The sequence below is a fragment of the Theropithecus gelada genome, chromosome 13, assembly GCF_003255815.1.
Source record: "Theropithecus gelada isolate Dixy chromosome 13, Tgel_1.0, whole genome shotgun sequence".
NCBI classification, from domain to species: Eukaryota; Metazoa; Chordata; class Mammalia; order Primates; family Cercopithecidae; genus Theropithecus; species Theropithecus gelada.
Genome location: NC_037681.1, coordinates 51,549,806 through 51,693,476, shown reverse-complemented (window position 1 = coordinate 51,693,476; position 143,671 = coordinate 51,549,806). Strand labels below are relative to the sequence as shown.

Genomic DNA, 143,671 nt, shown 5'->3' with positions numbered 1-143,671 from the left:
CTGAGCTGTGCAAAGAAGAGAGGACGTGGCGGCAGAGCCTCTCAAGCACTGGCTTCTAACCTGGGGGGGTCACCCCACTCCTGCAAGTATGCCCAAAATGTCTCTTGTGGCACATCTATGCCTTCTTCAACCTGGGAAACTGCTAAGCCCGGGGCTACAGAAGGAGGGAACTGAGAGACAGAGGTGCCACCACAGCCCCTGCCATGTGGGATCACCCAGCAAATACCCGTCAAGTAAACAATAACTCCTGGCTGATGTGGATGGCCTGCGGCTGCCTCTGTGTGTGTGTGTGTTTCTTTTCCTTCCAGCCCCAGCTACAGCCCAGTGGCCCCCAGAGGAATGTCAGGGAGCAGCTGTGTGGGCCTTAGAAGCTGGGCTGCACGTGACTGACCTCCTCCCGCCCCAGGCCTGCGGGGTGCTTTTGCAGGGTGCTTACCAGTCTGGGCACAGCCGAGAGCTGTGCCAGTAATCCTGCTGCTGGCAGACAGGTGTGAAAAGAACAGAAAGCAGACATCACTGTCTGCTGATTTAATTTTTGCTCTTAGAGCAGCCAGGATTGGATCTGGAAAGCTCCTAATGGCAGGCCTGTCCCTGGAACAAGAGCAGACGCTGTGAGCTTTACAAAGGAGGCTGACAGGCTGAGGCTGACAGGAACCAACCAGTCGGGGCAGAATCCACTGGATTTGGCTTCCTTTTCTTTCCTTCCGCAGGAGTTGCGGGTAGAACTCGGAAGAGCTCCACTGCTGGCCCCGAGGAGCCTGAAGCGATAATCAGAGTAGGACACAACTGGGCATCCCTTCAAGGGAAGCTGAGCTGTGCATCGCAATGGCCAAAAAGTGTGTGTCCTTTTTATTTATTCATGCAACAAACATTTATTATTCATTCACTCCACAAACATTTAGTAAGCACTTATTGTTTGCCTATTGTTCCTCCCCTGGGGACACAGGAAGAATTGGTCAAACGCCCACAGAACTTCACAGAACTTTTGTCCTGTTACCCTTCAGCAGGGGCTTGTGCCTGCCCCTGAGTTTATGGAGCAGAAGAAGACTTTATAGCCACTGTGTCTCCTTGAGCATTGTGTAGAATTTGAACCCAGGCCCAAGGTGGCTCCAGAGATGGCCCTGGAAGACCCCAGTGAAGAGGTGCGGTCCTGGGAGCATCTTCTCAGGCAATCTTGGCTGTCCCAGGTGGGATTTTCTGATGTCCTGTATTTAGCTGGGGAAAGGCAGACCATGCACCTGTAAGGACTGTCCATGACTTCAGACCCTCTCAGGGGCATGGGAGGAAAAGCATGGGATCATTTCCCAGAGAGTTTGGTGGTGAGGATGAGCTAACAAGATTAGCAACCTTTCTATGTGGATGTGAGCTGTTGAGTCTGCAGCCCAAGTCCAAGTTCTTTGCAGAGGCTCACCTGGCCCACCATGCTCCAGCTACACAGCTCTCCCACCTCCACCTTCCACTCAGCCAATGCATGCAGTCCCACCCAACATCCTTCACAGCCATGGTGCTGCTTCTCTTTCCTCACAGAGGAGCTCCTAAAGCCGTTCGTGTAGTTTGGCTGAGGCTAGGCTAGACCAGACTGAAAAGACGGTGCTTTTTACAGCAAAAGGATTCAGACCGGGCACTTGAATGCTGAAGGATCAGACCTTCCATTCCTTTCCTCGTTGGTTATCTCAGTTTACTATCCTGTTTTCCTTCATGACGTGCCTTTATTGAAAGCTAATATTGAAGGCTCACTCCATCAGGCACTGTGTTTATGTGAATTGTCTTATTTAATCTTCAAATAGTCTTGTGAAGAAGCATCAGGCAATCACATTTTACAGAAGAGGGGAATGAAGCCTGGCAAGGAAGGAAGTTTGCCCAGCATCCCTAGCTGATTTGACCCCTCATGGTCAGTGCTACTGCTCTTAGCCAAAGGCTTGGCTTCCCCACATCCAAGGGTGGGATCTACCTAGTCCTATAGCTCAGAGGTCCCATCAGAGTCATTGGGGAATCACTAGCCTCTCTGGTCCACCATGTTATATGCCCCCAGAGGGGACCATGGAGATGAAAGAGGAGGTGAGGCTATAGAAGCCCATAGAATCTTGCTCTAGTGCTCGCCTTCTGTGTGATCTTGAGCAACTTATTAACCTTCTTAAGCCTCAGTTCCTTATCTGTGAAATACAGGTAAAATGAGAGCCTTCGTTAGAGAGCTGTTAGTGAATTACATGAGGTAACTCACAGTAGGCATTTATGAGAATGTCTGACACAAAATAAACACTCAGTAACTATTGTCTATTACAGGCCCACAGTCCATTACCTATAATGCTGAAGTCACAAAAAGCTCTGAAAATTGTGCAGTTGGAAGTAAAACCTGTCCTGAAGTGTCGTACAACTATATCTAGGTTTTATTTATCCCACTTAGTATAAATATGCATATGCTTCACTGAGGAAATACTAATAAGGTGCCACTCTGGAACCTCCTAAGGTTATTACACGACATACTGTATGTGTACCCTGTGACCTTTCTGAAATCTGAAGAACTCTGAATGCCAAAACACACCTGATTCCAAGAGTGAATGCCCAATAAGAGACTGTGAACCTGTATCACTTTTGAGAGTAGAGCCAGTAAGTCCCCTGATGGAGTTACAGTAGCAGTGACTGTCAACTCTGGAATTGCGAGAGCCAAAACCCTGGAAGGAATAGAATTAACTCCCTTCTCTCCTATAAGAAACTGCAGGCTGCTGCTTAAGGGCAGAAAGAATGAGAGGTAATGGAGTCAGCTGGAAAAATATATCTCCTTGTTCACTTGCTTATGTGATCACTGAGGGATTTCTGTAGGGGGTCTGGACCTGGGTGAAAAAATCTTTAAGGACCATCTCAATTTCAAGATCTCAGGAAAGGTGGTGATCCTCTTACTTCCCACTTGATTGGCATGTTGCTAGGCTGGGCCAGGGAAAAGGGAGCAGAGCAGTTGTCCTCCCTCAAGGAATATGGACTTTCATTAAAGATACAAGATATGCATGCTTGAAACAAGTAGTGATATGTTAGAAGATTAGATCAGATTGATTAGAATATATTAGAAGATTATGAAATTAATGTTCGAGTGAGTAACCGAGCTGGTATGCACCATAGGAGTTCAGAAAAGGGAAACCAAATGTCAGGGAGCTAGTCTAAGGCCAGCTAATTCTTAGAGAGAAGAACCCAAGGAATGGATAAGGAAGGAGAAGAGAGAGGAAATTGAAGATGGAGTGGAGGGAGAAATAGGGACTTTGTGGTCTAAACTCCACATATACTATGAGGTATGGGCAATTTGGATAACCCTTCTGAGCCTCAGTTTTCCCATTTCAAACATGGAGACAGTTATAGCTCTCTCTAGCTATGATCATTGTAAATATTTTTTAAAATGTAAAGTGTTACCACAACATTCATTCTTTTTTGGTAGCCGTAGACCCTGCAATTTGACTCTCAGAAACAGTTTTTGTTGATTCCATGATGCCTGTTGACCTTGAACTGGGCAGTTTACAGCCAAGCTCAAAGGTGTATGTTTGACAAAGGCATAGAAATCAGGAGGAAAAACAATTAATTATTCAACTAGCCAGAACCCCAAACAAATAACCCTCTTCACCCACGGCAACACTTGACAACTCTTTCCATTCAGCCGCTTTCATTATTCTAATTAAGCTGACCCTCCATCCAGCTGCAGAGAGAGGAAGCCAGCCTGCCCGTGGGACCTTTACCCCCAAGTCAGAGATGTTTGTTCTTAGGAGATGTCATTTTATCTTCTTCTTAGGACCTCTTGGCCTGCTATAGCACACAGAACCACCCCATGGATGACTTCCTGATGGATGATGATTGTTCTGATATCTTGGCTCCGATGGCATTGTGCAGCCTCAACAGGTCACGCAGATACTAAAACCATATAAATCCTACATGTCAATGACGGGAGAGGTGAAGGGGAAATTGTAAAACAAAAGGGAGCAGAGGTTATCACTGGTAGAAACACAGAGTGAGAGAAGGCTGCATGCTATTTAATGCAAAGGAAAAGTGGAAGAAATAGTCACTGGAACAGAGTTAACATCAGAGCCCACTCTCTAAGCAGAGTGCTCAGGAAAGTCATCTGAATTCTGATGGGAAACATCCTTACCTCAGTATAAAACACCTAATAGAACTGAGACAAATAAGGTTCTTGACAAATAGAAGTTACTAGTAGTAGCAGCAGGGGTTTGGTAACATTGTTATCATCATCGTCATCCCCCATCACAGAGGACAAGCGTTCATGAACATCACCTCTTCTCTGAAGGCTGGGGTCAGGAAGAGCCTATCTGCTCCAGTGACAGTGAGAGAGGAGCCTGGCCACAGTAGAGGCCAAGCCTGGCAGTTTCCATGTAGAAGTTGAAAGAATTTGAACATCAAACTGAGCCTTCATCTATAGTCATTGGGGTAACATTGGGCATTGTTGAGAGAACAAACATCGTGATTAAAAATGACACAAAGGGAGCCCTGTAGTGATAGGCGATTGTGAGTGTTTAAATGAGGAAGGGAAGGGGTCAAGAAGACTAATCCAGAAAAAAAATGAAGGGCTACATCCTGATGACAACTTTGTTTTGTTTTGTTCAAATTGCTTTTATTACTTATCAATGTCAGTTTCTTATGAAATTTGAGATGACATTCACAATTCAGTAGCCTTTAATACATTCATAATGTTGTTTCACCACCACCTCTATCTAGTTCAAAACATTGTCATCAGTCAGCAAAACCTCTACTCACTCAGCAGTCCCCTCCCCACCATCCAATCTCCCTCCAGCCCCCGAGACACCACCAATTTGTCCTCTGTCTGTATGGACTTATCTATTGTGGATATTGCATACAAAAGGAATCATATGACATGTGACCTTTTGTATCTGGCTTCTTTCACTTAGCATGATGTTTTTGAGGTCCATCCACATTGTAGCAGGCATCTGTACTTCATTACTTTTTATGGCTGAATAATATTCCATTGTGTGGATGTACCACGTTTTGTTTATCTGTTGATGGATATTTGAACTGTTTTCACATTTTGGCTATTGCCCATAGTCAGTAGGAACAAGTCTGTACATCATGGAGGAATTTCTTATGGTTCTCTGAGTGGGATGGTTATTTTTGCTATGGTTACACCCTGCAAAAGCAATTACCCTCCTAAGCAGATAGATGTTTCTTCCAGGGGAAAGAATTCCTGGAGGCTGCCAGGATCCAGCTGAAGGTCCTGATGACCTCTTAAAGATGACTTTAAGTGGCTTTGAATGTCTTCATGCATCCTTTACTTGGATGCCAGGGCCAACCAAACTTTCTGACATAACACTTAAAAAGTTAGAGTCTCAATTTTTCTTCCTGGTGACCCATAGACATCCATAGGCAAGAGGATAAAGATTGGATCACCTTCCTCCTTGAAAGTAGCTCCAATTCAGCTCAAGTGACCTGTGAGAGGCAGTGTGGTCTGGTGGCGAACATCCGTGGCTGGAGTCAGAAGACAGACAGATGTTTAAGAGATGGCTCTGCCACTCCCAGGCTGTGTAGCAGCTGAGTAACTCTGAACCCCAGCTTCCTCATTTTTCAAGAGGTGCTGTGATTGCTGCTTGCCTTTCTCATTGAGTTGTTAAAAGGCTGAAGGAGTTGTCATATGTGGGTGTGAATCTTAAACAGTCAAGGATCACACATTTGTGCTATGACTATTACTCCCCTGTTAGAAGACATGCAGGGTGACACTTGTGACTCACCATCAGTAGACTTTGCATTAGTCACAGTGCATTACTTGCAAGTATTTAAAAAATGGAGACCCATCAGAAGGCTACTGTGTCGCCCATAGAATTGAAGGAGAAATGAATAATCAGGCCCCAAAGGGCAGGAACCAGACAAGGTCTGGGCCTTCGGAGAGCAGGGGCTGACCGTTGGGGTGAATGAGGGGTGGCCATTTTTCTGTCTTTGCTTTGCTGCAATCGATGTTCAAAATCCCAGGAAAGGGTCTGATTGATGAACCGCTTGACTAGGGGAGGGCAAAAGTCCTTGACTGACAATTCCACCAGGCTGCACCATAGGGAAAGAGGTGATTCTCCAATTAAAAATCAGGGAGCTATTAACAGGAGAAAGGGGGAAAAGATTCTGGGGGGCCCCCAAACTGTCCACCAAAAATATACTCTTCGAGCTGCTCATGCGGAAGCAAGCACAGACTGGGACTCCTGAGCCAATGGCTCTGGGGCTACCCTAGAGCTGAGCGCAACTTGGAATAACCAGGGATTTGGGGTACAGTTTGGAGACTGCTACCTGCGTGTCTGTGCAAGGTGCTTCCCTTAAACACCATGCACAATGTGTGCAGTCCAAGAGCTCAGGCTTGAGAAATCTGAACCAAACTGCATCTGGCTGCTAAAAATATCCAGGCTCCAGGGAGGCAGCAGAGAGAGCTTTTCCAAAGCCAGCTGAGGCCTTCAATGTATGTAGGAAATTATTAATCATGCCCTGTGATTCTTCTGGGTATGAGCTGGCTTTATGCTTTAAAAATAAATAAATATGAACTGAGGCCCATCCAACCCCTCCTTTCTTTAACTATCCATCTCGGAAATAGTTGGTAACCCCAGCTGCCCATTCCCCCTGGGTGTAGGCTGCCCTGCTCCCTGGAAAACAGGAATTTCTTATCAGATCAACAGGAAATTCTATTTTTACTTGATGTTAGAATTAAAAATATCACAGGGAGAGAGATTCTCTTGTATCCAAGCCTTGCACTAAATTTATCACCCAACTGAGGAGTTCTCCTTCCAAATGGTTGCTCCCAGGGTTCTCTCCCTCCGAGACTGGCCCCAGATGGCAGGAGAGACAAAGAGCTTTGACATCCCAACTTGGTTTTTTTTTCTAACCCCAGGTCACAGTGTTGCTGTGGAGATCACTTACGGTACTTGTAGAATGCTCCATGGCAAGTCATAGTTGAGCCTAGATGGTGGCTCCAGAGGCATTCACTAAGAAACAGAGACAGCTCAGGTTAGCAGCACTATAACACTCACTAAAGGCCCTGGCTAATAATGGTGCTTAAGTTGAGTGACTTCATTTCAAAAGCAAGCAAGAGGAGTGAAGCAAAGTTTACTGAGGCCCGACTGTGTGCGAAGTACTTACTAGCATGGGCCAGGCCATTCAATCTTTCCAGCAGCCCCCAAATAGAAGTAACAGCAGCAGCTGCTGCATCTTTCCAGTTTACAGAGGAGAAAGCACAGGCTGAGGAAGGTATCTGGGATTAGAATTAGAACTGGGTCAACTTGATTCCAGAGCTAATGCTCTTTTCTCTTTACCATCAGAATTTTTTTTTTCAACATCTTGAGGCAGATCAGGAGCAAAGCTAATGAATTCAGCAGCCATTAATGTAGGCACTACCAGCTGAATGACTGGCAGCCTCCAGGAATCCTTTCTCCTGTAAGACGCATCTATCCAGAAGGGCAGCTGCTTTCAGAGGGCTGTAACCATAGCACGAATAACTACCCTATTTAGAGAGCTATAAGAAATTCCTCAATGCCCGGTTTGCTTAACTTGCAAGTTGTATGACTCTTTCTTGTAACCCTGCTAATATACCCTTAGCTTCTTTCCTGAGATGTGCCTAAACCACTGAAATAGGAGAGTTATCTGACCTCCCTGGCAGGATGTGTGACAGGGGTGTGGCTCATCTGTTACCACCTCTGCTCAAACTCCTTATGGGAAGGGGAGCACACAGATGGACAGGTGCAGGAGCCAGGGTGCTAGGCTCTGGCCCCATGGCAGTGTCCAGGGATGGGAGCCTGTGACTCCCAGAGCCCAAGTGGGCATGTGTTACAGTGTGCTCTTTCAGCCTTCCCATCTGTGGATGGCTTAAGTGTTGACCAGCTCACTGGACCCTCTGTTTTTTCACAAGGGCAGAGGGCCAGTGTGACAGCTTTCCATATCCCAAGCTCTTGTCCAGCATCCCAGAATAATCAGGTTACACATGGACTTGAGGGATAGTGAATGCAGGGGCTTTATTGGGTGGTGGAGGTGGATGTCAGCAGGATGGATGGGGAGCTGAAAAGGGGATGGAGTTGAAAGAAATCAGGCACATTCCTCAGCCTCGGGCTCAACACAAACAGGCCCAGTACAAACACATCCCACCATATATCTCTCAACTTCCTGAGCCCAGTACAAACACATCCCACCTGGAAAGTCCCCGATAAGGACACAGCCGTTTGTGGTTTTACTGAAAGCGCGGGAACCAATAGAAAAACTGCTAAATGTATAACTTAAAATGTAAACCAATTGTAATGCTGTAACCAAAAGAATTCCCTTGTTCCTCTGTAACTTTACATATCCTATTTACATCAGGCTATAAAAAGCAAGCACTCGCATTGTTCGAGGCCCTCTTGTATGCTGTGGAATGGAGGGACCAAGTTCGAACTTGTAGTAAAAGATCCTTGCCGCTTGGCTTTGACTCTGGACTCTGGTGGTCTTCTTCGGGGAACAAACGGTCTGGGTACAACAGAGTGGGAAGATGATCTTCCCCTGGAGTTTGGCCATCCAGCAGCTGATTCTCCGACCATCCTTAGCAGAACTCCTCCTGACGTTCCTTCTCTTCTGTCCTTCTCCACTGCTCTTCTGCTGTTCTGTTCATCTGCTTGTCAGCTCATCTGCTTCTGGAGCCTGGGGTCTGGGGTTTATATGGGTACAGGATAGGGGGCTTGGCAGGCCAAAAGGCAACTTTTTGGGTGCAAAAACAGGAATGCCTGTTTCCATTTAGGGCCATGGATATCCAGGCTTGAGGTTGGGGACTTTGACGCTCTTCTACCCAGTATTTCCCTGTCTCCTGTCCATATCACCAGCACCTTATTTACTTACTGAGTGTTTTGTATTGTTTGTTTTGTTTTAATGGTGCAACTAAAAGAGTATTGCAGGATATCTGGGCTTTAACCCTGGCTCTGAAGCTGAGACTTTATGAAATTAACTTCTCATCTCAGGGCCTCAGTTTTCTCATCTGTACTAATAACAAGCTGAGTTCTCATATGGCAAAAAGTGGGGCTAGAGATCTCTCTGGGTTCCCTTTTATAAGGACATTAATCTCATTCATGAGGACTCTGCCCTCATGACCTAATTACCTCCCAAAGGCCCTACCTCCAAATACTATCATACTGGGGATTAGAATTTCAACATAAGATTTTTTTGGAGACACATTTAGTGCATAACAGCACCTGTTATAAATGTCACAGATCCCTGACTTCTCTGCCACCAATAAAAGGAAGAGGGTGCCCACCTTCTGAGATTCTTCCTGCTGTGGGGTTGATCATCCCTTTAAGGAAGCCAGGTATTTGGCTAATAGCTGAGAGGCAGCTTCAACTTTTGGCGCCATGTCCAGGAGTGAGAGACAGCCTGTCACATTTTAAAACTTTGATGTATGTCTTAACTTCTGAAGAATTGATCTATTCATGCAGAAACAGTATAAAGAAAGGAGATCAAAAGACAAAAAAGGAATTGGAACATGTCATAGACAGAAACCCAGTGACTCAGGTCGAAAGGCTGACAGCTCTCAGAATATTCAAGAATTGGGGCCAGATAAAAACCAAAAAGCAAACATACTCTCAAACAAGCTGACACTTCTCATTGTAGGGGTACTGTATTGCCAAAGGCAAGGTACTTGTGGAGCCAGTTAAGGACTCTGAATACTAATTGCATGGATAACAGCTAAAGACAGGGCCTAAATAGATGAGTCAAGTATGAACTCAGACGCCTAAGGGCAACAGAAGGAGGAACTTTGGAGGTATGAAAGTTGGTTCAAGCGTGGGTCAGTGTACTCAATCTGGCCTTTACCTCCTCTGTAGAAGGCAGTATTAGTTATTCCCATGAGAAAGATGGGATATTGAAACCTCCTTTGCAAGAATTATAACAGAAAATTACGGCAGTAGGGGAGATCTGATCTAGCTAATCCTCTTCTTGCCTTTAGCCTTCCAGCTGCCAAGCTAGCTTTGGGAGACATTTAGGTTGTAGTTTAAATGATAATAGCCCTTCCACAAACCTCAACTGCCTTAGTAAAGCTAATGAGAGACCACTAGGCTAAGAGGAAGAGAGGAGACTGAATTTTGCTAAGGTATAGACATAAACAATTGCCAGCCATTATTTAACAGGTTACAAGATATGCCACTTTACAAATTACTCCTACAGATGACATCTCTGTTGTGGAACCTAAGAGTGGCCTTTCAAGATATGTTTTCAGGTGTTTTGCATGTCTCACATCCATTGCTCCACCTGGACCCACTGATCAATGGCTCCTGAGGCACCATGTAGAAGTGAATCAGCACACAAAAGGACCATTTTCCACACCCCTATGATTGCACCCCAACCGATCAGCAGCAAACACCATTCCCTAACCACCCCCAGCCCTTCCCCCAAACTGTCTTTGAAAAACCCCTAACCTAGGAGCCTTCGATGAGATTGATTTGAATAATAACTCCATCTCCTGCATAACATGGCTGGCCTTGCAACAATTAACCTCTTTCTCTACTGCAATGCCATGGTCTATTTTGTGTAGCAGGAAGGAAGAACCCATCAGGTGGTTACAGTATGCCTATGAGACTGCTAGTTGATCATCAACACACCATAAGTGCCTGGTCAGCGCAAGGCACCAATGAGTACTGGGGGGAAGATCATGTGCAGAAATGGGTACATAGCAAGACAGCCTAGAAGAGATTTTTGTCCCACATTCTCATTTTATAGAAGTGAGGAAACTGAGACCTGAGAGCAGGAGTGACTTACTCAGGATCACATAGCTAAGCAGTGGTGGGCAGGGCCAGGATCCAGGGCTCTTGTGGTTAGGTTCTTGTCTCAACAATCCTACAAAATGGTGAAACCGCCTTTGCAAAATTATAACTAAGGAAATCATGACAGTGAAAGAAATCAGAGCTAACTGACTCTATCTTGCTTCTAATCCTTAAGCTGTCCTTGTTCATTCCTGAATGTAGGCTGAACAAACTTTGGGAAGGAATTCAGTTATTGGTTTGACTCTGAAATAGAATTGATAACAGCCCTTTCCCAAAAAGACCCCCTTCTTGTCTGGGGTCCACTCTGCCTTTGCTGGACTAACAAATTAGCTACAAGATTAGAAATTACAATTTAGGAGTCATGCAGCCTCTGGCTCCAAGAGTCTGAACCTCTCTAAGTTGCTTCTGGGGGTAACATCACTTTACCCCCATTGTAAAACCTAAGATCAGTGCTTGAGATATTCTGCAGACCCTGCACTTGATGGATCAGCTGACACCACCCAGACCAGTAACCTGGCTCAACCAGCTCTGTGATCCCACTCAGAAATCAGCAAGAAGTCACTTCGACTCCTTGTGATTTTATCTTAAGCCCGACCAATCAGCACTCCCTACTTTCCAAGATCATACCAACAAAATTATCCTTAAAAACTCTGATCCCCAAATGCTCGGGGAGACTGATTTGAGTAATAATAAAAATCCAGTCTCCTGCACAGCTGGCTCTCCGTGCATTACTCTTTCATCATTGTAATTCCCCTGTCTTGATAAACCAGCTCTATCTAGGCAACAGGCAAGGTGAACCCATTGGGCAGTTACAATGGTATCATAAAAGAGGTGTGGGCCTGAATGTTAGGAGAACCTGATTCTAGAATTGGGTCAGCTACTTACTTACTTGGGGACTTCATTTCACCTCCTTTAAGACTCAGTTTTCCCATCTGTATAACAGGGGATGGGACTAGATGGTCTCTTTGGTCTCATGTTTCAATAGTCAGGATAAGCTAGATTTTGCTGTGATAACAAAGAACCCCCAAATCTCAGTGGCTTAAGAGGCAAAGCCTTTTTTAAAATTTTTATTTTTGTAAATTATGTATTTTATGATGATTAGAAGGACTGTCTTCAAATCAGTACAAATATTTCACAAATAATATCTGGCCATTTTCTAACCAATTGAGGAATTTGTTGCACAATAAGCTGCCTTACATCTTTCAGCAAGAAAAGCATTAAATTTGAATAGTAAAGACATTATAAGGCTGAATGCGATGGCTCATGTCCGTAATGCCAACACTTTGGGAGGCCAAGGTGGGCAGATCACTTGACCTCAGGAGTTCAAGACCAGCCTGGGCAAGATGGAGTGATCCCATCTCTACAGAAAAATAAAAATTTAGCCAGGCATGATGGTGCACACCTGTAGTCCCAGTAACTAGGGAGGCTGAGTAGGAGGATCACTTGAACCTGGGAGGTCAAGGCTGCAGTGAACCGTGATTGCACCACTGTACTCCAGCCAGGGTGACAGAGCAAGACCCTGCCTCAAAAAAATAAAAAAAAATTATACAATGAATTAGGACACAATTAAAATTTGCTTTAAACATTTCTTTGGGGGAGGGGACACCATACTTCTACTCAATGAAGAGAAACATTTTTACAGTCCAGAGGGGTTTTTTTTTTTTGCCCTATTATGCCATGAATCCATAAAGAAGAGGTTCTAACAGTTCAGGCTCCTTCTTATTGGTTCTCACAAAGAGTGCTTCTCTGTTGGAGCAGGCTGGCGCTTCAGCTGAATCCCAGTAACTTTCTCTTTGGCTTCCTTGTTTTTCTGATCATTTTCCTTCAAGTGTGCTTCAAGAAACTCTCTTGGCTCTCAGAGTGCATAATGTGCTCAATATGCACATTAGTTCTCTTGGCAAGAATCTTGCCCTTAACTTGTTTGTTTACAGCAATGCCAACAACATGCTGGGTGGCATTGTAGGCTCTTCCAGTATTGCCGTGGTAACACTTGTGGGGCCTTCCTTTCTGAATACTGCCCATTTCCTTGATGTCTGCAGTTTGGCCTTTCTTATAGATTTGCATGTACGTGGCCAAAAGAACAACAACTCTTTTTGAAACAGAGTTTTCCTCTTGTTGCCCAGGCTGGAGTGCAATGGCATGATCTCGGCTCACTGCAACCTCCGCCTCCCAGGTTCAAGTGATTTTCCTGCCTTAGCCTCCTGAGTAGCTGGGATCACAGGCATGCACCACCATGCCCAGCTAATTGTGTATTTTTAGTACAGATGGGGTTTCTCCATGTTGGTCAGGCTGGTCTCAAACTCTCCACCTCAGGTGATCCACCTACCTCAGCCTCCCAAAGTGCTGGAATTACAGGCGTGAGCCACCACACCCAGCCAACAACTCTGTTTTCTAAAAGACCTAGAGAACATGTGTCAGGTACCTCTCCTCTTTCCCTTTGTGTTCATCATTTTGACAAATTACTGGAAGAAGGTGGTTCCAGCCAACAGGGCAAAGGCCTCTTTTTCATTCACATCCTATGATCCTGGTGGGTTGGCAGGACCCAGGCTGATGGAAGCTCAGCTTCCATCACATGCTTCATGGGGAAGAAAATATAATAAAGTGTATACTCGCCTTTAAAGCTTTTGGCCAGAAATGACATGTGTCACTTCCACATATAGTTTGTTGACCAAAGGAAGTCACAAGGTCATCTACCATGCACCCAGAAGAAGACCCTGGAAATAATTGACAACAATCCTGCCTCCCATATGGCATAAAGAGCTACGTGGTTCAGTGAGGGTGGGGGTGGGGGTCGGGGGAGACACTTGCTCCAGTGGACTTCATGGAAAGACTTCATAAAGAGGCTCCACTCTGAGAGGTGGAGATTAGAAAGCACTGAATCTAGAAGGGGTGGCAGGAGCAGAAGCAGAGGTGCTGCAAAGGTCAAGAATTCAAACTTAATGGGGAACTGCCTAGTGCCTAGATGCACTGAAGTATAAGGGAGAATAAGAAGCGAGAAATCTGATACCAAGTCATGCAGAGCCTTAAAGACAATCAAGGGCCTTGAAGGGGTGTGTGCCTTATTTGCATTTGCTAGGCCCTGAATTTTTTTTTCTTTTTTTTTGAGACGGAGTCTGCCTCTGTCACCCAGGCTGGAGTGCAATAACTGATCTCGGCTCACTGTAACCTCTGCCTCCCAGGTTCAAGTAATTCTCCTGCCTCAGCCTCCCAAGTAGCTGGAACTACAGATGAGCACCACCATGCTTGGCTAATTTTTGTACTTTTAGTAGAGATGGGGTTTCACCATGTCGCCCAGGCTTGTCTCAAATTTCTGAGCTCAAGTGATCCGCCCGCCTCAGCCCCCCAAAACGCTGGGATTACAAGCGTGAGCCACCGTGCCTGACCAGGCCCTGAAATTTCTGAGCTGGTTTGTGAGCTTATCAAGCAGAGTGTGGGATGGCACCAGCAGCTCTAGAGAAGAGGTGAGAAGAGTACAAAGGAGTAGGCAGACCAGGAGGCCACTGCTATCCTTTGGGGAGAGGTGACAAGGCCCTAAGCCCTGATGCTTTATTTTAGGACAGGTGCAGCAGGGGAAATAGAACAAATGCAAGAGTAATTACATGGGAAAGAACCTAGCACAGGTCTTGGCACCATTGACATGTGGCCTCAATTTGGTGACCAGTTGATGTTATCTAAAGAGGAAGAGGGAAGAATGAAGACAAGCTGGAAGATTTGAGTCCCCATGCCTGGGAAAAAGGAGTGTCATCTGCAGAAAGCAGGGAGTCAGGATGGGGAGCTGGTTTGGGATGAGGGGTGTGGTGAGAAGTGCCGAGTTCTCAAGGTGACCAGTGAGTCTCTTCATTCCCTCCTCTCTTCATGGGAATGTGGAGAAGAGGAGAACGGGTTGCTGGAGTGTGCAGTTGGGTTGAAGCAGTCCTTCCGGATATGAAATTCAAGCCAGTGTCCCCCAGACCACTAGGGAGACTGTGGCAGGCCAGGTCTCACTAAGGCAGGCCTCCATCACAACTGTTTCAGCACTGACTGAGTGGTGAAGTTAGATATTAAAATCTGAAAGAGTCAGTGCCCTATTACACAGGCTAGAATGTAACAAAAGCCCATCAAGAATTTTGCCTAGGCCTTTCCTGGGCCTTGAAGGATGACAAGATAATGAAGGAATTCTTAACGGGACCCTCTTAGGATTAAACAAGTTTTATTGGGGGTCTGAAGAAACTCCCCAGGCCGCCACAAAATTTATGGGGAGTCAGAAGGAACTCCCCAAACATGCGTGATTTAGCAGGAGACAAGTCCTGGACCTATTTAGATTAAGTACATTTACTGAGGCTCCAGAGAAAGGTCTTCAAGACTCAGACCTCAGTTATATATTAAAAGAATTTAATCACTTATGTGTTTAGATGAATGCACACTTACATGTAGACATGTAACTTAGAAGGTATATAAGCTCTGGAAAACTTTTAATTTTGAGTTGGTCTAAGGAGAATTTCCAGCCTTCTTCCTATAACCAGTTACAGAAATAAAATCTTTTTCTCCCAGTTCATCTGTATCTCATTGTTATTAGAATGATAACGAATAAGCAGCTTATTAGAATAAGCAGCCAGACTCTCAGTTTGGTCCAGGAACAAGACTATGAGAGGATCTTTGAGTTGTCCAGCCTATGTTTTCTGAGCACGCACAGATACATGCAGTGGTCTTAGCATCCCAAAGAAGCAGGGGTGATTTTTTTGGGAGTTGCCTAGAACTGCCTTGACATACGTTTTTCTAAGGGGGCTTTCTTGGGAAAGGAAATGGTATCTCTGCCCCTCTAGTAGACGGAGAGCCTGTGGTGCTCCCTCCTGAACTCCAAGGCCATGACAAGAGGACACTGTGGCCTGGGATCATGGTGAAAGGCATGGGTAAAGTCCAGTGCCAAAGGAGACCTGGCTCATCAGCTGTTCATCTCTCTAAAGGGTCATTTTCAGGTCACCTGTTCTCCATGCTGAGGCTGATGGCTTCTGAGAGACGGGGAGAAGAGCCAAAAGGAGGTGATGGACTTATCAGCTCTGACTCCAAGTGCTTGCTGTGGGTGGGTGACTGAAGAAGCCCCTGTCTCCACTGGACAGAGATGGAAATCCCCGATCCTGAGGTTCCGGGTCTATAGAATAACGAGGCTGACATCAACTGTTCCTTCTGGAGAAGACTCAGTTTCCACTAGTCATTTTGTGTATTCTGCCCAGGTCTCAACTAGCTATTTCCAAAGCCACTACTATCATCCTGAGTTTATCTAGAAAAGATGTTGACATGCCTTCCAGCCCCTGTTGCTCACCATCCTCCTTCAAGACTCTGAATGGGATTATTTAAAGTAATAATGAAAAGCAAAACAGGAAATTCTTATCTGTTTTGGCAGGAAATTCTTTAGCTGTGTGGAAGGTTCTGCCCTGGGGGTTTGTGCCCTCCAGGAACTGTTTTGCAATGATTTATGGTCCAAGATGGCGCCAGCCCTTCCTTGGCCCATGGGATGAGAAAGGGAGGTATATGCTGGACCCTGGGAAGCAGGATTTGCATTATCTTGAAATGTACATTTCTATTGATAACATATTCATTGTCTCCACTCATAAGTTATGGTCTGGTTTTTGTCTTGTCCTGGAATAAGGAGTAGCAAATTCAGGCGAAGTTAAGATGCTCCATTTCAGGTTTGAAAAGCTTCATTCTTTAGAATGCATTAATTTATGTGAAATCCTAGGTAACAGAACGTAGAGGAGAAGCTGTTGTGATAGACACTTTATGTAGGTCGTGTTACGTTCTCTCACTACAGATATTATTATTATTTTTTTTTTTTTTTTGAGACGGAGTCTCGCTCTGTCGCCCAAGCTGGAGTGCAGTGGCGCGATCCTGGCTCACTGAAAGCTCCGCCCCCCGGGTTCACGCCATTCTCCTGCCTCAGCCTCCCGAGTAGCTGGAACTACAGGCGCCCGCCACCGCGCCCGGCTCATTTTTTGTATTTTTAGTAGAGACAGGGTTTCACCATGGTCTCGATCACCTGACCTTGTGATCCGCCCGCCTCGGCCTCCCAAAGTGCTGGGATTACAGGCGTGAGCCACCGCGCCCGGCACAGATATTATTTTCTCCATCTCACAAATGTGGAAACAAGTTCACTGAAGTTAAGCAACCAGGTCTAAGTCACATAAGGACTAAAGGGTGGAGCCGAGAGGAAATGTGTTTTTTTGTTTTTTTTAAATTATATTTTATGTTCTAGGGTACATGTGCACAACGTGCAGGTTTGTATTTAGGAAATGTGTTTTCAATAGACTCTGAGTGACCCTGAGGCCCAGGCCAGGCCAGCTTTGCTCCCCACTGTGTCCCCAACACCGGGCAGAGTACGTGGAATATAGCAGGCACTTGAGAAACAGACTCTGGATGAAAGGATGAAGGTGTGGGATCTGTTGGCTGCAGTGTCCTGTGGCTAGGCCTCCTTGTTCCTGTTCCCACGCGGTCTTCTGATTATTTCTAGTGTTCACCACACCGGAGATGACAAATTTCACAAACATGCTGAGAGACTGATTGTTGGTTGTCCCTGAGAGCTAGTCTCTCTCTTTCTCTCTCTCTCTTTCTAATTATCTATTGAGAGTTACATCCTTCTACTGGTTCCACGACTTTGGGCTTTCATCTCCCATTCCTTTTTATAAGATTCCTAGCCGGGCGCAGTGGCTCACGTCTGTAATCTCAGCACTTTGGGAGGCCGAGGCGGGTGGATTACCTGAGGTCAGGAGTTCGAGACCAGCCTGGCCAACATAGTGAAACCCCGTCTCTACTAAAAATACAAAAAAAAAAAAAAAAAAATAGCTGTAATCCCAACTACTAGGGAGGCTGAGGCAGGAGAATCACTTGAACCCTGGAGGCGGAGGTCGCAGTGAGCCGAGCTAGCACCATTGCACTCCAGCCTGGGTAACAAGAGTGAAACTCCATCTCAAAAAAAAAAAAAAAAAAGATTCCTTCTTTCGGAATCTGCATTAGAACAAAGCTGGTTCTGAAAGTGCTCAGAAGCCCACCTGCAGCTGAGGCTCAAGGGCCGATCTGTGTTGGAGCTGGCTCCTCCACAAACCCTCCTTCCTCCCTCATTGTCTTGACAATGTCTTGCTTAGGAGTCGGAAGACCTAGGTTCCAGTAACAGGGCTGTCATTAACTGGCAGGCACTTGTACTTCTGAACCAGTTTCATCATCTTTATTTTGTTTGGCTGGCAAAAGATTTTGTCTGTAGCTGATTTTTGAATGCCTTTATCTACCAGGGCAAGCGATCTCCTGCTCACTACCAGTCCAGCGTGGCTCGTTGGCTTAGAGCCATCTACTTCACATGTTTCCATTTGAGTTTGAATCTTCAGACAAAATGGTTCATGTGTCCTCTTCTGGTGCCAACAACCCCTGTGTATGTGATTCTAGGATGCTTACCATGCCCCTTTACCCTGGCCTTTGCTTCCTATTCAGGAGGTTTGTCACTGGCGTCAGTGTTTTCTCCATTGTCAACCACCCTCTATGGCTGATGCTTCCTACCTGGTGACCTGACACATTGCCTCTCTTCATGTCCACTGACTGAGTCACTTCAAATTTCCACCACCATGGGCTCTTGAACTTGTGACTGCTTGGCCTGGTTTTTATAACCACATTGTTAGCACTGACTGATGTTAAGGTTCTCCACGGGTCTGACTGATCTGAGCAATCCTGTATTCATTCATTCATTTATTCATCTATCCAACAAATATTTATGTTAACTCATTATTAACTTGCAGGGCCTCATGCTGTTGCCCAGGCTGGAGTGCAGTGGCATGACCACAGCATACTGTAACCTCAGTCTTCTGGGCTCAAACCATCCCCTCATCTCACCCTCCTGTGTAGCTGGAAATGCAGGTGTGCACCACCATGCCTAGCTATTTTTTAAAATTTTGTAAAGATAGGATCTTGCTATGTTGTCCAGGCTAGTCTCAAACTCCTGGCCTCAAGCTGTCCTCCCACCTTGGCCTCCCAAAGTGCTAGTTGCGAGCCACTTTACCCCACCTCATTGTTACTTTTGGTGCTGCTAACTTACTTATAGAATGGACATAAGAATTCTTAGAATGGGCCTGAGAATTGACAGTCTGTTTTTATTTATCCCTTCTAATTTGATAAGTAGACTAACAGTTGGAAATACACATTATATATCTGTCATAATGTTACAGGTGGATCTTTGTTCTTAGAGCTCCCAAGATGGCAGCAAACCTTTTGTTCTCTGACCTGGAGTTCTTGGCCTCATGGGTTCCAAGGAATGGAACTTTGGGCCATGCAGTGAGTGTTATAGCTCTATTAGAAGCCGTGGGTCACGGAAGAGAACTGTGGAACCCAGAGACTAGTGTTCAGCTCGATTAGGACAAACCTGGGCACTTACCGCACAGGAACAATGGCGAGCCTCTAGCCTGATCAGGAGCGGCAATGGGTGCCCTGCTGGATCAGAAGCACAGCGGACACCCTGCTGGATCTGGAGGGGTGGAAGTTAGCGGCGGCTCTGTGAGGGTGGCCATCTGCAGTGGTGGACGGCGATTGAAAGCTCAGCTTGAGCCGGAACAAACACGGACCAGAATAGTGTGCAGCTGCAAGATTTAGCAGAGTGAAAACAGAGTTCTCATACAACGGGAGAGGACCCAAAGGGGGTTGCCACCACCGGCTCGAATGCCTGGGTTTATACATCCTGATCATTGTCCCTCCCGCTGTGCTCTCAGGCGATAGATGATTGACTGTTTTTTTACCACCTGCTTTTAGCTTCACTGGTATTTTAGTGAACTCTCTTTGCTACCTGATTGGCCGGGTGTGAGCTGAGTTACAAGCCCTGTATTTAAAGGTGGGTGCGGTCACCTTCCCCAGCTAGGCTTAGGAATTCTTAGTCGGCCTAGGAAAACCAGCTAGTCCTGTCTCTCAGTAGTCCATTTGGCTTGCTATAACAAAATACCATAGACTGGATGGCTTATAAATAACATAAATTTATTTCTCACATTTCTGGAGACTAGGTAGTCCGAGACAGTCCAAGGCACTGGCATATTCAGTGCCTGGTGAAGACTCATGTCCTGGCTCATAGTCCTCACATGGTGGAAGGCGCCAGGCAGCTCTCTGGGCCTCTGTTATAAGAACACCAATCCCATTAGTGAGGGCTCCACCCTCATGGCCTAATCACCTCCCAAAGGCCCAATCACCTCCCAAAGGCCCCACCTCCTAATACCATCACATTGGTGGTTAGGTTTCAACATATAAATTCTGGGGGGACACAAACAATCAGATCGCAACAATGCCTGTTTTATAGATGAGGGAATGGAGATTCAGAGTTCTCCAGTTACCTACTCAGAGTCACGGGGCTAATAGCAGCAGTGCCAGGAGCCATCCACTGATCCTCTGATTTTATCTTTTCAAGATGCCTGTTTGTTTCTACCTCCTTACTGAAAGGGGAGAGGCATTTCAGGTTTGGAGAATTTCCTAAACTCTGAGAAAAGATGTACTAAAAAGAAATTGTGTGCCTCAACACTTCTCCTGAGAAATCACTGTCACAAAAAGTGGCTCCAGGATGGGGAGAGGCTGGGTAGGATGAGGCGTCAAAGGGATTTGAGAATGTGGGCTCTACTGGGAAGTGGCTGGGTGGGAGGGGATGTTATAAATAAAGTTTTGCTGCCACAAAAGAAATAGCACTCAAATACAAAATTCTCTTTTTAATTCTCAGCAAGACAACTTACTTCTATAGAAGGATGCACCCTTACAGATGGAGCAATGGTGAGTGCACACTTGGACAAGGGAGGGGAAGGGGTTCTTATCCCTGACACACGTGGCCCCTGTTGCTGTGTCTTTCCCCTATTGGCTTGGGTTAGACCACACAGGCTAAACTAATTCTGATTGGCTAATTTAAAGACAGTGACGGGGTGAGTGGTTTGGCAGGAAAAATGGTTATGACAGAGCAGGTAATCAGAATAAGTCAGGGTGGAGCAGGTAATCGGAATGAGTCAGGGTGGAGCAGGTAATCGGAATGAGTCAGGGTGCAGCAGGTAATCGAAAAAGGTTGCTTTACAAGGAAGTTAAGTTTAAAAGTAGAAGGCAAAGAATTAAACATACTGACATATTGATTCTTTGAAAATAAATTTAGAACTCATATCTAACAGGGAGAAAGATGGGGCACACAATGGCACATATTGCAGACGTGAGTGCTTCCTCCCAAGCCTGGGGAGCCCTCTTGAGGGCTTGAGGTTTCAGAAAGGGCATTGTCAGGAGCTGGCAGCCAACTGTGAATTGGTGGTAATGAATGTACTAACACTGTTACCTGTTAGGAAGAGTAAGAAACACAGTCAGAAGATGCTTGGGAGGACCTTGGAGGAGAGGCAAGTTCTGGGAATTTCTGTGAGTAGGCTCTAGGGGATTTTGTAGCATCTGGGAAAGTGTTTTGAGCCAAAGCAGAAGACCAGCCTGTGGCTTTGGCTTTACAAACTATTTGTCAGGACTGAGGTCCAACAGAGTGATAGCCTGACCTAAGCTGGAGGACAGAGAGCTGAAGGTCAGTGATCAGAAGGCTCTACACAGCGGAGAGAGACCAAGAGTTTAATCTTGCACCAAGCTAATTGAGCTACTGAGAGTGTGTTTCTGTGATTTATAAATCTATCTGTCCTTTGCGTGCCAAGATATTACTTCTCAGTGTCATAAAAATTGGTGTATAAAAATATCTGTCTTTCTTTCCCAGGTTAACCTTTCTACCTTCTCCAGGATCCTGTAATTATCTCACTCCATCCTCTCCCTGTCCCCTTTATGTTTTGTAGGGATGATTCACTCATTGCAGTTTGCCTGGGACTTCACTGGTTTAAGTGTCGCTGGAAAGGGGTTCCGATCCAGACCCCAAGAGAGGGTTCTTGGATCCCGTGCAAGAAAGAATTCAGGGCAAGTCCTCAGTGCAAAGTGAAAACGAGTTTATTAAGAAATTAAAGGAATAAAAGAATGACTACTCCATAGACAGAGCAGGCCCGAGGGCTGCTGGTTGCTCATTTTCACAGTTATTTTTTGATGATATGCTAAACAATGGGTGGATTATTCATGCTTTCCCTTTTTAGACCACATAGGACAACTTACTGACGTCGCCATGGCATTTGTGAACTGTCATGACACTGGCAGGAGTGTAGCAGTGAGGACGACCAGAGGTCACTCTGATCGCCATCTTGGTTTTGGTGGGTTTTGGCTGGCTCCTTTACTGCAAGCTGTTTTATCAGCAAGGTCTTTATGACCTGTATTTTGTGCTGACCTTCTATCTCATCCTGTGACTTAGAATGCCTTCACTGTCTGGGAATGTAGCCCAGTAGGTTTCAGCCTGATTTTACCCAGCTCCTATTTAACATGGAGTTGCTCTGGTTCACACGCCTCTGACACAAGCACTGAAAGTCCCATGACCCAGGAAACCCCTAATATGAGCAAACTAGGACAGCTGGTCACCTTAAAGGTCTTTTCCTCCACCACTCCTTCTTAACCTGTGAACATTCCCATGTCACCTCTTTGTTAACCAATTCTGCTTCCCTTAAGCTCCTATTCATTCTTTTTCATCTATGGACTCCTAAACTTCTTCCAAATATAGTCCGTGCTCTCACTATGTCCTTCACCTTCTAGAGGACTCCTGAACCTTCTCCTATCAAACTTCTCTTGCCCTCAATCTTGATAATGGTTCCATTGCATTTAGCACCACTGGGTTCTGGGACCACATTTTCTCCTTCCATCTCTAAAGCTGCTATTTCTCTGTCTCAGATCTAGGGAGTAAACCTGCCTGTGCTATCTCTGTCCATTTGGGACACCCCTCAAGGTCCAGGTCTTGGGCCTGTGCTTTCACTGATTTTTTCCCGTAGCAAAAGCCTATAAGAGTCAGGTGGCAATGTATCCTGTTAGGCAGCTGGAATAGAGATGGAGTGAACCAGATAGCATGTGCTCCAACTAAAGAGGTTTTACGTTAACAGGTTTTTAAAAGAGTTGGCCACCCTTGGTTTGAGTGCACAACTTTTGAGGTATAGCTGGAATCGGAAGTAAATTTTCAGGAGGACACATGATCTAACCTGGGAAAGGAGTATTTCCACTGAAGGGCACAGTGGTAAATCTGGCTATACCTTACACAAGAATTCACTATTCAACTTTTGGAAATATCCAATTTTTGACTTGGGAGAAGTCTTCTTGGCCTTACGTTGGGTTGAGAAGGGTCTTCTCCTCACCTGATTTTGTGTGACCTTTATCCCCCAGCAGGTGATCAACAAGTTCCTAACCACACAGGTCATCACAGAGCAGTTATGACCTTGATGGGAACAGATAAGAACCAACTAGTAAAGTCCTGGCAACATCATTAATGTGGGGGAAAAAAAATCTTCTAGTTGATGAAAATCTTTTCACTCATCACAGATTCATTCATCTTTCCACTGCAATTAAGGGGCAGAGTGTGGCATGATAGTGAGCCCATGATGACAAGCAACTAATGAACAGATAGATCACACATAATTTCAGACACAAACAAGGTCAACAGCTTGAATATTTAAGATGTTTTTAGTATTCAGTGTCACATGTCTAGAAAGGACTGTGAAGAATAATTTGTTTATTCTTCTGGTGAAGTTGCATGTAAAAAATCTCATATTTTATATATTCCAAATTTTTATTATTTCCCTAAAGATTTTGTGCCCTTGGCTCCTTTTTTTAAAACAAATTTCTCAGGTGGATCACCTGAGGTCAGGAGTTCGAGACCAGCCTGACCAATATGGAGAAGCCCCATCTCTACTAAAAATAGAAAATTAGCTAGGCCTGGGGGTGCATGCCTGTAATTCTAGCTATTTGGGAGGCCAAGGCAGGAGAATCACTTGAACCCGGGAGGCAGAGGTTGCAGTGAGCCAAGATTGCACCACTGCACTCCAGCCTGGGCAACAAGAGTGAAACTCCATCTCAAAAAAACAAAAGCAAAGACAAAAACAAAACAAAAAAATTTCTTCCTTCCCTTCTTTAGCATTTTTTGAGGCATGTTTTATAGGCTTTAGAGTTGAATATAAAGTCAGTAAAACATACATCCCTATCCTTAAAAAGTCTTCATTAGAGATGAAAGAACAAGATATACACAAGAGCAACGACTCTCGAAAAGACTTCTTATTGCTAATCCTAGATCTGCCATTTACTGGATGGCAACTTTGGGCAAGTAACTTCATCTCTTGCACCTCATCTCAACTTTACCCTTTAAGTTTCTTTTCTGTAAAATGGGAGTTATAATAATAGTGCTGACTTTAGAGGGTTGTTCTGATGTCCAAATGAAGTGCATGTGAAGGACTTCACCTGCTATATATTAAGTACTTAACACATGATAGCAATCATTAGTAACTTTAATACTCATGCAAATTCTGGTGATAATACCTTTATTTTATAGGCTAAAAAATACCTGATATTTAATAAACCAAGGCTACTACATGGTAGATTTGGGCTTCCAAATTAGGCCAACTGACTTTATAAAATAAGCATTTTCTTCTGGATGATTGTACCTCCCGACACAAGAGGTTTCTCACTGGCGATGGTGTTTTCTCCATTGTCAGGCACCCTCTATGGCTGGTGCTTCATACCTGGTGCCCCGACACTTTGCCTGTCTTCGTGCCCACTGACTGAGTCACTTCAAATTTCCACCACCATGGGCTCTTGATCTTGTGACTGCTTGGCCTGGTTTTTATAACCACATTGTTAGCACTGACCGATGTTAAGGTTCTCCACGGGTCTGGCTGATCTGAGCAATCCCGTATTCATTCATTCATTTATTCATCCATCCAACAAATATTTATGTTAACTCATTGTTAACTCGGAGGGCCTCACGCTGTTGCCCAGGCTAGAGTGCAGTGGCATGACCACAGCACACTGTAACCTCAGACTTCTGGGCTCAAATGATCTCTCATCTCACCCTCCCATGTGGCTGGAACTGGGCTCAAACAATCCTCTCACCTCACCCTCCCGGGTAGCTGGAACGTGTTGAAAGAAACCTCTCAAATTGATGGTGTAATGTTGTCCCAGTAATACCAAGAGTTCAGGAAAGCAAAATAGAAGGTTTCAGTATTCAAGGAGGTACATTTCACCATGCTCTGGAGTAAGTGTTGGTAACAGAAGTTGAGGTTTTGTGAGGTCTCTGGGTGTCCATTAAGCATAGGGGAGCCCCATATGAACTGTTGACATCAGGCACACTCTTGCCTTTCAAGGGTTGTCTTTGTTGCTATTTGCATGACTCAGCTTCAGCAAGCAGAGGGGACAGAAACTTGGGAACTTGATGTGTTGGGAAGGTTGGAGGACTCTCCCATGGTTGCAAGGCCAAATCTCAGACTCACCAGCTCTGGCGTGTGACCAGCACAGCCGGGCAAGGCTGGAGGCTTCTTAGGTTACTGCCATTAGGACTCCACTTGCTGGGCCTGTGCTGACACATCCAGTGCCAAACACCAGCAGATCGCCTATGATTAGTCTAGGCAGTTGGGAGGAAACGACAGGAATAGGAAACATAAGGTTGCCCTCTGTTAGCTTACAGCCTTGTTGGCAGACGAAAGAAAGACACTTGAACCCTTAATAAGCGCTCAGTTGCATGTTATTTGGTGTTGCATTGGTGGGTACTATCAAGTTCAGGAAAGGGAGAGGTCACTGTGGACTTGTGACAGGGCTGAAAAGAGGGGAATGTGCTACCAATCAGAGTGGGCTCGTGTCCTACCTACCTTCTGCTGGAGGTTGTTGGCAGGCAGCATCAGGAGGAAAGGGGATAGTGCCATGCCTTCGCCCAAGCACTGCAAAGGGGTGAAAGGGAGGAAGGCAATCGTAATGTATTGAGCAGCTCGTCTATGCTAGGTCCATTACAGACATTGTTTCACTTTATTCTCATGTGAACCCTGTGACAGTGGGTTTAACTGCCTGTATTTTACAGATGTGGTTCAACGAACGGTTCAATAACCTGCCCAGGTGATATGCTGCAGAGGCACTGGTAATGGGCTTGGTGGCCTTGAGAGAGGACTGTTTAGTAATATGCAAACATTGTCCAGAATCTTTGAATTGCTCCAATAGAGGCACTTTTCAATGTGTTCTTTCCAAAGCTGGAATTGCTTACTAGAAACAGGATAGGAAGGTTGTGGTAAGGTGTGATTTGCAAAGTCATTCTCAGATGTTCTTTAAAACTGTTGCACTGCTAAAGAAATGGAACAAAAACAGTTAACACATAAGCAAGCACACACACAAAGGCACATAGCTTCTCTCTCTCTCTCTCTGTCTCTCTCACGCACACACACACACATGCTTGTGGATGCTGAAGCCCTGTAGACACTGCAGTGTTCCCAATACTTTGGCCAAAAAAAAAAAAAAAAGCTGGATTAGGGCCAGAAACTACAATAACTGAAATAACTTTGTATGAAACCATTGCAGGCAGCGGGAAGAGTCAGAGGAAGGACACTGGAGAGATTATTTTGCTTTTTATCCTTGCTTAATTAATGCTCACACTGATGGGAGGGTGCACTGAAACTAATCATCTTTCCCTCATCACAAATATGCTCTTTTTATCTTAAAAAAAAGTGACTGTGGTTTGGGCCACATAGATGATACATTTGGCTTTCAAGGGAAATTTTATTTTTGCATTGGAAGAAAATTAAGGTGTTCATTTAAAAAGCAAAAACAACAGCAACAAAAAACTTATCTAAAGAGTTGCATTTCCTGAACTTCGAAGAAAAAAAAATCTTTCCCTTCTCGTGACTTATCTCCCTTTCTTTCCACAATAAGTCATCCTGGGTTATTTTTTTTCCATATATGGATTGAATGAGACCAACAACAAAGGGAAATGGTACGACATGATGATCTCAAAACTTACCCATGATGGAAGGTAGTTCTCAACAAGAGAACTGACATGGGGTATGAGAAGGGGCTCACAGGACAAGGAAACCAAGTGCTCCCCAGATGAGCAGATAATTAATCAAATAATCACGCCCCAAATCCCAGCTCAAAACACAAAACTCTCACCATAATATCCAGTAGTCATTGAGTTTGTTATTTTTTAATTTTATTTTGATGGGAAAGAAGGAGCCAGAGTACCCAACTCCAGTGACCCAGAGCTCATACCAGCTGTATTTCCTTTACTGCTACATATAGATATTGAAGTCTACCTGTACAGACAGAGAAGACCATGATATCTTTCTTTTTTAAATTAATAAACATAATTTTAAAAAGTTTTTTTTTGAGACTGAGTCTTGCTGTTGTCGGCCTAGGCTGGAGTGCAATGGCATGATTTCAGCTCACTGCAACCTATGCCTCCTGGGTTCCAGCAATTCCCCTTCCCCAGCCTCCCGAGTAGCTGAGATTACAGCATGTCACCATGCCTGGCTAATTTTTTGCATTTTTAGTGGAGATGGGGTTTCACCATGTTGGCCAGGCTGGTCTGGAATTCCTGACCTCAGGTGATCCACCTGCGTCGGCCTCCCAAAGCGCTGGGATTACAGGTGTGAACCACCGTGCCTGGCCAAGAAACATTAATTTTTAAAGCAATTTTAGGTTCACAGCAAAGTTGAACAGAAAGTACAGGGAGTTCCCATATATCCCTTGTACCCCGCCCCACACAACTTTCCTCATTATCAACATCCCGCTCCAGAAAGTACATTTGTTACAATAGAATCTACACTGACACATCATTGTCACCCTAAGCCATAGTTTACACTGGGGTTCACTCTTAGTGTTGTACATTCTATGGGTTTTGACAAATAATGATGACTCTAACTGCTTTTCAGGTGCAATTCTTTGTGCACGTTTCAAAGGCATAGTATTAGAATGACTAGACAGTCACTGCTGGAAGATACTGCATCCAGAAGTAATTGGTCCAAACATGTGAGTGGCCAGGGACAGTCACAAGGAGACAGAACTTCATCAGTGAGTGTCTGAGATTGGGGGGGACATGTTCAGCCCCCAGATCTTGAGGTCTTGTAGCCTAGGCCATACAGAATCAGGAACAGACTTCCAAAGGCATATTCTATGAGGGGTGTTGCTTACAAACTCCAACCACTAGGATCCTCACCACAAAGACCAATTGGAATTCACTATGGCCAGGTTGTTATTCGTTTAAAAGTATCTTCAGATAATTCTTTTTCCCAAGACCTTTCAAAGATGGTAAAGATGATTGAGAATATGGAATAAGATCTTCGTGGTTTACTCAACTATTAACAATTTACAGCATGTATTTATGTATGTAACAAACTAGATATAAGACACAATATAGGCTTGATATTAAATTTGACTCCTCTTCACTGAGGAACTGGTGAAACCGTAATCTTAAGGTGAATGCACCTCAGTTCCCGGGGTCTGTGCCAGGAAAGACACTGACAACTGGTCATGGAAACCGCACTGCTCTCCGACTCCTATCACCAGCAGTGTTCCAGGCCTGCTGCCAATCCGTGGTTGCTTTGATTTTGAAACCAGCTGTGGGTATCCTGACCCCCTCAGGTCTGTTGTTGTCATCGTTCTTTGTCATCCACTGATCTTTTGTGTCCTACAAGTCTCTAATTGAAAATATCTCATCCTTATCATTGGGGCTTTTAGATTGAATGTTAGAAAGTCTCAGTTTTTATATGCAGTTGTTCTGGGCTGCTGCTTAAGGGCAGTATCTTCATCAATTTCATTTCTAAGGAAGTCCCTCCCTTGAATGCTCGCTTTATGTAAAGCTGGGGCTGGAGCTGCACTCCAGGAAAGGATGCTTCTGTCTCTCTGAGCTGTGGCATGTCCTATAACAGGAGAGATTTGCTTTTCTAAGAAAATAAGAAACTACAGATGGAACAGTCTGAGCAATGGTATCATTCTGCACAGAATGAGCCTTGTGGTCCTTCTCATCATTCTGTAAGAATGACCCTCTGGCTGGGGCTGTCCAAGGGGTAACTTTGGGGCCACGTTCACAGGAGAAGTCCTGCACATTCCATGGCTCCATCTTCTCCCAGTGATTCAAAGTGGCCTGCCAAGGATCTGGTGCCATGTGGTACGTATTTTCTAGCAAGGCCACTGCACCTGTTCACATGGCCAGCTAAGTAATCCCCAGCAGGCCATCCTCTGATTGGATTCGTCATTGAGCAATTGATTGTTCATTAATGCCCACAAGTATTTATTGAGCATAGACACTGTTGTAGGTCATGTTCCCTGGGAAGCAGACTCTGAGATGGAGTTCATCATGCAAAACGTTTACTAGAGAGTGCCTTTGGTTTTATACTTGGAAAGGGGAAGGGAGAGAAGCAAGATTGGGCAGAGGGAGCAGCTGGGCTCTAATGCAGTCACAAAAGCTCAGCTGACCCCATAAGGAGTTCTGAAGCTGGGATGTCCCTTCAGAACGGTTCCAGGTTGGGGCAAGGGGACCAGACCTTCATATGCCCTCATTGACCAGTCATTGGGTACAGCTACCCCTGGGAAGGGGGTGTGACATAAGCAGTGGGGAGGCAGATCTTTGCAGGTGAGGGAAATTTCTGGAGACAGCTTGAAGTGGAGCAGCTGGATAAATAAGTTCTTTACTCCTGATAGGGGACCTGGGGAAGTAGTAAGGTATGTACTGCTCTGTGCAAAGCATATTTTGTGCCCATAACAGCTAATTATCTAGATAGGTGAATTAAACAAGTGTGCAAGTGACAGTGCTATAAGGTGGCATCAGGCAGGTGGCATTTCCAAAGCTCTAGGGGTTTGCAGATGGCAGGGATGGTGGGAGTGGGGTGTCACATTTGCTTGAAGGAGATATTTGCACTGGGTTTTGGAGAATCCTAGCTTGAGGATTTTTGTCATTTTCTAGTCATTAGCCTGATTGAAACCCTTGGTGCATAAAGAGAACTTCTTTTACACAGACCACTAAACCAGGATTCCAAACTAGACATTAAGTAAATCCCCGGGCTGAGGAGTAACATCTGGTCAAGAGCTGTATAGCTCAGCGTTAGTTTTCTTGTTTTCTCTTCATCTCAAGAAATTCCAGGAAATGTCGCTGAAGAGTTCAAGGCTATCATTATCTCAGGCCTCAGTTCCTGTGGCTCTTGGACGCACCAGGGTATCGAGAGGATAAGCTGCAGCTGCTTGAGGCTGGAATGGTTACCCCGCGCAGGGCAAGAAGCACCAGCTGAGTTCCTTTCAGTGAGTTATATCTTTTCATTCCATTGCATATTCCTGAAGACTAGGCTTTTCTGGAATGAGGGGAATTGCCTTGTATGGCCAAGAAAGCTGTGGAGACATTTAGGAAGCAGAGATGATCCAGAGGGGAATTCCGCATATAAGCAGGTGCCCACATGGTGTCAGGTCCATACACCTGCCTGACACTCCTCTCTTGCTGCTTTCCTTGCCAGACTAACAGGAACCCCTCTCACTGGGCTTAGGAGGTTCCTGTTAGACTCATATCTGTGACCAGAGTCAGGGCTGCAGCATCTGACCCCATGGTTACACACACAGCCTCTTGATTCCTCAGATTAGCCAGCTGTTCCATAGCAAAACTCAGCCCTGTAGGATGGAGCAGACATGGATGATGGGAATGGAGAGAGTGTGTGTGAGAGAGGGAGAGACAGAGACAGAGACAGAAAGAGAGTGAGAGAGAGACTGTGTGTGTGTGTGCCTGCGCACACGCGCGCACGTGCACGTATGCATGCATTAGTGGCCTAAAGAGGACAGAATGCCCAGTCGGGGGGAGGGGTGATCCTCTGGCATCCTGAGCTGGGCCTGGATGGGCAGGAGAACAGGAGGGGGTGGCCTGTGAGAAAGGAAACCTGGACTGAAGTCAGATTTCACCAATGTTATCACGATGCCACTAAGCTTGAGATTCTTTCAAAGGTGAACCAAATCCTAGTTCTGGCCTGTGATGGGACTGAGATGCAGTGATGGGTCCCCTCCTTTCCATAGTGATCTTGCATTTGCCACTGCCTTAGCTCCTTGTCTTCAAGGAGGTTTAAGAAATGCTATAAAAAAAGCACTGGCTGTCAGAAAAGGAACTACAACATAGTGTGATCCTGACACTTTGCAAATGAAGAGAAACATTTGCATTTAGAGTCATGCGTTCAACACACTGGAGGGTCTGCTATCAGCCTTGGAGTTCTCAGGTGGTCTGCACTGTAACCAGACCGTCATGCCAGGTTATACCTAAACCCACCCCAGTGAGTGCCCCTTGAGTGTCCATGGCCCCTGTCAGCACCAGATCATGATGGCTGGGAAGCCAGGCAGGGACTTTGGGATATGCATTTACCTAGGTGGCAGTGGCCACAGTAGGCTAGGGCTGCAGGTTCCCCACAGGTCATCTCCAGGCCCCTGGGCACCTTTCAAGTATTCAACACTGTAAGCACTGCTGCACCCAGATCCTTGGCAGGATCCCCCAGCTCCACATCTCTTCTAGTCTCTTTTTCCTCTGCGCTTTTACAGGGCTTGATTCTTTCCTTCCTTCCCATGTATAGGATCCTCACCTCTTCCCTGAAGCATGCCTCTTCTAGCACATGGCAGCAAAACTCTCTCATGTACAGTGTTTACATTGTTGGTGAACTTTCCCATCTCCTATTTGCCTCATATCTCCAAACGTCTGAAGTGACCCCACTTGGGGAGAGAATAAACAGAGGCACAGAGAGGCCCCATGGCTTGTTCTGATGGAGGAACTCAGTCACCAGATGCCCGTGCCCCTGCTGCACCGGTCTCTCTGTGTGGAGTTGGTCTGTGCTGACCTGCCCTCAGGTCATGGCTGCCACCACTACACTTCAGTGATGCGCCCTGGGGTGGGGAAAGGTACCCTACACTTCATGAAATTCTAAGGGAAGGACATAGAACTGCTGCTTCTGACATGTCCTTATTTTATAGCCTCAACTGTCTTACATGCACATATTCATCCCAATTAATCCTTAGGAAGGGATTCTTGCTTTGAAAATCCTGGCCGGGCGCGGTGGCTCAAGCCTGTAATCCCAGCACTTTGGGAGGCCGAGACGGGCGGATCACGAGGTCAGGAGATCGAGACCACCCTGGCTAACACGGTGAAACCCCGTCTCTACGAGGTCAGGAGATCGAGACCATCCTGGCTAACATGGTGAAACCCTGTCTCTACTAAAAAATACAAAAAACTGGCCGGGTGAGGTGGCGGGCGCCTGTAGTCCCAGCTACTCGGGAGGCTGAGGCAGGAGAATGGCGTAAACCTGGGAGACGGAGCTTGCAGTGAGCTGAGATCCGGCCACTGTACTCCAGCCCGGGCGACAGAGCGAGACTCTGCCTCAAAAAAAAAAAAAAGAAAGAAAGAAAATTCCCCTGCTGCATTCTTTCTGAGAAACCCTGCCACATCCTCTCCTGTCTTCAATTATCTTGCAAAAACCACCTCTGTGTAGCATCCCAACCTGACCAAACACACATAGAGATGCACACACACACACACACCACCCTCCATGAAGCCTCTCCCGCTGCAGCCGAGGTCCCCTGTCTGCAATCTGTACATAGCAGCAGTGCTCAGGCACCATAGGTAGGTGAGCACAAAGTGGTGGATGGTTGCTTATGGTGCTGTCTACCAGTGTTGCCATTGTTTCTCCGACCTCACAAGACTTCCAGTTTCTTGAGCAAGTATAAGAAGCTGTGGAGCCAAGGAGCTGCTGTTACAGCTGTATCGCTGCTGGGTCCACCTCTGGCATGATCTGCTACAGCACATTCTCCCACAAGTGTATCTGGTTGGCAGTACCTAAAATCACATCCTGAACCTGGCTGCAAGGGAGTCTGGGAATTGTAGTTTTCCTCTTTCCAACCTGGATACCTCCCTGTGTAACCCTAGGCAGACAAATACCCAGTCAATCCCCAGTACCTGCATTCCTGCAGAGAGAAGGCAAGTCCTATTAGCATTTGACAGTGTAAGTGGAAAGTTCTCTAACGTAAAAAGTCACATTGAAGGGTGGGGCTAGGATATGGCAGAATAAAACTCAGACACTGAAGGGCTTTATGTGAATCATCCACCCCTTCAGCTTCCAGTGACCTCAGTTTTTTTTTTTTTGAGATGGAGTTTCGCTCTGTCGCCCAGGCTGGAGTGCAGTGGTGCAATCTTGGCTCACTGCAACCTCCACCTTCCAGGTTCAAGCGATTCTTCTGCCTCAGCCTCCCGAGGAGCTGGGACTACAGGCATGCACCACCATGCCTGGCTAATTTTTGTATTTTTAGTAAAGACGGGGTTTCACCATATTGGCCAGACTGGTCTTGAGTTCCTGACCTCGTGGTCCGCCCACCTCGGCCTCTGAAAGTGCTGGGATTACAGGAGTGAGCCACCGCACCTGGCCAACCTCAGTTCTTAAGAAGGCAGGAACTTGATTTCCAAAGAACTTTCTTTCCTTTTCACTTGCTCCATGGGCTAAACTATTGAAAGACTTACCAGGTCTGCTGGTGTAGGCTATGTTAGGTAACAGCTCCATGACTATCAATGGTTTAGCAGTGAAATGATGGAATTTATGTCTTATTCAAGGCATCTGTCCAGTGTAGGTTGGGAAAGGGTTTTAGCATGACCCAGGACTTAGGCTCCATTTTCACACTCACTCCCACACACATTCCTGGAGAGGCAGGAAAAGTAGAATGTGGCAAATTGCACATTTGTCTCTGCAAGGAAGAGACATGTTGCTCACACACCTACTTCATGAGCTAAAGCAAGTCACACAGCTCACTTACTTCAAAGGGAGAAAAGCACAGTCCTCCCATGAGCCAGAGGACAGGAGAACCGACCTGTGGTAAACAGCACTAATTAGGAGTCTGTGCCCGTGACGTGCCCCCAGTGTCCTCATCACTCGGCCGGGATAACTGACGTTCTTCCATCACCATTTTTCTTTCCCTCCAGGAACTTAACATTTCAACTTTAAAGATACTGATATAATTTTCACTTGAAAATGGCTTATGAAAAAACAGCATAGTCCCCAGAGGCAAAATTCTAATCGTGCTTTTCCACAAATACTTCAGTGGTTCTCAGTCTGTCATGATTTAGTGGGCTGAGAATGTTCTGTGTTGTGTTTTATGTAAAAATTCTGCCTGTCTTCCTTAGATTAGGAAGGAAGAAAACAGGCCCAAGAGGTTGGCCCCAGATGGTTTCTCAGTTCCAGTGTCCACCCTGCCACACGCTTTCTCTGACCGCCTTCTCCCCAGTTTGAAGCCATTTTTGACTTTCTTGAGCACCCCCTTTCATGTTCCCTCACCATATTATCAATGTTTGCATAAATGCCTCATCCCCCCTACTAGGCTCTGAGCTCTTTGATCCATATAGAATAGTCTCTGCTCTCAGGTGGACTTGATCGAGTGTTTTTGAATGACTCAAGCAATGAATCTCTATATTCTCCTTCAGGATGTTTTCTGTAAGAGGTGCTCGGCATCTTTTGAGTGAAAAAAGGATGGACGGATGAATGGATGGACAAATTAAATAAAGGATTGAGGATGTATAGACTCCAGTCAGCATCGCATAGGGAGAATAAACAAGCCTATTCTCTTCAGGTCATTCAGCAGATTCCGATGAGTTAACTCATAAATACAGGTTTTAGAACCAAATGGAAGTGGGGATGACTCAGGGCAGCCTCTCATCGCTCTGCAAGCTAAGGCCCATGCCCTGCTATGGTTCAGTGGTGTTGTCTGGAAATATTAATGTAAATGAGCGCCCCATTTTTCTAAGAGGTGTTTTCTTTTTCCCCCTCTCTTCTTTTCTCCATTTCCTGGATTCCCAACTTCCTATGTAGCCCTTTAGAAATGCAAATATAGGCCTGGTGCAGTGGCTCTCGCCTAGGCCTGTAATCCAAGTGCTTTGGGAGGCTGAAGTGAGCAGATTACTTGAGGTCAGGAGTTCAAGACTAGCCTGGCCAACATGGTGAAACCCTGTTTTTACTAAAAGTAAACAAACAAACAAACAAACAAATTAGCCAGACGTGCTGGTGGATACCTGTAGTCCCAGCTACTTGAGAGGATGAGGCAGAATGGTGTGAACCTGGGGGGCAGAGGTGGCAGTGAGCCGAGATCGTACCACTGCACTCCAGCCTGCGCGACAGAGTGAGACTCTGTCTCAAAAAAAGGGAAATGCAAATATAACCTTTCATCTCCCCTTCATTAGACATTCCCTACAGGGCAAGTTCATCTCTCTGCTCCAAAATAGTCCTCCAGAATTGACTGCCAATTTGTAGACGAAAGCATGCCCTTCTCGAGCTTTCACCTCCAGGGGTTACCTTGGAATTCCCACCTCCAGGGGCTGCCTCAGGACTTTCATTCGCCAGGAGGGTATATCTAAAGTATGCCTACTTGGCCACTTTTACAATTTATTTTTGCCCAGGGAGGCCCGACTCAGCTGTCCAGTCGATAAGGTACCATGCTATCAGGCGGACCCTTGCTCACTTGCTCCCTTACCTTATAAAAGTGTCTGCTTTCTGCCCCAAAGGGGAAGCGGCACATTGAAAGGCAGGACGTTGTGTGCCCCTCCTCCAAGCTAGCTTCAGAATACATTCACTTTATTGGTATCAGACCTCACTCTTGTCCATGGGACTTTGCGTACGTTCAGCAACTAACCCATGTTTCGGTTACGTTCGTGTCACACTTTGGTCATGATTTAGCTCTCTGGCACCAGGGGCAGGCTTTGCTTGGTCAGTAGCATAGGGTGTTGCTGTGTTTATTGGATGGATTCCATGGCCCAGACTGAGTAAGGTGGGGGCAAGGAACAACAGGACAAGTGCTCTAGAAATTCCTGTCTGCGGGGCTGACATGGCATGTCTCTGCTCTCCTATTAAATGTTTCCCAGGCTGAGGCATGAGATCTCCCAGGGCCCTGAAACCTGAAAGGGGTCAGGAAGCCAAGGCAGCAAGGCCAGAGGGCACTGCCAGGGAAAGTGACCCACATCTGTCCCCTGAAACATCAGTTCCTCTTTCCAGGGACATGGGAGTTGTGCAAACATGGAATTCCCACACCTCGCAGATCTCTCCTGGGTGGAGACTTCAAGAAGAAGAGAGGGAAGAGAGGCAGTGTATGGAGAAGGGCAGGAAAGTGACACGTGTGTCCAAGTGGCGGTGAAGAAAGGGGATAACAGACATCTCCCTTTCCTATAAAATAAAAAGACAGGAACTTCACCTACCTCTGCTATTTCCTTCCCATTTCTCCTTCAGCTCAAAGAAAGGTGTGGAGCTGAGAAATGGTCCCTAACCTGCACTTGGCACTCAAGGGTTTTCTCCAGAGCAGGAGAGACCTCTTTGCCTTGCCTTTGTCTGTCCTTCATTTCATGTGAAAGAGAAATGTGTGCTTGCAGAAGGAAGCCCAGGGGCTAGGGGAACATCTTCACTCCAGAGGGTCAGGGAGCTGTGGCTCCACCAGCTTCGCCTGGGTTGGTCACTGGGCCTAGAGAAACTCCAGCCCACTGGGAAGCTGGTTGTAGATGCTGGCCATTGGGTGGCACCAGTGAGCCCTTTCCGGCCAAAGATTCCACCAGGAACCCCAAGTAAGAACCCAGTCCCTCTCCCTCAGCCTCCATTGAATGATGCTTTGTGGCCAAGCAGGTACCAAAGAATAAATGTACTGTATTAACATGAAGACTAATGACAAATGCACTGCAGTAGTAAGCACACCATAGATACATAGAATATTCTCTATATAATCTGAATATGGATACAAAATAAGTTATAGTCATTTAGTTTTCCATCACAGTAGGAACATAGCATACAAAGTGACTGGTTCAGTGGCCATGAAGCAAGCCAGGGGAGAGACCATAGAGGAGGATGTAGGGCATTGAGTACAGTGGGGATTTGCCAAGGACACTACAGAGTCCCTGGGGACCCTCTAGGGAACAAGGCCCCAGACCTCTCAAGTTAGCCTTTTGAGAATTAGCATGAGGTCCCACTTGACAAGAGACAGTGGCTGCATCTGAGCTGGGATGATTCAGGCAACTGGGTGGGAGGCAGAGCAGGGACAGGCACGAACAGCATCCAGCAGGCCAGCCCACTCTCCTGCTGGTGCTGTTGGATGTCTATGATGCTGGGAATATGGGGCGCAGAGCCAGAAGGCACGGTTTGCTTCTGTGACACGACAGATGGCCAGACTGATGGCCCACCAAGTGCTGGCCGGCCCTCCTCCCTTGCCAGCCTGTCCTGGGAGGCTGCCGGGGTCCTGCATGCTTTGTTGTTCTCCATAGTTTGTCACTGGGTATCAGTGCTGGGATCCTGCACACATCATAGCACAGAGAAGCATGTGAGGGTCTGAGGCCCTGGCTTTAAATCCTCTCTCCATCACATGTGACTTCTGTGAGTTTCAGTAGGTTGCCTAAACCCTTCTGAGGCTACTCAGCCTCTTCATCTGCAAACTGGGAAGGCTAATGCATACTTACCTGGGACATCAGTGAGGGCCACATAGAATAATGTATATAAAGTGCCTAACATAGCTCCTGGCACGCAGGAGGGGCTGGGTAAATGTGAGTCAAGTATGAACATCTAAACATCACAGGCCAGGTGGAAAGAACATCTAACAAAATCTATGGACTAAAACCACCTTGACTGGTTTCCAGGAGACTACAGGACAGTTTCCTCACTCTTTCTATCAAATTTTTTCTCTTTTCTCTCCTGCTCTGGGATTCTTTAAAATGAAATACTGGCAGAGTTCAAAGCAAGGTTTGCCAAAGAAGACAGAGGCTTAGATTAGGAAAGAACAGAGCTTCTGGGCCAATGTCTCTAGAAGATGCTTCCTCTTTCACCTCTCCTCCCTGCAGCTGTCCCCATGCCCTCAGATCTCCTGGCTCCTGAATGGATTTCTTATTAGGAAGCCAAAGCAGGTATGGGAAGCACAGAAAAAGAAGTGAATTGTCTACTAAACGAAAAGTCTTTTCCATCTGCTCAGAGCCCACATGTGGAGGCACTGGGGAATCTGGAGGTGGGTGGGCCATCTGCATAGGCAAGTGAATTGCCTCAGGTCTCATCTCTGGGGAGTGGCTGATGAAGGGGGAAGAGGGATGAAGACTCAGGCTTAGACTTTGGGGCCTGGGAGTGCTCTTGTCCTTCTACTAATCTCGAGAACTTGGAGGTGTGCCCAAACAAGTATCAGCTGCAAACGTGGGCATCATGGTCCTCTCTCACCTACAGAGCAATGTCAAGATCTGCGCGTGTGTGTGCATGCGTGTTCGTGTGTGTATGCGTGTGTGTGTGTGTGTGTGTGTAGTCACTGCTCCCATCTCCTCCTCTAACACTTGCCCATCTGAATGTCCCCCCACCCCCATCACTCGGCAAGTTTCCTCTTGGACGGGGGCAGGAGGTGGGCAGGCAGCTCGTTGGGCAGCTCGTGCCCCTCCAGCTTGACTTTGATGAGGTGGTTGGCCAGTGCAAACTCCTCATCATCCAGCATGCCATCCTTGTCAATGTCGGCCAGCTTCCAGATCTTGCCCAGCACACTGTTGGGCAGCTTGGAGCGCACCATCTCCTTCTTGGCATTAGCGCCTGTGATCTTGCCATCCACCGGCGACAGGGTGTAGAAGATCTCGTCATACATGGGCTTGTCCCTGGCCACCACCCACTCAGCATCATCGATACCTTCTCCAGCCCCCTCCCCATAGCCATGCCCAAAGGGGCCGTGCAGGGTGCCCTCGAACGCTCCACCCTTCACCATCTGGATGGGCCGCTGTGACTCCTCCTGGCGCACTAACACCATGAGCTGGGCAATGTCGTGGGCCAGCATGTCATCCACTACCTCCAGCAGCTTGCTCTTCAGCGGCTGGAACTTGCTAAAGTCCTGGGCCTGCAGCTGGTCCTGGGAAGAGGAGGAGAGAAGATGAAGATAGGATACAATGAAAGGAGAGCCCTCTACTTGTCACGTGCCTCCTGTGAACACCAGAATGTTCACAGTCGATCCCTTACTACAATGAAAGACGTGTGACCTAGAGGCTCAGCTGATGGACATCACGTGGTATTGAAGGTATGAGAGAGGAGGGGAATAAAGGCCCACTGGGCTGATGATGGGATTTTTCAGGAGGGAGCAGAAGAGTTGTAGGGGCTGGGGAAGAAAGGGAAATTTAACAAGTATTGGCATGATCTATTTATTTCAATCCCCTTTAATGTCATTCCAGAGAGGAAATCATTACATTTCTCTTTAAGTCAGTTTTGGCTATTGAATCTGTCTCTTGAATGCTGTACCTCTGAGACTGGGTCACGTGGGCCCCTACTTTAATAAGGGTTACACTGTACTTGAAAATCACTACAAACGCCTGCACTACATTACCTTGGTCACTCCCCCAGCGCCCTTCTGAGGTAGGAAAATCACATTCTATCCCCACTTAGTGAAAACAAAAACAAAAACAAAACAGGACACAGGCTACTAAAACCAAATCATAACAGAAGCCAAAGGTCATCCCCAAATTATGGTTCTTAATCAGGATGCTCATCGGAGTCACCTGAAGATAGTTTTCAACATACAGTCATGCGCTGCATTACGATGTTTCAGTCAATGAGGGACCACACATACGACGAAGGTCCCAGAAGATAATAAGGGAGCTGGGAAATTCCTGTTGCCTAGTGACATGGCAGCCACTGTACATAACACAACGCATTATGTGTTTGTGGTGATGCTGGTGTAAACAAACCCACCGTGCTGCCAGTGGTATAAAAATCTAGCACACACATTTACATAGAGTACATAATACCGGATAATGATAATGACTATGTTACCAGTTTATGTAAATATTTACTATACTGTACTTTGTATTGTTATTTTAGAGTGTATTCTTTCTACTTATTTAAAAAAATGGTAACAGTAAAACAATCCCAGGCAGGCCCTTCAGGAGGAATTCCAGAAGAAGGCATTGTTATTATAGAGATGACAGCTCCATGTGTGTTACTGTCTCTGAAGACCTTCCAGTGGGACAAGATGTGGAGGCGAACACAGTGAAACTGATGATGTTGACCCTGTGTAGGCCTAGGCTAGCGTGGGTGTTTGTGTCTTAGTTTTTAGCATACGCAAAAATAAAAAAGTAAAAAATATTTTTTTTTAAATAGAAAAAACTTATAGAAGAAGGATATAAAGAAAATATTTGTGTATATAACATATGTTTTAAGCTAATTGTTACTACCAAAGTCAAAAAGTTTGTAGGCCGGGCACGGTGGCTCATGCCTGTAATCCCAGCACTTTGCAAACATTGTACAAACTTCCCAGAAGTTGCAAACATTGTACAGAGGGTAAGTGCTTTGTGCTCAGCACCCACCTCCCTCTGCCCACCTAATGATTGCTACTGTGTATTAAGGGCATAGTCTGTCTGGCTTTGTGCTAAGGGCTTTGCAAATATTATCTCAGTGATGCTCACGACACCTGTATAAGGTGTGATTTTGTAGCTTCAGTTTACAGATGAGGAGATGGAGGCTCACAGAGGATCCAGTCAATGTGGTGGTGTGGTTTCCTGCTTGGACTTTTGGGCACAGCTCCTGGCTTTTCTTCTTGTGGCCTATGTGAATGCTACACTCAGAAAATACTGAGACCTCAGTTTCTTCTGTAAAAAGGCAGATGCAAAATGCCTCCCTCTGAGGAGCGCTTTGGGGAAAACTGTAAGAAAGCATGTGTGATGGCCACTGACCCAAGACAGGCACCTGCAATGTGACCCAAAGATGACGAGCTCCCGTGTGCACTTCTGCCTCCCTGAAGCTTGTGTCCCAAGTTGCTCATAAGGGGGACCTCGAAAGTAAACTCAAGCACTTTAAGAGCCTGGAGAACCTTGGTCAGGTGACCCATCCCCCTGCACCAGAGATAGTGGGGATGTCAAGCCTGTGGTGGCCGTGACTAGAGAAGGTCATTAATTGGAGGTGTCAGCCCCCCAACATCACCTAACATACCTGCCTCACGAGGGTGGTGGGCTCTGTGTTTCTCCCCAGGCCCAGACATGGCCCCTGTTGGGCCAGTGACAGTCCAGCAGGGAGAGAAGATCCAGGGCCACCGCCTTGCCTACAGATTCTGGGCTGGGTTCTCCTTGGGGGGCTCCAAGAGTGGCCTCCTCCATACTCAGACTGCTCAGCCAGCTCTCAGGACACTGTCCCTTGTCTTAGAGCCCCCAACCCTCGCTACCTGCATCCTCTTCAGGTTGGGGAAGTCCCCAGGTGAGATCTGGTGCTCCCGCTCGATCCGGCCATAGATTTCGGCTAGGTTGTTCACCAGCTCCTTCTTCTTGTTGTCCTTCCCGAACACTGAGGGCATCTCCTTCTTCAGAGAGCTGATGATGTAGGCGTGGACCTGACAAACAGGACCAGAGAGAAGCCTTCACGTCAAGACCCTGGATGGTCCCTTCCTTCTAGGATGGCTCTCACACCATTTGTTCCCCTGCATCCCTCCTGCCTCCTCCTGCTCTTACTTCTGAAATACTTTCTACCTCTACCCTCATGCCTCCACGTGGCTTGTAGGGCTGGGCTGTTTTTCCATGTTACACGGGCAAGGTGAGGCTGTGGGGAGCTACAGTCAAGGCAGGGTGAGGTGGTCATGTTGCTGCTGCTGAAGACAATACCAAGAGCTGACATTTGCTGAGCCTCTCTGAAGGTGCCAGACATTGTGATGAGAGCTTTGAGACTCTTTATTTCACTTTATCCTCTAACAACCCCTTCATTTTACAGATGCAGACAGAGGTACAGAGAGACTAAAGGCCTTGCCAAGGCTGGGAATCCCACAGACAGTAAACAATGGAGTCAGTTCCAATCTGGCCATCTGACCTCAGAGCTTGTAACCATGGCTCCTGCACTGTCCTGCCCCTTGGTGTCACACATATGATGCAGTGGCTGCAGGACACTCTCCAGCCCAGCTGCTGAAGGCAGCAACCCTCAACTCCCGCAGCTGACCCCGAACTCTCAGCCCCTGCCCAAGTTGCCCACCTCCCAGGGGGCTGCCTCACCTTGGCCAGCCTGGCCCTTTTGATGAGGTCATTGAGCTTGCGCAGGGCAGCATTTCGGGGCAGACTCTGGATGTCCCTGAATAGGTCCTGTTCCTCAGCCTCAAAGAGCTTCCGGTTGTCAGGGATGAGGAGGGGGTGGGACCAGAAGGAGCCGATGTAGACCCGGATCACCTCTGGGGTGTTCACGATCTTCCCCAAGGACCACATGAGGGCCCCGTACACCCGCATCAGCTGCTGCGTCTCGATCTGGTCAGCTTTGTTCAGCACCACCCGCATCTTGTCCTCATGGTTCTTGAGGGCTTTGATGACTTCTGAGAACTCATCAGAGATGTCCAGTTTGTGGGCATCAAAGAGCAGAATGATGCGGTCAACCCGCTCGGCAAACCACTCAAGGACAGCTGCAAAGTCATACCCTGCCGGCAGAGGGACAATCAGGGGCTGGGGCCTTTGGGGTATAGGGTAGGGGTTTGGAGAAGCAGTTGGGTGTGTAGAAATAACACAGTCTTGGGAGTCAGATCTGAGTTTAAATCCTGGCTCCTCCACATTTTAACTGTTTGGACTCCAGCAAATTACCCAATGTCTCATAGAATTTTTGCATCTAAAAATACTATTAAATCCTAAAATAATATAAATACCTAATTAATAGAACTATAAAGGTTAAATCCTCTTAGAATCCAGCACTTAGTAGGTGCTCAGTAAATGCTAGTCACTTTTTTTTTTTTTTTTTTTTTTGAGACGGGGTCTCACTCTGTCACCCAGGCTGGAGTGCAGTGGCACCGTCTCTGCTCACTGCAACCTCTGCCTCACGGGTTCAAGCGATTTTTCTGCCTCAGCCTCCTGAGTAGCTGGGATTACAGGAATGCGCCACCACACCCGGCTAATGTTTGTATTTTTAGTAGAGATGGGTTTAACCATGTTAGCCAGGCTGAGTCTTGAATTCCCGACCTCAGGTGATCCGCCTGCCTTGGCCTCCCAAAGTGCTGGGATTACAGGTGTGAGCCGCCGCCCCCAGCCAGCTACTGTGCCTGGCCTAGTAACTCTTATTAACCTCATTATTTCCATAGGACACAGCCACTATCCAACTCCCCTATCCACGCTTCTGTATTTAGCAGCCTGCTGGAAAAGAAAGTCTGGACACCTAATCTGACACAGAGACTCAGAAATTCTTTCTAAGGTCTGGAAACAATGAAACAGTAAAAAGTAGATACTGATGATGGTTCAGACCATGCCTATCACTGGTCTGGAAGAAATCTGCAATTCTTGTCATAAAAACATCTTCTTCTCACTCAGGCTCTTTCCTTTGTAATCAGCTGCAGCACAAAATGCCCAACTCTTGAAACCACAAGGGGTTTCTTCCTTAGGATGTGACTGGAACTCTGGCCACCTGCACCTTGGTTATCTAGCACTAAGCTGCTTTAGGTCAGACTGGTTCCAGGAGCGCCAGAGAAGTTGTTCTGCTCCATCCGAAGTAGCTGTGTATTCAGTAGGGGCCGAAGCAGGAGGGTAGACCAACAGTCTGTCCATTCACTGACACCCAGAGCCCCAGTAGGTCTTACCTCTGTGTCTCAGGCTCCTCTCACATAAAATAGGAAGACAAGAGATAAGGAAGTGGGCTCAGAGAAGTCAAGTGATTTGTCTGAGGGCACACAGCCCATGAGCAGCAGCAGTGGCCTGAGGATGGAGGTGTGAGGCTTTCCCATTCTGAGTCTGAGCAGGGTTCTCAGCCTCTCCTCCTGCTACTCCCCCATGGCACACCTCTGGCACTGAGGTAGGAGCCCTTTCTTGGGCACTAAAGTGATCAACCACCTTGGCTCCCCATAGCACAAGGGTTCCAAGGCGACACACCGGGGACCCAAAGCTCATTGTCACCATCAAATGGGAAACCAAATCATTAGGACAAAGCCTGTCCTGCCTTACAGAGGCTAGAGACCAGGCAAGATCATCAGGCAACTGCCTTGTAAGTGAGTCAGACTTAAGAAGCTCTGATTGTCTTTAACAGGGGTCCTAACTTAGCCTGCATCAGAATCCCCCATGGGGCTTCTTAAAACCCCGATGGTTGGACTCCATCCCCAAAGTTTCTGATTCAGTAGGTCTGACGCAGAGCATTTCTAACAAGCTCCCAGGAGATTCTGATGCTGTTGGTCCAAGGGCCACACTTTGAATACCACTGGTCCATAAAAATAACAATAGCATTCAAAAGGTGTTCAGCACTGACCTAAGTACTTTATAATCATTAATTCCTTTAATCCTCACGATGACTCTATACAGAGTCATTAGATGCTAATATCAGCCCCACTTCTCTGAGGAGTAACCAGAGATACAAACGGATAAAGGAACTTGTCTAAGGTCACCCAGCTGGTAAGCAATGGGCTGGGGACTCAAGTCCAGGAAGACTGCTCTGGAGTCAGGGCTATGAACCACTGACTGAGTTGGTTTTCAAAGGCTGTCATTTCAGACTAAGTAGCAGGCGTCGATGGGGTGGGGGATGAGAATGAATGGAGCCAACAGAGCTAGGTTTAGAAAGCCTTTCCCCCCACCCTGTTGCATCTAGTGAACACCCCAGTGGGGTACATATTTAGGACATGTGGAGGCACTGCCACAGGACGTGGGGGATGGGATCAGCATGGTCGGGAAAACTTGCTGCCCTAAAGCTTACTGGAGGACCCCTGTAATGTTTTTCTGGGGTCTGTAAGAGAATTCTAACAAAGGAAGGTCAAACCCTCCTTTGGTTACCCAGATGCCGGCACTACTCCATGTTCAACTCCTCTGTCTTTGGGAAATGAGGTGCTTCTAAGCATTCCCGTTCCCATGTGATTTTCTCCAAGATCTGTCAGCTGCTCAATTAATACACATCTCAACTAACACACAAGTCTTCTTCCCCTGCTCCTGTGGGGGTAGATGAGGCTACGAGGAGCTTAGCAATCAATGGTCCAACTCCCTGATTTACAGATAGGGAAACTGAGGCTCAGGAAGGGGCAGAGCTGGCCCAGTATCTCCAGGTTCCAACCTGAGGACAGTCCCTGCTTGGTGCATCATTGAGGGCTTGGTGTGAACTAGATGTTGCCTTCTCTTTCGAAGACAAGTGCCCTGTCTCGGCTCCGAGGCAAGGCCCAGGAAAGTGCTTCAGAGGCTGCTCTGCCCAGTAGGCAGGGGGACCATCAACCCTCCCTCGAAGATGTTCACGCAAACTCTCTGAGGTTAAGTCACTCAGCCAACACCACCCGTGAGACACGACCCCTAGCTCTCCAACTCCAAGTTCAGTGCTTGCTGCGGACGGCAAGGTGTTCATGTCATTATCTCATTTCACCCTCATGACATGCTCTGAGGCAGGCAGCGCAAGGAGTATCGCTCTCACTTCCAGGGGAGCACACTGATGTTCCGAGAGGAGAGAGTCAAACAGCCGGCGAGTGGTGAGGCCAGATGACCCAGCTGTCAGCCATCCTGCCATTCTGCACCTGGCCGCTCCCTGCCTCCCTCTCTCCTTCCCTCCCTGGCACACAGGCCCAACCAGCTCCTCACTGGAGCCTGGGAGGCCTTCGCATTCCCACTCCAGGTGAAGCCTGCAGCCTGCACTGCACTACTCCCCTCTTTCCTACATCCCTCTGTCCCTCCTCCCCTCCCCAGGGATGGCTCCAGCCTATTTTTATCTTCCCTTCAGCACAGCCCATGGCAAGGCTGCTGTCACCTCCCAAAGGCTGTCCCTCAGAGCTGTGGGTGGGGAGGGGCAAGAGGGCTAAGAAAATCAGGGCAGCCTGAGCCCCCTGCCCCAACCCCCACCTCTGCAAACAGCTCACCCCAGGAGGGCAGCGGGGCCCCTCCACAACTCCCTGCCAGGCCTCTGGCCTTCTGCAGCTCCTTATTCCCCAATCTGGATTCCAGCTGTGGCAGTGCAGGCCGAAGGAGGGGCTGCTGGGAGGACTAAGACTGAGCTGCAGCTCCATCTCACCTGTCCTGCAAATCTCAGCCCCAACGCATTGGCTCAATGGCTCAGAACAAGCTAAGGCAGCCAGGGCAGCCAGTGTTGAGTCCTATGCTGACAAGGTAATGGAGGTTTATAGAGGGTGAGAGACAGGCCCAAGGCCATGCAATACTGGGGGTCAGAGCCAAGACCTGAACTCCAAATTCAACTCTTGCACTGTAGTCATGCCTGCACCAGGCTGGGGTAAACAAAGGCACCAGAGAAGCTGCAGAGAAGAGAAGAGGCTCTGTCCCTGCAACTTTGCTGTAATCCCTGGTGACACCAGCGATGTAAGAGAAGGCTGTGTCTGCAAAGGTTGAGGGGCAGCAACATGTCCATGCTGCCAGAACAGGATAGACCCCTGCCCACCCCGTCCCTGCCCTTGGTGGTCTTTTGGCATCATGCATGCTCCTATTCTGCTCTTCAGCTCACTGAAATCATCCTCACTGCACCGGGAGCTGGGCAGGGCAAGGGCAGCCCCTCACCCTTCTGGGCTTCCCCTGCACCCAGCACGGTGTGTGCCACACAGCAGGTGCACTATCAGTATTTGCCGAACGGAACTGAAATGGGAGCCCTGTTCCACGTTTTGCATCTGGGAGACAGTAAATGAGTAATCTCTGGGCCTCAGTTTTATGCTAGAGGAATCAGTGACTCAGTCGTAGGGTTATTGTGAGGATCTAAACAAATCAGAGGATGCAGGTGAAACTGCTGAGCTGTGACCTTGGCTGTTCTTACTGCCCTGCTGTTTTTTATAAAGCACTCCTTCTAAGCCCTAGTTTCTATGAGATGGGATGTGCTCTGCAGGGGTCATCAGAGGAGCACTGGCCTGGGTGAGCCCATCTCTCATTTCTGCTTAGCCACTAACTTACTGTGTGTCCTTGGGCAAGCAATCTCCCCTCTCTAGCCTTGTGTCTCTTTGCCTGTCAAATCAGGGGATTGAGCTGGACAACCTCCGAGCTTCCTTTCTCAGTTCCCAATGCTCTGCATCTGAGACCAGAGGTGCGAGGGTGCGGAGTACAGTAGGATGGATGGAGATTAGATACAAGGAACCCTTTGCAAGAGAAAGAAGCTGCAGACTGCTGTCTTATAGTTCTCGGGCATGCCTGTGTGAAGTCTGCCTCTGCCTGAGGACAGGCCAAGGGCTTCTGGGAACTCTTTCTATGATCTTTATAAGCAGAGGCCTCCTACTTGCTCTGGCAAGCTGCTATCCAATTACAGACTCAGTAATGCCAGAAGCTTCCAGCCAGGTGCGGCGGTGAAGACCATGACCATCAAGCAACGAATGACTCCATGGGTTCCTCTGAAGCTCAACCTCCCTGCTCCTGGCTACCCCTGAGACTGTGTCACCTGTAGGGTGGATATTTAGTTGTTCACTTGGCCTGGACTTAGGAGAAGATCTAGGAATGGTGGTATCTCAAAGGTATGGACTGGACCCAGTAAGAAACAGGGTATGGTAGAGGATTAGCTTTCTCATTTATTTGGCAAATCTGAACCTCAGTTTTCTCAGCTGCAAAATGGGGATAACAAATGACTGAATGACAGGTCTGTGGCAGAGCTGAATCAGGGCTCTGTGGTAGAGCCGTGGCAACATGATCTGAGAGCAGAGACTCTGCCTCAGCAGCTGTGGTGAGTGCCATGGCCAGTGACAGGCCCCCTTCCCCTCTCTGGTCCCAGCAATGGCTCTGAGACCTACAACAGTAGCTCTTGAGCACCTGCGGCAGCCCAGGGGTTCATGAAATATGGACTAGTGAGTCGGGGGAGATTCAAGCACTGAGAGAGCAGAGAAGCTGCCTTTCCTGGACTTCATAGCACAAGTCTGCTGGCTCTAAGAGGTCTAGTCAGCCAGCTCTGGGCCTGGAGACTGGGCAGCCTGCAGGGATCTGTGGTCTCCTCCAACCGGAGGCTCCAGAGGACTGGAAAGTAAGCACTTTGAAGTAATTCCAGGCAGGAGGAAATCGATCAGACAAACGCAGTAAAGAAAGCCACCCCTTCATCACCCGCTGGCTTCCTTCGTGGTCTGACATGCAGTGCCGGGGCCCTCACAGGGCAGCACACTTCTTTGGGTTTCCAGCCAAATGACCTCATTTGCTCTTCGTAATTCTCTGTATTCCAGGAGGTAAGTAGGGCATACAAATCTTACAGGACAGGGAATCTGGACACAAAGAGATTAAGGGGCTTGCTCAAGCTCACACAGCCAGGTGGTGGCAAACTCAGGTCTAGAACCCAGCTCCTTGACTTGCAGCCCACGTTCTCTTTCTATAATAGCTCACAGCCATGTGAGCCTGAAGCTCAGAGGCCGAGCCCTCAAACCGGGCACTTACTTGTGGTGGGTACATACAAAAACCCCATCCTTCCCCCCAAAAATCTCTGTCAAGATTTAAAGACATTTGAGCAAAAGAGGAATAACAAGGCATCAATTTCCAAAATGTGGGAAGAGTTTGGCTGACAATGGGGAAGAAATGCCACATTAGATGTTTCCCAGAAGTAACAGTGAAGAGCGGCCCAAGCAGATGGTCGGCAAGGCCGTTTGAAGGGCGTCAGGACTCGGCCGCTCTGCCCAGGCACGGGAGCGCCCACACAGGTGTGCCCGTACCGGCACGTAGTCTGGGAAGACCCAGAGGCCTTTCAGTGCAGGCTCTGCTCCAGTGAGGGTGCCCTGGATGGGCTAGGAATGTGAGGCTGCAAGGATGAGCCAAGATCTGCCAAGGTCTGAGCCCTAAAGACCCCTAGAGGAAACTTGGAGATGAGAGGTTTGCCCTCATTCCTACCCGCTGCGCTCTTCCTGGGCAGGTGATGATAATGTGCTGAGAAGCCGCTGGACCAGGAATAGGGAGACCAGAGTTCCCAATCTAGGTGTGTGATCTGGGCAAATTTTCAAGCTGAGCTCTACTGAGCTCACCTGTGCGGGAAGGGGCCCGTGAGGAGGAGGTTCAAGTTGTGCAGACTGTGATGTGAGCACAAAGCCCCGCCCTGCTTTCCTAAGGTGGCGCCTGTGGGGATTTCTAGCTGGGAAGCAGCCAGGAAATGTGGTTCCTATGCTGAAGACACTCAGCCTTCTGGAGCCCTCCCACTCCTGCTGCATCCTCACTTCTTCCCAGTAATGAGCCAGGCCGGGGCACATCCTGCCACTTCCAGGAACCACTTCCCTGCCTGCCTCCCCTGCCCACCCCAACGCATCTGCATCCAGAGACAAGTGCTGGCCCAGGACCTCCTAGAATCAGCTTCCCGGGCACCCCACCCTTCTTCCTACAAGACACACCGCGCCCCAGGCCCAGTAGAGGGTCCACACCCTGAGCAAGGACGACCCTTGGCCACCCTAGTCCAGCCTGGGGCCCGAATGCTCCTTCCTGTGAAGCCTGAGGTCTTGGAGCCCTTAGAAGCAGCTCACTTTGCAGAACAGGCAGTCTAACGTGGCCAGTTGGGGCCTCTGTGCCGACTTGATAACCATGCCCCTTTTTATCTGCTGAGACACAGCCCTGCGCCAGGTATCAGGCTCAGTGAGCAGAAGGTGGGCTGAAGTTCAGGCTCTAGACGCCCTCGTGCAGGACATAATTGGCCGGACTATCCCAGGGAGCAAGGGTGTCTGGTCCTAGCCTGGGCTGGCTGGAGTAAGACGAGAAGCACCCAGTTTGCTCTGTGGCCAAACCCAGAGCTCTTGGAGCCCCAGGCAAGAAGGCATGAGAAAGCAACTTTGGTTCTGTGCACACATTTGTGTGTGTGTGTGTGCATTGGGGGGTGGTGCTGTGGGGAAGACGGGAGTTGTGTATATGTGCAGGGTATGTGTGAGGAGTGTGTGTGCATGTGTGAGTGTGGGTGTGTGTGTAAATGGAGGTATGGGCAGGGGAGGGTCTATGTGTGTCAGTTTAAACTGGAACCATGTGTTCTAAGGCCAATTGTGAGAAAGGGGTGGGGCTCTGCACCCTGGAAACTTTCCTCGTTTGGGGTACCACAGATAACTGAGGGTGTCTGACGCCCTTCCCCCAACTGTCCTGGTCTCCTCAGGGTGCTGAGGTCAGCACGGCCCCAGGCACCAGCAGCCCAGTTCCTAGTTCTTGTTTTTAACACAGGCTGCTTTTGCCAGCAGCTGCATTTATAGTCTGGACTCAGGAAAGCAGAAAACAAACTGGCCTGCAAAGCCACTCCTGGGCCCATCACTTCTCCCAGAGGTAGGGGGACCTGGCGCTTAGTCAATGTGGGGTGGGAGGCATCAGGAAGTGCAGGCAAGAACACCAAGGACCTAATTTGCTTAAGGCAGTCACTGAGATCCAAAGACAAAGGCAGGAAGAGAGGTAGTGAAACCCCGTCTCTACTAAAAATACAAAAATTAGCTGGGTGTGGTGGCGCACACCTGTAGTCCCAGCTACTCAGGAGGCTGAGGCAGGAGAATCGCTTGAACTCGGGAGGCGGAGGTTGCAGTGAGCCGAGATTGCTCCACTGCACTCCAGCCTGGAGACAGTCAAAAAAAAAAAACAGAAATAGGAAAAGAAGGGAATAGGATAAGAACTGAGGAAGGCAGGAGTCCCTGGGAACCAGCCTGCCACAAATAAGCGCACAGGCTGTGCACCGCACAACTGCAAGGGGAACCATTCACACAGATTACTCTGGGATTGTATGATAGGTAGGGCCAACTGACAAGGAGGGAGGAAGGAAGGTAGCTCATGGTGATCCAGACCCAGGGCTATGGCCCGTGTTTTCATATGGTCTATGGACCTCACAAGAAGGCTGTGGGATGCATATCATTACCCCTTGTTACACATGGGGACCCTGAAAATGTGACCTGTTGAGACACACAGAGGTTCTAAAGCGCAGAACTCTGAGCTCCTAGTACAGTGTCCTTGGAAACCGCAGAGGCTGGAGTCCTCTCTGGACCTGCTGGTCAGGCTGCACCGGCCTTGCAGGTGTACATGTGCACATCCCCCAGGGAGTTCACCCTGGGAAGGGATGGCTTTCCTCAGCCTTCCTGGAGGAGTCCTGAGCTGCCTGAGTGAAACAGCAAATCCCTTTCAGTCCTAAGTGCAGGGTGAACCCCAGATGAACCACTTCCGGATGGGAATAGGTAGATTAGGGGAAGGGGGGTGCTCAGGGAAACAAACCAAAGCAAGACAGAGAAACCACCCGTGCTGCCCTCCACAGGGCCCTGAACAGGGAGCCAGGTGCTTACAGCGTGCGTGGGGGCTGGAAGGAGGGAGGCTCAGACATTCCTATTTTCCCAGGCCAGGGGTTCCAGCTCCCTATCACCTCCACCATACAGCCCAAAGACAGGGAGCCAGGGGATCAAGTCTTCCAAGACCCCCTTCCCAGGGTACACTGTGATGTCCCAGAATTCACAGGCCACCAATTACAGGAACTGCTAATACAGTTTCCCAAGTCCCTCCTGACTCAGCTGCTTCATTTCCCCTCTTCTTCCTAGGTCTCACCTCCTAAGCAAAGCAAGAGGTGGTGAGGAGGCAGGGCAGGGCTCTCCTGCTCAGGATGTTCAGCCTTCCCTCTCCCTCCCACCTGCGACAGGATGAGGACTCCAGGCTGTGTCTTCCCTGGAGGCCTGACTGGGGTTAACCTGGCCCTTGAGCAGGCTGCTGACCTGGAGAGCCTCTCTCACTGTCTTCCCTCTGCACTCCCAACCAGGGCAGGCTTGGTAGCTCACACACAGCCATAGTGTAGCCCCAAAGAGCCGAGCCTGGCCCTGCATCACGTGCCTGCCCTCATCAGAAAAGAGCTGCTCTCTGCAGAGAGGACACCAAGGCAGCTCACAAGGGCACTGGACAGAAGCCCAGGTCTGGCACTAGTGGCCTGCACCTGGGCCAAGGGCCTGCATCACTTGGGTCTCGTCAATACACAGCTGCAGGAGCACTGGCCTGTCACACCATGAGGCTGTGACCTCTCCTCTGAGGAGTCTGGGGTGAGCAGTGCTGGCCTGGGCAGGCCATGCTCTTGCAGAAAGAGCAAAGGTTTCTGGGACCCACTATGGTGGCACCGACATGGGCAGGGTGGATCTGTGTCCCAGCCGGAGCCACAAAGCACAGAGGGTAAAGGCACATGCAGTCAGTCACCTACCTAGGTCCATTCAGGCAAGAGTTCTAGCTGCTTCCCAGAGATCCCCAGCGGTTCAAACCCCTCCCTTACCCAGAGTCTGACTTCCGAGTACTGATGTGGCTCCAGCCCTGACAACTAGCTCCAATACTGGGGTGGACGTGGCATCATCTGATTTTCTTGTCAGAGATACAACACATGGCACAGAAAGGGTAGGGGGCTATGCAGGACACTCAGCAAACTGTGGCAGGACAGGCTGGGGGTGGTGGCCCAGAGCAGTTGTTTTTAGCTTTTGACAGCATCTGTGTAGCATTTTCGAGTTAGAAAAAAGAAAACAGGCCGGGTGCGGTGGTTCCTGACTGTAATCCCAGCACTTTGGGAGGCCAAGGTGGGCGGATCACAAGGTCAGATCGAGACCATTCTGGCCAACATGGTAAAATTCCATCTCTACTAAAAATACAAAAAATTAGCTGGGTGTGGTGGCGCATGCCCGTAATCCCAGCTACTCGGGAGGCTGAGACGGGAGAATCGCTTGAACCCAGGAGGCAGAGGTTACGGTGAGCCGAGATCGCGCCACTGCACTCCAGCCTGACAACAGAGTGAGACTCTGTTTCAAAAAAAAAAGAAAAGAAAACAACGATGATGATGATGATGATCTATAATACCTCATGGTTACTAGGTGCTTGCTATGTGCCAGCCAGAAAAGGCTTTTCATCCAAAGCATTTCTTTAATCTTCAAACAACTCCATAAGATGGATAGTACTATTCCCACCCCACCCGCCCCCGCCACCCCACACCATTTTTCTGATAAAGTAACTGAAATAAAGAAACCTGCCGAGGATCACTGTGCCAGGAAGTGGCAGAGGCAGGCTTAGAACCCTGCCAGCCTGACTCCAGAGTTCTGTCTTCTAACCACCACACCAGGCAACCTCCTTTAATGAGCAATTACCCCGTGTTTTTCTGGAGTGAACAGTTTTCGAAGTGCTTTCACTACCTGATTCCCTCCTCTTCTGACCCAGAGCACTGACACCATTGAGCTGAATTTCTCTGTATGCCTTTGGCTGCCCTGCAGAGCTGCGAGCTCCCCAGGAACTTAAGAAGCAAGCCAGGGTCAGGGCCATAGAAGGTGCCTCTTGTAGCATGAATAAACCCAATGAGGTGAGGCTGATATTGATGTCTTCATTTTACAGATGAGAAGACTGAGGCCAGCTGTCTCCTGAGCTACAGCGGACCTGAATTCCTCTCCCGACCCCTGCCTAGGACTGCCCCAGGTAAAATGATCCCATACAGCACAGGAGAAGTGCCGGCTCGCCAAGGTACAGCATAGCCCTGGGTGCTTCTCTTCTGGTATGTAAGAGAGTGAACATGCCAGAACCATGGAGCCCACAGCCAACACCCCTCAGGCAGGCTGCTTACCCCGGCTGATCCTCTGCTTCTCCCCGGAGAGGATCCCTGGTGTGTCGATGACACTGATGCTCTCCAGCACAGGGTTGGGTAGCTGGGCACACACGAATCTGCATGGGCAGAGGGAACCTGGGTGAGTACTTGCCCGCCTTTTGTGACCCAGCCCCATGACTCCAACCACCTGTCTTGTCTCTCTCAGGTGAGCTGCAGGTGCATCCTGAAACGTTCAGTTCACCACGGGCTTGCCCAGCTCAGGGCGTGGCTGACAGCTGATCCAGGGCTGAACCCCAGTTCTCCTGCCTCTCCCCACATCCAGTGTTAGAGTGCTCTGCACCCAGGTGTGTTTGGTAAAATGCTTTGTGACCAGCAGGGCTATTCCATAGCGACATCCCATCTTCATGTGTGATCAAAGCCTGGGTCTAATTCTTATGGCCCCAAGTCCTTAGTTTGTCCTTGGTCAGCTATCTCCCTGCCTTGAGTAACTCCACTTAGCTTGGCCCTTTCTAGGAACCTCAGCTTTTTTAGATAAACAATGAGAAGACACCCTGCCTGGTCTTCATATGAGCCCCAAGGGACTAGCAGGGCAGGAGGGACTTCACGGATCTGTCCCAAGCCATCACTGCACAGAGTCAGGGTCTGAGGATCCTCCTTCTGATTTGATCCTCGTGGGCAAAGTGGCTGTGCTTCCCTGTATATGTCCTCATTTGTACATAGAGTATCATTCAACAGTAACTGAAGCCCTGCTCTGTACAAGATAGCAGGCCAGAGGATGACAAGCCTGGCTGGCTTAAAATGCAGACTCCCAGGAGGCAGGCCAGAATCCCAGCCCCAAAAGTAGATCTCACTCAGGATCTATGCTTTGAGGAAGCTCCCTGGATGATTGTGAGGCAGCCATGGTTCATGCTTGCCAAGTCCTGCTGTGGGGGACACTAAGATGTCCAAAACTCGATCCCTGTCTCCAACGAGCACAGCCTGGTGCAGGACAGGAGGCCTATACATGGACAACCAGAATACACAGTGCAATGGGACCAGCACCCTGAGAGAAGTCAGATGAAGTGTTTGGAAAATTCAAGGCAGAGAAATGGCTTCCAGGGAGGGCTTCCTGGAGGAGTAGGCACTGGAGCTGGCCTTGAAGAATGGGAACCACCCAGGAACATTTATCTGGACATCTAAAGGCCAAACATCTCTATTAGGATAGCAGTCAAGTGTCATTCAAGAGAAGCGAGGGAAGGGGAGCAAACAAGGGGTGTGAAATAAGACCACTCAGCAGCGCAGAGACAGGAACCTGGAAATCTAAAAGGTGCAGCACCTTGTGCGGACTGCAGTGAAGCCGGTGGCACGTGCAAGAGGGCTCCCATCATCCCTGCTGTCGTTTCAATGGACATGCCTGGCAGACCCCCAGCCAACCTAAACATCCACCACTTTAGCTGCTGCGTGCTCCTGGAGAAAATCTCAGAACCTCACGATTTCACAGGTGCCTGCAGGAAGCCACATTCTTTCATCATTCTTCTCTGGCGATGCATATTTTCTCTCTCTTTCTCTCTTCAGTATTTTCTGCTGGAAATGTCCTCTTTTTTTTTTTACATTTTTGGTGTCACTTCACCCATTAACGTCAGGGTCAAATGGCAACTTTCCCACAAAGGCCTTGTCAGCCCTGCTCTTCCTCTTGCCTGGGTTTCATTGGCTCTCTCCAAGCCTGTGTCCACTGAACTGGATCAGCCTTACATTCCCCCACAAAACAGAGCCCAAGGCCGCTAGGGGCCTGGTGTCTGTTGAAATAAAACATGAATTCTATCCCTTAGCAAGGCACCTGGGAGGGAGGCAGGAGACACAGCCCCTCCTGTGGCCACATTTCTTTCCTTGTCAATGTCTGCTCTGCAGGCCAGACACAAGGTCACTCTGGAAATGCAGGATCTTGCCTGAGTCACCTTCATTTTATTCACTGAAATCACAAATATAGAGAGAGATTCCTGACCCCTTAATAGTATCACCTTTTGTGTGCATGTTATTTGTTTCACAACACCTTCCTACATATTTTCTTTATACTTTTTTTTTGTAAAATACATGCACATGGTAAAAAACAAACAAACAAACAAAACCAACCAAAACATGGTCCAGCAAGGCATAAAATGAAATAGGAAGGTGTTCCTCTTCTCCACCTTTCTGCCCTGCTCAATTCCACTCCCTAAATGGAACCACTGTAAGCCAGTTACAGGCTCACACCTGTAAACCCAGCACTTTGGGAGGCCAAGGTGGGTGGATCACTTGAGGCCAGGAGTTCGTGACCAGCCTGGCCAACATGGTGAAACCCTGTCTCTATTAAAAGTACAAAAATTAGCCGGGCGTGGTGGCACATGCCTGTAACCCCAGCTATTCAGGAGGCTGAGGTGGGCAAATTGCTTGAACCCAGGAGGCGGAGGCTACAGTGAGCTGAGATCACGCCACTGCACTTCAGCCTGGGCGACAGAAAAAAAAAAAAAAAAGTAACCACTGTATAAAAAGAATTATATATTTTTTCCTTTCTCTCTCAAATTTTCTTCACACAACATTTGCAGGATTAGATTATGGCAATTTAAATTTTATCACTTTCTAGATGAAGATAATAATATTGAAAGAGGTGTCTTTACTTAAAGTAAACCACCCCCACCCAACCTCACCCACACCTCCTGGTTTCAATAAATTTAACAATGGAGTTAATGAGACTTGCTGGGTTTGATTAATGACATAAGGGCACTCAGCTTTCAGGAATACACCCAGCATATGATGGCAATCTCTTAAATTCTGTTATCATAATAGGCTACACGCTATTACATATAATACAGTACGCTATATCATTATAAGCACAATTATCCCAAAATGGCATTATTCACTAAACCTGTACTCCTCTCTTGTGATGAGCCCAGTTTCCTCTTGTCTCTCCCCGGCTTTTCCCTCCTCTCCCCTGGGGTCTAGCTCCTCCTCTCTGCCTTCAGATAGGACGATGCTCCTCAGCTGACTCACCAGCATTGCAAACTCAACCTGTCCAAAATCAAATTCATCGCCTACCCTCTTGCTCAGATATCCCTGTTTCTCTTCAGCTCTGGCAATTCATTCTCCTGAATCATGCTCATCCCACCCCCTCCATTTCTGCATTTTAGCATTTTGGGCATCCAGGACCTCCTTACTCAGTTCCAGGTATGAGAGACACCCCTGGATTCCAGGACGCCTGCCCCACTGCACCTTACCACCACGACCTCCTCATTCTTCCTAAACTGACCTCAGCTTCATTCCCAGGTATGAGAGACACCCCTGGATTCCAGGACGCCTGCCCCACTACACCTTACCACCACGACCTCCTCATTCTTCCTAAACGGACCTTAGCTTCATTCCCGACATAAACCAAACCCCATGCCTGGGCCTCTCTGCCAGGCCAAGTTCCCGAGATTTCTCAGCATGGCCCTTCCTCTGTTCCCTACTCTGGGTGCACACCTTGGCCACTCACAATTTCACATTTCATTCATGTGGTTGTTTCCCTGTCCCTGTCTCAGACTGTTATTGACTCCCTGCCACTGTAAGAAAGGTCAGAAACAAGTTCATAGGTTTATAAAAAATATTATTTGGAGCAGGGCACGGGGGCTCACGCCTGTAATCCCAGCACTTTGGGAGGCTAAGGCAGGTGGATCACCTGAGGTTGGGAGTTTGAGACCAGCCTGACCAACATGGAGAAACCCTGTCTCTATTAAAAAAAAAAAAATACAAAATTAGTCAGGCGTGGTGGCACATGCCTGTAATCCCAGCTACTCAGGAGGCTGAGGCAGGAGAATTGCTTGAATCTGGGAGGCAGAGGTTGCGATGAGCCGAGATCACGCCATTGCACTCCAGCTTGGGCAACAAGAGTGAAACTCCGTCTCACCAAAACAAACAAACAAACAAACAAAATATATATATACGTATATATATTTGGAATAAGAGACATCGAGAATCCTTTGGGCAATGAGCCTCACCTTCCACAACTGAAAAATGGCCACAGCAGATGCCTATTCCATTCACTAAACAATTAAGGAATCAAATGAAACAAGACATAACACTATCACTAACTAACCTGTTGGTTACTATGTGCCAGGCACGAAGTGTTTTCTGTTCACTGTCCCACTTATTTCTCCTTTAACTCCTATTATCCTATTTTACAGATGGGAAAAATAAGAAACAAAGAAGGTTTGTAACTTGTTCAAGAGCCACAGTATTAGGCAGGATTTGAACCCAGGTCTATCTGAAGGCAAAGCCCGTATTCATTACCTCTACTCTAAACACCTCCAAGTAGAAAAAGGAGTTTTAAAATTATTTTCAAAGTGTTTACCATGCACATGTGAAACTGGATTTATAAGTGTAATAAGCGTGAGCAGGGGATCAGCCTGCATTCTGGTCAAACAGAACAATTAATGCGAAGGCCCAGATTAGTTTGCCAAGCATTCCTAGAGTTTTCTCCATTCAAATCATCATGATGATCTTGGTATCTGCAAGGCTGAACTTGTCCTGGGGCAAGAGAGGTGACCTGTGCAAGCTCATTTAATTTAGTAGAAGAGTCAGTGCTCAAACCCAAGGCTTCCCTCTGAAGTCCGGGGTTCTTCCCACCAGGTAGAAACAATATCCGTGAACAGAAGAGAACCTTCGTCTGCCTCCTTCCAGTTGGATGCAAATCCCAGCCACTGCACGTTTAGGCAAATGCTGGGAACTACATGGAGCATCCTCCTCCACTTTTACTAGGGGTAGGTGCAGGGTAGGGGAATGTGACCTAAGTCAATGCTGTATCCTTCCTTGCTCCCTGAGAAGGAGGAATCAGCCCAGCATTTGCAGCTGCTGCATCTCACAACTGACTCAGTTACACTCTCAGCAAGCAAGGGACCATCTAGGTATGGAAAGATTGACAGGAGACTCTAGGCACCAAGCCTCCCAAGACCCTGCCTATTGTTCTTTCACCCCCCATACTCCAAGAAGAAGAAAAGAGAGCACCCGAAAGTGTTGTGTTCCCCTCCACACTCACCTGTTCAAGAAGGCGTTGCCAAAGGCGTTGAGTTTCCTGAAGGGTTTCTTGGGATCCACCACCAGGGCGTTCCCAGGGATGATCCCCTCCATGTCTCCCTGCATCACCGCAATGAAGGAGTCTGTGGTGGGCTCGGGCCCAATCCTCATGCCTGGGAAGTCCTGTTCCAGCAGGTACCTAGCAAGAAGGAGCACAGTCCTAATGCAGGCATTTTGCTCAAAGATCAACACGGCATGTCTACTATAAGGCAGACAACATGCGAGTCAGAGGGGAGGGCAGAGCCACAGCAGCAAGATCTCATGGCCGGGAGAAATGCCTGTTAGATAATGAGTCCAAAGAACTTTGTAGAGCAGGTGGAATTTCAGCTGAACTTAAAATATTCTGTTTTTTGGTCCTTATCTTTTTCCCTTTCTCAATCAGTTGGGGGCTCGTGGCGGGCGTGGAAGGAGCAAGGTTTAGGCTCAGAAACAAAGCATGGATTGAAATGATTCTTACACAGAGTATTACAGACTCCATAACTGAAGGTAACCTGCTGAAGTACCCACACAAAGGCATGGTTAGAACTAAACTTTCCATAGACTCTGCTGGCTTTTCATAGGTCTTTATTTAACTGGTTAGTTCTTTAACATAAAAATAGCTCATATGTGATACAAAACACAAACAATATAAAAGGTATACTATGAAAAATGAATCTCTGGCTAGGCACGGTGGCTCACGCCTATAATCTCAGCACTTTGGGAGGCCGAGGCAGGCGGATCATAAGGTCAGGAGTTCAAGACCAGCCTGGCCAATATGGTGAAACCCTGTCTCTACTAAAAATACAAAAATTAGCTGGGCGTGTTGGCAGGAGCTTGTAATCCAGCTACTAGGGAAGCTGAGGCAGGAGAATCATTTGAACCCAGGAAGCAGAGGTTGCAGTGAGCCAAGATCATGCCATTGTACTACAGCCTGGGCAACAAGAGTGAAACTCTATCTCAAAAAAAAAAAAAAAAGAAAGAAAGAAAGAAAGGAAAAGAATAACGAATCTCCATCCTATCCTACACCTCTAGTATCTGTATTTTGTATCCTGTATCCTTCCAGAAATGTCCCATGCTCACAAGTACTGTTATTAAGTGTTCACACAGATCTACACATTTATGATCTTATTTATTTATTTTGTTGAGATGGAGTGTTACTCTGTTGCCCAGGCTGGAGTGCAGTGGTGTGTTCTCAGCTCACTACAACCTCCACCTCCCAGGTTCAAATGAGTCACCTGCCTCAGCCTCCGGAGTAGCTAGAATTACAGGTGCCTGCCACCATGCTTGGCTAATTTTTTTGTATTTTTAGTAGAGATGGGGTTTCCCCATGTTGGCCAGGCTGGTCCTGAACTTCTGACCTCAGGTGATCCACCTGCTTTGGCCTATCCCAAAGTACTGGGATTACAGGCATGAGCCACTGCGCCTAGCCACCTGATCTTATTTTTTAGCATAGAAGCAACCTGCACACCTTTCATTCTATTTTTCTTGTCATTACCCATTTAATTCCAACTTTCAAAGAAGAGACTACATTCAAAATGCCTTGTATAGCACCTGGCAAAAACAGATATGTTCAACAAATGAGTCCTCCCTTGTGCCCTTGGGTATTAGGCAATTTCATTACAAAAGTATAGTATATGGTGGGATTCCCAGACAGAGATTATAATTGTGCTATGTTTTAAAACATGTGTTTGGTTTTTTACCTGCACTACCTAAATAGGTGTCAAAAAGTTACCTTTTATCTGTCAATGCCTTCCTTCCGCACCCAACACCCACACACACACCCCTCCCCACAACGCGTGCATGCTTTGTAACCATGAAGGATGTTGTAATGTGCACAAGCAGGAATGTACAGATCCTGTGATGATGACATGGATATTATCAATGCACGTGTTTCTTTTTATGCTTAATATGTTTAGGACATAGCAGGACAGATCTATTCTATTCCTCCTAATGACAACGTAGAATTCCATTATATGGGTTACTACTGGCTAATTTAACGGCCACATTGCTGACCATTTACAATTTTACAAATAACTTTCAACTGTTTCAATTCTTCCTAGATGGAAGACAAATGGCAGTAGGGGAGTTTACACATTATCCCAACCAGACAGGCGAAGAAGAGGAAGGGGGTTTATTTTTATGGAATGGTTTTTAACATGTTCTCTTTCTGTCCTTTAGTGTGGGCCAGGAGGGGGCCAGAGGTCCAAGATCTGGTCCTGTTCACTCACTGTGCAGCCTCAGGGAGGCCCCCTTCCCTCTCTGGGCCCCATCCTCCGTTCCCTTTAAGAGGCTAAACAAGGTGATAGAACAGGTGCCTCCTGTTCTAAAAGTCTGTCCCTGATCTGCTGCCTGAAGGATGCATTTCTGGGTGGTGCCCATCTGTGTCACTCACACCCACACAGCTCTGCCCCTCGTTGGTGGCCACTCCTGAAAGGACAGGGGGATGGTGAGCGGACTATTCCTCTGAGCTTCTGGCTGTGGCCCGGGAAGGTAGGTGACTCTGCTCTTTTCCGGGCCTGTGCGGTGAGAGCCCAAAGTCCCCTCTCTCTCTCTATCAGGAGTAGGGCCCTGGACACTGCTACTTCTCCAAGCTACCCAGCTGATTCTAGGTCCAGCCGGTGTTGGTAACCTGCTCTGGACCCAGCCTTTCATTTGACTGAAATAACTGCTGACGTTCCATAGCCTTTCCACGTGTCACACATTATGCTAAATGTTTTGACAACAGCATCTCCTTTGGTTCTCACAGGAGCCCTATAGATAGGCAGGCACTGAGGAAACTGAGGATTAGAAGGGTTACATGGCTTCTTAAAGTTAAACAGCTAGTAACAGAGCTGGAATCCACATGCACATCAGTCTGACCAAATCCTTCATTCTTCAACTGTCTTCTACCCTGAGGAAACCACTGCCCAGCGAGCTGATAAGGTCCCACAGGCCAACAGGGCAGAGCTAGTACCAGAGGCCACATCTCCAGGGCCCATGCCCTCGCTCTCTGCCCCTCCTGTGACTCCCTAAGGCGGGCCAGCGCAGGTGGACTGCGGCAGCAGGCCCGGTCTGCACAGAGGGGTGGTGGCCAAGGAGGCTCACCAGGGCTTCCTCCCACTCATCAACATCCCATTTGTGCCTCTGAGCAGCGTTCTGAGCTGTGAATTCACTCTGCGGTTCCATGGTAGTTAAAGTCAGGTTGCTATGGGCTCCATCCCCAAGGGGGAGCCTCGGCAGCCAGCCCTGGAGGAAGCTGCTGATCCGCTGAGAGTTGGAGCCCTCCTGTCCAAAGGCCACCTGCCACACAGGGCACAGATGGCTTTCAGGTTGTCTTGGGAAGCCCCTCATCCCTCCAGATCCCAGCTCAGTGATCGGAGTGTGAGGGCAGGATTTCCTCTGGTCAGAGGATCCCTCTGAAAGCTGGCACCGAGGTTGTGATGAGAGTGAATCCTAACAGCTGTACCCTTGGCTAGCACTTCCTGCCTTCTCAGAATACCTTCTCCTTCAGGGCCTCCTGGGAGAAGCTGGGAATCTCAGTGGCCTGGGGCCAGTCAACCTGCTCCCTCTAACCTTGAGGGCTATGCTCTTCAGGGGGTACTTAACTCAGGGAACCTCAGTACCTCCCTCCATAACATGGCAGGTAATCGTTCAAACTGACTGAGCACCTGCGATGTGCTGGATGTTATTCTAAATTTTCCACGGATTATCTCATTTCACCTTCCCATATACTATGATGTCAGCACTATGCTCTTCCTCATCAAATGGACCTAATAAGAAAACCTATCTCACAGGGTGTTCTGAGGATTAAATTCATTGCAGAAGTTAAGCTTTTAACCAGTACCTTAAATTACCTAGATTATCATTCCATTTGAAGAAGGAGGAGATACAGGTTTAATGATGTGCCCCAGGTGATGCACTCAGTAAATAGTAACAGGGCTAGGATTTGAACCTGGCACTTGGATTTGCGTTCATGCTCCTAACCACTTCACTCACTCTCCTTTCCTGCCTTGACCAGGAAATGCAGCCATCTTTAGGGACAGGCCAAAAGGGTTGAGCTCCCTTTTAGAACAATGAATGAGACAAGAAGGCCACAAAGAAATATGGTTTGGCAGGAGGCAGGCAGGGCCAGGCCTTGGAGGGGAGGTGAGGCTTTGAGGCCTGCAAACGCAGGAGTGTACTCATCTCTATAAATATCAGCTGTGGGGTTCCCTGATTGGCCTCAGTGACTGGGGTGTGGCATCCCAAAGCTGCTGCTATCACGTGATCAGAGCAGGTCCCTGGCCCCAAGGGCTCTAAAAGGACACTTTTGGATTTACAAACAGTCGGGCAAGATTATCCTTCATGAGAAAGATTCCACCCTGATTGGGAAACCCCATTTATCTTTGCTTGCCCGGGCAGCTGACCTAGTGAGTGTGTGGGTGAGAAGCCCTAAGCAGGGCTCTGCAAGGGAGCAGCAACAGTGGATTGCGGGAAGTAGGGATCAACAAAGGCTCCAGGGACAGCTGAAACAGAGAGGGCTGAAAAGAACCATTCTGAGGCAGCCTCAAAAACGCCCAGAATGAACAGGGCCAAACAGCAGTGATGAAGGATCGTCCTCACACAGGCATCTCAAATTCCACCCCTGAGAGGGACGTGGTGTTCTCAGCAGACGAGCGAAGGCTTCCCAGCCTAACAGGGTGGCTTCCGGAGAAGTTACAGGACCGCAGCCTGAGGTGGTCAGGCAAGGGCCTGGGGTTTGTCCTGCTAAACCCGCATGACCCAAAACTTGCTGGCCACATATGGGTCTGGGGAAACACTGAGTCTAATGAGGCCACCAGCAAGTCCAGGCAGCACAGTCGGGTGGGGTAAATTCTCAGGGACATTTGGGTATGGCTTACAGCAGCGGGTGCCCCTGTAACAAAGCCACCACTGTGTCCAGAAAGGAAAAATCTATTGAGGAATCTCATGCACTGATTCTTTATGGGGAGCGATACAGATTGCCTCTGTTGCCAGGAGAAAACGTTCCCACAGCCGTGTAAAAAAAGAAAAGTTAATTCAGGCCAGGGTGGGAACAGCAGAGACAGGGACACACGAGAATGAGGGGAGACAGGACAGACTGAGTCCAGGATGATAATACTCGCCCTGTCGGCCTCATGGGTTTGAGGGAGACTGTAACACACCCCATAGACACAAGCGAGGAAGTGGATGGGAGACTCCACAGCCAAGTTGAGGCATGAGTCAGCTCCGTGTTCCCTGGAGCAGCTATAACTGGCCCTGTCGAAAGCACCCTCAGCCACGTGATGAAGGGATTCCAGCACGAAGGAGAATCTGGTGGCCAGACAGTCCAGCCTCCTTGCGACAGGCCAGCCCGCCCAGGGCACTACTCGGCACCATCCCCAGAGCTCAGCGATGTGCCTCTTCTCCAGCCCTCCCCTTCGTGCTGGAGAAGGGCCTTCCCGCACCTTCCTGAGAGCCTGCGTCTAAGCTCATATCAGAGTCAGCTCGAGAGAGGAGAGGAAATGATAAAGCCCCATGCGCGGGGCCTGGAGCACAGCTGGTGCTAAACTGGTTCTGCCTCCCCCTGAATCCGGTCAGTAATGCTGTGAGGGAGTTATTACTATTCGCATCTTATGGATAAGGAAACTGCGGGTCAGAAAGGGGAGGTGGCCTGACCTCTGTCAGACCTTCCTAACCAGGTCTCCGGGCAGGAAGCAGTGGAGCTGGATTCTGCTGACTTGGACTGTGTTCCATGGCCTTCGTCCCACTGTCAATGGGAATGGGAGGGAGACCTTTCCCCAGAGGTCTTTCTCCTCCCAGTAAATGTTTTTCCTGATGACTTCCAGGCACCTGACTTACAAGGCAGCCCCTAAGCCAGGCTGAGGCACGTAGACACAGTTTCTCTGGCTTAAGGCCTTCTGTTCCCTTGTGTAACACTCAGGCCTTGTAAGAAGCAGGTGGATTTTCACCCAGGCCCCTTTAGAGAGCCAGCAGATCAGAACCCTGACAGACTAAGGACATCCCCTGGCCTTGGTGGGTACACAGGGCTGAAGGCGATGCAGGGGCTGTGCCTGGCAGGATGGACTTTGCAGTGAGTGGGTCCACTGGGGTGGTGGTCCTCTTACTTTATCCCTTTGGCTTTCTGGAGAACCATCTTTCCCGGCGTGGTGGCGCTGTAATGTCTGGGGTGGGGATGTCAGGGTGGTGATGAGAGCTGGTGCAGCCACAGCAAATGCCAGGTCGCCTTTGGGGTGGGAGGTCGCAGTCTCCTGAAGTGGGAGAAGCTGAAAGGGTCAGCTCAGTAGCCCTCAGGGTGGACTCCCAGCAGCCCCACCGTGTGCTCATGCCTCAGAGTCCAAGTCACATGATAGAAGGTCCGTGCAACCCTCGAGACCAGCCCAGCCTCCCTGTGGAGCCCAGGGCAGCCTAGCTCTGCAGCCCCAGGCCCCACAGCCAACCCGCTAGAGCCCCTATCTCAGCTCTGCCAAGGTCCCGGGAGGCCTCCCTCATGGCCCACGGAAGTACTCAGGCCTTTCTCGGCCCCTGGAACAGCCAGCTACTCACCTCCACTACCTGCAGAATAAGGGGCCACAGAAGTAGGCAGCAAGAAAGAGTGACCAGGGGCCAGATGGTCTAAGGAAGGAGGGATTCGAGGCTGCATGCCAGGCAGAGAAATAGCAAACGGAGAAGAATAGCAGAGGCAGGAGGAAAGGCTGCCAGGGCCAGAGGACACAGAGCTACTGTACTCCAAAGAGGCAGCCTGTGTTGGAGAGGGCAGCCGCCAAGCCAATTTACTGTTTATTTTATTACTCTGTGTTGCCGGGCCTTAGGCCAGGGAAGTTATTTCAGGCAAAGATCACAGCACATTAATTAGTTATTAGAAGAATGTCCTTTTCTGTGTGTTCTTCCTGAGACAAGAAATAGACCCCGTGGCGAGCACATATAACAGAAAGTAGATGGACCCTCAGGGGCAAAACGCCAAGAACTGGGGGAATGAAGAGGCAAGTCTTTGTTTCTGAGGAAAAGGCCCCTCACAGGTTCAGGCCTGGGATGGAGACAAGAATCAAGGCGAGAAGCAGGGATGGGAGAAGGGAGGGGAGGAGACCTTCTGAGACCTAGGCATGGACGCACTTATCCACCCCAGAGCAGCCTCACTCGCTCTGGGGAAGGGATGCAGTGTCAACTCACCCTCTTGGAAAACAACTGCCAAATATGACTCTTAATACAAAAATTTTAAAGTTAAAAAATAATTTAAACAAAACTCTGCCCAACCTTTGGCCTAGCAATTCCACTTCTGGGAATCTCAAAAAAACAAAAGCAAAAACAAAAAAACCCAAAAAAACCACACACACAACATAGGAAAAAATATTATACACAGAGATATTCAGAATTATTCTACAATAACAAAAAATTAGAAATAGCCTAAAACATCCAAGAGAAGTAGATTAAGCAAATGAAGACTCGTATATACACACAATGAAATATAGTATGTAGCTGTTAAAAACAATGCTATTCATTAGTTATTATTAGTTAAATGAATAATTGTATATACAAACAGTGAAACAGTATGCAGTTGTTAAAAATAATGCTTACAAATAATGCTTATAACATGGGAAATGTTCACGCTATAAGTAAGAAAAACTGGCCAGATGCAGTAGCTCATGTCTGTAATCCCCAGCACTTTGGGAGGCTGAGGTGGGTGGATACCCTGAGGTCAGGAGTTCGAGACCAGTCTGCCTAACATGGTGAAACCCCATCTCTACTTAAAATACAAAAATTAGCCAGGCGTGGTGGCGGGCGCCTGTAACCCCAGCTAGTTGGGAGGCTGAGGCAGGAGAGTCGCTTGAACACAGGAGGCGGAGGTTGCAGTGAGCCGAGATTGTGCCATTGTACTCCAGCCTGGGTGACACAGTGAGACTCCATCTCAAAAACAAAAACAAAAACAAACAAGCCAGCACACAAAATTACATACACAGCATGATCTCAACTGTGCTATAAAATAGCTACAAATACTGGAAATATATTTTATATATAAATTATATGCTTTATATATAAATGTTTTATATGTAAATTAAAATAGCTTCTCCTAAGTCATGGGATTATGGGTGACTTTCTTTCTTCTTTAAATTTATTCTTTTCTATATTTTCCAATTAAAAACAACTGTTTATTGGATTTTATGAGAAAGAAGAAAAGTACACGATTTGGTTCTGGAGGGTTCCCTGTGGTACGACCCCTCCTACAGTGCTGGCTGACACTCCCCCAAGGGGAGACAGCTTTTGACGCATGAGCTAAATTCAGTTGCTGACATGGGTGGGGAGAGGGAACTATTGCACATGGAGGATAAGAAAGAAGAGAGATCTGTCTCTCCCAGTCTTGCTGTCTCCCTCAGATAAGGAATCATCTGTGGCAATTTGACTCTGCCACTTTCTTAGACCCAGTTAACAGCCAGCGATGACTCAGGCAAAGCCGGGAGAGTGTCTCAGACAAAAGGCACTTAAACCTGTCTGCTGCTTGGGGATCCTCGCCTCTCCCCATCTTCCCTTCCATTCTGCAAAATGTCTGCTGGGAACCTCCTATAGCTGAGACCCTGGAAGAGGCCCTGGAGATGCTAAGGCATGGATGTTGTCTTGTCAGTGATCGTACTCCAGGAAGGAGAAGCTACAAATAATGTAGGAAAGGTTATAAATACCATATGTGCAGAGAGCCAGGGAAGGCTGAGAGGGCAAGGGCCATCTGCAAATGGCCTGCATTTCCCTTGAGGCATGAATGGGCCAAGTGGAGGCCAGGGCTCACAAAGGAAACCCTGCACACAACCCAGGCAGCTCTGAAGTGCCTTTGGCAGCAATGGGTGCTTAATAAAACAAGGGGCATGGCTTAGATCAGGGGTTCCCACCCTAAAGTCCAAAGATGGCCCTTGCACTCCCAACATTATATGCAAATTTGGGATGCATGTACATTTTTCTAAAGATAGAAAGTTAAGAAGCAATGGATTAGATTAATCTCAAAGGCCTCTTGCAGTTCTATCAATACAAAACATACAAGAGCCAACAGGCCCATCACCTCCCAAACTCCTTCAGAAATCACTTGGCCTCTTAAAGCTGCTGAGCCCTAGGCTGTGTACTCCACAAGGACAAACTCAATGTGGTGTTGTGTTTAGACATGACCTATTAGCATGGTGCTACTTCCAGAAGGCTTGCGTTACAAGGTCGATGTTAGAGAAAATTAGTACCTAGAAAATTAGTAACTAGACTGTTAACTTTTCTGCTCTCCTCACCAAACAAAGCACAGCATTTCACATGCTGTGGATGCTCAAGACAGCCAAGGAATAGGAACACGGGTACCCCTGCTTTCCAAACCCTCTGCAGGAGATGAGCACGCTTGACTTTGGGGGGCCACCAAACTCCATTCTCAGTCTGTGGGAGCCTGACTCTTAAGACAGAGGGCCACAGCATTCTCAACAGTTTGGAATGGCTGTAAAAGAGGCCAAGAAAAATGGCCGGCCTTGAAGTTGGGACGATTGACGACTGGAGAGAAGCCTGTTATCTAAAGATAGGAAGGGCCTCTGGTGGACCTCTCTGAATGCAGGGTGAACAAATTGACTTCTTGAGCTTCTCTCCAGCCCAAGGATTCTGTAATTGAAGGGAATGGATGACTCACTCTCAGAGTTACAGGCGTTTAGCCAACCATCTCCTCACATGCATCTAGGACTTAGATCCCAGGTCTGCTGCCCACTCTTTAGATGGCTCTGCACAATTCATTTAACTTCTCTGCGCCTCAGTTATCTCACCTGCAAAGTCAGGAACTGGATGAGACAATGCCAATATCCCTTCCACCTCTAAGAGTCTTTAATATTATTATCGAGCCATTAAGATCAAATAAGAGAAAAGAAAAAAAAAAACATTCTGCTTCTGGACTCTGTCGAGTCTCCAAGATACATATATACACAGGAGCTCTGCTTTAGAGAAGGAAATGATAAAAGGAGGACAAGTAGCATCCCCAGGCCACCTCCGTCCCCAGGCCTGCACCCATCAGAACTCAGCTGCAACTGTGAGGCCCCCACGTGAGTGCCAAGCCCCTTGAAAAGCAAGGGAAGAGGTTTTGCCCGAAATGATGTGTTTCTAAAAAGTGAAGATGCAAGACATCCCCACCAGCATGAGGTGCTCCAGAGACCAGGAGCTCTTCCATTGTGCCTCCTGGGGCTCGATTTCATCATCCATAAGATGGGGAGACCAGGAATGGCTTTACACTTGAATACTTCAGGTTGACCACTAGAGCCAAGGGCCAAGTAGAGTGTACAGGTATTGGGTAGCATGGGAAGGGGGACCAGCAAAAATTATGGGGTAAGATTTTGACGCCTGCACAAACACATGTATCTTCAGAGCCCTCAACTGAAGGCTTCCCATTGGTACCCTGTCAGGAGTGGAGCACCAGGAGTGACCGGAGGGACTAGGCGCTGGGCTCCGGGGTGGGCTGCCGGGACCCTGGGCCGGCTCACCTGATGAAGGTGGTCTTCCCAGTGGAGTACTGGCCCACCAGCAGAACCATGGGCTTGTTGTCGAAGTCGGCATCCTCCAGGGCGGGCGAGTGGAACTCGTGGAAGCGGTAATGCTCTTCCAAGGGCAGCAGCTTGCTCTTGTAGAGTTTCTTGAGCCCCTCACTCACCGTCTGGAAAACCTCGGGGTCCTTCCTCCGGCGGTCGTCCGTACCCAGCCAGCTGAACATCGCGGCCGCCGCTCGCCCCCGGCACGCAGCCCCAGGGGAAGACTCCTCCTCAGGGAAAGATGTCCCGTAGGACCGGTCCACCGGGCTCCGAGCCGCGCCGCCGCCTCACCCAAGCGCGGAGCTCAGCCGCACCATGGCCCGGGCACGCGGCTAGGAGGGCCGGGAGCGCACTCTCCCTGCTCCTGGGACCAAGTCCGGCCGCCGCTGCATCCAGCAGCCCAGGCCGGAGGGAGGATTAATGATCTGGGCTAGAGGAGGAGGGGTGCAATCTTGGAAATTAAAGTCGAACCTGCAAGGAAACTGCCAGATGCCGGGGTCCCCGATCGGCCCCCAGCCCTTGCCTGCTCTGCCCTGCGTGCAGCAAGGGATGCTTCGGCTCCGCTCCTGCCGGACCGAGGCGGCTCAGGGGAGGCGGCGACGCTGCCCAGCCCGCGGACAGCTCCGCATCCGCAGCAGCATCCTGCAGCCCCAGGCGCTGGTTTAAATGCCAGCTGGGCAGGAAGCCGGCGCGCGGAGGAAGTCCCCGAGTACTGGCAAGGCAGGGCCGGCCCCACGGTCCCGGCGACGGGAAGCCGCGCAGGGCGCCGCCATGTTTGTGGGCAGTCGCTCTGTTCCAGACCTGCGGCCGCGCGGGGAGAGGGATGCTGACCCAGTCCCGGGGGAGAGCGCCGGTGTCTCAGTCCCCGCCTCTGGGGCTTCGATTTGGGAACAGCGCCCTCTCAGGGACGGCTGCGAGGACAGAGTTGACCTGTTCATCACCCTCCCTGCATTGAATCGCCTCTCCTTCGGTTGCTGAGGTCAATTCCCTAGGAAAACAGGTACTCTACTATTTGGGAATTTTTTTTTTTTTTTTTTTTTTGGCATAGAAAGAAGGATCCGCTATCAGGTTCCACAAAATGACCAAAACTGTCACTACCCAAACTTTTAGCTAGGCTTAGGGTGAAGTCATAATCGTTCCCTTTTATTTATTCGTTCATTCCAGCAAAACAAAACAAGCCAACAAGCAAAATCCCTGCAAGTATTGGGCATTTATTATGGGGCAGATACAATTTTGGTGACTGTGGATACAGAGATGAGTGCTGAACAGACTCTTCCTTCCAGGAACTCCAGTGAAGGCAGGCTTTAAAGAGGAGGCATGAGCAGAGGGCCATGGGAATATAGGGAGGATTCACTCCTTTTGTGTGGCTAATTTGAGGAAGGCTTCATGGAAAGCATGACTGTAAGCTGGATCCTAAATGATGAATTGACATTCATTATTCTAGCAGCATAAGGAGCATTTGCAAAGGCTTGAGGAACATGGGAGAACTTGGTGTGTCTAAGGCAGAGTAAACTGTTTGGCATAGCTGGAGTGTATGGAGTGGAAGGTGGAAAAGAGTGAGGGAGGCCAAGCATGGAAGGCTTTGCCAGAGATGAGGAACCAATAACAATGCTATTACTAATCATTGTTACATTAACAAAATGCTCAGCATGTACAGGGGCCTGGGCTGAGTTCTCAGTGAACATTGCTTTATTTAACCTTCATGGCAGATCATATTATCTCCAGCGTCACACCAAGGAGAGTGAGTGGGAACACCGTTCAGGTGTAGGCGAAAGCAGTGCATTGTGTGTAGAGAATTTAAACCCAATAATAAACTGGCTGAAAGTTGACATGCTTTGTATCGGCACCATTCTAAACAGTATAGTGAGAAAACACTCTTCCCTGCCCAGGCTGATGGCTCCCACTACCCTCCCTTTCGCAGATGAAGAAGGAGTAGGTTATGGACCAGGCAGGGACTGGAATGCCAAGAGCAGTGTCGGGGGCAGGGACTGGAGGAGCAAGAGGTTGGAGATTGATATGGTTTTGCTCTGTGTCCCCACATAAATCTCATCTCTAATTGTAATCCCCGTAATCCCCACGTGTCTAGGGACAGAGCTGGTGGGAGGAGATTGGATCATGGGAACAGTTTCCTTCATGCTGTTCTCATGATACTGAGTGAGTTCTTGTGAGAGCTGATGGTTTTATAAGGGTCTCTTCCCGCTTTGCCCCTCACACTTCTTTCTCCTGCCACCTTGTGAAGGACGTGTTTGCTTCCCCTTTCGCCATGATTGTAAGTTTCCTGAGGCCTCCCTAGCCGTGCAGAGCTGTGAGTTAATTAAACCTTTTTCCTTTATAAATTACCCAGTCTTGGGTATTTCTTCATAGCTGTGTGAAAACAGACTAATACAAAGGCCAAGAGACCATTTAGGAAACGATTCCAAAACTTGACAGCAGCAATGGGATTGTAGAAGAGGTCAGACTCAAAAGATTTTTTCATGGAATAGAATTGTCAGATCTTGGTACGTGATAAAAAAGAGGACATCAGGGTGAGGCACAGTCTAGGATGATTTTGAATTTTCTACCATAGGGGATAACATCATCGGAGAAGCTCTTCCACTAATTAGGGGAGGCACAGAGAGAGCTGATTTAGCAGACAGAGATAATGTATTTAAACTAAAACATGTTGCATTTGAAGTGCCTGCAGGAGCTTCAAGAAGAGTATGGTGAAGCTGCAGGGATTTCAGAGGAGGAGGGATTGATCAGAGGCCAGTGCTGAATAGAATCTCCTTAGTTACATCTCAGATCTCCCGACTCTGTCCTTGAAACCCAAAACTGATCACCTCTTGTTGAGAATTCACTCAGATTAATATTTCACCCTTGGTATTTAGTTACTACCAGCATACAAACCTAAGAAATAATATTAAAGATATTTAACAACTCACAAGGTATGAGAATCAAACACCCAGAACAGACACTGGCCTTCCCAGTGGAACAAGACTTGAGCCCTGTGCCATACCTGGTGTTAATACAGTGGTGTCTGGACCTTGGAGAGGTCTGGGCCTGTCCCCGGGGAGAGGACAGGATGGCCAGCGTGACAGGAAAGAAATCAAGGGGCCCCATTATGGAAATATTTCAAGAATTTAGTAATCAGTACAACCATGCCATTGTCTGCTGAATGTCTGTTCTGAATATCTAATTTGCTGAGTGCCTGTTGACACATCTACTCCCGTCTGAGTCTTGAGTAGTTGAAATCTATCTGTTTAAAAAAGGAACTAATGGAGCATTTCTGTAGACTAGCAATAAAAAGTCATAAAAGATAATATTCAAAAAAGATACGGTTTTCAAAAGAACAAAAACCTAGGGATAAATCTAACAAAAGATGTGCAAGATCTTTATGTGAAAAATGATAAAACTTTATAGAAAGATGTTAAAGAAGTTCTAAATAAATGGGAGAGACATGTCATGTTCCATCGTGGAAAGATTCCGTGTCACAAACATGTGAATTCTTTACAACATAATTGATAAATTCAATAGTTGAGAGATATGATTGAAATCAAAATCTAAATAAGGTTTTCCATGGAAATTGACAAGGTGATTCTAAAATGTATAGCATATAGAGCAATAGTAAAATACAGCTTAGACATTCCAGGAGAAGAAAGAAGATAAGAGGAACAAGGAGGAGGAGGAGGAGGAGAGGGAGAGGTGGAAGGGGAAGGAGGGAAGAAAAAGGAGAACAGGGAAGAGAAGAAGACAACAGTAACATAGCAATGTCAACAACTAAGTGAAGAGAACTTGCCCTAGTGGACATTATTATAAAGTTGCAGTGGTTAAGATGGTTTTGGCACAGAGACCAATAGAATAACGACACAGTAAATAGCCAGGAAATTTGGAAACCTGATATCTACAGTAGTTGCTTTAGAGATTGCATATGTATCACCACAAAGTCAGGAAGAATTCTTTAAACAAGATATCAGAAGTACAAACTGAAAATGAAAAAAACTAAGTTCAGCACTAGCAAAATTTTAAACTGTCGTTCAACTAAAAATAAAAAAGTGAGTGAAAAGATATTTCCCATACACAAAAACCCACAAAAGCATATCCAGAATATAGAATTAATGCCTGTACATTGATAAAAAAAGACAAACATTCCAATAGACAAAAACTTGGCAAGAGCCACAAAAATGTCTTTTACAAGAGGCTACATGAATGTCCTATAAACACAAGAAAAGATGTTGCATCTCATTAGTAATTAGAGAAATGCCAAACCACACTAACACTCCATACCCACCAAAATGGCAAGAATGAAATAGTTGGATGATACCAAGGTTGGTGAGGATGTAGAGCCATGGGAGCTCTCATAAAATGCTGGTGGGTGTGCAGGCTGGCACAAACACTTTGGGAAACAATGTGGCATTGCTTCGTGAAGCTGAAGATGTGCATGACCTGCCATTCTATTTCAAGGCATGATCTAGAGAAACTCTTGCACATGTGCATAGGGAGATAAGTCTAAGAATGTTGATGGTAGCATTATTTGTAGCAGCAAAAATATATAAACAACTAAATGTCCTTCACCGAGTAAATGGATGAATTGTATCACATTCATGTAAAATATATAGCACAGTGGGGTCTAGTTGAGGGTGGAGGATGGGAGGAGGGAGAAGAACAAAAAGCAAGACCTATTGGGTACCAGACTTAACACTTGGGTAATGAAATAATCTGTACAGCAGACCGCCATGACACAGGTTTACCTATATAACAAACCTGAACCTGAACCTGAAATAAAAGTTACAAAAAATACATACTCTACAGATGAGAAAAATGAGGAAAGTGGTGCTACCGATGCCAAAATATAGTGTTGAGTGAATAAAGCCAGAAGTAGGCTATTATGCATAGAATCATACAATTTCATTAATGTTTTTGGTCATGCAAAAACCACTATCTGTTGTTCATGGATGCATATGTGTGCATTGAAATTTTTTAAAAGAGAAGCAAAGGAACATAAAACACTAGTCAGGAATGAGGTGTTCTCTGGGGACTAAAAAGGGAAATGGCATTGGGGATGGGTACACAAAACACAAGGAGCTTCAACTATATATACACTGTTTTCTTTCTTTTTCTTTTCTTTCTTTTTTTTTTTTTTTTTTTTTTTGAGACAGGGTTTTCCTCTGTCGCCCAGGCTGGAGTGCAGTGGTGCCATCTCGGCCTACTGCAACCTCTACCTCCTGGATTCGAGAGTTTCTCCGCCTGCCTCAGCCTCCGAAGTAGCTGGGACTACAGGCATGAGCCACCACGCCTGGCTAATTTTTGTATTTTTAGTAGAGATGGGGTTTCACCATGTTGGCCAGGCGATTATCTCTCAAATTTGATAGTGAGTACTTGGCTATTCATTTCTTATTCCTTTTATCCTTTATTTAAAAAAAATCTGATCCTTGGATACACAAAGTTGGATTTTTTTTTTTTCATAATTGTGGTTCAAGACAAACTATACCTGGCTCTTTTATTATATTTTTTAAAAACTTAACACATATTTATGTAATGGACCCTTGATGAACCCATCATTCAAACCGAGGACTAGAAAAATTAGCAGTAATTTACATCTACTTATGTGCTCCTCCCCATCCTGTCTCCTGCCCCTTCTCCTTCTTTCTAGAGGAGCCTGCTATCCTGAATCTACTGTGTATTGTTCCCTTGCTTCTTAATTACTGTTACACACAAATGCAAACCGAAAGAACATATTGTTGAGGTTTAGTGTTTTTGGACTTTTTATAAAAAGCATATCCTGCTACATGTAGTGTCTCTGGAACTCGACTTTTCTCCCATTCAACATTTGTTTTCAGCCCCATCTGGCTCCACAGGGCTCTCTCCCATCAGGTGTCTCTTCCAAACCCAGCACATGCCTCCTATTTCTGTCACCTGCCAGGTGCATGGGGGTTCCCAGTCAGACAACCTGCAGTGGATGGAGTCCCGGTGTCCCCATGTCTTTGCTGTGTGAGCTTGGGGAAAGTGGCTTCACTCTCAAGCCTCAGCACCCTGGTCTCTGAAATAAAGATGGCAATAACGTTTTTTTTCAGGATTAAAGGGACAATGCATGTAAAGTGCTTAGCGCAGGGCCTGGTCCATTGAGAGTGTTCAGTATATATTAGCTCTTAATATTATAATCATTATTACTTGTATCTACTACATGGCACTGCCTTACATCCTATTTAACAAGCTGTTGAATAAACTATTGAATAAGCTTAGTATTTAATAGCTGTAATATTTAATAAGCTATTTAATAAGCTAGCACCTAATAAGTTAGTGAGCAACTTCTTTCAGTTCATTTGTGTCTTAACTGAGGATGGCTCATTAACTCAAAGGAATATAATTGTTAGTAGTGATGTCTGTGGCGTTCGCTATGGGTTCTTGAGGATGACACTATGAAACAGAGGACTTTTCCATCTCTTCCGTTTCTCCCACTCAGGTACTAACCCAGGCCAAACCCTCCTTAGCTTCCAAGATTAGATGAGATCGGGTGCATTCAGGGTGGTATGGATACAGACACTTCCCTTTCTCATCCACAACCCCAGAGTCTGGCCAGAAGTAAAGGGAGAAGATGGAAACTGTAGCAGCAACCTGGAATACAAGTTTGAGCCCTGGCTAGGGGAGTTAGTAGAATCAGGAAGTGGGGCCAAGTGTCCACAATCCTAGGAATCCATGGCCTCTTTCAACCTGGCCCAACTTTGATTGCATCCGAGTGACCTGCCTGCAACCACGCAGGCATCCATGCCTTCACAGGTGCTTCCCACTCCTCATCACATGGGCTCCTTTGCACACCCTGTCCTCAGCCTCAGTCTTCCCTTCCCCACCCTCTGCCTGGTAGGCACCCACTCATCCCTTAGGGCTCAGGGCGATGGTCCGTCCTCTGAAGAGCTGAGTCAGCAACTTTCCCATAAGAAGGCTGCGCCCCTCTCTCCACTTCCAAGCTACCCCACGTAAACCTCTGTTACTGCATTCATCATATTTTACTGTAATTACGTGTTTAAATTGTTTGCCTCTCAACTAGACAGGGCACGTCTTCAGCCTGGTGCTGTGTTGTACTCGTTATGTTTACTTCAGTTGGAGGCGAAAGTGCATCAGCTCAGCCAATTCCTACTGCTGAGATCAGGCCGAGTCCAAACCTCTGTTTATGATAAGGTCCTCATTGGTGAAACCAGGGTAAGAGAAACACCAAAGGCAGAAAAGTGTCAGTGACACTTCACAATGTTGTTGTGGGGATAAAATGAAACAATGTAGGTCAAGGACTTGATATGTTTTCTATAAGTCCATAGTAAGCGCTCAATAAATAGTTCCCTTTCCCCTTGGATGAATGAGTACTGAACGTGCACAAGGAAAGGGAAGTCTGGAATAAAAATACACAGGTGAGGGAACTGTGCTCAGGAAGTTTATAAGCCAAAAAAGAGGTGAAGAAAGAGGGTCTGGCTGAGTCTAGTTAATGGTTTGTCCAGGAATAACACTCCCCCTTCATTACAATCGGTACCAATTGCTGGGATGCGGCTCTCTCATACATAGCAGCTCTCCTCGGCAGAAAGTCAGTTTCATCCCTAGGTGCAGCAGGAACAGAGCTAACCTGAGAAATCCAACATTACACAGAGGAAAGCCCACACCATGAGAGGCAGTGGTGTGTGTCTGGTTTTAATAAGCTGCCTGCTTGATGAACCTCCACAGCTCAGTTTCTAAAAACCTCAACTTCCAAAGGCAAGACATTTGCCACCTGCAAGATGTGAGCTATAATTAGAAAATCTCCCAATTATGGTCAGTGTCTGCTTTTGTAGCACATGTGTTTCCAGAGCGTGGGCATCTGGTCCTCACAGCAATCCTGAAGAGGAGGATAGGGATGTTTCCCAGAGGGAAACCCAGGTGCAGAGAGGCAGGAAACTGCCCACACAGGCATCCTTGATTGAGCTATCAATCATCCTACTCACTTGCCCCTCAGTCCACAAAAAGTGGGAGGCAGCTGACCGAAATCTCTTGAATTCTAAAAAATAAATGAACCCTTGAGGCAGCTGATATGAGGGGAATGGGCAGGTGGGTGGTACAGAAATATCAGAGAGAGGTGAGCAAGAGGCCTCCAGAGGTGAGCAGCCATCACATTGGGCTCTGAGCTGCTTGATCAAAGCAAAAACAGAAACAAGTTATTAGTTCCAAACCCAAATATATCAGTCTGTCCCTGCCAGCAGGATCTTGATTGCACCATCCCACACAACAGCCTCGCTTGAGTAAGAGAAACACCCAAAGCAGAAAAATCCAGTGCTGAAGGACCCCAGGACCAAGACCAGTTACTGAGCATCTTTCCTGGGCTGTAAGTGTTGTTTGTGTGTCTGTCTCTTTGCCAGGGGAGTTAGAGGAAGTGCCTTGAGCAGAAAAGCTCTCTTTTAACCTTGCACAGGGCTGGTGCAGGCACTGACGTTGACTAGTTCCTGATGTGGCTTTTGACAAGCAAACAGAAGGATTAGAAATGTGAATTACCTGTAGTTGGCCAATTATTGTAACCTTATATGTTATAACAGATAAGTCTATGACTACAAAAATGTCTGTGAGCACAGAGAACCTGATAAAGGCAGAAGCTATGAGTGTGGGTTATTTAAAAATACACAGGCAGACAAAGTGGGGTATTAAAGTTTGGGGTGATAATCCATCAGGAATTATTTCCACATTCTTTACTAGTTCTTTCGGTTCAATGATCTTCTGTTCTCTTTTGATTTGTCACGTCTTCTTAAAGAGAAATTATTATAAATTATTGGGTAACATAATCCTTATTTTAGAGTTATCTATTTTGTTTCCATGAGTTATTTGCCTAAATTAGAATTATGTCATTTAAATTACAGCAACTTTTGTTAAATTTTAATATCTGGTATGAATAGTCACCCTCCCTTACTAGTATATTTTTAAAATTTCTTAGATATTCTCACTTTCTTCTTGTTTTCGTCATTGTCTTCCTCCTCCTCTCCCTCTTTCTGTCTTTTGTTTTTTCCAATTGAAATTGAAAAGTAATTACGAAAATTTGGGGGTAATTTTACTTCAGTCTTTTCTTTTGTGCACATATATTTAACTTGCCGTCTGATATTTTCCCCCAGTCAACACCATACCACCAGTATTTTTACATATCCTGAAAAATATTCCAATAATTAAATTGAAATGAATGCTAATATTCAGCTATATGGAAATTCTGTAATCTAATTAACTATATTCAATGATGGACAGATAAGTCATTTGCAAAATTATTGTCAACAATAATAAAAGGTCTATTTCAGAGTTATCTATCCTGTTTCTGTGATCATCATTGAAAGATGAATATTTTTGTATGTAAACATTCATCCATGGTTTTATTTTCTTTGTACATATTTAATAAATGAAACTACTGAAAATATTACTAATACTTTTGATACTTATCACCAAATTGCTTTCCAAAAGAGGCACATCAATTTATACACTTACCACAATGATATCAGAGTTCCTACATTTTTTCTGTCTCTCCAGCCCTGTATGTTACTATTTTAAAATATTTTCATTTTATTAAAATATAGTTATCTCTCATTTAATAATCTAAACCTTATTATTTTAAAATATCCATCAATTTGGGAAATGAGAAATGATAGACTTTTAAAAATCAGTATGTATTTTACTATGAAAAACTTTTGAAATTGTTTATTAACCATTTATATTTTTCTGATTGTCTATTTTTTCCCTCATTTTTCTAAAAGCATTTAGTGTTTTTCTTATTGTTTTGAAAGAGTTTTTAAGTTTTACAGTAAGGATATGATTAATCTTTTGTCTGTGTCTAATCCAAGTTAATTTTAATGTTTTGCCAATTACCTTGTCCTTGTCTCTTCTCTGTCTTACAAAACAGAATCATTGGAATCTCTTAATCAGAATCTCATTAAAACTGGGAATTAATTTTAGGAATGACATCCTTTTAATACTTAATCTTTCCCTCCAGGAATATGATATGACTGTCTATTTATTCACCAATCTTTTATATCTCTATAAACTTTTTATAGTTCTCCTCAAATAGTCAAAAACCTTCCTTGATTGTTCTCAGATATTTTGTAGTTTATTATTATTGCAAATGAGATATTTCTATTATGGTAACTTCTAACGGCTTATTGTTATATATAGGAATCCCATTAATTTAAACAATATATATAGTTATTTTATTTACTACTTATTAATTTGATTTTAGTTTATTCTTTGTTTTTCAACTTATATAAAGATTATCAACTAGTGCTTTTCTTTTTTATTAATACTATGTTGGTTTGTAATGTATATTTCGTATTTTGGCTAGAATTTTCAGAACAATGTTGAAAATAACAAAGATGTCAGCTTTCTTGTTTTGTTCATGATTTCAATGACATCCTGGTACCTGTCTGGATTCTTTCTTCTCTCCTCACCTCAACTTCCCCACCCCTTGGCTTGGGTATGATGATCTCTTTCAACACGTATTTTTTTCTTTTGGCTGGATAAAAGAACATTCTACTAAAGCAAAGCATCTGGTATGTAGTATCCTCTCAGCTTTAACAGGCATATGTATTTGTGTGTATATGGAAGCCTTCATACGTGAATGTGTATGTGTGTTGTGTACTGAGTGTTCTTTCCTGGGAGCCTGGGTAGATGGTGGTGCCATCAATGGAAGACCATAGAAGAGTCTCAGGAGCAAGCAGTCAGTTTGAGGAGTTCTCTACTGATAGCCACAAGGATACTAAAGCAGTGCCCCAGGCTCTTCTCAAAAGGCTTTTCCTTTACAGGATGGGACAAAATTCGCATGTTAAACAGACAAGATATTTAACTGATGACACACTCAATGTGGATCAATACTGAGATGTAGTTGTGAAAAATGATGATGAGATTCAGGCTGTATGAAAACAAATATAGGAAAAAAAGACTATCAACATTGATGGAGAGCCTGTTATATGTCAGGTGTTACGCTCAGTGTTCTTAAATAGATGACTTCATTTCATTTGCACAATGACAGCTCAAAATGTCATTATTCTCCCAGAGAAAGAAACAGAAGTGGCCAGGCATGGTGGCTCATGCCTGTAATCTCAGTTCTTTGGGTGGCCAAGGCAGGTGGATCACGAGGTCAGGAGTTTGAGACCAGCCTGGCCAACATAGTGAAACCTCATCTCTACTAAAAATACAAAAAATCAGCTACGTGTGGTGGTGGGTGCCTGTAGTCCCAGCTACTTGGGAGGCTGAAGCAGGAGAATCACTTCAACCCGGGAGGCAGAGGTTGCAGTAAGCCGAGATTGCCCCACTGCACTCCAGCCTGGGCAACAGAGCAAGACTCTATTAAAAAAAAAAAAAAGAAAAGAAAAAAAAGAAAAGAAAGGAAAAGAAACAGAAGCTTAGTACTTGGAATGAGGCAGAGTAGAGGAGGTATCATTGTCTTTCTGAAGGGTTGGATGTTGAACTGACTTACGTGCTCCAGATGTGGTCTGATGGGACATATTTAACAGTGAGGGAACTGGTCACACTAAACTGTGTTGTGTGAATAATTTAAGGAGCTAAAAATTTTAAAGTTATATTTGAAGGGCAGGTCACATGGGCTGGTGAAAACTCTGGATAGAGGGTGAGCCAAAGGTAATCAATTTACTACCGTAATATCACCCACTTGCAAGATTTCCGCTTCTCTCTGCATCTGCATATTGATAACCTTAAACATTCCTGTCTCCCGTTTACACTTCTCCTTTTGTCTTAGTCAGTTTAGGCTGCTATAACAAAATGCTGTAGATTGGGTGGCTTATAAACAATAGACATTTATTTCTCACTGCTCTGGAGGTTGGAAGCCCGAGATCAGGGCACCAGCATAGCTGGGTTCTGGTGAACCAGGTTCTTCCAGGTTGCATGTTGTCAACTTCTTGTTGTGTCCTCACATGGTGGAAAGTTGGCAGGAGAGCTCTCTGGGGTCCCTTTTATAAGAGCCCTGATCCCATTCATAACTCCCATTCGTAACTCCCATTCATTGCTCCACCCTCATGACCTAAGTACCTCCACAAACCTCCACCTACTAATATGATCACATTGGAGGTTAGGATTTCCACCTATGAATTTTGGGAGGATGCAGACATTCACTCCGTAACACTTTGAACTCCAGATCTATTTCTGACACTTTCACCTGGATATCCTATAGACCACTCACACTTAGTCCAAGGGGTTAAAAGGTTCTCAAAAACCTCTCAGTAAGCACCAAATCCAATCATTAGTGAATAATCACAATTATGATTTTCAAAAAGTGTACTGAGTGCATATTAAGTACCCATTTAGTCTAGCCCCTGGATTAAATGTTTTATATTCATTACAATACAAACAATTGAATTTTTCCACTAATCATGTAAAGTATCTATCATTCCCATTTTGTGGATGACAACACTGAGGCTCTTAGAGGTGAGTTGCTATCTTGAGGCTATCCGACTAGTAAGGAGTAGCATCGGGGTCAAACCGCAGGTTGATCTGGCTCCAAACGTAAGGTCTTTCTAGGATGCAAACTCCACATAATTCCAGAGAGGGCAGGTCAAAGTGGAGGGTGCTATGTGTTCGGGAGGCGCAGGTATGAAGGCCACCTAGGCGACTGATGTTTTCAGAGCTGCTTCCTCTTTTGAAAAAGCCCAGACTCAAAGACTTACCAGATATCATGCTTTTCAGTTGAGGGGAAGTTTGGTCTTTTATGCTTTGAAAGGCACAGATAAACCTTTCCATGGAACCATAGGAGGAAAATGCATTTCAACATAAGTCTCTTCCATGTTCTATTGAAAAGTTTTGCCCACTCAACTCCATAAAAGTGTGTTATTTTCTGTATATAGAGAATCCCCCTATTTTAAGATAATGCAAGCCTTAGGGTGGCTATTTGACATAGTTGTTAAGGTAAGAAATTCCTTTGACTGACAGACCTGATGCCTCCATGCTAGATACATTGCTTCAGAGGGTTATGTGTGAAAAACTCCTAGGAATTGGGGCTGCTACGTTGGCAACTGTGCTAGAGTCCTCACTCTGGCTGGGGTGCTGCTGACTTCAAGGCCCTTTGTACCTCTTTTCTTGCATCTTCTGGGCATCAGTTGCAATGTCTTATTCACTTTTGTATCCTTGAAATTAGTCATAGTTTATTTACCATCAGGGCTTCTTTCCAACTATACCCCAATGACATGAAACAGAAACCTTGCAACCATCTCTCGGGAGGAAATGCAGAAACCACGCTGTTCTCCCTGGCAATCAGATTTCCCTCTCATGAGCATCATAATGGCACATAGAAATACTTTTCTGCCAAGAAAGATAGGTAGTTTACAGGTCAAAAGGAAAACAAAGCCAAAAATAAACCGAAAAAACCAAACCCCAAAAAGGCAGATAAACAAAGGTGAAACTGTGAGACACTTGGAGAAAATGGTATCAGAACAAAGAAAGGGTCAAGAAGAGAATGGCTAGAAATATGTTCCTTAGTAGTGTATTGATTTGAACCCATTAAACAATGCCAAGTACACAATTGAAATAGAGGCAGAAAATAAAAAACGTGCACTGTACCTGCCTTGCCTCCCTGATGGGCATGACTCACAGCGCTGTCCCCAAGCCCTCCCCAGACAGAGCAGTCCTTGTCAATCAGAGTTCACTCAAATTATTTGTTATGAATAAATGTTATTGAAATTTTAATTAGTTCTCTGAGAACTTAGGAAAACACCCTTCTGTTGAGAAAATAGCTTGTCTGTGTTTATTTTCAAACTTCACAATGAATTTCTTAAAGAATATTTTCTATGACATTCTAAAAAGATTGTGAATGTGAAGGATTTAATAACTTAGGTCTTGGAATTTACTTTGAAACCTTGGCCATGACTTTTCATTTATGAGATACCCCACAAAGCCTCTTTTTATTATCTTGGTTCTTGGATAGATTTCTAATGCTTGAAAGTTATATACGGAATCATCAATTTTTCCTTCATTCTTCTGAACTTGTTATTGCCCTTTCTCCCACTCACAAATCAAAGCCCTTCTCTTTTCCTTGTTGGATCCTGGTTTTGAAAATGTACAACCAAATGAACAAAAATCAGGTGGAAAAAAACATCAAGGAATAGCATGACTTGTCGGTTAGTGGCATGATCTTGGCTCACTGCAACCTCTGCCTCCCTGGTTCCAGCGATTCTCCTGCCTCAGCAGCCTGAGTAGCTGGGATTACAGATGCATGCCACCATGCCCAGCTAATTTTTGTAGTTTTGGTAGAGTCGGGATTTCACCATGTTGGTCAGCCTGGTCTCGAACTCCTGACCTCGTGATCCACCTGCCTCAGCCTCCCAAAGTGTTGGGATTACAGGTGTGAGCCACCGCACCCAGCCGTCAGTTAGTTTTATGAAGCTTTGGTGCTGCTGCAGCCACCACAGCCTGACATCCCTTGTCTGTGGGGCTGCCAGAAGTAACCCTGGCCAGGGTAATGATACCCCATGACTTTCTCGCTTTACTCTTATGTTGGCAAAACAGAGAATCAATGGTTAGAGCTTAGCCATAGGCGTTTCAGTAGTTTTTCTTATTTACAGTTGTGTTGGATACAAAACAGTTTTACTTGTTCCTTAATGTGAGTCTAATGAAGCCCCATAAATAACCTGTGTGCCCATGAAAGGTCACCTTGGAGCAGTCACTATTTACTGTCTCAGGTACTCTATTTTATTCCTCAACTGGATTTTTTTACTTCTTATTTCAGTGCCCCAAATTCCAATGGTCAGGGATTCATTTGGAAAAGGAGTTTTCTATTTTAAAAAATGCAAATATTATGGTGAGGTTAAGGACTTGTAAGCTATTCTCACAGTAGTGAGACATCAGGAATTCAATTCAATTGCTTTCCCATGCCCTGAAGGAATGAGAATTTTGATTAGAGGGAAAGGAAGGAGAAACTTTAGAGAGCAATTAGGTTTGTGGGAGAGGCAGATTATTTAGGGCACTTGGACTCTTCTAGAAGAAATGGAAAGTAGGGCATTAGAAGGTGCCACAGACGCATTTGACCTCCTTTGAATGTTTGGTCAAGGCTGGTCCCAAACAGAATCATACATGTTGTAACAGAAAGTAGAGAGAGGACGAACACAATTGTGTTTCATGTGATTGAGTCCCAGGAAGAGGAAATGGCTTGCCCAGCTTCACAAAGTTAGTGAACCTGCATCTGTGTTTCTGACTCTCGAGCTAACCCTCGTTTTCCAGTACTCCACTGCAACACCAGCCAAGGAACACGTTTCCCTCTGCTTTGCCTCCAGGACTTAGAACTCCAGCAAGTGCTCCGGTTCTACTGCTCCTGAGCCTGTGAAGCCCACCAAAGCCTTTCTGGGAAATTCACAACTCCTAAAATCTTGTTTCCACAGGAAAGTAAATTTCTGGTCATAAATCACAAACTTGCCAACCCACTTCTGGTCCACAGCCCACTGTGGGTCAGGACTGCGTGTGCCTTGCAGAGACAGAAGGCTCATCACCAGATGCACTCGAGTTCACTGCCTTTTTCTCAGGCATACTAGTCTGTCCTAGGTGACAATCGGAAGCCTGGGGAAGGGATGTATGACTTCTGAGATGTCAAAAGGCCACAGTGCTGCTGTGCAAGGCTAGTGAGCCTCCCTGGCCATCTGTTTCCTGTCACCCAGGACAATAACTTTCAAGAGTTGTCACGGGAGGAAATGGCCCTTGGGCCTTACCCTCTGTGTCTGGATGGCTCTGTGAATCCATAACACAATTTATAATAAGCCCAGTGGTGACCATAGCAACAACTCAGACATAGAGTGAGCCTAGTCCTGTGCCAGGTGCAGGGTGCTGTCCCAAGGGATGAACGGAAGCCCCTCACCTGGAGTCCCTGAAAAGATGATGAATAGAAGGGGGAAGATAACTAAGGGCCAGGATGAGGAGATGAAAATGAAAAGGTTATATCTGGGAGACAGATCAATAATAATAATGGTCTTCCTAAATCCACTGCTTCTACTATCCCCATAACACCTTCAGACCTGTGCGAGGAAGGGTGGCTATTTGGTGCATGAGGCAGGGGGAAGGCTCCAAAAAGTGTTGCGCTCAGGAAGAAAGCTTTGGATTTGATTTGACAGTGGCGGGGAGACAATTCCTTGACAAAGATGAGAAAAAGTTAGTGCAACCTGACTCCCTGGGACTTTAGCCCCATCTCTGCTGTTTACCGGCTATGGTTATCTTGGGCGAGTTGCCGTGCTGTGCCTCCGTCTTCTTTTTGTAGAATGTGGATAATAATAGCACTGCCTCACAAAGTTGTGAAGATTCCATGAGATTCTGCATGCAATGTGCTTAGCATTGTGCTTGGCACGTCATAAGTGCTCAAAACATGTTGGCTATTATTATCAATATTAGTTAATTTATCAGTACTAATAAAATAGGTGGAGTGATAATCACACAAAATGATTGAGTTGCAGAGATTAGAGTCAAGGCAAATGCCAAGAAGCAGGTGGGGAGGAAGAGGACAGAGGATTTCCACAGGGAAGGGACTCTGATTTCACTGACACATATTGAGCACCTCCTGGGTACTAGGTATGGGGATCCTAGGTGTGCAAGCATGGAGGCCGGCAAGCTGGAACCGACTAAGCTGCTATGATGAAATCTGTGCAAGTGGTGGCAGAAGCCTAGGAGAAGGATTTGGGAGTGGTGGGGGGAGGGGAGTGAAGAAGTCTAGAGCAACCACAGGAGGGCCAGGAAAACCTTTAAGGGAAGAACAACCAGATTTGGAGCAATGGGACCCAGGGTGAACTGTGAGGAGACAACCAATGGGAGGCCAATGTTCTGAGTCCCAGATGGCCAAAATGGGGGATGTGGAAAGTAGGTTGGGAAGGAAGAGGGAGCTATCTCAATAGCACAAATGAATCACAGATTTCCTCCTTAGCAGGAGACATCCCTGAGACTCTGACAATCATAAAAGAAAACCCACAGCCACCTCTTGAAAATACTTTCTAGGCTTCTGTCAATGTTAGTTTAAACATAGGGATGTACAGGAATCTCTGTCTTGGGTCTTTGGTGTCCTGGGAGTGGTGGGGAGGTGAGCAAGTGGGGTCATGTGCTCCTGCAGTGAAATGCTTTTCTATGTCTCACCTGAAAATACCCTCCCCAGGGTTGAAAGTGAGAAGATGACTAACTCTCTCATCAAGGCATTACTGGAACAGGTTCTCTCTGTATGGTGTTCTAAAGAAATAATTGGATTTGTGTAATCCAGTCACAAAGCCCTGGGTACTCCACTCCCTTCCAGAGAACACACACTGGGGAGGAGCCAAGGTCCTGGGAGGTGGGGTTGCAAATTCTTGGCCAAACACCATGTGTAGAAAGGACCCATATATAAGAGGTGGTCTCAGGCTACTGGCTTCTGACTGCACCAGGATTAGAGCCTACCCAGGTGCTTAAAGAAGCAAAATCTCCTGTGCAGGTAAGTTTCTTTAGTTCCAAGGGTGGGTCCAAGTTAGCCCAAAGGCCCTATGAGACTCTACAGGGTCTGGGTTTAGAAGGTGAGAGGAAGGTATTTGCTTCTCCTGGTTTGAGCTTTGTAGGTGAGTATATACAGAAAAAGCCCTGGAGTCTGGAGATTTCAATTTTGTCCTCAGTTTTGCCATCACTTATTAGTGTGACCTTGAGGAATAGACTTCAGCCCTTTGGCCCCAATCTCCTCATTAAAAAAAAAAAAAAAAAAAAAAGATGGGAGTATGTTTGGGCCTGGGTAATTTCTGAGGTCCCTCCAGCTCTGGTTTCTCTCGAAGTCATTTAGTAGAGTTATTGATGCAGCTAGGTGCTGTCATTTCCCAGAACACAGGCCATCCCAGTGGTCTCCTGAGCCTCCTGGTGAGAAGGAATCTGGAGGCAGCCAGTTCCTCACTGAGGCCTTATGGGATCCTCAGAGTCAAGGAGGCCGACTGCTCTCTGGTTCTAATAAGCAGTGGGGCTGGGCTGACTTCCTCTATGAAATTAGATGTGAAGAACACACTGGGACGGTGACCACACTGTAAGAGTGGAATTGTGCCTCAAATGATAGCTGTCAGTGTGGTGCTTGGCACGGCCCTTGCCTAGACTAGAAATCTCAAAATTGCCCTTGTCTAGGTGGTCTGCTGGCCTATGGGCACTGGAAATCACTCATCAAGGCTCTGGAGGACTCCGGAGTGAGGCAGTCGGCTCTCAGTTCCGCTTATAACCCTCTTCTGTGGAGGCACAGTATGATAATGTTTTGGTGGGTGGTACCTAGGTTTGTCAGCCTGGGTACATCTTTCAAGCCTGATAGAGTGAGGGGTACCTTTGATTTTCTAGGGGGAGAATTCTTGGATGAGTTAGGTACTGGCCATTTCACAGAGTGGGCACCTCATCCTGAAGAGTGAAGGCCCTTTCTAGAGTGTGAGCCTGGTTGTTGGACTGTGACTTCCTCGGGGGCAGAAATTCTGTCTAATCCATCCTGTACCCCTACCATCTAGGGCAATGCCTGGCCCATGGGGAAGCATGCAGTGCAATAAAGCCTTGTTGAAATGAATTGATTCTCCCACTTTTCAAACTCCCTTGTAAATCTCTCTCCTGACCATCAAAACAAGCAGTAGAAAAGGAATGGAATTGATGTAACTATCAGTGGTATAATTGGTTTGGTGATAGATCGCTCGACCTCAAGGGTAGCCACTAAGCTAATTTATAACATATACATTGGTTTCATCACTTTAGAAAGTTATGTAAATGGAATCAAAGAGTTTTTGTGTCTGAATTTTTTCTACTCAGTATTGTTTGTGAATCTCATTCATATTGCAGTATGTAATTCTTGTTTGTTCAGAGCTGTGAAGTATTTCATTGTATAAATGGATGTGATATCCATTTATGTGGATATTATTAATATTTCTCCATGTTCATGGACATTTGGGTAGTTTTCATTTGGGGATATTTTGCATATTTCTCTTGTGAGTATTCTTGCACATGTCTTTTGGTGCATAAATTTAAGCATTTCTGTTGGGTAATAACCAGGAATGGAATTGTATCATATAGTTTGTAGGTGTTTAGCTATAGTATTTACTGTCAAATAGTTTCTTTTCTTTTTTTGTTTTTTAAGATGTTTCTAATTGGCTTACTTTTTCCAAAAGTTTTCCTGGGTTTTTAACTGCATACCTTGATTTTCTGGAGTAGCGTTAATCAGAGCCTGAAATGACTGGCCAAGTCTTCCAGCCGGGGAGTGGGCTTGCTAGAAGAGGGGGCTGTTAACCAGCATCCTCTCCCCAGTTCATGAGTGTGAGCGAAGGGCAGGAAAGCCCCACAAGAAGAAGACAAGAGGTTTCCAGAGAAGGCTCTGGAGAGGAGGGGACATTTGCCCTGAGCTTTGAAGGATGAGGGAGATCTGAGGCAGAAGGGGTCAGGAGGAAGCGACATCTCCTTTGTAAGTTTGGACAGAGCAGAGGGTTTGTGGTGGGGGTTTGTGTAGACAGAAAGGAACTAACACACCAAGAGCCTGGCCATTTGGACTTGACGCCATGAGCTGTGTGGTTTTGAGGGTATGATGTGAAATGGCCAGTCATATGGCAAATGCAGGATCAGAGGAGGAGAAGAGCTACCTCAGTCTGACCGCTCATCTAGCTCAAATTCTGTGACTCTCTGAAGATGCAAATGCCCCTGCAAAAAAATAAAAGGAATGAATTTACATCTGCTTTAAAACTCTTTCCTGTCCAAATGTGTTGTCAAATGTTCAGAATCATTTGATATTTTGTTTTGAAAATCGGAAGGGTTGGCTCTTTGAAAGTGTGGGAATGGATAGAAAAAGAGTAGGGGATGGCTCTCAGGCTAGGGTCCCACTACCTCTTGGGGTGGAAAGTGTCAGAGCAGGGCAGCTCGAGGGGAACCGCCAAGTTTAGGAGGAGGCTGTACAAAGAGGATGTGCCTGTGCTGGAGAGAAGAGATACCCCAGGGCTCCCCCCACAGTCAGGCTGAGCAGGCCATGCCTCCCTGGAACTGCTCCGAGGTCCTGTCTGTACATGGGGGCACTGAATGGGATGACCACTAAGTTCCTTCTAGCCTCATATTTGATTCAGCTGCAGTGAGCGACGCCAGGGTGCAACTTCCACACAGGCCAAGTATCCACTTCCTGTGTTCAGGAAAAGCTGTGTCCAGGTCATGGCAACTCATGCTCCAGGGAGTCTTCTTCTCTGCAAAGATTTGTGGCTATGCCGTGTCTCATAAAGTCAAATGAAAGTGGGGCGGCTGTGGGTGAGTAGGGAGCTCCACCAGTCAAGTTCTTAGACCTCCACAGAGGCATGCAGTCAGCCCAGGGGATGCCCACCCTGGGACTGCCAGTTAAGGGACTTCCTGCTCTTCTCCCCCACCTTCTCCCAAGGTGCATGTTCCCTTTGGAGACTCCTTTTTCTTTTAGGTCTGACCTTGGTTTTACTTCCCCGGGTTGCTTTGACGTGGATCCCACATACCACCCAGGAAAGGAGCCCTCAGGCAAGCCTGGATGAACATTTCAGAGGGGAAGGATGTTCAAGAGGCTCCCTCAACCTAAATCAGGCCCCAGCAATGTGATCAGACTCCAGAAGAGCAGCCAAGTGATTGACAGTTCACAGGAAGTCTTTAACTTCCTTTATCTCTGTTCAGCTTCATAAGAGGGGAGGGGAGGGCATGCTTTATTGTTCCTTACATTTTCCAAGTGAAGAAACATCCATCCCTTCCATCGGTGAGTCAATTGGCCAGCATTTATCAAGCATCTGTTTATTCATGGTATTATGTGACTAGAGATTAAAAAAAAAAAAAAACCTATACCATTCTTGCCTTCAAGAACTCATAGTTGGGCCACATTCATCATTGTTTCCTGAAAGGCAAATGTCTGCTCTAATAAATGAAGAATCATGCTTGACGTTTTCTGTTAGAAACTTGATCTAAACGCAGACAGATGTCTAAACAGTGAAAAAAAAAAAAAATTAAAGTCTTTCAAACCATTAATGTTACAAAATCATTTCATCTTTTATGAACAGGTCATGATGTATACATAGAGATGCTGGTTTTCCTGTTCATAATCAGTAACCACAGAACCACCTGAAAACTGCCCAGGAATGCCTGATGTTATCACATCTAAATAAGGGATTAGACACGAAACTTTAGCAGAGAGAAACTGCAGGCCACATTTGCAAGTGTTTTGAGACATGAATGCAACTGTAAATGTTAAGGGTCTATTAAAAAGTCAACGAATCAATTAGAGATAAAACTGTTGCATTAAGATAAATTCTTAATGATGGATTCAACCAACCACATTTTAATCTGTGAGTTCCTACTTGGAGCTTACCCCTGTCCTGAGCCCTGCAGCAGCAATCTACCTGGTTCAATAGTGCTTTAGAGCAGTGCTCAGCAAACTTTGCCTGTAAAGGATGGCATAGTAAATATTGTAGGCTTGTGGCCCCTAAGAACTCTGTGGCAATGACTCAACTCCACTGTTGTAATGCAAAAGCAGCCACAGACAATACCAGACAGATAAGCATGGCTGTAGTTTCAGTAAAACTTTATTTATCCAGGCTGTAGTTTGCCAACTCCTACTTTAGACTTCCGTCAAGTCTTTTCACACGGTTATGTCTTTTGAGTTCTGAGAATAGGCACAGTACACGTCATTCCGTGTTGAGGGTGAGGAAGCCAGCTCAGAGAGGGTAAAGGAGTCAGCACACGGGCATCCGGGAAGAGGCAGCAAACCCACTTGCCTTCTGGGTTTTCTAATTCCAGACCTAGCACTCCATGGCCACTGCACACCGCCTATTACACAAAAGAAGTACAATCCCTGCTCATGATAAATCAAGCAAAGCCTATAGTTAGTCTTGTTCTTTTGTTCCGACTGTCGAGAACAAGGAATTGATTGTTTTTCAATCTGGTGCTTTTTATCATGTAGACAGAGTCTTGTACAAAGAGCCTAGGTTTCGACTCCAATTTTGCCTGAGACAACTTAGTGGGTTGTGGCAAGATGCCAGAGTTCTCTGGAAATCCATCATCCCCCAGGAGGATTCTACAGGTTCATGTGAGTGAGTGCATGGTACTTATTTCTTTAGCTTCCTTTCCAGAGACCTGACTCTACCCCTATAGGTTGATCAAAGGCCAGGTGTTATGTTCCCAGCCTGAGACATACTATCTAGCACATAGTAGGTGTTCAGCAAACATGTGAACTGAACATCAGGGCAAGGACGCAAGACACTGTATGGACCCCTGGGAATTAGTTCCTATTTTTGTATTCTGGTGAAATTACTGGGAAGCTCCTTTCTATGTCTTAGAGTCTCAGTTTTTCCCACTTTAAAATGGAGCCCACAATCCTCAACTGCTTCAGAGGTGGTTGAAAAGGTAGCCACCACCAAGGAAAGCCAGGATTTGGGCAGATATTATTATTCCAAATCAAGGCAGTAGTTCAGCATGATGATGCCAGTGGGACAGGAGTCAGGCTGATCCCCTGGTTTTTCTATATAAACTTAAAATTTTAATTTGAAACAACTATATATAATAAACATGTACCTTTTTTTTTTTTTGGAGACAGAGTCTTTCTCTGTCACCCAGGCTGGAGTGCAGTGGCGGGATCTCAGCTCACTGCAACCTCCGCCTCCTGGGTTCAAGCAATTCTCCTGCTTCAGCCTCCTGAGTAGCTGGGATTACAGGCGCCTGCCATGGCTCCCAGCTAATTCTTGTATTTTTAGTGGAGATGGGGTTTTGCCATGTTGGCCAAGCTGGTCTTGAACTCTTGACCTCAAGTGATCTGCCCACCTTGGGCTTCCAAGGTGCTGGGATTACAGACGTGAGCCACTGTGTCTGGACATGTTTTTAAGTGTGTTGTGCATAGTTCATTGAGTTTTGATGAAAAAATATACAGATGCAACCACCACAGTCGATATAGAACATTTCCATTACCCCAAAAGTTATTTTGCACTCCTTCCCAGGCAATTCCTTCTCCCAGTCCCAGGTAACCACTGACTTGCTTTTTTTTATGTTGTATTTTTATGAAACACATTTTTTTCCATGATAAAAGTAATACATACTAATCGAGGAGTCCAGAAAATATAGAAAAGTTTAACAAAGTAAAATAAAAGTCTTAGTCACATTATCCAGACATAGTTCATATTCTTATTTATACGTATTTTCTTCCCATCGTGTGTGTGTGCGTGCGCGCGCGTACGTGCATGTGTTTAATAATATTGGGGCCATGATCTATACACAACTTCATTGGTGATTGCGTATGTGTCTATGATGATTGTATCTAAAATCATTTTGCTCACAGAACCTCTAATTGACTTCTGTGTTTGATTAATGGCACCAGGTTACTCATACTGGTAACCTGAGTTGCTATGAAGAATAGATCTTTGTTTCCTAATACATTTTCTAGTTAGTTGTTGCTGTTATAAAAAGAACACCACTGAGTTTCTGTATAGTGTATTTAACTTTTATTCATTGACCTTCTTGAATTCTTTTATTTCCTATAGTTTAAAAAAAAATTTCTTAGATATTCTGCATGTAAAATAATCTCTTCTGTGAATAAGTCATTTTTTTTTTGCTTTCTGATTTTTGTGCTCCTTCCTTCCTTCCTCCCTCCCTCCCTCTTTCTTTCTTTCTTTTTTTCTTTCTTCTCTTTCTTTTCTTTCTTTCTTTCTTTCTTTCTTTCTTTCTTTCTTTCTTTCTTTCTTTCTTTCTTTCTTTCTTTCTTTCTGTTTTATTGGCTTAACTAGGAATTACAATGAAAAGTGATTAAGAATGGTAGTAATCAGCATTCTTATCTTCTGTTTATTTTAAGGAAATATCTTTGATCTTTCCTCGGAAAGTATGGTGTTCCTCTAGATTTTTTTAGTAAATATCTTTTCTTAGGTTAAATAAATTTCATTCTAGCCCTAATTTATCCTAGGAAAATAATTAGGATGTGCTCAAAGACATAAACTCTGGTAATACCGTCACTGTTTAGTTAAAAAGAAGAAATAACATGAAATTCCAGAAACAGTAGATTTTAAAAATAAATTTTGGTTGACATATGATTTGGCATACTTTGCAATAATTAAATGTGTTCTTGTATATTCAACTTATTGGCAAAGACAAGTATTCATTAGATATTGTCAAGTAAAAGTGTAAAACACAATGTATAATATTATATTACTTTCATTAGAAAATAATTAAGCATAGAAAATTTTCTCTAAAAGTATACATTAAAATTTTAACTATGGCTATCATTGAGTAGTGGGAATATGGGTAATTTATATTTCCTTTCTTTCCCTTGATTTTTCCACAATCAATATATGTTATTTGGATTTTAAAATGAAAATAAGTCAACTCATAGCTAAGTGAAAACTAATTCTTCTGACTTTAAAGTGATTAGAACAAATATATAAAAACCTGCAGTCTGACTAAACTTTTAATAGCAGGGATATAGTATTAATTTCTCTCCAGTTTGTCAGAGTCAATGTTTTCACTGATATCAACCTCTCTTTCCAAATAAGTTGTAACATCACCCTTTGTAAAGCCTTCACAGATTCTCACCTGTGCCTATGGACTCTCTATATTCCTGGACAACAGGGAAACTTCCAAGTGGACAATCCCACAGGACCAGGCAATCTGCTGTCTTAAGGTTGACCAGTGCTGTGCTGGTAATATTCAACAACTAGCTCTCAATTTTTTTTTTTTAAAGGCCAAGGAGCTCTGATTTGTAGCATTTACCAGTTCCATGGTATGGACACTCTCACGATGGCCAATTACAAGGTACTAACATGGCATGATGGAATACAGACTTGGGAAGAGATGTGCACAGCTGGCTCCTGTCATCTTGCTCACACTGGCTACTGAAATACCACTGAGACCCACCTGAAGGAGTACATTTTGACACAAGGTGTATCTAGAGTCTGTTCCTTCTCCCACATTTAAAATGTTCCCATGTACCTTTTAATAAACACTAACATGTTAAATAGGCAGAGGGTTATCAGGAGAGATGAGGAAACCCTGCCTGCATACCGGGATTGGGGTTTGGAGTTTGCACTGCTGGCTGGTGTATCCCCAGGTGTCTTGTCTGGTGATGCTCCTGATGTTCATGAGCCAGTTAGCGTTCAAAGGCCTCCTCCTCTGGATCAAGACACTTAGGTGATCTGAGCACCAGGTTATTTGATACCTCTCACCATCATAACGCCCTCCCTAGCACCCAGCATCTATAGATAAGGGGAGAATAGCCAGCATGGAAGAAGTGGAGATTGAAGCCTGACTCTCTATTTACTTCCTGAGTATAAATAAATTTTGGACAGGCACGGTGGCTCATGCCTGTAATGCCAGCACTTTGGGAGGCTGAGGTGGAAGGATCACTTGAGACCAGGAGTCAGAGACTAGCCTGGGCAACATAGCAAGACCTCATCTCTACAAAAAAAAAAAAAAAAAGTTAGCTGGGCATGGTGGCATGAACCTGAACCTGTAGTCCTAACTACATAAGAGGCTGAGGCAGAAGGATCCTTTAAGCCCAGGAGTTCAAGGCTGTAGTAAGCTATGATCATGTCCTTGCACTCCAGTTTGGGTGACAGAGTGAGACCCTGTCTCTAATTAAAAAAAAAAAAAAAAAATCCTGACGTGCAAAACACTGCAGAACAGCCTAGCAGCTTATGGGGAGCCAAGGAAAGAACTCTGAGGCCCAAGGAGGATGCTTTTAGGCTGCACATTCTTAAATAGCTTGAGCCCCATTGGCCTTCACCTATCTATTTGCATAGTCTTATTTTGTGGACCTGCTCCAACGCTGCTCACTTACAGTAGTCAAAATGAATTTCCAAATGTGACCTAGACCCATCTGGCCCTTTGCAGAGAGCTGTGCCAATCTGAAAATGAGCCCATTTCATCCATGGTTTGTAATATATAGGAAACATGCAAGAACTGCCAACTGGTTTCATCTGGGCCTATATTCTCCCTAAGGTGATTTAGAAATATTTATTTAAAAATAAGATGTGTGTGTGTGTGTATGTGTGTGTGCGTGCACACGTGTGGCCTCTTTCTAAACTTTGGAGGGTGAGAGGAACCTTTGTCTCCCGAGCGCATGATGTACCATGCTTGTCACAAGATGTAGTATTTGCAGGCATGAAGAGGAATCCAAGTATGACCCAGCACTGAGTAAGGAGGGCATGAGCCTGAGTGAGGTTCTGAAGCTGGGGGACCCTCTATCATTTTTCACAGGACAAGCAGTAAAGGATTGTTGTAAAGGCTTGAAGGGGTAAAAAGGGAGACCTTGCCTTTGTGAGGCCTCAAGTTTGTTTATAAATGCACGGTGGTAGAAGAAACTTTTTGGGAAGAAAATGGGGTAAGCCTGGGGGAAGCTTTGCCTACTCATCCACCTTAGGAAAAAAAAGAAACTCCAGGGTAAAACACAAGACCTGAGTAACAGCTTTTGAGTCACAGAGACTCAAAAGTTAGAAGGGGGCTGGGTCTTCCCCCAGGAAGTACACAGGCACCCGTGATAAATAAGAAGAGCCAGGAATGGACTGCCCTCAGGTCTCAGAGGTAAGGGTGTGAGACAAACAACATTCCAGCAGTGCTAATCCTGCAGGGGATTCAAAAGCCAGTATTAGGCAGAAGAGGCTTCTATGCATGCATCACTCAGAGCAGAACCACAGTGGGGCCACTCCACCAACCGGTCACCAGCAGTGCTTGGTGAGCCACCTACAAAACTGACAGCAAGTGTTTAGAAACTTTTATAGCAATTGATCAAATAATTTAAATTTAATTTAATTTTTGTTGGCTCTAATTTTTTCTTTTTTTTTGAAACAGAGTCTTGCTCTGTTGCCCAGGCTGGAGTGCAATGCCGCCATCTCTGTTCACTGCAACCTCTACCTCCTGGCTCAAGTGATCCTCCTGTCTCAGCCTCCCAAGTAGCTAGGACCACAGTCATGCACCACCATGCCCAGCTAATTTTTGTATTTTTACATGGACGAAGCTTTGCCATGTTGCCCCAGCTGGTATCGAACTTCTGGGCTCAAGTGATTTGCCACCTTGGCTTCCCAAAGTGCTAGGATTATAGATGTGAGCCCTTGCACCTGACCTGAAAAAATTTTAAAGGGGGGCTTGATTTTATATATCTTTTGAAATTGTATGTTTCTATTTATTCATTTTCATTAAATTTCTATGCCAAATTGGAAATAAAAGAACATAGGCCCTTCACTAGTGATAATTTGAGAAGCACCAAGACAGTAGGGTGCCCAATGGGGTAGACAGTGGGTCAATAGACAGAGGGGGTCTCAGCGAATGCCAGGCACTCAAGGAGGGCTTCCTGGGGAAAGGACTCAAGTTAGACTTTGGGGGATGGGCAGGACCTTGACAAATGGAGAGGACCCCAGGTCACTCCTACAGCCATGAGGGAGTACTCACACTCAGTATAAGCATGTTTGCGAGTTACTTTTAGTGCATGTACATTCTGTCCCAAACACTGTGCTGGGTGTAATAGGCAGTTTGTAGCACTGAGAGCTGAATATTGTTATGGGAGTCAGGGCTCTGGGTTCTGGATACAGCCCTTATAAAATCTCCTTGTATAGCACCGGAAAGATCGTTTAACCCTTCCCGCCCTCACAGCCTCTAGTCTGTAAGAGCCATGAGGGCAGGGACTGTCTTTGGTGAGCAGTGCCTAGCTCAAGCCTGACAAATGATAAGTTCCCAGTAAAATTTTTGATGAATGAATGGACAGGTTTCAGTCGTAACACCTGAAAAATGGAGGGGTGGGGGTGGGGGGTGGGGCTGGATAAGATTCATGGTTTTGCAACTGTAAAATGAAAAACTATATTGTGTAGCCAACCTGTCCTGTAAGAAGCTCCAGGAAATCAAGTTTTGTAGCCAGGTTATCAAAACAAGAAATTCTGTTAACAAGGAAAAGGGGAGAATGGGCATGTACCGGCAACTGTTGGTATTTGTCACAATATGTGTCTGTGATTTCTTTCCCCCTTTTACATTAGCAAGAAAGTCTTCAAGGAAGGATTTCTTTTTAAAGAGAATGTAGGCTGGGCATGGTGACTCATGCCTGTAATCCCAACAGTTTTGGAGGCCAAGGCGGGCCAATCACTTGAGGTCAGGAGTTCGAGACGAGCCTGGCCAACATGGCGAAACCCCATCTCTACTAAAAATACAAAAATGAGCTGGGTGTGGTGGTGGGCGTCTGTATCTGGTGCTCTGCTGGCCTGCCCACGCCAACCTGCAGCCCTGCCAGGGCCCGCAACTGCCCATGGGGGCCTTCCACGAGAGACCAACGCACCCTGTGCTGGATGGAGCCTGGGGCTTTACCCCCGACCCGGAGTGCACCCAGGGGCTCCTGGGATGGGAGAGACGTCCTTGGGAGGCCCCCGCGCGGAGGCTGCTGGCCCCCAGCATCTCCTGCGGCCTTGCTAATCCCGGCTACTCGGGAGGCTGAGGCAGGAGAATCGCTTGAACCTGGGAGGCAGAGGGTGCATTGAGCTGAGATCGCGCCACTGCACTCCAGCCTGGGCAACAGAATGAGACTCTGTCTCAAAAAACTAGAAATTTAAAAAAAAAAAAAAAAAAAACACGACAATGTAGGAGGAGGTTTTGCAGGGAAGAATAAGGAGGACATTGAAGCAGGAGGAAGGCTGTGTGTCTGTAGCTGGGAGGCAGGAGTTGGCAGGCCTGGTGGAGGCCCTGAGCAGACAGCCACTACTCCCCACTACCTTGGCAGGGACGGGACCCTCCAGCCCAGGGGGCTGAGTTCCAGCTTCCTGCTTCTCTTCTCCTGCCTCCCCACTAAGCAGAAGGGACCCCTGTGACATTGGGGCAGTCAGGGGCCCAGGACTCAGCCCTGAGGCTTGAGAGAACTTTCCCTTCTGTAGGCTTTTGCCACAAGATCCCTGATCCCCCACCAGGTCCTCAAGCGCTTGAGCAAGTGCTCAAGGACCCCCACTGTCTGGGACAAAATTGAACCACCTGCTTTTGTCTCTTTCTCACCAGCTGACTTCTCCGCTCCCATTCTCTCCATCCTTCCCCTCCTCTCTGTGGCAATGGCAAAGCATAAGCAGGAAATGAGGAAACTGACCGTCCTCTGTCCATTTCAGGAGCAGCAGAGACTCCTCAGGAAGACTCACAGGACTGTACCCACTGCCTGCCATGTCTCTGTGGCCACCTTTCCGATGCAGATGGAAGCTGGGGCCAAGGTACTCTAGGAGGGCCTCTCCACAGCTCCCCCAACAGGACTTCGAGGCCCTGCTGGCAGAGTGCCTGAGGAATGGCTGCCTCTTTGAAGACACCAGCTTCCCAGCCACCCTGAGCTCCATTGGCAGCGGCTCTCTGCTGCAGAAGCTGCCACCCCGCCTGCAGTGGAAGAGGCCCCCGGTGAGGCAAAATGTGTCAGCTCAGACCCTCCTGCCCCAGGGTTTAGGCTTTCAGATACTACACCTAAGTTATATGGGAGAAAAAAAACAGGCTTTTTCCTACTCTCTCCTCTCCACTCAACACAACACACTCTTCTAACACCAGATGTGTGGGAGGTTTTCCCCATATGCCAAGCAATTCTCTGGTGGCCACCATCTGGGTATTCTGTAATGAAATTTAATTCCGACACTGTCTACCTAGAGACAGTGTCAGATCTCGCAGGTTGAGTGTTCATCCCATAAGACTGTCCCCACTTCAGATGCCAATCATAAGTCCCAGGTTGTGACCTGTACTTCTCATGACCGGCCATAAATCAGGAATGTGGTTCCCATGATCCCTTCCTTGGGTTTGATTAATTTGCTAGAGAGGGTCACAGGACTCAGGGAAATGCTTCGCTTACATTTAGTGATTTATTATAAAGGGTATTACAAGGATGCAGATGACAGCTAGGTGGAAGAGATGCATAGGGCAAGGCATGGGGAAGGGGTGTGGAGCTCTCATGCCCTCCCTGGGTGTGCCACCCTCCAGGGACCTCCATGTTTTCAGATATCCAGAGCTCCCTACACCCTGTCCTTTTGGGTTTTTATGGAGGCTTTATTACCTAGGTATGATTGATTACATCATTCGCCTTTGGTGATCAACTTAGCCTTCAGTCTCCCTCCCCTCCCCAGAGGTCAGGGGGTGGGGCTGAAAGTCCCAACCTTCTAAACCTGCCTTGGTCTTTCCAATGACCAGACCCTATCCTGAAGCTACCTAGGGACCACCAGTCACCAGTCAATCATTAGCATACAAAGGACACTCTTACCACTCTAGAGGTTCCCAAGGTTTTAGGAGCTGAATGTCAGAAAACTGAGCAAATGAAGACCAAATATATATTTCACAATATCACACCAGGTCTTACTGTCATTGATCTCCATGAGAAGGGAACTGGGTACATTCCCACATTCTCACTTTCCAGATGGAGAAAACCAGGGGTGATTTTGAGAGTGGTCTAAGATGTAGCCCTCCCTCAGTCCTGCCCAGAAATATGCAGAATAGCTATAGCCAGAAATATATCAAGGTATTGTTTAGCTTCATCTGAGATGGCAAGGCTTCCTGAGTCACAGCCAATACCATCTGCCAGAGAGATAAATTTTAACATCTCTCCAATCTCCTCCCCCAAAAACAGGCTCATGAAACATGTAAATTAAGAAGCTATTAATCACTTTAGAAAAATATTCTTCACTCTATAAAATGCATCAGTTCCTTTAAAAGGCAACTTCTTAATGTGTTCAAATGTAATCCATCTCCCTGAAACTTCATTTACATACAAGATTTCAGGAACATGGCTAGCGAATAGGGTAAAGTTAAGCCTGTGCCACAGACTTTCCTTTTCTCTTCCCTACTCACCCATCACCATCGATAACTGCAGCCCCAGACTTGTGAAGCCCCTACTGTGTGTAAAGTCTGCAGTGAACCTCCTAAACTACATGGCAGCCAGATCCCACTTCTCTCAAAATCCTGGGAACTGCTGACATAGAGACTCTGTTCTACAACTGACTCTTGGGGAAACTGTGTCCACGCAAAGACTGAAGGATATAAATCTTGCCACGGAGCAGAGACCACCTCCCTAGCACCCCAGCCCAGGCTGCATCTCAGCAGGAAAAGCCAAAGAGACCATCTTATTAGGGGTCAGGAATAGGAAGGAGGAGTAGGGGAGAGTAAAGAGAAAGAGAAGATCTCTAGGAAAACCGAAAATGCCTCCTATAAAAGTGTTTCCATTTTTAATAGAAACTCTAAGAAAAGGCATTTTTGGTATAAGTGCTATTTCTCAATATCTACAGAGTCCAGGGCTCTGACTTACACAAGCTGTAAGAAGGAATGAGAAATAAAAAGGACAGAATTCTGTATCCCAGATCTTCTGGGACAGCACTGATTACACATATATTCTGTATCTTTGTCCCCATAAGTCCAGTTTGGGGGTATGGGAAAACATGGTCACTGTAGCTCCAGGAGCTTTTTTGTTCGAGGTCAGAATGACAATTCTGTTTGTCTCCCCCAGGAACTGCACAGCAATCCCCAGTTTTATTTTGCCAAGACCAAAAGGCTGGATCTGTGCCAGGGCATGGTAGGTAAGTTTGCACAGCCCTGGGAGACAGACGCTAGGCTGCCTGCTGGCCAGGCCTGGCCAAGACAGAGTGGATGATGAAGAAGAGAATCCAGAGATCCCCACTGGAGAGAGGCCCAAAGTGGCTATTCACTGGCAAACCCTGAAGACTACCTGGATGTGCTCTGTTCTTTGCTGTGAAGTTTATAAAAACTGGTCCTCTGAGGATGCGTGGGAATGCATACCCTGCCTAAGTCCTCACATAATCCTCATTACCAGTTTACAGGTCTAAATTCTAAGTTTGGAAAATGTGCTCACTCTATTTTAGCTCCTACAGTGGGACCTTCTTAAGACAGCAGTCATTAGCCTCCCCAGAATAGGATCAAAGCAGATCTATCCTCAACTCTACCTTTTTAAAATAGTAAATTGGTCATCAGGGAAGGCCCAACCAAGTCCAGCGATATCCATTTCACAGACAGGGAAATAGGGTCCTGAAGGGTTGAGGCTTTCCCAGAAGAATGTAAATCAGTTTCAGAGGCAAGATTTGGAAAAAGTGGATGGAGTTCAGGTCCAAATTCCTGAGGATAGGGCATTCAGGAATCTAAAAGCTGGTCCAGGAACATGGCTCTGGTTTTGGTGTCAAGTTGGATTTCAGCCAGTGCTCCCAGCTTCCCGCTCTGCTCACTCATCATCTGCCTTCCCAGTATATAATTCCCTTCTCTGAGACTAGGCTACAAGCCCAGAGAGGGTAGCCATAGGGACCGGGCATTTCCTGCAGGCATGAAGTCCCCAGTAGATTCATGCAGATGCTGTGTGCTGTCTGACTTAGGAGACTGCTGGTTCTTGGCTGCTTTGCAAGCTCTGACCTTGCACCAGGACATCCTGAGCAGGGTTGTTCCCCTGAATCAGAGTTTCACTGAGAAGTATGCTGGCATCTTCCGGTTCTGGGTGAGTGTCTTCCCGGGCCCTCGGCCTGGAGGGAGTCATAGGAAAGAGGGTTCCTGGAGGACCATGTCTTCACCTTCTGGGCTGATCACCACCCACAGCAGTCCTCATTCACCCGGGACCACTCTCTCCCTCCAGTTCTGGCACTACGGGAAGTGGGTTCCTGTGGTGATCGATGACCGCCTGCCCGTGAATGAGGCTGGCCAGCTGCTCTTTGTCTCCTCCACCTACAAGAACTTGTTCTGGGGAGCACTTCTGGAAAAGGCCTATGCCAAGTAAGAAACCAGCAGAAATATCCCCCTTCCTATCGCTTCTTTTTCTCTCTCTCAATGTTGAAGGAGGGGAGTGGCGTCAGGTAAAGTTTATGAAATGAGATCCTGAGGCATGTCTCAGTCGACATAGAAGTGACAGCGTATTCAGAGTCTTTTAGGTAGGGGTCGCCTCTTCTAAACCTGCATTCAAGAGTTTTGCCTTTCCCTAATGGATGGAATTAAGGGGGATAGGAGCTCTGAGTGTCTATTCTCTCCTTTGCTCCTGGGATGGAAGGTAGGAGTAGCAAGATACACCCAAAGAATACCTAAGCAAAGGTTTCACTTCTCATTCGGACCATCTAATCTACAGTTTAAATGCCCCTTCCTTTTGTTTTGAATGAAACTCTCTCAACCTAGAGATCACTGCTGTCCCCAGCAGCTAAGAGGCCTGGATGAAGGAGCAGCAGCAGGGGATCCACCTGCTTGGGTCCCTGTGGGGCAGCCTGATCATCAGTGGTCGGATTGTGGGCACAGCTTCAACCACACAACCGCAACATGAAAGTTTAAGAGTTTTTCATACCTACAGACCCTAGAGGGTACTTGGCATGCATGGAGGGCACATACACACACACACATGCACACACAAATGTACACACACACAAACACAGACACGCATGTACACATGTGCACACACATACACACACATAAACACACACACATGCACACACAAACACACACATGCACACACACATATATGCACGCATGCATGTGGAAGTCAGGGAGGCCAGGCAGAAAGAGAGAAAATGGACCTGTGGTGGACCCATGCCTTTTCTTGAGTCCGGGGTGTTGTCCAAACAGGTTTCACGTGAGCAGCTTTAATTGATAGGTTCAAAGCAAGCAGGCACTAGTTCCAGGAGATCTCGCTGTGATTGACAGGTGGTCACTAAGTTCTCAGGCAAACATCTGAGTGGTCCATTTAAAGGAAGTGGTGGGAAAGAGGGGTTCCCAGTCTTCTAGGCAGGAGAGATGCCTCTAAGTTTTATCTATGACCATCTTCTGAAGCCACTCAGGATAGGTATGGTATTGGAAACTATGTCAGGGTTGCCTGAGCTCTGCTTTCGGTATGAGAAAACTAAACTCCTATTTAAAAATGGATGCTGAGGCCACATAAAATGATAAATACTCATGATACTTTTTCTTTTCACGTTTATTTCTTCTCTGGCTAGGCTTTCTGGTTCCTATGAAGACTTGCAATCAGGACAGGTGTCTGAAGCCCTTGTAGACTTCACTGGAGGGGTGACAATGACCATCAACCTGGCAGAAGCCCATGGCAACCTCTGGGACATCCTCACCAAAGCCACCTACAACAGAACCCTCATTGGCTGCCAGACCCACTCAGGGGTGAGACTGGGCTGCCACTGGCAGTCCTCTTCTCCTGCACCCACGCCCTCCATCAACCACCACTGCCCTCACCTGGGTGTGGGCTCAGGACCTCCACCCAGCTCCTACTGCTGAGGTCCTGGTGTTCAAGCCAGAGCAGCAAGGCCAGGTGCAGTGGCTCACGCCTGTAATCCCAGCACTCTGGGAGGCCGAGGCGGGCAGATCACCTGGGGTCAGGAGTTCGAGATCAGCCTGGCCAATATGGTGAAACCCCATCTCTACTGAAAATACAAAAATTAGCCGGGCATGGTGGTGGTCACCTGTAATCCCAGCTATTTGGGAGGCTGAGGCAGGAGAATCACTAAAACCCGGGAGGTGGAGTTTGCAGTAAGCCAAGATCGCACCCTTGCACTCCAACCTGGGCAACAAGAGAGAGATTCTGTTTTAAAAAAGAAAAACAAAAAAACCGGAGCAGCAGTGTTGGGGCCTCAGGACAGGCGAGACACTAGGAAAAAGAAGATGATGTGCAGAGAAGGAAGCTAACAATTATTAAGTGCCAGCTACATGCAAGGCACTTTCCATGTCCTATTTGATAACAACCGAAACCATGGAACAGGATAGGAAGCCCTCAGTTCAGCCCTGCCTTCACTAATGGCCAAATGTGTCACCTCACACATTTACTCAGCAACTCTAAATAGAGTTTGTCCTCTGTAAAATGGAGGGTATGACATGATCACTGCAGAATGGCTCACTTATTGAGAGGGTGGAATGAGACTATGGATACCAAAGAGCTTTGAAAACTGCAATGTACCATACCATGATTATCTCCCACACTTCTCTCCATAAACCCCTGCTCCAGCCAAACAAAGAGTTTTTCATACGTTACTCAAATACTAAGCTGTACATAACAGAAGACTGATCAGAACCTCTCTTGTCTCTGCAGAAGGAGAAGATTCTGGAGAATGGGCTGGTGGAAGGCCATGCCTATACTGTCACAGGAATCAGGAAGGTGGGTTGAGGTCGGCCGCTTGGTTTCCCTCTCAGCCTTGCCCTTCCCTCTCTGGGCCCTAGCTTATCTTGGTGGATTTAGTTTCTGCGCCATCTGGAGAGTGAGTAAAGTCTTTGGTGGGTCCCTGTTCCTCTGCACCTATTTCCTGGGGTGAAGTGGTGGGTCCAGCCTTTGCCAACGCCAGTGCATCATCCCAATCTCATCCCCTGGGGCAGCCCTCAGCCAACCATCCTCCCACCCTGCTGTACCTCACAACCCTTCCTTGAACTTTGCTTCACTCTGGGATGCCAAGAACAACCATTTCATCTGGTTCTTCCCTCCCAAATTTCTACTCCTCTCTCACGTGCTTCTTTATGACCGTCTCCGCTGCTATCCATCTTTTGAGCTTTACTAGGCATTGAGAGGAAGATGCACCAGGCAGGACCTGCCTACAAAGGGCTTACAGTCAGGTATGGTCACAAACCATATCTGAAAATGAGGAGGAAGCAAAGTTGAAACTGAGAGAAGAAAGTGTAGATGAAAGACTTTAGGAATTCATGTATAAGAGAAAAGACCTCCATCGAGTTGGGTTGGGGAGAAGTCAGAAGAGTCTCTTACAGGGGAGGTGACGTTGAGTTGGTCCTTGAAATAGGTAGATTTATATGGGGCAAGAAGGGCATTCTGGTGGAGGGAGCAGTGTAAGCAAAGCATGGAGATAAGAAGTCAGCAGGTTTAAGTTAAAGAACCTCTGATAATCTCTAGAGGGCCCGACTCCTCCCAAGTCCTCCAATTTCCTTTAACTCTGTTTCAAATTTCTTGGACTCAATTCACACTTAAATTCTTCCTTCTAGATCTCCAACAACTATGTTGGTCTGTGTGCCCAGAGCTTTTAATTTATTTCCACATTTATTAACAAAATTTATACAACACTTACTGTGTGCTAAATGCTGTTTAACTGCCTTACAAATGTGGACTCATTTCACCCTCACAGCAATACTCTGAGTAGGTTGTGAACCCCAAGTATCTGAGACAGGTCTCAGTTAATTTAGAAAGTTTATTGTGCCAAGGTTGAGGATGCACGCCTTTAATACAGCCTCAGGAGGTCCTGACGACATGTGCCCAAGGTGGTCAGAGAACAGCTTGGTTTTATAACATGAGACATCAATCAACGTATGTGAGATGAACATTGGTTCCATCTGGAAAGGTGGGACAACTGGAAGCAGGGAGGGGGCTCCCAGGTCATAGGTAGATAAGAGACAAATGGTTGCATTCTTTCAAGTTTCTGTTAGTCTTTCCAAAGGAGGCAACCAGTTATGCATTTACCTCAGTGAGCAGAGGGGTGGCTTTGAGTAGAATGAGAGGCAGGTTTGCCCTAAGCAGTTCCCAACTTGACTTTTCCCTTTAGATTAGTGATTTTGGGGTCCCAAGATTTATTTCCCTTTCACAAGGTCTACTGGTTTCCTAAGGTTGCCACAACAAATTACCATAAAATGGTGGCGGAGGGGAACTTGAAAACAACAGAAATTAATTTTCTCAGTTCCAAAGGCCTGAAGTCTGAAATCAAGGTGTGAGCAGGGGCATGCTCCCTCTGAAGGCTCTGGGGAAGGGTCGAATCCCTTCTTGCCTCCTCCACCTTCCAGTGGCTCCAGGTGTTCCTTGACTTGGTCTGCATAACTCCAGTCTCTGCCTCCATCTTCACGTGGCCTTCTCTGTGTCCTCTCCCCTTCTCTTCTGACAGTTGTCTTTGGATTTAGGGCCCATCCTTATCCATAATTATCTCATCTCCAGGTCCTTAATTTAATTACATTTGCAAAGATCCTTTTTCCAAATAGGGTCACGTTCACAGGTTCTGAGTGTACGTATCCTCTTTGGGGAGGGAAGATCACCATTCGACCCACTATCGTAGGTATGACTATTGACCTTATTTCACAGATCGGGAAACAGAGACACAGAGAGGTTAGGTGACTTGCCCTAGGTCTCACAGCTTGTAAGTACAAGAAGCAGAGCCACTTTCTCCTCTACCAGCTCTCTCTGGGTCTGTGATTTTCCACTGCAAGTGCTCAGCTCCAGGCCCGAGTCTCACTCAGCTCTCTGAAATGCTTGCACTCAGCCTGGCCACCTAAACTGCCTCTTGTTTTATGCAGGTGACCTGCAAACACAGACCTGAATATCTCGTCAAGCTACGGAACCCGTGGGGACAGGTGGAATGGAAAGGAGACTGGAGTGACAGGTGAACTTTGGGGACATCTTGGAGGGGTGAGAACGGGTAGGTGTAGGCAAAGGAGGCTGCCATTCGCACGCAGATTCAAATGTGTGCTTCCTTTGGTCTTAGGCAGGATCAGGAAGCCTTCAGACTGGGAGGCTCAATCCCTCACATTTATAAGATGCTTTATGGTATATAGACTGCTTTCTCTTTCATTATAATAATTAAAGCTAATGTTTATTTGAGGGCTTGCCAGCACTGTGGTAAACCTTTGAATTTTTATTATCTCATTTAATGCCCCAAACAACGCGATTACAAAGTAGATAGTTTTATCCCCGTTTTACTAATAGAGAAACTTGGATTAATTGAATTGCCTAAGGTCATACAGCATGACTCAACCAAGGTCTTTGGTGCCTGGGTTCAGTGTCTTTCCCTGGCATGGTTCAGTACACTCCTGGGTTTGCTGAGTTAAAGGTAGACAGATTTGGATTGGACTCTACACTCTGATTACATATAGTAGCCTCTGGGCATTCTGATTAGATACCTACATTTAGGTTGTTTCTGCCTAATGGCAGCCCTAAAGAGATGCGGGTTTTGCAGGCTAGACACTGGCTGTAGGGCACAGGCAGAAAGGGAGGTCAAGTCCTAAAGTCCTTTGTTCTGTCATTATGAAGATTTATAATACTTAATCCTTTACAGGTCTTTAGAGTCTACAAACATGTCCATATACACATTATCACTTAATCATTTTTACATTGAAAAAATGAAGGCTTAGAAACATAAGTCGAATATTCCTCTTGATAAAATATGCTGCATTTTATTTGTTACACATTAGTAAACAGAGTTGTTAGAGGAACTGGATCTATGTGGGAAAATGTCATCTAAGAAATACATAAATTTTAAAGTGTTTCAGAAATCTAGCATCATATTGTTGCTGGTGGCGGTTTCTTTCACAGAAAAACAAGCACTGAAATTAGAGATAGATGATGGGTAAAATTACAGTGTTGTTACTGCCTAGCTGTGTGATCTTAGTTCAGGCAAGCTTCTTAATTTCTTGGATCTAGAGGTATAGTGAATATCAAAATGATGACCTTTTATTTTGTAGTGTTTAATCTGCTGTTAATCCTATCCAGTATATTTTTCATTTTAAATATTATATTTTCAATTCTAGAAATTCCACTTGAGATTATCTTCCATTTCTCCCTTTTTTATGTCCATGTTTCTCTTGACATCCTTGAGAATATGGGGCACTTTTGTAATAGCTGTTTTAATGTCCTTGTCTGCTAATTCCATCATCTCTCTCATTTCTATGGTGGTTTCTATGGACTATTTTTTTATTCCTGGTCACGGATCATATTTCCTGCTTCTTCATAGGCTAATAACTTTTTATTGCATGCTGGACCTTGTAAATTTTAGCTTCAGAGTACTGAATTTTACCGTATTTCTTTAAAGAGTATTGGACTTTTCTTTTTAAAGCAGGTGGTTACATTGCTTAGGGATTGTTTTGATACTTTGAAGTTTTTAAGCACTTTTAGGGAAGGTCAAGACAAACCTTTATGTCAGGGATAATTTGATTCCACTACTAAATTGTAGACCCTCTGGGATCTCTAGTAAAGATTCCATGTATTCAATGAAGTCTTTTGGCTGGACACGGTGGCTCACGCCTGTAATCCCAGCACTTTGGGAGGCCAAGGAAGGCAGATCATTTGAGGTTAGGAGTTCAAGACCAGCCTGGCCGACATGGTGAAACCACGTCTCTACTAATAATACAAAAATTAGCCAGGTGTGGTGGCATGTGCCTGTAATCCCAGCTGTTTGGGAGGCTGAGGCAGGAGAATTGCTTGAACCCGGGAGGTGGAGGTTGCAGTGAGCTGAAATCGTACCACTGCACTCCAGCCTACGTGGCAGAGTGAGAGTCTGTCTCAAAAACAAGTAAATAAATAAATAAAGTCTTTTAACTCTGTCTGGTGGGAATGCCTGAGATTCCCAGCACTGTGTCCTGCTTATGGTCCAGTCTTCGGGAGTTTCACTTTAAGAAAGCACAGATTAAAACTCAGCCAAAGACGCAAGGGAACCTCTATGAAGTTTCCTGGAACTCCTTTTTTCATGTAGCCCCCTCCTTTCAGATACTTTGTCCAGCAAATTCTGGCTATCTTGATCTCCCTGAACTCCAGATTCTGTCTCCTCCACTCAGCCCTACCGATATGTTCTTTTTTGAGTCCCTCTCCCTGTAGCACTGGCCAGGAAATTACCTTCAGGAAGAAAGCCTAGGTGATGTTAGGGCTTGCCTCATTTGTTTCCAGCCTCCCAGGATCATGGACCCCTGTTGCCTGCTGTCCAATATCTGAAAACAATTTCAAATGTTACCTCTGACATTTAATAGATTTATGACTTCAAGCAAATGACCTAATCTCTCTTAACTTCAATTTCCTAATCTCTAAAATGAGAACAACAAAGTCGTTGTTAGCCTTGAATGAAATAATGTATGTCAATAACCGGTAGCCCAGCACTTGGCTCATAGTAAGCTATCAATTAATGCTCATGCTACTGTATGATAAGGAATGGGAAATTTAGTTGTCTGAAGTAGTATGAAAATAATAATAAATAATGATACTGTAGAGCTTTTACTAAAGAATTTCTAGCATGCCCCCCACAAGCTTTTCATTCCCTTTTCCATTTTCAGTTCAAGTAAATGGGAGCTACTGAGCCCCAAGGAGAAGATTCTGCTTCTGAGGAAAGACAATGATGGAGAATTCTGGTATTGGACTTGGGGACTTGGACAAATGTCCTGGCCTACATTTGAAAACCCATCCAGCAGACATTTACTGGATGCCTCATGGGTGTCAGGAACCTCATGTACAGAGATCAGTAAGGCACCATCCCTTTAGGAGCTCACGGTCTAGCAGGACAAACAGCGACTATAAATAAATGGTCACTGTCTCTGTGATGAGAGTAGAGGCCACTGGGGTGGAGCTCAGTGAGGGCTCAGCCAGCCTGTTTCCTCCTCTCTGGCTTCCTCTCTGCTCTCTTGCTCAGTATATTCAAAACAGGTTTTGCCTTTTTGTCCTGAAAAGGCCGTGAGGTAGGAAGAGACTGCAAAGTCTTGCCATAGGACAGGCCCCCGACCAGTGCCCTCCGGAGCAGAGTAACACTGCCACCCACTCTGGAGCTGCTCATCTCAGTTTTTGAAAGGCCGCCAAGACATCCTGAGCTGATGCTGCTTCTAGGTGTCTGAAATGGGCCCCATCAGTTCTCCTTTGCTTTTGCTCACCACTGTTACTATGAATGTCAACCCTCGTTCCAAGGACTCTCCCCATTAACCATCCAGTACAGCCTGCCGCAGCCCTCTCCCTTTGGAAGGTCTTTCACTGAATTCAAGCCCTGCAAATTCCTGTTTTTTCCACTTTATGGTTAAGTAAACTGAGCATCAGACAGCTTAAACAGAGTGTTGCAGGCCACAAGTTAGCAAGTAGGGGCAAAGATCTTCATTAATTAATGATTGAGAACTGATATGTAATTCTTACTGAACATTTATAGATAAAACAAATGACTAGTTAGCTTTGCCTTAATTCAGCTGCTATCACCGTGATTCCAGAAACAGGAACATCTCCCCCAGTCAGTCATGTGGCCAGCTCCTTCCAGCCAGAGGGTGGGGCTTCTCAGTAGCTCCAACCCCCCACAATGGACCCTCACAGGGATCCAGCCAGCCCCTGCTTATGTGTCCATGGCCGGCTCAGCTCTGCACAAGAGCTGGTGTCTTTGTCCATGAGATGGCTGGGATGCCCACTGCTTCGTCTCACCCTCCCCATGGGTCCTGATGACTAGGCATTATCTGGTCCATCCTTTGTGCTTTTCCTTCTTCCTCTCCACAGGATGACGCTGCAGGACTTTAAAACACATTTCGTGCTCCTGGTTATCTGTAAACTGACCCCAGGCCTATTGAGCCAGGAGGCAGCCCAGAAGTGGACGTACACCATGCGGGAGGGGAGATGGGAGAAGGGGAGCACAGCTGGTGGCCAGAGACAATTGCTGCAGGGTGAGCATGCGCACAGGAGCAGGGCTCTCAGAGTGAGGTTGTGGGCGGGGGTGTGAGGGTGACTGCATAGGTGGGTGCAGCGTGAATTCTGCACTGGCTGAGTGGGGAGGAGGCTTTGTTTGCCTCGGTGTGTGCTGGGGCGCTGGGCTGTGACCACAGGGAAGACAGGGCACCTTTGATCCCAATGTGCACCAAGGTAGAGCCCTCTCAGTCAAGCTGCCAGCCTATGGGGCTGCATCTTCCTGAAGGGTTGCCCTGTCCCTCAGCACCGGGGATCACAGGCACACAGGCGTGGTAAAAGCAGGGGCAGGGGAGAATCTTTCTTTAGTTTTGGACAAGGCCACTGAAAACACTGAAGGAACCACCCCCTAGCTGGGCAGGATTGAAATAGAAATTGTATCGGGTCCTTCTCACCTGGAGCCTGGGAGAAACACAAACCCAGGGCTTCCCAGGCTCCCTAGATATGGGAGACAAACCTGTGTGGACTCGCAAGACGGGGCAGGTTTGGTGACCCTGTCCCTTCCTCCACTTTGGAGATAATGAGCCATCCCTTTTGAAGGCAAGTCCTGTGGGGTGTGACTTCAGTAGGCCAGGGTGGCCTTAGCTCTGGAGTCCCCCTTTTGACACAGTATTTCCCCCCAAATCTGAAGCTGACCTTAAGCTAAGGTTTTGCCTCGATTAAAATGCAAAAGCCCCTAGGATCATGGTCACCTCCCCAGGGAGTGAATACAATTGCTTACTCAGGTAGCACATGCTGTGGGGTATAACACCTGGGCCAGGCACTGAGCAAGACAACGAGGCTACAGTGGTGGGAACAACTCCAGTCAGTGTATCTGGAGAAGACCTCCAGATGGAAGAGCAAGGTGGGAGGGCATAGAGCCAAGGCTGAAGGGACCCCGACCCTGTCCCGATGGGCCTCAGGGTGGAAAAGGCCTCCAGGTGGAAGAGCAAGGTGGGAGGACATAGAGTCAAGGTTGGGGGGACCCTGACTGTGTCCCAGTGGACCTCAGGGTGTCAATCCTGGCAGAGGCACCCTCGGACTGTTCACCTCTTAGTGGTTCGGTGAGCAGGATGCTTGGGAATCCGGGGCCCATTCTCACCTTGCTGTGTTCTGCCCCAGGCACATTTTGGAAGAACCCGCAGTTCCTGCTGTCTGTTTGGAGGCCCGAGGAGGGCAGGAGATCCCTGAGGCCCTGCAGCGTACTGGTGTCCCTGCTCCAGAAGCCCAGGCACAGGTGCCGCAAGCGGAAGCCTCACCTCGCCATTGGCTTCTACCTTTATAGGGTAGGTGGACCTCTGAACCACAGGGGCATGGGACCAAGCATGGGGGTCACCAACAGTTACCATGTCTTCCTGTTTCTTGTCTTCTTCACCATCTGTCCCTGTTCACAGACCTGGGTTTTCAAATCCAGGCTCTGTCCTTTAGGAGCATGTGATTTAGAACAAGTCACCTTCTTGCACTAGGCCATCAGTTTCTACAGTGGCATTTAGGGAAAGGGGAGAATAAAAGAGGATTATGTGGTAGTGCTTGCTATTGTGCCTGGCACATAGTATAATCAATATTGGCTTCCTTTTTCTCTCCCCAAAAGCCAAGCATTCTTTCCCTCCCTCTTTTCCAGAAATTCCAATGATGGATTAAAATGTCACTGATAGAAGAGCAGGTCTTGTGGGAGGGGACAGGGCTTCTGGGTAGAGCCTTGTATGTCAACTGCTATTCGGGTTTCGGCTTATGAAGGAGCCAGATTCCCTGCCTAATGAGATCTCTCTCTTTTTATTTTTGTTTTTGTTTTTTAGGTGAACAAGGTGAGTTCTGCACTTGACCGGGTGGCCCTAGTTTGGGGTGATATCACATGTGGCCAAGCCTCCATGGGATTTAGTTAGACTGGAGCAGGCTTATACTGTGTAAGAAGCTATGATAATGCCTGATAATGAGAATGTCTGCCAACGGCCTGTGTGTATATGAAAGTAAAGTGTATCTGTTAATCTTTTTCATCCGAAGACCCCCAAGAGATCCTCATGCATCTGTGGAAAATCTCAGAGCCTAGCATAGAACCAATACATTTTAGAATTTATTGAATTCCTACACAAATACCTATGGCTAATATTGAAGGCCACCACAGCATAGGAAAGATGATAAATTACAATCTGGACTGGGTTATGAAACCCAAAATAAAATGGATTTAAAACATACAGGACATCAAAGACCATGTAGCCCACCTCCCTAGGGAGAAGGGACAAAGGCTTGGGGATGTGTGGCAGGAGCGTGAGTAGAAGGACAAGAACACCTCCGTGCTTCAGCTGCTGTGGCAGCCAGGAGGGGTCAGGGAGGAAGGCCCAAGGAATCCCAGCTTCTGAGGGAGGCAGCTATTATTTTATTTCCCAGAGAAAACAGGAGTAAAATGCTTAATTTTCTCAGGTTGGATTGAATCGAGTAAAAGGATTATTGTAGAGAAACCATTTTATACTGGGTCTTTTTTTGTTGTTTTTCTCGCAGGAACACTGAGCACTCTTAAATTTGCCCATTAATTTCAAAAGACAAAGTTATTTATGTCGTGCCTACTTCTAAATAGAATTTGGGTCAACCTACAATAAAAAGGTGTGAACAGAGGAAACCTGCAAATCAGTTACAAAATTTAAAAGCCATTAAAAAATAACAAAGAGCTGAGGGTTAGGTGGGCAGTTGCTTCTACCAGGAAAACTAAACCCAGGACAGCTACTGTGGATCATTGTACAATTTAGCTCCGAGATTCCTAGTAGCCCATGGCAAAGAGGGCAATTGGATGATTCCCTAGTTCTCTTGTCTCATAAAAGAATGCCTACATCATCAGGATATGTATTTTATTTCCCAAACATTGAGGAATTTGCTATATATCTGTTTATGTGGGTAGGTGATGTCTTTGTTTGCAGTTGTATATAAACTGGAGAGAGGATCCTGGTGTGGGTCTCCTCTCCCTCTGTAACCTTGAGTGAGAACAAAGGGGCGAGGAAGCACGAGAGAAAAATAGGGAGAGATGGAGAAACAAAGGAGGCAGAGAGAGAGAGAGAGAGAGAGAATATGAATCAGATAAAACAAAGCAGATACCCAAGAAATGTCGGAACAAGAGCCCTGATTCGGGTCTTCCGAGCTCTTGCCCAGTTCTCTTTGTCCTTTACAAGGGTGTTTTCCCTGAGATGATGTGGAGTGCCAGCTTATCTATGTGTAGCTGTGTGCTGTAGGTGGGGAGGTGGTGGTGGTCCATCTGTATCTGACCATAAGTCATGCTACATCACATACATGGAGGCAGCATCAGGAAGGGTAAAGAACAGGAGCATTGGAACTCAGCTGTCCTGAATTCCCATGAGGCTGGGACTGTAACCAGCTGATGACGCTGGGCAGATAATCTCACCTCTCTAAGCCTCAGAGCCCTCAACTGTAAAATGGAAATGGCAGGCACAGGGACATTCCTCACATCATTTAGTGCTGGTGTTTTTAAGGTAAGTCAAATCAATTGACATGTGTTTATGTAACCCCTGATAAGTTCCAACAGAGGTGCAGCCCTCCACACACATATTCTGGTTTTTCCTTCCTTCCCCACTTGTTTCATCCTCCACTGGGGCACATTGGATTTGGCAGAGCAGGGGCCACTTTAGTCCTGGCTCAGAGCTTTGAGGGCCTCAGGCCTGGCCACAGCCCTGGGTCATCACCTCCCCTGCTGTTCTTCTGTCCTCTACCCACAGTACTATGACGACCAGAGGAGACTGCCCCCCGAGTTCTTCCAGAGAAACACTCCTCTGAGCCAGCCTGATAGGTTTCTCAAGGAGAAAGAAGTGAGTCAGGAGCTGTGTCTGGAACCAGGGACATACCTCATCGTGCCCTGCACATCGGAGGCCAACCAAAAGTCAGAGTTCATCCTCAGGGTCTTCTCCAGGAAGCACATCTTTTAGTAAGGACGCAAGGTCTCTCCTAGAGGGTGGGGACCACTTGGGTGAGAACAAGCAAGGAGGGCAAGGTTGGAAATGGCAGAGACCAGGGTCTCTGCTGATGAGACAGAAGAGAGATGGGGAGAGCAGGAAACCAGGTGACTTTCTGCATAGAGAACATCCCTCCCATTCCTTCCCACCCTCTTTCCACTCACAAATTAATGCCATGCTAGACGTTAGAGAGAAAAAGATAAAACACACATGGCTCCTGCCCCGCTGAAGTTCAAGGTCTGGAAAGAACACAGATATATGAGCAGTTATTGATCTTCCAGTGCACCCAGTGTAAGCATTTTGTATGCACAGGGTGTTATTGTTACAAGATACTCAAGGAGGAGAATTTGAACCAACTCCCATGGTCCTGGGGGAAGCAGGAGTGGCTTCAGGGAGGGGGTGACTATTAAAAGATGCATAAGGGGTTGCTCAAATGAGGGGAAGCTATCATGAACTAGCAGGCTTCCATTCTGCTGCTGTATCCAGTTGAATTAATGTGCACATATCCCAACCAAACATATTATTTTGCCTACGATTGTTTTACCTGCCAGGTTTTGTGGTTTTTTTGTTTTTTGTTTGTTTGTTTGTTTGTTTTTTATGTTTCGGCTGCAGGTAGTTTGACTTGATCTCAGGCAGGCCCCAATGCCATGTCAGACCACTAAGTCTCATGCTCATCTGTTAAGACTAGTTAGATGAGGGTGCAGGGAATTACAAGCAGTGTGCTGTGCACATGGCTGGAATGTACACTTCAAGGGGAAGCAGGAGGTGAGGTGTGAGAGCTGGGTGGGCCCTTGTGGTGCCTCAGTGAAGGAACATGGAAGACAAGCTCCCAGGAGAAGGGGAAGATTGGCCAAGAAATTCCCAAGAGGAAACTCTGGGTTTTTTGTTTTTATGTTCTCAGTGAAATTGGCAGCAATTCTGGTGTCGTCTTCTCGAAGGTGAGTAGTCTGGTGGAATTCCATGTGGCTGGGACTGCTTTCCAAGATAAGATGTTGAGTTTCTCCCTTCAAGTTAAGGAGTCAGGGGAGGAGATATGCAGATCCTTACAGACCCTGTTCTATGGCAAACATTACCCGTTGTATCCTAACAGTACCCGGCCTTTGCTGTTTTTGCACCAACAAAGAGTAGAGAACTACCCTTCTGATCAGGTCCTTGTCACTGAGGGTCCAGAGCCCCGGCTGTATGAGTTACATCTCTACTTTCTTCTGCTTCTCTTTATCTGGTATTTCTTTTGTCCATTTCACTGTTTGTGATTTCCCCAAAGTCAGGGAAAATTGGAGAAGCAAGAGCTGTTTGTAAATGCTATGGTGTAAAATTAAAGACAATGCAAAGTCAAGCTCATGGTTTTCAGAAGCCTGGAAGCCATGAGACATTAGGGTGTGCACGAAAGTCCATTTATACAGGTGAATAATTATGTCTTTCTATGTGTCTCTTCCTATAGGAGATAGAAGACCAAAATGAAGGGCAGGATGAATTCTTCACCAAATTCTTTGAAAAGGTTAGTTGAACAGGTATGGTGGGGGCAGGGGGTTGGGAAAAGCAGGGGACAAAGTGGAGCATATAATTTTATAAAGTATAGGTTTGCATCTGCTTGAGGCTGCATAGAAACTGTGATTTAAGGCTACCTATTCCCCAAACTGCCACTTTCTATTAAAGTCCTCAGGTTTTTAGACAAATGAATAGAGCCATTGTCTAGAAGTCTCCTGCAAAATGATTCTCTGTTCTTGGAAGCTGCATTGATTAGTTGTAGGGAAAGCAACTGTAATCTTTCATCCCTGAAAACATGGGATATAGCAGAGTAGAGTGTCAGAGTTGGGAGTAGGATGGGGGAGGGGGGTGCAGAGCATGACAATGACAAGCCCTGGGGGCCTTGGGGAGGGCCATTGGAGGGGAGCCCATGGAGAAGGGGCCCTTGAGTGGTCACCAGGAGAGGAGGTGGGACTGATAAGAAGGGGGAGGGCCTGGGACACACACTTGGTCTCTGCGGCTTCTTCCCTTGGGCTGACCCAGATGTGAGTCTAGCAAGGGCTGATAGTATGAGTGCTCTGGAGGCCACGCTGTTCTAACCTGCAGGACACTTAGGAATAGGGTGAGAAACATACTGGAAATCTGGGGTCTGATATTTGAGCAATGTCACTAAAACAGAGAACATGAGCCCCTTATGTTAGTGACATTCCAGATTTAAAGTCACAATTTACTTGCCTTGCCCATCTGGAATTTTGTTTAATGTAGCTGGAGAGGATAAATCAGAATCTTATATGTATTGTTTATTAAAGTTTTCCTCCATACCAGTGGTTTCCAGACATTTGATGCTGCAATCCTTTTATCAAACGAAGTCGCATACAGAATCCCAATATATATAAAATAACTAAAAATTGCATATTATGAATATGCTTCAGTTTTTAAAATTCAGATGTTTGATACTTATATTTCATTGATATATTTTAAAATCATATGTTCATATAAGGAGTTTCTTTTAATAAACTCTAAGGTTAAAATCTGGAGTTTTGACTGATGACGTTTTATTGAGAATGAAATTCAAACCAAATTGTTGACTAAACTTCAGAAGCATCTGGATAGCACCTTTGAGAATCACTATTCTCTATAAACCTACCGAAAAGTCATGCTCTGCCAGGGTTCTCTGGGGTTGGCACCCAGTTAAAAAGCATTGTGAAGTTCTTAGGATATCCCAGTTTAATTTCATGGCCAGTCATATGACCCTTCTGCCATCTAATGAGCCTTCAGTAACAGTTATTTTTTCTTGCCAATCTGCTTTCTATTCAGTATCCAGAAATTAATGCAGTTCAATTGCAGAGCATCCTGAACCAGATGACCTGGTCACGTAAGTGTTTTAGAGCCATTCTGTAGGACTCAGAGGGGATGCAACTTTTCTAAACTCTGGCTTTGTTTCTCTTTCCCTTGGTAGGATTATGAATTACTGAGCACTGGTCTTAACTGTGGCTATATTTTACACAAGGGTGGATTATGTGATCTGAAAAAGCAGTAAGGAAATTTATGCAGCTTTGAAAATCATTATTATTTTGCTTACTTTGGGTATAGAGATATATGGCAGTGAAAATGAAGATTCCTGCCATTTTGCTAGTCAGAAAGGAATAACTGAGTACCTTTTTCTTGGCATATCAGTTCTATGTGGAAGAACTGCACCCATTTCCTCAACCTGGGATGTAAATATTAAGTATTAACTAGCCTACCCAGGGAACTGTCTGATGAACTCATGTTAAATTGATCAAGCTATAAAACTCTGGAAGGAGAGCACACACCACCTAGAAGAACTGCAAATGGGTAGCGCGGAGGCTTTCACATGAAGCCTGGGATAAATTATTAGAAAGGCTTAAAGTCCATATAAAATATTTTGTACATATATTTGGAGTGAGAAGAACACAGAAGAAATAGGCTGATTTCTCCAGGGAGACGAATGAACTTCAAAGTAAAAAATGTAAAACAACTAGAGTATTTGCTACCAAAGTTAGATGATTGCTTCTTCTTTCTATGAAGCCAAGATTTCAAATCCAGACAAATTACAGTCCTGGCTATTGTGTGATTCAGGGTTTGAAAGAATTTGCAGAAGGCTTCTCAAAGCCAAATTCAGTTATCAGTAAAACAGGCAGAGGGAAGACTCTAGGAATTGTAGAACGTAAGACTCCCCCTCCCGGCTGAAAATAAATTCTAGGTTCATTCTAGGGAAATTACCTAGAAGAAATGGCTTGTGCACATTTAAAAGTTTTTAAAGGCCTTGATTGCATATATACAAAATGGTTTTCCAAAGCATTTATGAACAAATTGCTTTCATTTAGTCATATGAGAGGGTTCTAGATGGATAGATCAGAGAAATACTGTAGATTTTGGCAAGATATTTGGTGAGTCTCCCATGATAAATGATAAAACGTGAATTGGAAAACAATAATAGTAGATGTATTTACAACAAATCTTATCACCATTCTCAAGAGTTATACAAATATAAAACTAGAGGGATAATTCTATCCAGTTACAGGCAAGAGTCTATATGCTTAGATGTTTAGATGAGAGTTCTTAAATTCCATCTGCCCTTGGTCCTGTTCATTTCCCCAATTTTTATTAATGTCTTGGAAGAAGACATGGAATATAGGCTTATTGGAGCTGCAGATGGCACAAAGCTGGGAGAAATCATTAATATAATAGATAGCAGAATTGAAATTCAGAATGTTTTCAACAAGCTGTGCCCAAACCAAAAAGATGAAATGCAGTCAGGAAGATAATAAACCACTGCCATTTTGATGTAGACCATTTTAAAATGGTAGCGCAAGTTCTTAACAGAAGAGACCTCATTTTTGTGGCAGTTTATGTGAAAGATATTTGGTTAATTTAGTTGACCTCTAGCTAACATGAACTAATTGTTTCAAGTTGCTGCTAAATAAGCTCATACAAATTCAGGCTGCATTTAATGGGAGCATTTAGATGAGTGTTTTTAAAATTGTGTTCCTGAAAACGTTAGAAACCAAGAGGTTTAGTAAGTGTTCCATGAAATAAAAGGGGTTAGCTTCTGTGGTCAGTTGTACAATATGTACCTCACATACAGTAAAGTGCATGGCGAATGAAGAAAAGCATCAATAGATGCAAAGTATCCCACATTTCTTTGACCACAAAACTTTCTCTGCAGAAAATCTCCTTTGAAACATAATTGGGGAAATGCTGATTGAAAACTGGAAGTGATAGGTGTACTGTATTCTGTTCAATCAAACTGCATCTGGAAGACTGTGTTCAAATCTTGGTACCATATTTCAAAGAGATACTGGCAAAATATAGGGCTCAGAAAAGGGTGTCGAGGGTTTAGAAACCATTGCATCTGAGGAGTAGTTTGGGAAATATTCAGATGTTTAGAAGCGAAAGCAGAAGTCAAAGAAGAGACAAATACCTTTTATGCTTTTCTGGAGGTGAAACTAGGACCAGTGAGCCACTATTATAGGAGGTTCCTTTAGACTTAATGAAGGAAGTTTCTCCTAACTGAAGCTCTTCACCCATGTGAAAAAGTGAGCACCCGTAACTGACAGACCATCCATCAAGAAACCCTGGGGAGGGCTGGGCGCTGTGGTTCACTCCTGTTATCCCAGCACTTTGGGAGGCTGAGATGGGCGGATTACTTGAGGTCAGGAGTTTGAGACCAGCCTGGCCAACATGGTGAAACCCTGTCTGTACCAAAAATATAAAAAATTAGCCGAATATGGTGACGCGCTCCCGTAATCCCAGCTACTCAGGAGGCTGAGGCAGGAGAATTGCTTGAACCTGGGAGGCGGAGGTTGCAGTGAGCCAAAATTGTGCCACTCCAACCTAGGCGACAGAATGAGGCTCCAAACAAAAAAAAAAAGAAAGAGACAGAGAGAGAGAGAAGGAAAGAAGAAGAAGAAGAAGAAGGAGAAGGAGAAGGAGAAAGAGAGAGAAAGAGAGAAAGAAAGAGAAAGAATGAAAGAAAGAAAGAAAGAAAGAAAGAAAGAAAGAAAGAAAAGAAAAAGAAAGAGAGAAAGGAAAAGAAAGAAAGAAGGAGGGAGGGAGGGAAGGAAGGAAGGAAAGAAGGAAGGAAGGAAGGAAGGAGAAAGAAGAAAGGAAAAGAAAAGAAAGGTTTACAAGAGCCTTTGCAAAAGCCTTGGGACCCTATGTTTTCCATTTAATAACTAGGTGGTGGCTGCCCCCATGCACAGATCAGGAAACCAGGGCTAAGGGAAGTTAAACAACATGCCACAAACTCAGCTGTCCTGTTTCTCAGCCCTGCAATTTTTCTAGCAAACGTACTCCCTTTCTAAGTGGATAATTGTAATCAATGTTTGATCATCCATACTATGGAGAGGCATATTGAATAGATAGCCTAAGGGGGGTTGTAAAAACAAAAACAGTCTGCAGAAACCCAGAGACAGTGCAGGATTAGGTGTACAGGCATGGGGCAGGTCCCAGCTCTGTCACCAGCTGTATGAACTTGAACAAGATCAGACCCTCTCGAAAGAAGGAAGGAAGGAAAAAAGGAAGGAAGGAAGGAAGGAAGGAAGGAAGGAAGGAAGGAAGGAAGGAAGGAAGAAAGGAAGGAAAGAAGGAAAGAAGGAAACCTGAGGAAAGAATCCCCCAATTCAGATGGGAGCTTGAAAAAGTTGACCTCTTGGATCTCTTTGAGATTTGGGAGTTCAACTCTGTGATCCTGGCCCTCCCTAGGTACAAAGGGCATGCTCATTTGGCCCTCTGTGTAAGCAAACCCAAGCCATACCAGGCGTCCCCTACAGCATTTGACTTTCTCCATGGGTGTAGGAATGACCATCACCCCCTGTCTCTCTACTGCCTTCCGTTCTCACTCTTCCAAGCCCATGTACATTGTGGTCATCAGACCCCACAGCTGGCCCACGCAGCACTGCCTCCTCCTGCTCAGAAAAGGGGTGTGCAGACCTGGGGCCAGCCCCCATGTGAACTCTTTCTGCTCCTTCACAGATCTGGGGAGCAGACAGCCCTTCTTCAGCCTGGAAGCCTGCCAGGGTATCCTGGCCTTACTGGACGTATCCTTTCAGGTCTGTGGGTGGATGCTTGCTGTCGGTTGAGAGCTTCACTCTGGAGCTAGACAGAGTGGATTTGAATCCCAACCCCAACCCTTGCTCGTTGTGGGATCCTGGACAAGTCACTGAACTTCATTATGCATCCAGATGCTCATCTGAAGCATGGAGAGAGTGTTGAAACTTACTTGGTAGGATTAATGTGGGAATGCAAATGAGATAATACAGGTAAAATGCTGGGGTCAGAGTTATCATCTAATAGGTGACCAATATTAGCCATCTATCACAATAATGTCATTTCCTGGGAATGAGGATGAGGCAGCTAGAAGGTGGTGGTTAGTAACAGCTCTCCAGGTTTACAAGAGCCTTTGCAAAAGACTTGGGGCCCTATGTTTTCCATTTAATAACTAGGTGGTGGCTGCCCCCATGCACAGATCAGGAAACCAGGGCTAAGGGAAGTTAAACAACATGCCACAAACTCAGCTGTCCTGTTTCTCAGCCCTGCAATTTTTCTAGTAAACGCACTCCTTTTCTAAGTGGATAATTGTAATCAATGTTTGATCATCCATACTATGGAGAGGCATATTGAATAGATAGCCTAAGGGGGGTTGTAAAAACAAAAACAGTCTGCAGAAACCCAGAGACAGTGCAGGATTAGGTGTACAGGCATGGGGCAGGTCCCAGCTGTCACCAGCTGTATGAACTTGAACAAGATCAGACCCTCTCCAAGTGCTCATTTCATCAACTAGAAGATGGGGGAGTTAATACCGACCTCACCTGCTACAGGTGAAGTGTGTAACTCAGTGATGGATTCATAGTGAGGGCTCAAACAGAGATGGGGTGTGGTAGTACTTTGACCCAATGTCTCTGATGCTAGGGGTATCTGGGCATGGTCTACAAAGCCAACCATTAAACTTAAAAAAATGTAAAAGGCATCCTTAGCCACCCTGTGCCTGACTCCTTCCATAAGCTGGTTTTTAAAACAATAATGAAAAAAGGTTACTATTTGTTAAATTTAAATCACGTCAAATTGGCCATGTCAAAATATCCTGCCTCAATACGAACAGACACTTCTCAAAAGAAGACATTTATGCAGCCAACAGACACATGAAAAAATGCTCGTCATCACTGGTCATCAGAGAAATGCTAATCAAAACCACAGTGAGATACCATCTCACACCAGTTAGAATGGCAGTCACTGAAAAATCAGGAAACAACAGATGCTGGAGAGGATATGGATAAATAGGAATGCTTTACACTGTTGGTGGGATTGTAAACTAGTTCAACCATTGTGGAAGACAGTGTGGCGATTCCTCAAGGATCTAGAACTAGAAATACCATTTGGCCCAGCCATCCCATTACTGGATATATACCGAAAGGATTATAAATCATACTGCTATAAAGACACATGCACATGTATGTTTATTGTGGCACTGTTCACAATAGCAAAGACTTGGAACCAACCCGAATGTCCATCAACGATAGACTGGATTAAGAAATGGTAACATGTATACACCATGGAATACTATGCAGCCATATAAAAGGATGAATTCATGTCCTTTGCAGGGACATAGATGCAGCTGGAAACCATCATTCTGAGCAAACTCTCGCAAGGACAGAAAACCAAATACCGCATGTTCTTACTCACAGGTGGGAATTGAACAATGAGAATACTTGGACACAGGGCAGGGAACATCACACGCAGGGGCCTATTGGGGGGTGGGAGGCAGGGGGAGGGATAGTGACAGGAGAAATACCTAATGTAAATAACGAGTTAATGGGTGCAGCAAACCAACGTGGCACATGTATACCTATGTAACAAACCTGCACGTTGTGCACATGTACCCTAGAACTTAAAGTATATATATAAGAAAAGAACTCAATAAAGGATGCTAAGAAGAAAAAGGTAGGAGTGAAAACAAGAGGCAGTGGGATATGTCATATTTAATTTGTTTATGTTTAGGTATAAAAGACTTCATGTGTATTAAAATTATATCACTATTAATACTACTGGTACTCTACTAACAATAATAAAAGATAACATTTCATAGCATTAAAAAAAATTCTGCCTCACTTAATGCTAGCTGTGGTCATCACCATCATCACCTCCATCATCATCACTTCTCCCAGTGCTGCTGTGCTCTGGGCTCATTCTGTCTTTTCCTAGCAAGAGTGAGGGAGCCCTGGGCTGGACTGGCCAGCGAGGTGAGGCCAACTAGCGAAATCAGACACGATCAGACATTGAATGAGGCCATCCACAAATTGCACATCACTTTGTGGAGGGCTGATCACTGCCTCCAAAGCATGGATGGAACTCTCCCTGGCAGCTTTTACTTTAACCTATTAATCAGCTTAATGCATCGGGTACTATGAGCATCCAGGAATTCAGGGATCTGTGGAAGCAGCTGAAGCTCTATCAGGTAAGAACAAGTCTTAACCACACCTCTTTGGAAGATGGTGTAGGAATGGCAGTTCTACAAAGCTGTAGAAGATACTTCTCTCCCATGCAGCCCTTTATATCCAACTCACCAAACCTCTATTCTCCCTTCAGTGAGCATTTCCTCCATTGTTCTCTTCCAAGCTCAGACAGCCGGTTGCAGTAGTCTCCTGAAGTTTCAAAACACATATCTAATCATGCTGCTTCCTTACAAAAAAGCTTTTTAAGACTCCCCATGGACTTCAGAGAAAGTCCAAACTCCTTGGCACACTTGGAATTTAAAGTCTTTCATAAATTTGCTCCTTCTTGCTCTTCCAATCATTGCTCACAACCCTCCCACTTGTCTCCTAAGTCAGAAAGCTGGAATCACTTTAAAGTGTGGATAATATGCTTACATTAAGCACGTTTACCCACACCAAGACTGTCTATACCCCATGAGAAAAAGACTTTTCTGTTTTTCAGAACCCTTGCTCTGTAGGAAACATAAGGTGGTAGGATCCCAGCATGGACTCTGCCATATTCTTACCCTGGCAGCAGGCCCTGCATGTGGAGCCTCAGATATCTTCAACAGCCCCTCTGCAGTGCTGACAGGGGACACACAGGGGCTCTCAGATGGTGCTTGGAAATGCCTGGCTTCCTGAACCTCTTATTTGGTTCTTTACAGAAGGTTTTCCACAAGCAAGACAATGGGTCAGGATACCTGAACTGGGAACAGCTGCGTGCTGCCATGAAGGAGGCAGGTAGGCACAGGAAGAGCTGGAGCTGTGGGCACACACGGGCAGGGTGCACACTCACCAGGCAGAGGAGAGGAGATGCGTGGCGTGCTGAAGTAACTCTGATACGCAGTGTGACTCTCAAAGATGTAGATCTGCAATCAACACCAACATTTTTTATGATTGTCACTGTGATCCTAGCCAACATTGATGGAGGGTTGGCACATTCAACTTCTCATTTAATCTTCAACACCACCTTGTTATAATCCTTACTTCGCAGAGGAGGAAATTGAAGCTCAGTTGCCTGGGGTTTAAATCCAGGACTACCGGGCCCCAAAGCAGGTACTTTTGAGCACTTAGCAGACTGCCTTCTTCCTTGAAGGCCAGTAACATACTTGATGAAAAGAGCCTCATGCTGATTGCCTTAAAGGCAGGGGTGAGGAGTAGGGATTAAATAAAATAAATTGGTTAAACAATTAAACAATTCAAAATGAACCCTATAAAAGATTTCCATGCTATCCGGATTCAGGTCCCTAAACTGGAGGGACAATTGAAGGGGCCTTGGGCAGGAGGGGAGCTGGGTGTAAGCCCCCAGCACCCACAGCAGGAGCTTGTGCTTAATGCAGGAATCGTGCTCAGTGATGACGTCTGTCAGCTGATGCTCGTCCGCTACGGCTGCCCCCGCCTCCAGATGGGCTTTGTCAGCTTCGTCCACTTGATGCTGCGTGTAGAGAACATGGAGGGTGAGCTGGCAGGAAGTTGGGGAGGCCAGGTCTTCCTCTGCTGCCCCATGACTTCCCACCTGTCCCTAGTTTAAGCACAAGGGAGGACAGCTGCCATCCCAGAAACGGCAGACCGGGGAAGCTATGGGGACCTCCAGCCAAGTGCCTGTGATCCCTGGCTGCAGATACCCAAATTCATTCGTTTCCTGCCTTGTTCCAGAGACATAGGCTTGAAGTGGCTCACTTGTCATAGGTGTGGCTGCGTGTGGTCACATGTAGGCTGACATTGGGTTCCCTCACGTTTTCAGAATGGATGTGGTTAAGGTGAGATATGTGGGAGGAACGAATTCATAATGTTTCCAATACACACATTAACTGTGTTCCTTTCTGCTGCATTTTCACAGATGTCTTCCAAAACTTAACCCAAGATGGCAAAGGGATATACCTCCAGAAGCCAGAGGTAAGACTTGCCCCAAGGAGGTGGCTCATGTCATCTTAGGTAGAGGTGGCCCTTGCAGGACCATGTGAAGGAGAAGGGCTCTGGGGACCTTTATTCTGCTGAATTTGAAATTGAGCACTACATTCATTGCACTCACTCATTCATTCATTCATTCATCCATCAAATATTTTCTGAGCACCCACTTTGTGCCAGGCACATATGAAAGGTGTATCCAATAACTCTGATTGCAATAATGCCATGTGACAAATTTACAAAACGTCAGCAACATATATATGATAAGCACTTATTTGGCTTCTGAGTCACATGGCTGGGAGTCAGTGGATCTCAGCTGACTTGCTCGTGTATCAATGGGTTAGCTGAGGGTTTTGCTGGGTACCTGAATTGAGGAAACTCTGCCTAGGTTTGTTCTTTCCAGGGAAATGGGAGAAACACAAGAAAGAGAGCTTAAACACACTAGGCCTCTGAAACCAAGGCTCCAGTCTGGCACACCTGCAAGTCATTCTGTTGTCCAAAGCAAGTCACATGGCCAAGCCATTTCCTCCTCTTTCATATCACTTTGCAGACACAGCAGGATGTGTTGAATGAATGAGGTGATATGCCTAGGAGAAGACAAATTCATGTATGAAACTGATTATCTTCCCTGATCATTCAAAATGCACTGATTTATTGAGCAGCTGCTAGGTGCCAGGTGTAGCGCTAGGTAATGTTCATTGTAAGGACATTGGAGTGTGGAGTTCAATCCTCTGCTCTTTTATTCTGCAACCCTTCCTCTGATATGGCCGCTTAGAAATGATTCAGTCAAAGCTGGAATGTCTCTTGATCTCAAATGTCCATTTTGTAGAATTGCTTTCCAAGCTGTAGGGACCTGCAGCCTGTGTCACCCCTCAATCCCTCCAAGATTCGGTGTGAAGTGGGATTCTACTGGAGGTCCAATGGCCAGAATTTTCAGAGCCTATCCCTGAACTGCTTAGCCCTACACTTGAGTGCTGGGGCATCACTCCTGATCCCAGGCAATCCTTCCATAGTGGCAGGCTCTGGTCTGGGAGAATAGGACAACACAGGTGTGGCACCCGAAATAGGACAGTCCAAAACTGAGCAGGGTCCAGTGGACAAAGAGCTATCACAGGAAGAGAACTGCACTGGGGTCTGAGAATGGGTTGAAGCCACAACACTTCTTGTAACTAGCTGCGGGACCTTAGGCAAATCACATTAAATCTCTGGGCCTCAGTTGCCCACAGGTGAAATGAGTGGAACTAGGTGGTCTCTGAGATTGCCTCCAGCTCTGACCATCTTTGGCTCAGTGAGGATCAGGACCACCCAAGGTCTGTAGGGAATGGCAGCCACCTCGTTGGATTTCACGCTGAGGCTTTCTCTGACACCATTGGTAACTTCACTATTCTCAGCTTTATCATTCTGAGGGATTGGCCTGGGGAGTGGTTTCCCCAGAGATCCCCTCTATATGAGTTAGAGGGGTTGTTCATCACACCCACATAAAGCTGTCAGACCAAGGGGCCCATAAATGTAAACATGTAGAATATGCTTTAATGGATTTCTGCTACCCTGCCAGTTTGCACACCTGCCCAGAGCTGGCATGAGCATGCCAAATTGAATTCATGGCAAAAAAATTCATTGAGAATTGAATACAAAATCAGCCTGTATTTGGCTGTCATCATTCATAGGCACTGTGAGAAGTCAAGGTTGATTATATTTCAGATTGATTTATACTTCCTAATGGATGGTATGGTCCCTCTAGCTAAACCATCCATTAATGTTCTGTCTCCACGGCTCCCCAGGAGTGTGGGGTGGGGAGGCCCAGATGAGACATGGGTCTGAACTGACCATCATTTGCTTTCCCAACATGTCCAGTGGATGATGATGGCACTGTACTCCTGAGAAGGCTGAGTCTCACCTGCCCTCACTGAAGACTCTGCTTGTGGCCCAAGAGCAGCCTTTGGCTGAGACCAACCCGTGCCCACCCTACTTACTGATCTTCAGGACTGCCTCACCAGTCGTCACCTCCTTAGCTGGGAATATTTCTCCTCTGCAGCCCTCCCCCTGCATTGCCAGCATGCAGAAAGGGAAGGGAGGAAGTAAAGATTGCATCAGATTTGTCAAAGCTAGCCATCCTTCCCTGAGGCCACAACCTTGTCACAAGCAGAGATATTACCTGACATGGCCTAACCATTCTGACTCCAGAGCTGGTATGCTTAGCCTCTATACAACACTGCCTCTGTGGCTGCAAACTCAAGTGACTTTAGACATGCCATATGTTCTCACATGTGGGGTAATCATCTAGGTTTTAAGGTCTGGAGAGGGAATGATATATCCTTAGACATTTAGTCCCAGCATTTGCAAATTAGTAGAGACATAGGCTAAGTTTCAGCTGTTTGGGGATGAAGTTAGGGATATAGTGGGTTTTCAGAAACACAGACAATAAGAGAATTGCCAGAGTCCAGATGGGGTGGGCTGGCTCTGGCATCTGAGATCATGGGGTAGTCTTCTGCCGACAATACCTCCATATGATTGGATTTGGGGGAACCCAGTAGGTTTAGAACACCTGAGTTCTCAAAGGGCTTCGTGCTTGTGACAGGTGTCAGTCTGTTCACTTGACCTATAGACTATCAGATCCATTTCAAATCCATCCAGAAATTCTCTATCTACTTCAAAGAACAAAAACAAACCCATGCTAAATTATAGAGTCAATCAGCGGGTGGTTGGTATATCTGATTTTTTGAACTACCACAATACACTTTGTTTCATCCCTCCAAACCCAGAATACAGGTGCAAAACCAGAACAATGGCCTTTTTCCAAAGTCAATGCAATTTATTCATAAGTTAGCACCTCAGAGCCATTTATTACTACAGGTTGAGCATCCCAGATCTGAAAACCCCACATCTGAAATACTCCAAAATCTAAAATTTCTGAGAGTAGACATGAAACTCAAAGGAAATTGGGGCATTTTGGATTTTGAATTTTTGGGTTTGAGATGTTCAGCTGACAAATCTATAATGCAGATATCCTGAAATCTGAAACACTTCTGGTTCCAAGCATTTTAGTTAAGAGATACTCAACCTGTATTCTATTTAATCTTAACTTACAAACTATTGTAACCAACGTGGCTGTTTGATTTCCAAGTCCATAGCAGACTCAGGAAGGAAGCTGAATGAAGTGATAAAAGTGTGTCCGTTGGCAGAAGGACTAAAGGAGATTTGAGCACCTGTCACATGGGTACTGTACCGGAAGAAAGGAGCACTTTGAAAGCACAGTTTAAGAGGTAGGAAAGTATTTTATTTAGGGAAAAAAACTCTTCATTTATTCCAAATGATAGAAGGTAAAACGGGTTTCCATAAAGTGCTAGATACATGAAATATTGTTGATTTTATAAAAGATGATCATGTATTTGTAACCTTTTACAGATTTTTATATCCATCTACTTATTTGTATCTTTGTCTTTAAAATCTGCCATTGTAAATAGCTGTTTTAATAAAACAATTTTGTCTTGGCCCATGAAGACAGTTTTGGAGATATTTTTGGGTGATGGGAGGGTGACACCGTGAACTTGTTCACAACATTTAGACTACAGTGTGCTGCTTGTGTTGGTGCAGATAGATCTATCTCCATATTGTTTAAGCCTGAGAGCCTCTCTGCTGGCTTCTCAGTGGGTGATTTGAATGGTCCTACGTCACTCAGGTGTTAGCCTCACTCTCCTGAGTCCCTATCTGCACTGTGGCAACTCAAAGATGACCTGTCTTTGCTGACCCCCTTCCTGCAGATTCTCTCCTATACCCCCAAAGTTGAGTACTGAGTACTGAAGACCACGGGGCAGATCCACCTCCCGACTCCCACCACACTTCCCCATCTTCTGTCGCTCCAGGGAAAGGGGGAAGAAATAGAGATCTGGGGCAGGAGAAACTGGGCAAGCACCAGGGTGAAGTCAGCTGAAGGGCTGGGAGGTGAGCATCAGCAGTTCTGGAATATCGAAAGCAGAAAGTCTGCCATGAATAAGAACAAGTGGAAAGTGCAGCCAGGGAGGAGCGAGGAATCACCTGCCAGTGCCAAGGAGGGTGAGGTCAAGGAATCCAGAGGTTGGGTTATCAAGTCCAGCCCACGCAGGGAGGGCATATCAAAGTGAGGCCTGTTCCAGGCTGTCACAATCTCAGGAAAACAGGACTCTACCTGGACAAGAGGGGATGAAAATAACTACCATTTATTTATCCCTGGTTTTGTTTCTTCTTTCATGTTTTGTATAAAACTTCAGTTATCCAAAGAGAACCTTTTAGATTGCAGATGGGGCCTGAAGCAAGGCAGTCCATGACTGACTGTAAATAGCACTGCTTTCCTGCTGTTGCTGTATTGAGTAAGAGAAATGATTTTGGCTTCCAGGATTTTCAACCTGATGTTTCCCCAATGAAGTATATGTATTTAGATTTATAATGAAGGAAAGGAGGAAATGAGTGTTGTGAGTGATGAGTAGGTAAAAGTGGGTATCGTGGAGGAGCAGGCTGTGTGTCGAGCTCTCGGGATTCTCTGCAAAGATGGCCCTTTGGGGTTACTGGTCTCAGGTCCTGGGTTACCATCTTTTCTCCAGTGTCCTGAGGACAGAGAGTCTACAAAATCCAACAGAAATGAAAGAGAGGAGAGGTGGGAAGACACAGTCTAGCTGTGTGACATTGGACCTCAGTTTATCCATTTGTAAAATGGAGCCCCAAATGCCTTCATCCCTGGGTCATTGTGAAGATTAGATAATGCCAGCAGGTTGTTGGAGCTTCAACCCAATGAATGAAGCTCCAATTTTTCCCCTTAGATAGAACGAATAATTTCTACAGCTACTATTACTTATGTTTATTTTGGTTTTTAGAAGACATAGTGAAACACCCACGGGTTTATACTCTATTTCTCTTTTCCTCTTCTTCTTCCACATCCTCTTTCTGAATGTATCAAACCACTTCCTTGAAGTGGGGCACCAGGAGGGCCACTCCAGTCTCCAATGCAGGGACTCAGAGGCAGGGACCTCTGAGAAAGTGGCCATCTCATTATTAAAGCTCTGTCCTCTGCTTCCCTGTCACCTCAGAAGCAGCCCGTTGATTCAACAGAGCTCCAGGTTGCCAGCTAGGGGTTTTCAGGACCATTGACCAAGCAACCCTGAGAGACTGAGTACTGACCAGCAGTTGTTCCAGAAACTGCTGGGAATTAGGTTGTGATCTAGAAGTGAACTGACACTAACAGTGAGAAGGCAGGGTAAGAATGCAGTCTAGAACGCAACCTTTCTCCACTAGACTTGTAAGTAATTTAGGTGAATCCTGTCCCACTGGGGTTCTATCCTGATTGGCTCTGCTGATGAACTTGGCTGGCCAGCACGTGGCACTTGATGAGACCCTGGAATGCTGGGGCCAGTTGGGCAGCAAGCTTTCGTCTCATCCTTCTGCCCCTCCATCCAGCCATTCAAACATTCATTTGCCTGAAGACATTTCTCAAGTTCCTGCAATGGGTCAGGCATCTGCTAGGCGCTGGAGACATAGAGCTCACAGTCTCCTGGGGGGTGGGAGATGACTGACGCGTGGTCTGTGGTGCAGTGCGACCTGGGAACGCACACAGTGCTGTGGAAACACAGAGGAGAGGCATGTAGCACAACCTGAGAGGGCCAGGGGAGGCGTCCTGGTAGGTTTCCCTTTAACCATCTTAAGGGAAAGAGGCGCTAGATAGGAAAATAAAGGGACAGTGATGTTCCAGATGGAGGGCGCTCCACATGGAAAAAAAAAAAAGACACTAAAGCAAGGGATGAAGTGGAGTGCTCGGAACACAGCAAGAGGTTCAGAGAAGCCGGAGTTTATCTCTGTTGTAAGAGAACCAAGGCCGCTCAGGCAGGCAAGGGTTGATCCCTGCAGGATCTGCCATGGTGTCCGGGTCCCATCTTGAGAAGCTGAACCATCATCCAAGAATTCTAAGCCTGGTCATGAGACGTCCAATCCTTTCCTCTACACCAGAAAGGCTAGGAGGTTAACAGAGTACGGGGGAGGGAGGTTCAATTCCCTGCATTGGCCCTTAGTTCGGGGGAACTTGATCAAATAGCTAAACCTTTTTGAATCTCTGCAGCTTCATCAGTCACATGGTGATGACAATATCGACCTCATAGGCTGTAATGCAGGCTAGATGAGATAACATATGTGAGCATTTATGGCATTTGGCAGTGCACTTAAAAACGGTGAGCTCCACAAATTTCTTTGTGGGGAGGGCACCTTCCTTCCCACTTTTGTGGTACGTGTAGTGGCTTATGCCAACGCTAGGTGGTGCACGATCCCCACACCAGGCCATCTTCCAGACGCAGTACCACAGATGAGTTTCAGCACAAGCTAGTCTGGGAAACCCTGGCTAATGGAGTACCTTGCCAGCCTGACTCAGCCCAAAAGGCCAGCTTCAGCCTCACATGGATTCACTTGTCTCTCCTTGCCTCTTTTTTCTGACCAGTGTTTAATGTATGTACCGTACTCTATTTTATACATTGCATTTGCTTCTGAAATTTATTTCATTTATGTAAGCACTCAGCTTAAGTGCATCTCCTTGAGGGATATAGCGGCACCCAGCCCATACATCCTGGCATCACAGCGCCTGGTTTAGTACATAACTCATGTTTAATATTTACCAATTTAATGAATGAATGACTTTAAAGTAATTCAGGTGAATCCTGTCATTTAAAAAGTCAGTCTCTACTCAAATTGCTAACTGAAAATATCAGTATATAAGGTTTGCCTAAAGAGACATGTGACTTCTCACTAAAGGGTCCGTCTCTGGTGGCCTGAAGTTTAGAGTCATTCTGATGCCAAATGGTAGTTCAAACCATCACAGATGCTGTCTGAACATGTTCTCCGCATCCTCAAATTCAAAATACTAGGGCATCACTTTCTCTTACCCATTCAGAATTCCTTCTCCTGGGAAGATCAACCACTGGGTCAAGTTCCTGAACCTTTTGCTTTCAGGTCGCAAAACACAGAGTGAGTGGTGGGAGGTGGGTGGTCCTGGGCCAGACCCAGGCCCCTGGTTATTAAGCCCCATGCTGACTCCTGTCTTCATCTTCACCTTAAGCCTGGGCTTCCATAGTTTCTCCTGCTTGCAGAAGAAAATTATGCCAGAAACTGCGTAGCTCAAGACAGGTAGGGTGGGGTGATGGAAAGGGCAGGCCTCACCTTGACGAGGGGTCTGGGTGTTTGTGGTTCTTAAAAGCTGTCCATGGAGGCTTCAACAAGTTCCCTAACTTCTGAATTCATCTATTTTAAAAATCAATGTGTGGTATTAGAGGGGGTTGGACTGTATAACTTCTAAATCTGCATCTGGCCAGAGATAGCAAATTTGCCAAGAGCACAGGCTGGCCTTTACAAAGGTGCCCACTTAAGTCCAGCTGTGTCAGTTACCTTTGGCGAGTCACCAGTGTTTGACTCTATGGTCCAGAGGCCCCCGTGAGGATCTCGTGCCATCACACACATAAGCTGATGGGCATCATGCCGGGCCTCAATGTGTGGTTCAGTGTTACCCTTCACAGCCATGTGAACTCCACAGGAGAGTCCCACCTCCACGCTGCAATGGTCTGGGAGGACCTTTCTTCAACAGGGGAGAAGCCAAGTGGTTTCTGAACCAGAGAAAACCAGAGGCTACCATCCTCTGGTGCCTGAAATCCAAGCTTCAGTTCTGCTTGGAAACATCTATTTGAGGCCTTTTGCACAAAGGAATCATTTCCCAGAAGGGATCTTTTGGCCAAATGAAATAATTAAAGTGATCCTTGTTTTTAGTTTGACTTCCGCTAGCCTCACATCAAGTCTCACTTGAGGAGGAGCCTCACCAAGTGTGATATTCCTCTCATCCAGCTATCGAGACCCCTTGGGTCATCGGCAGCAACAGCAAGAGGCAGCTCTGCAGAGGCTGTGCAGCCAGCTGCAGCAGCACACGCACAAGCAGCCCTGGTGACCCAGGCTGCAGGACCCCAGGTCAGTCCCCTACACTCCTTCACCCTTAGTATTGCACACCCTTGGAGACGTGGGCCCGTGTCAGTCCCTGCAGAAGGCTGCCTCATGCACAAACACTTACTGCTGTTTCAAGTGGCTTTGGGTTCCCTGGGTGTAGCTTTGCTGGTTCACTCATACAGAACATTCTTTCTCTGGTCCTTGGCTTCCTTGACCAGGGAGGACTCAGGGATTGTTAGAGTGCCCTTGGCCTGGGGTTTAATGCTGAGAGGACTATGGTGTTCTCAGGGTGCAGATGCTCTTCTGTTCAAACTGCTGCCCTTCTGCCTAAGCAGATAAGCTTCCGGAGGGACTGGGCTGCAGGAAAGCCTCCTGGGGACTCCCTTTGCGGAATAATGACTATGCAATGAGGTCTGCAGGCATTGACTAGAATAGGCCTGTGAGATTGCTGCTCAGGCCTGCTCATTGCTGCAGCTCCTTTATCTGTGATATGTGTGTGTGTGCATGCGTGTGTGTGTGTGTGTGTGTGTGTGATACCCAGGATACCAGAAGTGAAGCTTCTTCAGATCGGACTCTACCAGGCTCAGCAGCCAGAAGCAAAAGAATTCTGCAAGTTCTGCTACAAGAGTTGGGGGTCCTTAAGGGAGTGAAAATGACCCAGGTGTGGGTTGGTAAAACTGGAAACATGCTTGACCAGGGGCCAGAGGACTGGGGCTCATGTCCTCTCTGCCACCAAATGGATGTGTGCTTGTGGCCTGAGGAAAGTTATTTAACCTCTGAGTTTTAGTGTGCTCATCTTCTGAATTGGGATGTTAACTCCTACCTCATGGGACGGTGGCAAAGATGAAACAAGATTGTGAGTGTGAAAGACCTTTGCAGATTGCAATGTGGAGTTCAGAATTGGGGGTTATTATTCTAGTAGACAGACCTGGTGTAATGTGCATTGGCTGAGCTTAGAATGTTGGATTCTGCTCTGGTAAATAAAAAGAAAATCAAGGGGATAGTTGAAACTAAGAGTAGAAGCAAATGGCTTGTGGGCCATGTTAGGCATAGATAAAGGATGTGACGCGCGTGTGTGTATGCACAGATAGGAAGAGATGAAGGAGCTGAGTGGGCACTGAATATTCATGACATACACTAAATATACATGAGGCACGCGAAGCACCAAGTGTTCAGGATACATCAACCACATGCGAGACCCATGAGGCACTCAGTATTCAGTGAGCCACCCATTGGCAACGCCATGAACCCCTAGAAATACAGATAAACACCCATGGCTTTCAGCAGATGAATTGATAAGTTACATCTGTGGCCAGTCGTACTTGTCCCATGTCTCTCTGATGGGATTGGGCCCCAGGCACTGTCCATCTTTTGGGCCCCTTGCTCAGACTTCAGCTCTAGCTCTTATAATTACACCATGAGCAGAAAGTGCTGGTGGAATTCAAGACATGTGAGCACGGCATGACTCAGGTGACATATGTTTTCCTTCTGTCCTCTAGTACAATGTTCTAAGTGTGTTGTCTTACCCTGTCCCTCTCCCCTTGCTTCTTGCTATGGTTTTAAATTGGCCTATCACCCATGTGATCTCAGCTCCTTTGGTCTCTGAGCCCATCTGTTTGGTGACCAGAACAGCTCATTGGTAGTAGATTTGGAGGATACCATTACAGCAAGGTCATTTCCCCTCATGACACTTGGGGCCAGAACCTGGGAGCTGGAGCTCAGGGCAGTAGAGCTGTTTGCTTCCAATTGTCTGCCGTGGCTTCTGAGATGTGAGTGTTGTGTCTACAGGTGTGTGAGGGTGTAGGGGGAGGGGGTCCCTGCTGGTTCCTCTGATAAGGCCCATTAGTCCCCCTTCCCACCAGCCCTCATCACAATGGACCACCCTCCAAAGAGAACACTGAGCAATGCCTACGACCACATGCCAAGGACAGTTTCCCTGGCTTTCCCTCCCTAGTCCTAAAAGGACAGACAGTGAAGTAATTTTAGCAACCACCTGACAGACTCTCATGCCCTCCTGGCCAGCCTAATCTATATTCCAAGAACATCACCCTCCTGTAGCTCCTCCAAATGTCATCCATGAGAAACCACCTGTTAGAGTCCAGCCTCAATCACTTATTGGCTGTGTGACTTAAGCAGGTCACCTAAACATTTTGTGCCTTGGTTTCTTCATTAGTATTAATGACATTTAGCCAACCTCTCTTAACAGAAGCCATGCATTGAACAACTTCAAGCACAGATAAGACAAGTAGTCCTTTATTTTTTATTTTATTTTATTTTTATTTATGTACTTTTTCCTTTAAAAAATATAGTCACAGAGGCACTGAGCTAGATCCTAGCATAGAGATGAAAGTTCATTTCCTGTCTTTAAGGAGATGGCAGTCTGGGTGCCCAGTTCATGGTGTGAGGAATACACCTGGGGTGCTCAGATCAGCCTCAGAGTCCTGGAAGAGTTCCCAGAGGATGTGGTGCTGGACTGAAGGCTTAGCTGTATCCAGGGAAAGGAGGATGCTCTAGGGAGGAGGAGCAGCGTGGGAAAGGGACAGAGCATTACACTAGAACTCATCAGGAGAGTGATAGGTGGTTGTAAGACAAGTGGTTGTAATAGGACATAGGGCATTTTGGAGAAGTCGAGCTGGTAGTTTAGCAGAAGAAATGTTGGCACAAGTAGAAATAGGAAGAAGTTCAGAGAATGTATTAATAAGTGACCTACTCTAGGTGCAGTGACAGGCCCTCATGACCTACTCTGCCTGGGCTTTCTCTGGTTTCTCAGAATCCCAGAAGGCCCTGGGAGGTGTCTTTCCAATCAAGTCTGCCATCAATACCCATCCTCATGGCTGCAACACCTTATGCCGTCAGAGACCCAGATGAAGCCCAGGTAGAGAATGTGAAGGGAAGAGGGGCAGCTTGTAGTGTCGAAGTCAGCCAAGCTATCTCACTCTAGCTATTCATCATCAGGAAGGACCTGAGAGAGGTAGGGGAAGAAAGAAGAAGCTTAGCCAATTTCAGAGCTACTATCCAGGTTTGGTTTTTTTCCCACGCAGCTGGGAAGGCATTTTTGTTCCATCAATCTTGTGAGAAGAAATGGGCACAAGAGATACGGCCCAAGAAGCAAATGGGGCCTTCGGTGAATGAGACAAGGTGTTCTCCACCCAGGTTCACACTATGCAAGACCAGGCCCTTGGGCAGGTGCCTTAAAAATCCCTTTTTTGCTACCACAGAATCTTAATGAACATTCAGGGCACTGCTGGACACAGGACAGGGACGTCCTGGAGGCTCCTTGTAGAGGAAACCACCTTATTGGTAGATGGTAGATCTCCTTGTAGAGGAAACCATCTCATCAACCTGGTCCAATCAAGAGAGAGAAACCACACAGGAAGTTGAACAAGGAAGTTTAGTATAAAGACTTTAAAGTTACACAGAGCATTGGAGTAATGAGGGATCAGGTAGTAAAATGTAAGGGGGATACTAAACAATATAATAGCAGATATAGGGGCATCCACTATCCTACAGCTGAGATAGAGTGACAAGGAAAGAGGTCCCTGCCCTTTACTTAGAGCTGATCCAGACTTGACTGCAGATGGCAGAGGTGTGGTTCATGGAATGGCAGGGAAGCCACTGTGGTGCCATGCTGCAGAACTTGCTGGAAATCTGTCCCCTAGGTGGTGAGGATAGCTGTTCCTGAGGGCTCTCAACAGAGGCACTCTGTTACAAAATTGCTCACTTTATGTGTAATTTCCTCACAGAAAATATTGAAAAGACGTGTATTCAGGGGTTGAGATTTAATAAAATTAATCATTTTTACTGCATCATTGAAGACATTCTGAAATGAAATTGGCTTTTTTTTTTTTCTCCTGCAAGTGAGTGGTGGTAGAGAACAAAATGACTAGTATGGTGTGGTTCCACTGCCTCAATTTGCACACCATCAGCATAAATGCCAACAAACAAGAAAGGAAAATAACAGCTTAGTACTATTACTAAAACGGTTTTGACCTCACAGGCCCCCAAAAGGATCCTGGAATACCAGGTCCAAAAACCACCCATGGAGAACTGCTGAGCTAAATGACTTGCCCAAGCTCCTAGACTAGGAAGTGATGGAGTCAGAATTCAAACATGGGACTCCTAGCTTCAAACCCTGAGATCTTTCCACAAAACCTGTTGGGCTCCTCAAGAAATCACATATCTCTTCCTAAGAGTGTGTGGTGGTAAAGAACACATAATAAGTTGAGACATAAAACTAAAGTCCAAATGCTGTTTTTATTACTGATAGAACCAAGTAAGTGATATTGCATTAGGTCTGTTAACCAAGTGGGCATGTGGGCTTGATGATTCCAAACCCTGTCAGCCATGCAGCCCAGCCTGGAAAGAGGCCCTGGGACAGTGGGAGGAGCACACCTCCAGAGAGGCAGAGCAGAATAGTGCTCTCTGTGGCTGCTCACTCTTGGGAGATAGGAAGGCAGAACTAGTCCTGGCCAGCTATTCCTAAATCAGTTAAGTCTCTCCACCTTCATAATACAGGGGAGAAAACTCAGCCATAGAATAGGATTCTCAGATGCTTACTGCACTCACGTTTCATATTTGAAATTTTTTCCCTTCATCTCATGTTTGTATCCTCATCCTGCCCAGCCAAATGGTCTCAGTAGCCAATTTCCGGTCATTTCTTGGATGTGCTCAGCATTTCTTCTCTTGCCTTTGCAACTTTCTACAAAATAGGTTAAATGCATTCAAATGCTTTTTTAGACAAAGCATATTGGGAGTATAGAAATAACCCCACCCTTATTAAGAGACAGTAGGGAGGTGGGGAAGAGAAGCAGTCTAGTATCCCACTGAGCCTCTGAGGGGCCATATTGTGATGGGGACTTCAGAGCTCAAGGCGCAGGTGCTCACAAATGTCCAGATCAGGGCACCCAGAAGTGACCAGCCTCTGGAAAACTAGGTCCCCACTGGTCCTGTTCATGTCCTTGTAATGTATCAATCAATCCTCAATGAAGGATGCCCCTTTAAAATGACCAGATGTTTATGTCTGCCCTCCGAGAAGGGCCATTCCTGGGTACCTGGAAAAGCAATCACATTGTTAGATGGTTAAACAGTGTTAAGGACCCAGGAGTGAGACAAGCCTGATCCCCTGCAGAACAGTGATGAATAATCTGTGCTGCCAGATGTGCACAGCCTTCCTCCCCTGGCCAGCCCTCCACAAGCTCAATGGGCTCTGCTTTCGAAGACTCCATAGTGACCAGCTGTCAGCTCCTTTCATCCATCTGCTTGTGCTTGTCATGACATCACCTTCTTCATTTCAACACATCTCCCTTTCATGGCAGTCCACCCTGTCCGAGTTTAAATATCATTTTATGTTGATTGCATTTCTCGAATGCTTGCTTCCGAGTGGCTCACTCCCAGCCACTCCCACAGCAGAATTTACTCCTGGGAAGATTTCCTTTTAGACAGTTAATCCCTATCAGGAGTGTGGATTCCCATTAGGCCTGATCTAAGTGCTTCCAGAAGACTGCCCTGCCCTTAAAGCACCACATGTGTTGGTTTATTTAACTAATAGCTGCTGCCTTTAATGTTGCCAGGAGCCCATGGGGGCTTATGTAAATATACTTTAAGCCAGAAACAGTAGAAAGTATGTATGGGGCTTAAGCAGAGCCATCCTTTGAGTTTAAGAGTTTGGGATTTTGAAACTGAAACCTTTCCCCCATCTCCTTAGAAAGACTTTTTTTTTTTTTTTTTTAAGTAAGCAAACAATTAAATGTTGTTAATAGGCATTTAAGAGCTAATCTTTAGAAGAAACAAAGCCTTAAAGATAACCCTAGGTCTTTCTGTTCAAGTGTGAATTCCCCCTTAAAACCCCATATTTAAGAAGTTTCATTTGGAGATTATCTATTTGTTCATTGTAGCTTGGTCTCTTAATTGTTTGTAAGAGCTCTCACTACTAAAGCCCATTCCTAAGGAAAGTGGTCTACAAAGGAGCCAGTTGGCTTAAAAACCAGGCTCTTAACTTAATTGAGTACTTGGTTTAAAAGAGTTGACTCAATGCCTTTGGGTAAATTTACATGTTGTAAGATGCCTGGACACCTTTTTGTGTCCAATCAGCTTCCAGGATCCATAGATCCCTGGCTTCATTTGAACACATTGCACTTTCGTGTCATGTCATATTTCTCAGGTTTACAGATAACTTTGTGTTGGTTGCATTTTAGAATAGCTTGTCCCCTGGGCATGCAGGGAAGCACCTTAATTCAGCACTAAATCTGAAATTCTGGGGCCAAGATAACGAAAATCCATGTTTTCACAAAAAGCTCTTTCGGTGATTCTGAAGTATGTGAAAACTAGTGTTTCAGAGCTTACCAGACAAATTCTGTCAGTTCTGGTTTGTTCCATCCTGCTGTAAGATGTGTCTTAGGTTTCCAGGACACACCAGACTCTTACGAGATTTCCATCTGAAAGGCAGTGGCAACCTCGAGCTTCCAGCACAATGGAAAATGCTGAGTAGTTTGTATGAGTCTGCGTGCTTCCTCCTGCCCTGCTCCCTGGAACCTGGGCTTTCTTTAGGGTTTCCCTCAATCCTGAAAGTGGATCTGAAGATGCTGAATTCAACCTAAGGGCAATGTGTGTATGTTGTAGAGAAGAGGATAAAGAAGCGAGTGTTTGGTTTACTGGCGTTGGCATACACACATTAATTTAGGGTCTTCATCTGCTTTGGTAGACAAATCACAAACATTTCCATGAATAACCGCGTCTGTTATGCAAATTGGTTTCCGTCTGCTGGTCTGTTGAGAATAATCTTCCATAATTACAACAGCTATTTACTTACGGGCAAATCAGCTTTCTCACCACCTTCTCCATTCGAGAGAGGCCTCCAACTGCTTTCGGAGCCCATTTGATTGAAGGCTGATGGACTCTGATGTTGTGAGCCTGTTGTTTGAGTTTGTGGGTCTCAGGACAGAAGGATCCACAATACTGCCAGTCAACGAGTGGGGATTAGGCTCCCCCAGGCTTCTCTGCAATAAGATGTCCAGGACATAGTCCTCACGAGTTTTATAGCGAGTTGAGGAAACAAGGCATGTGGAACTAATGGAAGAGAATTAAGCCCTGAAATGTGTGGTTCTGCTTAGAATGGATGCAGTGAGCGTTTAGCAAGGAAGATATTAGTGCGGGCTGAAGAATTAATACTGACACGGCTTCTGGAGAGAAACTTGCTCTGGGCTTATGAAGAGGGGAAGGATTCCTGGAGAAGTCTCAGATGGCAAGGCCTTCCAGGCCCAGAGCAGAGGCTGGAGGAAGGAATTCATGGAACATGGCCTGAGTGCAGAGGAGGTAGGTTTTCCAACCTGGAAACAACTGACGTGCATTGAATAACTACCCTCTGACCTGTGTCATGGCAGGTTCACTTAGTTATCTGCTAACAATAGTGACAGAGGTAGGGAAGCTGAGGCAGGGAAAATTAAAGTATATTGCTTAAGGTAACAAAACCAGGAAGATTGAGAGTCAATGTTGGAGATGGAGGCATGATCAGAAGACATGAAAGTTCTAGAAATCTGGGGGGAATCACTGGGCTATGACTCTGATGGCTCTTGATCTATAGCAAAATTACAATGTTGGGAGCATAAATCATATTGGGTGCAGTGGGGTAGGGCGCTGGGTGGTCGTGCTTACTTTTCTGTATTTTTAAATCTTCCCTCCTCAACATGTTTTTTTCGCAATGATTTTGTAAACTGAACCCAGTTAGAATATTCCCCAGTAGGACAGGACAGTATTTACTCTCCTGTTTTACAGGTAAGGGGAACGAGATTAAGAAAAATTGTTTTGCCAGCCATTTTTTATCTTTTTTACTAGTTAGTCCCAAGGTGCCGACTCTCTTGGGATATGTTCTGTTACTCATAATTAATAATAATATTGATAACATAGGAAATAAACAAGGGAGATTCATTCCATACTTTCTTTACTATCCATAGTACCTGATAGGACACAGTTCTTGTCTCCAAACAGCTTTCATTCAAAGATGGAAGAATTCAAAGTTTGTATTGGGCAGGGGCTTTGGGGGATGCTGCAGCACAAGCTGAAGAACCCTCTTCGTTTTCCTGGCTTCCACCTGGGTGAGAAAGGGTCAGAAATCGGAAAGACTGAGTAAACTTCACACTGAAAGAGTGTGAAGTTATGTAAAGAGGCTGCTAATAGATAAACTAAAATTTGAATTGGATTCACTAAATATTTTCTTTCCCTGCACACTGTCTAACAGATGGAGGGCAGGATTGAGAAGAGGAGGGGAGGCTTGGAGGGAGATCAGATCAGTTGTTGAGAAAAATAAGGAGTAATGCTTTTTCTGCCCAGCAGACTTGTAAGTATCAGTCACTTTGTGGCCTGATTACACTTGAGCACAGGGAGTTTTATGGAAGGCGGCATCTGCATATTGTTCATTCACACATTTAGTCAATGAGTATTTATTGAGCACCTACTCTATGCCAGGAACTGTGCAAGACTGGCATTTAGGGATGAATAGACCCCATCCTGGCTCTCTGCGGTTCCCAGTCTAGTCAAGGAGCCTCAAGGAGCCCCAAATATCCAGGGAGTTAGAATTAGTGCAGTGATCAGATAAGGGGTGAATGTCAGGAGTCATGCAAACCCAAGGAAAGCTCACAACCCTGGGCCAGGAAGGCTTCCAGGAGGAGATGACATTTACTCACCATACTCCAGCCATGCTGCTCATCTTGAAGTTGCACATTCCTCCCCACTCAAGGGTATCTGCCCTTGCTGTTCCCTCAGAATCCAATGCTCTTCCATCTCCTTTTGACAGTCCACTCCTATGCTTCTCCAGGTCTTGGCATAAACACCACCTTTTCAAGGAGGCTTTCCCTGACCTCCCTACCCTTAAATTTACAAAATGACCGCTCTTTTATTTTTCTTTCCTCATACCCCATTCCTTTCCATTACAACACAAGTATGTGTATATCTAAGTGAATTTGTAAATAACTGTTTACTTTTTTCACTAGTATAGAAGCTCCTCAAGGTAGACTTTACTCTGTGTAGTGCAGTGTCTACCACAGAGGGAGCGCTCCATAAATATTAAAGGGGCACACACATAAAATTACCCCAACACAGGCCACAAGCGTTCTTGACACAAGTTAAGAAGCCCTCTGAATCTTAGTTTCTTCATCTGAAAAACTGGATTTATGCATCTACTTCATAGGATTTCTGTAGTGTTGTAGGCTGAACAATGGCCCCCAGTGATGATTATGTTCTAATCCCTGGAACTTGTGGCTATGTCTTCGCAGATGTGATTAAGGTAAGGATGTTGAGATGGGAAGATTCTCCTGGATTACTCAGGTGGGTCTGATGTTATCACAGGAGTCCTTATAAGAGGGAGGCAGATTAGAGGGGCAGAAGGTGAGGTGATAACAGAAACAGAGAGACTTGAAGATGTTATATTGTTGGCCTTGAAGATGGAGGAAGAGGCCAAAAGTAAAGGACTGCAAGTTGGATGAGGCAAAAAATAGGTTCTTCCTTGGAGCCTTCAGAAGGAACCACTCTTGCTGACATTTTGATTTTGGCGTGTAAGACTCATTTGGGACTTCTGACTTCTAGAACTATAAGAGAAAAATATTATATTATTTTAAGCCTCTAAATATGTAGTAATTTGTTGTAGAGCAAAAGGAAACTGATACATATAGAGATCAAATAAGATAACGTGTGAGAAGACTCTTAGCAAAGCACAAAGCCAGGAATCATTATTAGTTTATGACAGCTCTCCTTTTGTTTATTCCATTTCTGCACAGTACTATGTAAGTTCCAGCTACCATAATGAGAGGAGATGCTGGAATAATAGCCCTAAACCCCAAGGAAGGATATTTTTTCATGATTTATAATTGCCATAGAGCTTGAAAATCTTCCAGGTCTTATAGTTCTTAATTATGCTCTCATGCATATGCATCAATTACCCACATGCTCCTACGTAGTTTGTTAATGCAAAGATTGTTTAAAAAAAAATTGGAATGGTTTCCTCCGCATGCATTTCCCTCTGAAAATATCCTATGAAATATTTTATCTCCACTGCAATGATCTGCTTCAGCTGGGACTTGCTTGCCAATCTTCCCCAGCACAACGGAATTAAACCTCCACTCTCTTCTGTTCCAGTCCTGGGGCCTGTTTATTCTACCTGCCAATCCTCTCCACAAAACTCCCAATGGCTTAATTGCAGATTTGGTTCTCTGGGTTTGCATCTGCTTTGCTGGGTATGGTCTGCAATCCAGGAAAAACCAGGGAGCGCCTGACCTAGAAGTTTATATTTAAATGGCAGTGGAGGAGGAAGAAAGGGTGTTGATGTTTTTGCTTGCTGTTTCTCCCTGTTACAAGTGGCTTTGTTGGGTCCGTGATTCAAGCCCACTGAATTCCAGCTGAGTCTCTGAGATAGAGGGGTGGTTCCCCATGCACATCAATGACTTTGCCACGTGAGTCCATGTAAATTTCCTGTGTGACTCTTCTGGTGACGTTCAGTTCCACCTGGCTCAGTTGCCCAATCTGGAAATCAGTTCCGCCTCTTCTTTCTGCTCCATCTCTCCTTTCCTTTTCCCTTGTTCTAGAGACAATCATAGAAACTATACCTAATTATTTGTGTTGGGGAAATCCAAATAGATCTCCCTGGGGACATTTTCATCATGTGGACCAATGTTGTTCTCTTGGTGAACTAAAGGATAGCAGTCTGCTCTCAGTTTTTGAGTGCTAGACCATATACTTTTTTAAAAATTTATTTTGTGAGAGAGGAGATCTCACCTTAAAAATCTCTACTTTGTAATATTTGAGCTATATCATTAGGTAAACCCCTTAACTTCTCTGTATCAAGGTTTCCTTATCTATCAAATAAAAATAATAATATAATCATTAGGCAGGGCATGGTGCCTCACACCTGTAATCCTAGCACTTTGGGAGGCCCAAGCGGAAGAATCATTTGAGTCCAGCAGTTTGAGACCATCCTGGGCAACATAGCAAGACCCTGTCTCTACTAAAAATAAAAAAACTTAGCCAGGCATGGTGGCATGTGGCTGTAGTCTCAGCTACTTGAGTGGCTGAGGCAGTAGGATGGCTTGAGCCCAGAAGATGGAGGCTGCAGTGACCCATGATTGTATTATTGAGCTTCAGCCTGGACAACAGATTGAGACCCTGTCTCAAAATAATAATAATAATAACAACAACAATAATAATAACAATAA

The 143,671-nt window shown here is 46.1% G+C and overlaps 2 protein-coding genes across 3 annotated transcripts; one reads left to right on the top strand and one right to left on the bottom strand.

Annotated features, from left to right (window-relative positions):
- Positions 1-36,236: 36,236 nt before the first annotated feature.
- EHD3 (EH domain containing 3) lies at positions 36,237-69,298 on the bottom strand. The gene is made up of 6 exons (XM_025354836.1): positions 68,464-69,298; positions 57,993-58,169; positions 52,985-53,082; positions 41,581-41,993; positions 40,767-40,931; positions 36,237-38,468 (listed from the first exon to the last, which is right to left on the bottom strand). Exons 1-6 carry the CDS (start codon positions 68,688-68,690, stop codon positions 37,941-37,943), a joined length of 1,608 nt encoding a protein of 535 aa, XP_025210621.1. The 5' UTR covers positions 68,691-69,298; the 3' UTR covers positions 36,237-37,940.
- Positions 69,299-69,341: 43 nt separating this feature from the next.
- Positions 69,342-128,032, top strand: CAPN14 (calpain 14). Of its 2 annotated transcripts, none has more exons than XM_025354499.1 (22): positions 69,342-69,508; positions 76,701-76,825; positions 97,509-97,785; positions 99,866-99,935; positions 100,740-100,858; positions 102,333-102,507; positions 103,433-103,495; positions 105,619-105,704; positions 108,361-108,435; positions 109,550-109,713; positions 110,834-110,997; positions 111,508-111,516; positions 113,431-113,636; positions 114,566-114,602; positions 115,106-115,162; positions 116,449-116,506; positions 120,130-120,194; positions 122,540-122,608; positions 123,290-123,365; positions 123,965-124,081; positions 124,465-124,520; positions 126,387-128,032. In XM_025354499.1, exons 5-22 carry the CDS (start codon positions 100,836-100,838, stop codon positions 126,411-126,413), a joined length of 1,527 nt encoding a protein of 508 aa, XP_025210284.1. In that variant the 5' UTR covers positions 69,342-69,508; positions 76,701-76,825; positions 97,509-97,785; positions 99,866-99,935; positions 100,740-100,835; the 3' UTR covers positions 126,414-128,032. The 2 variants fall into 2 exon arrangements, with proteins under 2 accessions (XP_025210284.1, XP_025210283.1); XM_025354498.1 differs by lacking the exons at positions 69,342-69,508; positions 76,701-76,825 and adding exons at positions 85,817-85,906; positions 100,994-101,130.
- Positions 128,033-143,671: the final 15,639 nt, after the last annotated feature.

Bases quoted from the DNA above. Each gene is read 5' to 3' on its own strand.
- EHD3 (XM_025354836.1), bottom strand. From the start codon at position 68,690: ATGTTCAGCTGGCTGGGTACGGACGACCGCCGGAGGAAGGACCCCGAG. The intron at 58,170-68,463 runs GTGAGCCGGCCC...CCTTCTTGCTAG, and splicing joins GGGAAGACCACCTTCATCAG to GTACCTGCTGGAACAGGACT. The intron at 40,932-41,580 runs GTGAGGCAGCCC...CCTGTTTGTCAG, and splicing joins AAAGGGCCAGGCTGGCCAAG to GTCCACGCCTACATCATCAG.
- CAPN14 (XM_025354498.1), top strand. From the start codon at position 97,561: ATGTCTCTGTGGCCACCTTTCCGATGCAGATGGAAGCTGGGGCCAAGG. The intron at 102,508-103,432 runs GTGAGACTGGGC...TCTCTGCAGAAG, and splicing joins GCTGCCAGACCCACTCAGGG to GAGAAGATTCTGGAGAATGG. The intron at 109,714-110,833 runs GTGAGCATGCGC...GTTCTGCCCCAG, and splicing joins CCAGAGACAATTGCTGCAGG to GCACATTTTGGAAGAACCCG.